The sequence below is a fragment of the Pholcus phalangioides genome, unplaced genomic scaffold, assembly GCF_987345545.1.
Source record: "Pholcus phalangioides strain wild (caught in Gottingen) unplaced genomic scaffold, Ppha-v1.0 ptg000010l_1, whole genome shotgun sequence".
Classification (NCBI taxonomy): Eukaryota; Metazoa; Arthropoda; class Arachnida; order Araneae; family Pholcidae; genus Pholcus; species Pholcus phalangioides.
The window spans coordinates 43,899,182-44,043,360 of record NW_028301603.1 but is presented as its reverse complement, the minus strand read 5'-3'; the positions used below and the strand labels follow the sequence as shown (position 1 = coordinate 44,043,360).

At 39.0% G+C, this 144,179-nt stretch overlaps 3 protein-coding genes across 3 annotated transcripts; all 3 read right to left on the bottom strand.

Annotated features, from left to right (window-relative positions):
• Positions 1-7,896: 7,896 nt before the first annotated feature.
• Positions 7,897-42,235, bottom strand: LOC149081560 (guanine nucleotide-binding protein G(s) subunit alpha-like). The gene is made up of 12 exons (XM_089238501.1): positions 42,005-42,235; positions 36,794-36,919; positions 31,941-32,013; positions 21,537-21,591; positions 21,167-21,286; positions 19,467-19,564; positions 16,613-16,667; positions 15,182-15,279; positions 12,830-13,009; positions 12,580-12,701; positions 11,994-12,052; positions 7,897-8,256 (listed from the first exon to the last, which is right to left on the bottom strand). Exons 2-12 carry the CDS (start codon positions 36,912-36,914, stop codon positions 8,047-8,049), a joined length of 1,191 nt encoding a protein of 396 aa, XP_089094627.1. The 5' UTR covers positions 36,915-36,919; positions 42,005-42,235; the 3' UTR covers positions 7,897-8,046.
• Positions 42,236-50,972: 8,737 nt separating this feature from the next.
• Positions 50,973-77,734, bottom strand: Sras (Ras converting CAAX endopeptidase Sras). The gene is made up of 9 exons (XM_089238500.1): positions 77,512-77,734; positions 68,320-68,422; positions 62,705-62,785; positions 60,282-60,342; positions 56,636-56,694; positions 56,075-56,180; positions 54,959-55,027; positions 53,104-53,166; positions 50,973-51,909 (listed from the first exon to the last, which is right to left on the bottom strand). The coding sequence occupies exons 1-9, from the start codon at positions 77,598-77,600 to the stop codon at positions 51,713-51,715; spliced, it is 828 nt and encodes a 275-aa protein (XP_089094626.1). The 5' UTR covers positions 77,601-77,734; the 3' UTR covers positions 50,973-51,712.
• A 1,869-nt stretch (positions 77,735-79,603) lies between these two features.
• LOC149081558 (uncharacterized) lies at positions 79,604-118,998 on the bottom strand. The gene is made up of 9 exons (XM_089238499.1): positions 118,656-118,998; positions 97,311-97,361; positions 97,140-97,214; positions 96,076-96,135; positions 95,788-95,859; positions 94,112-94,159; positions 93,869-93,943; positions 85,576-85,806; positions 79,604-79,888 (listed from the first exon to the last, which is right to left on the bottom strand). Exons 1-8 carry the CDS (start codon positions 118,839-118,841, stop codon positions 85,627-85,629), a joined length of 747 nt encoding a protein of 248 aa, XP_089094625.1. The 5' UTR covers positions 118,842-118,998; the 3' UTR covers positions 79,604-79,888; positions 85,576-85,626.
• Between the last annotated feature and the right edge of the window lie 25,181 nt (positions 118,999-144,179).

The following is a 144,179-nucleotide window of genomic DNA, read 5'->3' as shown; positions in this document are numbered from 1 at the left end:
AATCAAGCTACATGTAATGCAGGGGTTGTCAGACTGTAAGAAGCGCTTCTTTGGGAAGAACTGTGAACTTCGAAATGAATTTAAGAGAAAATTGGGCGACTCGTCTATATTAACTAATCCAGTGGTTCCCAATTTATGGTGCTGGACCCTCAGGGGTTTCACAGCATTTTTACTGGAGGTCCACGGACCACGGAAACTCAGAATTAATGAAAAATAATTCTAGAATTGATGAAAATCGGTAATTAATGAAAATAATTCCGCAATTGATGGAAATTCAAAATTAACGGCATAAAAAAATTCAGAATTAATGCAAGAAATAATTTAAGAACTGGTGGGAGCCTCCAATAATTTACCGTGAGTGGGGGGGGGGGGGTTCTCACAAAGCGCGGGGCCCGGTGCGACCACACCTCTCGCGCACCCCAAGGGCGGCTCTGTGATTATAGTTTATTTCCTTTGAAAATTTTCGCGGCACACCGGTTGTGATGGAGCGCTCTCTATTGAGATTTATCATGACTAAAATGAAGATTGAAATTCTCAAAAAAAAGATTAAAAATCACTTTAAGCTTCACACACACCATTTGAGGTCCATTTTAAGTAAAGTTTAAAATGTTAAAAAAATAAGTTTTTATATATAATGCTAATACTTTCAATATTTAAATTGCAGTCGATGAATCTATAACGCATGTTAATCTAAGAACATAAATTAATATGTTTGGTTTCGTTAGAGCAATACTGTAAGTAGGTTTTTACGAATCATCTCGGAAGCCCCGCGAATCAGTCTCAAGAGCCCCTGGCTGCTAGTGGATTTGTACGATACTTTTTGGAATATAATTCCCGCACAACAACTTTAGTGCGAGACTCAAAAATCCCTGGCTGTGACTGAATTTGTACGACCCATCTCTAATAGCCGGGTAGCGATCTATAGTTCAGGATCCTCTGGCTGTCAGTGGATTTTTACGACCCATCTCGGAAGCCCCTATCAATCAAGACTGCGACCCATAGCTCGAGTCCCTACCTTAGCGGATTCTTACGACCCAACTCAGAAGCCCCAACGGATGAAGGTTAGGTCGTGATCCATACCTCAAGAATCCCTGGCTGTAAGTGTATTTGCACGACCTTTCTCGGAAGCCTCCTGCGAACCATGTTTGAATCGGGATCCCACAGCTAAAAGTCCGTGGTTGTTAGTGGATTTAGATAACGACCCATTTCGGGAGCTCCAACGACCCATAGGTTAAAAACCCCTGCGTTAGAGCGTGATGCTGGCATTTATGGCGGGCCAACTCTAAAGTAAATTTGCACCGTAGAAAAACATATATTTTTACATATTATTCGTCCCGGACCCTTGGACTAAATCTCTGTCAGCCCCTCCCTCCCTCCCTCCCTCCCTCCCTCCCTTATCATGTGGGGGGGGGGGCATGAAATGATCATTAATGCTTCCCAAATTGTTTGTCTCGTCTTACTATCGCCCCTGTCGTTTTAGAGGCGGAGTTCTGGGACACTGTACAGTCAGGGCACTGAATATAGAGAAACCTTCCTTATAGCTCAGTGAGTCAGGGTTGGATTAACCACTAAGCAAAATAAGCACGTGCTTAGGGTATCAGGGAAAAGGGGGCAGCACAAGGAAGGTATCGAAATTTTTTTTGATGTACAATTTTTTCCCAGCATCAAGCCATCCGGAAAAATAAATCCTAGAATTTTCGATTGATCGTATGGTTGAAGGCCTTCATCATAAAAGGATGGCAGAAATGCAAAGAAAAACTAATAAAAAAATTGCAAACTGAAGATCACGTTAATGCGGAGTTTTTGGAATGAGATTTTTCGTGTGATTTTTTCATAATCCTTTTTTAACAGCATCGTGGGGCCCTTGGGCAAACTGATTTTTCTGAGGACTCCCCCCCCCCTCCCGTACCTAGCACCTACCTACCAATTTGCATACTAACTGTCGCAAATGGTAAACAGTATTGTCATGAGGGCTGTGTCGAGAGACCTTATCTCGGGCTGTGTCCGGGTAGAGTTCCGCGCATTAAGAATACGCCAAGTCCTACAGAATCAGAACGGGAACTTGAAAAAGGTGCAAATCTCTGAGTGAATAGCGGATCAACTGCATGATTTCAGGGCGATGCAATGAATGGGCGACGATGAATTCAGGAGCGTTATATTATCGTTAATCTTGTTACTCGTGCGAGACAGTTTTGGCACCCTTTTATAGCTTATAAGTCGCACCATTAAAATAACCCCGAAAACTCGCTGCTGTGTTTCCAGTCCGATGATTTGCGTCAAAAATCACCGTTTACTCTGCGAATCATTCGGTTAGAAACTATGATAGTTGTGGAGGACTTGGATCTTATAGCCATTACAGAATCTTGGGCAAACGATGGGGATGAATCTTTCTTACACATCTCCGGATACGATACTTTTTTGAGAAATAGATCTGATAGGAAAGGGGGTGGAGTGTTGATATACATGAAATCATGTTTGAAGGCTAGAGAGTGTAACGGGCAGAGAAGTTGTATTGAAACCATATGGGTTGAACTTGAGAACAAAAGACGTCATAAGCTTATTGTTGGGGTTTGTTACAATCTACCGAATAGGGATCAAAACTACATCGCCAAAATGCATGATGAAATTTCCTACATGTGTAAGCGAAAGAGGGTTCTCATACTAGGGGATTTCAATTACCCGGGTATTGATTGGGAGAACCTTTCATCTGGAAATCAGTATGAAAGAGACTTTCTTAAGTTGGTGCTCGAAAATTTTTTGTATCAGCATGTATCAGAAGCCACTAGGGGTACTGCTATTTTGGATTTAGTTCTTACTAGTTCTGAGGATCTAGTTGAACATGTTTCGGTGGGGGAAGAGTTTTCTTCCAGTGATCATCGTATCGTCAGATTTCACTGTAACTTTTCCTCGGGTAAGGTTGATAACAAAAGACTGGTTCCTTGTTTTCGGAGAACTAACTTTGATGTTTTGCGAAGAAGCTTAGCGGAAGTTTTCAAAGACCGGTTGGAATCAGTAGGGGTGGTAAGTCAATGGGAAGAATTTAGTACGAAGCTGTCCTCTGTTTTGCACGACGTCATACCCTTTGTTCGAAAAAAGCGTGTTTGTACATCACACCCTCTATGGTTCACGGATAGCGTGCGGAACCTTTATCTTGAAAAGAAAAGAGCATTCAGGGAGTATAAAAGTGGACGAGGTGACCTATCATTGTTTACTGATAAAAGAAGACTGTTGAAGAAAGCGATAAGGGATAGTAAAAAGCAAGTTGAATCTAGGTTGGCAGATAACATTGGCTCCGACCCAAAATCATTTTTTCGATACGTCAATAATGGATGTAAGGGGACAGTTGGCCCCCTCTCGATAGGAGGCTCAAAAGTAGAGAGCAATGTAGGCATGTGTAGTGCTTTCAATGACTTTTTCGTGTCGGTTTTTAATGGAGATAATGATATTCGATATACGGGTGTTGCATGGGGTAATAAAACGCTCAACGATATTCAAGTGGAAGACGTGGAGGTCCTAAATCTTCTAAGAAATGTATGTGCAAGCAAAGCACCAGGACCAGATGATATCTATCCCAGGGTTCTCAGGGAAGGTGCTAATGAATTGTTGGGGCCAGTCGCACAGATATACAGGAGTAGTGTTGCTGAGGGTATCGTCCCGAGAGATTGGAAACTGGCTAACGTTGTTCCGATATTTAAGAAGGGTAGTAGAGAAGTGGTGTCTAATTATCGTCCAGTGAGTTTGACGAGCTACCTCTCGAAAATTTTGGAAATTATCATCAAAAGGCAGTTTGTGAAGTGGATAGACGAGAATAATGTATTGTCGGATAATCAGCATGGGTTCAGGAAGGGGAAGTCATGTGTAACTAGCCTCTTTTGCTTCTATGATCACGTGACTAAGGCTTTGGGTAAGAGCAAAAATGTAGATGTTGTTTGCCTTGATTTCCAGAAGGCATTCGATCGGGTCCAACATGGCAAACTCTTGAAGCGTTTACACGAGATTGGAATAGGGGGCAACTTGCTGAATTGGATAGAATCGTGGTTAAGAGATAGGTCGCAACGAGTTATGGTGAACGGGGAATTCTCTGGTTGGACAGACGTCACAAGTGGAGTTCCTCAGGGAAGTGTCCTTGGCCCCATACTTTTTTCACTTTTTATCGACAAACTCGATCAGGGTATCGATGGAATTACTAGCAAATTCGCAGATGATGTGAAGCTAATGGGGGTAATCGGAAATGAAAGCGATAGGGAGTTGCTCCAGACCAACTTAAACAAGATTGCAGCATGGGCAAATGAATGGAGCATGACGTTTAGCGTAGATAAGTGCATGGTCGCTCATTTTGGTTCGAACAACCCACGGTTCTCTTACGAGTTGAATGGTGTCACTATCCCGGATGCAACTAGGGTCACCGATTTGGGAATTCTCATTGACGAGCGGCTTAGGTTTTCTGAACATTGTTCAGCGGTGGTCAAAAAAGCGAATAGAATGCTTGGTCTCATTTTCAAAAAGGTCTCTTCGCGTTCTCCTAAAGTCATTCTTCCGCTTTTTCGAGGCTTAGTTCGCCCTGGACTGGAGTATGCTGTAAGGTTTTGGAGACCATACCTACAGAGGGACATAGACTTGGTTGAAGGGGTGCAGAGAAGAGCTACGCGTGTCCTTATTGGCACACAGGGCTTGAGTTATGAAGAAAGACTTCATTTTTTGAATATGTTTACATTGGATGAACGCAGGTGTCGAGGAGATATGATCGAAGTGTTCAAAATTTTCAATGGGATGGATAGGATGGACCATGAACTTTTAGTACACCGCCAATCGACTGCTTTTACAAGGGGACACCAGTATCGATTGGTGAGGGACAATGCAAGGTTATGGTGTCGCAGGGAATTTTTCTCCAATAGGGTTGTTAATAAATGGAATAGCTTACCCCCGGAGGTAGTAAATTGTAACACAATTGACACGTTTAAAAAGAAATACGATAAACATGTTGGGGTAAATCGAGAAGCTATTCATTCTTAGAATAAGACAACCATAAGTATTCTTTATGGGCATTGTATAATATTTTATCAGGTGTATATATTGTTTGTAATTTGTGTTAATTGCATTTTTAATTGGGTTGCTGTATTTTTGAAACATATGACAACCATATTTTTATGGGCATCTTTTTATCAGCCACCTCGTTGGGCATTTTGCCTGTTGTGGCGTTGTATTTGTATTTGTATTTGTACTCGGCTATATAGTGAATTGTGCTGATCTCAGTTCACCCGGTGACGATTCCGGTAACGACTGGCGGCTTAGACGATGATGATCTGCGACTAATTCACAGTGATTCGGAATTTTATATACCAAGATTATCGGCAATCATTCGATCAATTGACGATTACTGGATTCTTATGGGATGGACGGCTATACACCAGCATCTTATAATCCCGTTTATAATTTTGATTGCCCATTGGCGTTGATTGTTTAGATTTTATTTATTTGTTATATGACTTCAGGAGTTGACGATCAATTTTTATGTAAATTATTTTACTTTGCTGCCTTCGTCTGAGGTGGTCATGTTACGTTGTTTTTAATAAAACTTTCCGGATACACCCATCCTTCGGGAACGCTTCGATATCTCTCTGAGATGGGAAGCGGGGTGTATCCGGTCTTTAAAGGTCAAAGGTTCTGTACGCTCGCCGCTGTGGTGGTCGAGTAGTCACAGTGACGGACTCGCGTCGCGAGGTCCCGGGTTCGAATCCCACCGTCGCCGCAATGGTGGTCAGCTGATGTTGGTTTTCTATGGTTCCCAACTTCAAGGCGCGAATGCGAGCCAATCTCCCCTTCAAAAAAAGTCTCTCCACAGAGAGCAGTAGACCTACAAACACTGCAAATGTAATTCAATCATAACACATCACTCACTTCACTTCGGAAACATAGATGGCAGCACTGAAAAATCAAAAACAAAACAATACATACGTACTCTGACTGTTAGGTACACAAACAGTTTCACACTTCCGGCGCAACTCACTAGGTAGTATCTCGCCCATATAGACGGTGATAGACCTGAGCTGTGATCGGTTTAAAAGAAAGTAAGTTCTGTACGCTCATAGTTTAAAATTTTGCATTAAAATTTTTTTCCTAAATTTTTTTTGCAAGTTTTGTAATTATTTTTCTCTTTCATTCCCTGAATAACGCTCCGGGCGTAGCATAGGCTACACATCCTAGAGCCACCCTTTTTGGTCTGATCTAGAGCCCTTATAGAGTACAGTTATAAAGAAACCTTAGACCAGGATTAAACTATAAAAGTTTGGTAAAATATCTTTTATAAAACTTGAACAATGTAACCATAATAAGCGCATTGGTTACATTCGAGCAAATGCAGCCTGTGATCTTATTGGTGGAGTTATTCAAATTTTACCAAAGATCTTTTACAAAACTTTTATAGTAGCTTTATAGGCTTAAGGCCGGCATTACACTATAAAAGTTCTGAAAAAAGTTCTTATATAAAACTTTAAAAATGCAACCAAAATCAGCGTATCTGTTACATTAGGCTTATTGGTTGTTTTCCAAGTTTTATAAAATATCTTTTATCAAACTATTATAGTGTGAAACCAGGATTACGCTATAAAAGTTTTAGATAAGTTCTTTTATAAAACTTGCTTGAAAAATGCAACAAAAACAAGCTCATCTGTTACATTCGAGCAAATGTAACCATTGGTTTGTGTAGCAAATGCAAGGTTGTAATCCTTACATTAGTAATCATTGGTTTTTTTTCTCAAGTTTTGTAAAAGATGTTTTATCGAACTTTTATAGTGTATAGTAGTATATATAAGTGTTATTTCTTGCTCAATAATATTTACTGTTGTAATCAGGGCCGCAACCAGATGCTTGGTCAGCCGGGCAAGCTCGAATTTTGGCACCTTTTCATAATGTTTAAGGAGAGGTTAAATCAAGGGTTCTTAACCTACGGGTCGCGACCTAAACTTGATTCACCAGGTGTTCCGAGAAGGGTCGTACAGCCAGAGCCTTTACAGCCAGGGATTCTTGAGCTGTGGGCCATGATCTTTTCTTGGGTCGTATGGGCTTCTGACATGAGTCGTACAAATCCTCTTACAGTCAGAAATTCATGATCCATGGGTTACTACACAAGTTTGATTCTCAAAGGTTTCCGAGTTAGGTCGTATAAATACACTTTTACAGTCAGGGGACCTTGTAAAAGGCGAAAGATTTACTCACAGTTTGAAGAGAAGCCGGAGTCGGAGATCTTGTGCTACGACATACATTTGGTTCGTGGGAAAAGGGTCATATGAATCTATTTACAACCAGGGGTTCTTGATCCGGAGAGAAGCCGGAGTCGGAGATCTTGTGCTACGACACACATTTGGTTCGTGGGAAAAGGGTCATATGAATCTATTTACAACCAGGGGTTCTTGATCCATGGGTCACCATTCAACGTCAATTCTTAGCGGCTTCAGAGATGGGTCGTACAAATCCACTTGTAGCCAGGGTTTTTGAACTGTGGATTATGACCCAAACTTGATTTGCAGGGTCTTTCGAGAATCCACTTCCAGCCAAGGATTCGTGAGCTATGGTCACGACACTAACTTGATTCGCATTGACTTTTAAGATGAGGTCGTACAAATCCACTGACAGTCCTGTTATAAATGCACTTATTGCGTCACTGATTTCACTAATTTCGACAAACAAACAGTCCCATGGGTCGCGAAGCTAATCTTTTTGTTGATTTTGGGTCACGGCTGAAAAGGTTAAGAATCCCTTTGCCAAAGGGTGAAATTTTCGCCCCTTCTGGTCCAGCACCCGGGGAACAAGGTGGGTCTAATTGCGGCCCTGGTTGTAATCCTTAAAATGCCCAATCTAATCGGCATTGATATTGCAAGCTCAATCATGAAAAAGTTTGTTCGAACCGATTCGTCATTTTCTTATCACGATATAACCGAGTACATTAATATGCCCGAAAGACACAAATAGCAAACAGTGGAAAACACGTGTACAAATAATGTCCGAAATGAGGGGAAGACAATTTTCTTCAGGGACAGTCCATTTTAATTAAGAAGGTCCGATGCTCTCGAGGTGCTGCATCAGGATCATGTTGTGGATGTCTTCGAAGACTCTCTTGACGTTTTTGGTGTCGGTGGCCGTCGTGAAATGCCAGTAACAGTCGCGGTGTTTCGAACTCCTGCGGTCGTATTCGTAGGCGTCGCTGCTTCTCATCCTGGAGGACGAGGTCGTAGGAACCACGGTCCTCTTGGTCTCTGTCTGCGGACGTAAAACATTTGATTTCAGTAAACATATTTGAAAACCTATTTAGTAGAACATATTGTACGTATAAGTCTTGTTGATTTAGTGACTCGCGACACGTTTTCAAATGAATGAAGTGGCTCGCACTTTCCTAAAGGCTGAGCACCCTTGGGTATAAAGTAATACTGAAGATTTGTATTTAGTGGACTTTTTTTTCAATTTTGTCAAAACTGATGCAAAAATTCGTTGCTAGCGGAGCCAAGCGATGTGTTTGAATTACAGGTTAGTAACAGGACTACCAGAGGCGTACACGGAAGGGGTTGGGGGGGGGGGGCTCGAGCCGAACTCAACACTACCAAATATTAAAAATATACTTACATTTTTTTTTAGAAAAATATTTAATTTCATTTATTCTGAAATCGTTATTTTTTAATCAATTTATATATGTATACATATATATATATAAACCATTTCTTCCATTTTCTTTAATCGTGAAATTCTATCATTAATTCAAGAACTATTTTCATTGTTATCACTCTTATTACTTTTTCAAAACTTACAAAACTATTTATTTTCATGAATTTTGATTTTCCATTAATTTTTGTGTTTTGTAAGGTTGTCATTTTAAAGACATTGCCCAACAACAACTACACGAGCTTTATCCCGATATTAAATAAGAGATAATAGGCGAGGAAATACAGCTTACAACAAGAGCTCGAGAAGAAACAGAAATAACAAGAGGAGAGATACAACGAACATTAAATCAAACAAATGACCGAAAGGCATCCGGACTGGACAACATCAGTTATAAACTCTTGAAAGCTATCAACAAGCAGTTCCCAAATCTTCTATTCCATCTATTCAATCAGTGCGTCAAATATCATTGCTTTCCGGAGCATTTCAAAACAGGAAAAATCCTTCTATTTCTAAAAAAAAGACCAAAATCCAGCGAATCTATCATCATATCGACCAATATCTCTATTATCAACAACAGGCAAAATATTTGAAAGAATTTTGGTTCAGAGAATGACATATCATATTGAAAGATTATCCTGGCTGCATGAAAATCAGTATGGATTCCGAAAAGGTAAATCGGCCGAGCATGCTCTGTACATTCTGAAAGAAGAAATAGGAAATAGAAGGAAAGAAAGCAAAAATGTGGCCGTTATTTCAATAGACATAAAAAGTGCCTTTGATAATCTACGATATGCCTCTATTATAGATAAGCTTCGCCAACTTCCGATATCTGAGCAACTTCTGAAAACAGTCGAAGATGTACTCCATAATAGAGAAGTAGTAATGATTACAGCTGGAGGTAAGGAAACATCAATACAAAGGCTGTCCCCAAGGCAAACCTTGTGGTTGACGAAATCCTGAAAGAGCCATGGCCATCAAATGTGAAAGTACAGTCATATGCAGACGATATTCTCCTGATAGTCTCATACCACACAGAAAAAGGCACTGCAAAAATAGTGATGGAAGCCTTAGAAAAATTTACGACAGATAAAATAAGGTTTCTATGGATATCTTCAAAAAAGCCTCCAACCATCAGAATGCTTAGAAAATCTATAAAAAGAACAGATGAATTAAAATACCTCGGCGTGTACATAGATTCTAGACTAACTTGGACTCCACACATAGAAAAACAAACCGAAAAAATTAATAAGCTTCTTCTCCAGCTCCAAAACATCGGCGGAGCGAAATGGCGAATCAAATATCGACACCGGCGAGTTCTCTATTGGACAATAGCAACACGAATAATGGCTTACGCAACACCTATTTGGTACGCAGGCGCAACCAACTCCATGCAACAGAAATTAGACTCAGCCCAACGTAATTTATTACATATCACAGGAGCGTACCATACAACACCAAATAGTGCACTATATGTCATTACAGGTTGTCAGCCTTGGAGCCTATGGATGAATTATGAAGCACAAATGAGTCTATTGTTACGTCTACACCGACCAGCAAAGATTGGGGCATTAAACTTTTCTCCAGAAGAGTATCAGCGACGGGAAAAACAAATAACTATCCACCCATCGGAAGACCTGCATCAACACCAAGTATCTATCGGGAATAACCAGAACAAAGAAATAGGAGGCCAAAGAACTCATATATACACAGATGGCTCGAAAACTATCTCCGGAACAGCATCAGCAAGCATATGTAGTAGCGAAAGATCATAAGACCATCGAGTGCTGGAGTAGTAAGCTAGAAAACGACAATAATATATTTCAAGCTGAATTACTAGCGCTATATATGGCAACCATAAAAGCTCAAGAATTCCAACAAGCAACTATAATCTATAGCGATAGCCTTTCAAGTATATATGCAATACAGAACCCAATGACCATCCATGCTATGGCCAGGGATATTCGGCAGATCCTCCATAAGAACCCACAAATTATCATATGTTGGATCAAAGCGCACGTGGGTGAGTGGGGGAACGAAGAAGCAGACACAATAGCCAAAGCAGCGGCAATCAATGGCACACAATTAATTAAAATATTATTACCATCATCTACAGCAAAACAAAATGCAAGAAAAGAAATAATCTATGGCACAAACACGATGGAATGATGCCATAACTGGAAGAAGTGTCTACAAAATAGTACCAAAAGTTTCATACAACGCAAAAAATTGGAGCAGAGAACTTTTTACAACCAATCACGGACCTTTTCCAAATTACCTTCACCGCTTCAAAAAACGAGGAACAGATCATTGCCTTTGTGGTGAAATCGGCACTCCCATCCATTACTTGACAACATGCAAATTAACTGCACATCTAAAGCACATGGCTGTGCCCGCTGCTAAAAATGCCACACTCTGGATCAGAGAGATTTTTAAAAACAAAAGTAGAATAAATAAAGTCAAGAAATAATTAGATGGATAGAAGACAATGAAGACAAAGTGATCCCACAGACGCCATATCAACCAATAGCACAAGTACAAACTGCGCCACCTCGCCGTTCACAAAGAAAAAAGAAACTGATCAACTATAAAGAAGACTGACTGATAGCACAAGAACAGTATAATGCTCGTGGAAATCGAACGATTTAAATTGAGGATGAAATCGATTATGAATTTTATCGGATTTATTACTGATTTCAATATGCGATTTAGGATTTTATATTCGAATTAAGATTTAATATGGAATATAGGATTATATGCTTGATTTCCGATTGTATACGTAGATTGTGATCTCGCAACTGATTTTATACTTAGATTATGATTTTATAGTTGTTATGATTGTAATGTATATTTTGTAATGTATGCTTTTTTATGAATAAATTGCCAGAGGTATTCAGTCCGTGAGGACAATGAGCCGATATTGATATATGGCGATGTGGCCTGGGTATCTTTTGGTTTGACGGTTTATCTCAGGGTTCTTCTTGGCTAAAAAAATTTCAGCTTTCCACCAGGGACGTCTTGCGCCTTTATGGGCGGCACATGAGGTTTTGCACCCGAGCGGCAGGTGAGATAGAACCGCCCCGGATAGTGTGATCCCGGGATCTAACGCATTTCCAGGTCAAGGTCGTGCTCGGTGTGGGAGAAGGAAACTTGGAAAGTAAAAGTGCTTTCGCTCTGAGATAGTGTAGATATGTACTGTTTGTATCTAATGTTTGTGTTATAAAAATGGCGTTCCGTATCATTATCTGCAGAAGTGCTGCCAACTATTAAAAGATCAACCCTGCTCCGGTTGTCATGCCAAAAAAAAAAAAAACCCGATATAGTTGGAATCTCTTACTCACCAGAAATAGATCCCGGATAAAACACCGCGCTCTATGGTACTCACTGGTGCTATCGGCGTCTGCAACAATAGAAATAGAAGCTGGTGTCAAAAAAAGAGACGTTCCGTCAGACATTTAGAGCTTCGGAAAATAAAGCCGGGACCCCATCCGCAGAATTTCGCAGAGCATGAACCGGTTCTGGGGTGTGGATACGCAAAATCGACCATTAGAATCCCCCGCCACATCACTAAACCGGTTTTCATGCTGCGAAACTCTGAGGATATGGACCCGGATTGAGGTAATTATCCGTGCCAGGTTGCCAACCCGAGACAATGGCTGACTACGCGATTATTAAGACGGGTCCACGCCCGCACAATTCCACCGCGCAAAAATCGGTTTCGAAGTGTGGCAAGCACAGAGTAGGTGATTTGAATGTCAAGTTTGCGTAGCCACACCCTAAAACAAGTTTTGCGAGTGTTGACCTGGTTTAAAAGTTTTCCCATAGATAGAAAAGGGTTGCTTTAATTCCCAATATCGCTGGTACCATTACTGGCGGTAAATTGGCACGGACAATACGCAAGTACCGAAAATGATTTAGATTCGTTACCCATCGGCTTGTACGTCTTGTACTCGTGAAAATATTCTTCAAGCCGGGCACCCCGGTTGATTTTCTCTTCGAGGATGTCCTGTTTGTTCAAGAACAGGATGAACCCAGCCTCTCTGAGGAACCTACCAAGAATTCATATGTCATCAGACTTTGCACACATACCACTACGTCGCAAAAGTAAATCTTTTGAAGATCCTTATCTTCAAGGGTGAATTTTCAATGGAGGAAGGAACGAATTGAGCATGAATACCTGCTTCTCCAGACGTCCTGGAATAAGAGCAGGGACTCCTGGAGCCGATTCGTCTGATGGTCCTCCCTCAGTTTGAGGTCGAAGCCGCTGGACGCTACCAGAAACAAGATGGCATTGATGCCGTCGAACACTTGAATCCATTTCCTACGTTCGCCGCGCTGGCCCCCGACGTCGAACATCCTTCAAAATACATAAAGGAAGTTATTTTTTAATAAAATTCGGTTAAAAAAAACGAAACTCGGCTATAACGACAACAATTGTCGGTCCCAGCTGATTTTCTAGGAGAATAATGTTGACGAACCTTGAGGTCTCATAACTTCGATGCGATGAAAATGCAACGACCCCTCGGATATAATAAATACAATTTTCTTCTGATCTGGCAGTCATTCTACATACATGGTCTTTGAACGTGTAGTGTTACGTTAGGCACCCCGCTCAGCACGAGTTACAATCACTGTTCGTTCTGGGAGGATGACGGAACCGACTGAGATAATGTATATTCATGCATATGAATTGACCCCCTCAGCCATTCAAGTCTATCCCCGCCTATGCTGCTTGTCCAAGAGGCCAGTGGGCCAAGCCGTCGTCCAAGAGATCCCAACCGTTCGCCCAATTTATTTATCTTGCTTAATAATTAGGTTTTTTTACATGTACAGGGCGATTCAAAACTCAACGTACAAACTTTTAGAAAACACAACAACAAAACAGAATCACAGGAATGTATAACCGGAAACCCCAACCTGATCAGCTGGAGGATAAATGAAGATGCAGAAATGACAAGCCAATAATAGGTGGAAAAAATCTTTGTTTAGCGCCGGCAGTAAATTGTAGGTCCCGGTCTAATTGGCCTCCGGATGCAGAAAATGACCGTGGTGCGACAACAAAACTGATCAAAATGATCAATTTATTTAGTGGTACTTTACACGAGAACAGTGCGTGTGCACGTTAAGTTTCACAACAAGTGCCCAGAGTTTTTACCATCCGCATCACAGCAGCAAAAGTCCGCGAAATGCCGAGTATTTTTAAAAGGGTTCGTGTGAAGCGTGGATAACTGTGGATAGTAAGAATTTTGAGCACTTGTTGAGAAACAACGTGTACACGAACTGTTCTCATGTAAAGTATCACTAAATAAAGATTTTTTTCTACTCATTATTGGCTTGTCACTTCTGAATCTTCGTTTATCCTCCAGCTGATCAGGTTGGAGTTTCCGGTCATACATTTCTATTCGATTCTGCTTTGCTTTTTTGTGTTTTCTACCTCCCTTAAAAATTTGTACGTAGAGTTTTGAATCACCCTATACATACATATGAAGCATTTTGCCCCAGCTACTGATGTTTCCAGAGTCGCGTCATCACCACCTAGAGACGGAAGGCCTCTGCAGTGTTTGCCATAAACGCCATTCAGACTACCTAGCAAGTTTGCCACATTTTGAAACACAGCATGTTATTTCGTTTCTTCTTATTTTGGCGTAGAATATACCTGATTGACTTACGAATACCGCATAGTGATTGGATGTGGGGCATAGAAATCGCCAATTCTGAGCCCGATCATTTCTTTTCCTCGCAACGATGATACTGGCACGAGCAGGGACCATAGGCCACCCCATTGGCCCGCTTGATAAGTGTGGTAGAACGGCGAACGTGCCGCGGAACCGCCGAAAAACGTTTTATTCAGATCAGGTCAGGCACGAGCAGGGAATTTTTTTCCCCTGAATATTCTGAGGGAAAATGTACTACTTACTATCTCTAGGTGGTGATGGTCGCGTACGATCTGCAATCAGTCATCACCCTGTAGCTCACGATTTGTTGCAAGTTATTCACAAAAGTAGGAACAATAAAAATTGTTGCAAGAACCTTTGTAAATGATTTTTATGGATTCTACATAATATCTGAAAGATGTAAAGAATTGTGATTTTCCCCTGGAGTTTTCATTTCGTCTTCCAGAGTTGAGTCGTCTTACTCATCATGTGTTAATGGGACGATGAATTCATGTTTTTCTTTTCGGGTCAAATTTTGCTCTACTAGGATATGCAAACTGCTGAAAATTCCGGTTTTTAAACGTGCAGTTTGTCTTAATATCCTGCAGCTTTCTTCCCGTGATGTGTAGGAGGACTCGAGAGCTCCAAAGGGGACGAATATTATATCCATAGGCAGAACGGGGGGGGGGGCGGAAAGGGGGTAATTGCCCTCTTCGCGTTTTCAAAGAATGTGTGCGCGTCCACCTGCTATCCGCCAAAAGACTGTTTTCAAAGAATGTTACTATTAACTCTTGAATTCAGTTGTGAGTTCAAGACGGGCTGAAGGGATCCCCATAATATTCTAAATCTAACTAGCAAAAAACTAATTTTCTTACCAGAAAACTTGGAAACCGCCGCCATACTTCTTCGGCACCTTGACTTGGAATTCGATCCTCTGGATTTCGGACGTGCGCTTGCGACAGTGCAATATGTCCTAATGGATCGGGAGAAAAAAGTGCATTCATATAATTTAAGGAAAAACAGGGTGAACGTGACATGTTCTGCCAAACGAAAGGCAGTGATAGACGAGCCCAAGTGGAACATTAACCACATTAACGTACAAGGTTTTGGCAAGAAATTCGGATTATCTCTATTTAACGAATCGGCGATAAATCTGGCAACTCTATCCTAAACTAATTGCACGTTAGGAAAAGGAAGAAGGGGGAAAAATAGAGTTTTTTTGCGTGGGTCCTCTTTTCACCCTCACCCTGTGTGTTCCTTTTCGCTTTCACATGCATATAGTAGAAAGATACATTATAAAGAAAAAGAGGGAAACAAAAAGCAAATTTTTCCCGTAGATAGTTGCTATAAAGCCTTCGCGATGGTTAAAAAAGAGAGGGAAAAAAACCACAGAGAACTTGTTTGAATTTTTTCCACTGTTGTTTGGACGCAATATTACGGTCGTGATTGTAAACAACTTGCCAACCCTGTAATATCTCTAACATTTTTCGAGTTATGGTGAACAAATGGATTATGGAAAGGAAACGCGTCGAGTCTGGGAAAAACCCAAATTTGTTAAGTTTCTGATAGACTTACACGCAAACAAAGCACATATTGGAAAGAGTAGAGAAACATTATAAGTTAACTCTATTTTTGTCAGATTATCTGGATTTAATGATGAGCTACAAGCGCTGAAAAATTGCCAAACTTCAAAATCAAATTATCGCAAAAATCTGTAATAAACAATTCCGCGAACACCCTTCTAGCTACAATCCGTCAAATTTTCCAAATACTTCCCCATTGCACCAGCTTTGGAAAGACCTTACAATAAACCATATCGGTTTCCTAGTTCAGGAGAAATTTAGCCTTTTGTTTGCAATAGGCCTCATATCACTGAAATCAGCGTTTCTCGAAGTATACATTTTAGTAGAATTTGGTGAAGTGAGGAATCGATTGTCGCCAATCTCTCAGCGCTTGTAACTCGCCATCAAATCCATGTAATCTGACGAAAATGATGCCACCTCTCACACACATACATAGAGTGTTTTCTGCTTTTTCCAAATACGTGCTTAGTTTGCGTCTTTCCAGAGAATTCATAAATTTGGGTTTTTCCAGACTCGACGAATTTCCCTGCCATAATCCATTTATTCACCATAATTTGAAAACGGTTAGAGATAGGATATGGTTGCTCTGGTGTTTTATTGCTCTACTTGGACTCATCTATCACCCCTTTTCGTTTGGCAGATAAGTAGTAGTTCACCCCGTATACCAGCCACCATCAGAGTAATCGACACGATTTTCGATCGCCAACTGGCGTCTTCACTCACCTGATCCGAGGCGATGTAATCGTCTTTCCTTATGAGGTGGACCTTGTTCAAGAAGCTTGAAACGGACGCAATGAAACACCAAAATGTTAAAACTGAACCTACTAGAATAAATGCAATTTTTATGCAGTATTATAGCATTATAATGTTATATTGTACCACGTGGACGGCGGAAGCCGTCTTTACGCACAGACTTGACCATAAGCCATAGGGTCCTCGAACGGGGGGGGGGCGAATGTTTATCTTCACGTTCCCCCGTCTGTGTTAATAATACAACCATTTGCACTGAACGGGCCGTCATTTCAACTTGGGCCGTCGAAGCAGGGCCGTCATTTCAACTTTTTCCAGGGGGGGAGGGGGGCAAAACACATATACTCAATGTACGTATATATATATATATACACACCATTTTTAGTGTATTTTCAAAAGCTGGGGGGGGAAACGCCCCCCCCCCCACTATATGACGGGCCTGGTCTGAAACGAAAAAGCATCGTGCCTATAAGATTTGGCACAAGTTTTAAAATTATGTTTTTGATAAACAGATACTTTTAGCTAGGTAGGGACCTTCACACGGAAGCTTATAGAGCTGTTAAGACGGTCCTGTGACCCACCAAGTTTCTTTGAACTGGCCCAAATTATGAAATTATGACACTAAGACCATATTACGACACTGTTAAAAGCCGGGGCCACACTACGCGATTCCGAGCTGAGCAAAACTGGGTTTGGAGGGATGGCTACGCTTACTTCATTCGACCAATAAAATTTCCCGCGCTGTGCTAACCACACCTCTAAACCGGTTTTTCCGTGTGTTGAAGCTGCGTAGCACTGAAGGGTGTGGATCCGGCTTTATTGAATTTTCCGAAATCGTCTCAAGAAATGAGTGACCGTGAACTGTGATGCAGAGCGCCAGACCCAAAATTTATTATTTAGGGGCCTACATCTCCTTCATCTTAGGGATCACTAATGGCGTGATCATTAAGAAGGTCAAGATAATTTTGACCCCTGGTCTTATCAGACTGAGGGGTTTAAAATTTATATATATATATATATATATATTCTGTCATAAACAGACTCCCCCAGGAAAGGGTGTGAAGAATTTTAGCTTCAATAATATCTATTAAATATCTTATAAAATTAGAAGCCCTTTTGCACACTCAGTCAATACACGTAGTTCGGTTGTATCCTAGATCTCTACTGGATTTTTCTTCCAGAAAATCTTTATAATTCTTTTCTCATTCTCTCTCTCTCTCTCTTTTTTCCCTATACTTCTCTTTTTCTGTATCATTATATTATGGTATTTTAGCACCATATACTAAAGTGAGCCCTTCTATGCCCATTTGCATATTTTCATCTGAAAAGTTTCATGAAAATCATATATTTACATAATCTACTTTTTATTTGCTAAGTTTGCATTAACTTTAGATAAATAGGTTCCACGTGAAAACAATTATTTTTCTTCATTCTTTTGAGACAAAACATTATTTCCGCACCCTATACTTTTCCACTATGTATGTGTGCAGAAACAATAAATTTGTTGTGCACAATTATGCTTTTTTGTGCCCAAAAACATTATCTTTGCAAAAGCAAAAACCCATATTTCCAAATCATTACTTGGAGAAAGACACAAGTTTTCATTTTATATATATATTCTGTGTCTAAGGTTTTTAAATGGATAAATGCGATTAAAATAGGTTCCAGGTAGCACAAAGCAAATACATATTCAAATTATTTACATTATAAATATGTTCCAAAATCAAGATATTTTTACATCATACCTTGTCTAATAAAGAAGTGATACCATATTTGTATCTAAAAATTATTTTGTTCTTTGTCAAATTATAAGCATATTTTTCCCTTTTTCTATTTTTAAGATAAAAAACGGCTAAATGTGATTATATGTTATAAATATCACTTTGTTGTTATGTTCCAACATTTACATCAAAACTTGCAAAAGAAAGAAAATAACACAGTATTTTCTTCTCGAGAAACATATATGCAATCTATCATGGAAAAATAACCCCTTTTCCATTTTTACCTCTGAAAATGTAATTTTCCAATTTCTCCCACAGAATACAGAAGTATATTTACCCTTCCAAAGGCATGATTAATGTCCAAAAGGAGTGACATTATATGCCCCTTTATGCATACAGACTACTTTTAGTGTTATATCATTATACTTTTGACACTTTGTGATGACATATCCTGTTCCAAAAATTTTCTGTTAATATATATATATATCCAGTAATTAATTTCTTCAGTTTCGTGTTTTATTCATAGTGAAAAAGAAGTTAACCACTGTTTGGATTGTACTAATTTCTAGTATAATCACTATATGTAATTTTTTTGTTTGTTGCATAAATTCCAATGAGTTTTTAGAACTTCTCAACTTTTCCATTATTCTCTCTCTTTTTTTGGATAAATATTATTATTTTCTCTACGTCTTCATCAGTTGTTAGTCTTAGACTTATCTTATCTGTCGATTTTTTTTTTTAGAATTCATTTCTGTATTGTATCATTAGTACATTTTTTGGTCTAAGATGTCGAAGTCGTTCCTCATGATTGTAGGCCACAATATTTTGAAAGTGATCAATTCCTGAAATTTGCAATTTCTCATAAAAATTTTTTGATGTTCTTTTAACATATTTATAGATAGATTCTATATCAAGTTCTCTATGTAGATCTGTGATTTTAAAATATCTTGGTGTACCAATAAAAGAAATGAGTAATGATTGAAACAAGTCGCGTGCATGTGTGAGAATTTTTAGAGATTTTTCTAGCTTTGATTCACAGACTTGTGAAGCACCCGGTACATAGTTCAATGCAAAATGTTCTGAGTAGTCTAATCGGATGCACTTACTATTTGGCAGAATCGATGAGCGGGTATTCACTGGATCTGTAGTAGCATTTCTGGACGCCAGCGTCTGCCCAAAGCCTTATGACATGATCGTAAAACTCCTGGTTGAAAAAATTATACAGCATGAATTGTTCCGCCAATTTACCAGGGAATAAATTCTAATGCCAAAGAGCAATCAAATGTTTGAGTACTCTGTCGACGTTTCTCCTACTGAGTAAGCCTGTTCCCTAAACAAGAGCTGAACTAGTCCCTCCTTCTCTAGTTCGATCCTTTGGCCAGTCACTGACGTGGTTCTTCTCACTCTCTAGGTCACTCTTTCAGCAAATTATTGGCTTTGGTCCCTTACTCTCTCTGGTCATTTCAATGCTTACACACTCTCTGTTCATTTTTTGGTTGCGCACTTGCTTTCGTACTACCGTAAACGCGGGCTACTTTGGCCCTGGTACCCAGGACTATCGTTTTTGGACAAAAACGATAAAATAATAAAACTTACGTGAGCACACCTAAGGAGCAATATGGAGCGTACCCAAAAGTTTTGGAAGTGGCCCCAGGATAAAGACATTTTGTTTTATAACTGGGATGATATAATAGAAATAATTAAGCCTTCAAAGCCTGTTAAAAGAAGTTTTTTCATCAACAATTTGTGAGACAAGATTGTTAAGTGAAATTTAGAAAAAACTAAAAACATGCAAATATTGCTATTTTTATGATCTTTTGAGAAATGAGAAATACAAGAATTTGAGAGAAATATAAGTTTCCTTTCTACAGTTTCCATCATGAGCCCAAGGTTCAAGGAATACCCTAGCTAGCTCTCCATTTTATGCTTAGAGATAGAAAAAATGTGAAGAGGGCCACAAAGGTTAGAGACATGCAAGGGTAACATCGGCCTGAAATGTGTTTTTTTTAATTGGCTCAAGTTTAAAGAATTCGTTTTTGTTTACATATACATAATTCAAGATAGCCTATCAATATAAAAAAAGGATAACCAGAAACTTAAAAGTAGTAATAATATTCGGTTTATTGGGAAGTGAATTTGAAAGTTTAAAAAAATGGGCCAAAGTAGTCCGCGTTTACGGTGCTCTACTTCCCCCTCCCCTTTTGGTCATTCACATGCTAGCAAACTGTTTTCCTCACTTACATGCTTGCACTCTGTTTTCGTTACTCACATCTTTATAATGTTTTCGCCACTCCTTTAGTCGCTAATTCAACTGGCCCCTCTCTTGGTCATTCACATGCTTGCACAATGTTTTCGTCCCGCTTTTGTTCACTCATCGAAATGTTCCCCCGCTCTAAGTCACTCTTTTGGTCAGAAACATGCTAACACACTCTCTAGGCTACTCTTTCGGTCGCTCACTGACATGGTCCCTCACTCTCCATGCAGTGGTGGATTTTGTGGTTTTGTCACTTGCGGGCTATATAAATTTTGCTACCCTTCTCTCATACAACTCTAATTTTCGCGACCACTCATTTCTCAAATTTTCAGCTCTGGGCTATAGCACGCTCCCCCCCCCCTCGTAAATACAAGCGCTCTAGGCTCGACTTGGATGTAACTTCGGAAAACATCGAGTGAGGACCCAAACAATTGATGGCCCTGAGGCCAGGAAAAGCATTCGAGGCCGCAAAAACGTGACCAGAGATATTTAATTTAGTTTACAAAGAAGCTAATGACAAAGGGAGAGCGAATAAAGTTGGTTAATAATGACCTGTGGGAAATCGTATTTCTCAGTGAGGCTGATGTTTTGTATGAAGTTGAAACTTTCTTCGTTGCTCGGGTCATCGAGAGGTTGAGGAGGTTTCAAATGCAACATGTTGCCCGTCAGTTCCTGCATGTGGGTTAGTATCAACATCAATTCTAACATGACATGAAAATCATGGGGAAAAAAATAGTATGTATTCGATACAGTGCGGTCGAACATAATGGCCATTCAACATTAATAGGAAATAATCTTTTACGCTTTCTTTGGTGAATGTAAAATGTCATTTACGAGAATTGAATACAATTATGTATGTGTCGTGGACTTTTGGCCCACCGTGCATAGGCTTAAAGAAGAAGATTGATCGATACTCGAATACCTTGATGGCTTCCAAGACATTATTCCTAATATTCTCAGTTTTTTCTCTCCGCTCCCTAAATAAAAGGAAGTGCAAATTAAAATAACAAAACATGCTCTCGACATGTCAGATAAATATGGCAGTACAAAAAGTGTTAAGACTTGACGTAACAGCTAGACCAAGACGAATAAGTTTTGTTTTCGGTGGGAAATTCTTTTTTTTTTTTCAATTTAAAATAATTATTTTACAGCTCTGTGAGAAAAATTTTCGGTCGGACAGAATTCCGAAATTAGTAAAAAAGTTTGACAACAGATGACACAGCAATCTTGTAAGAAGTAAAATTCAATATTTTCAAAATATCCAACATTTATAGCAGCCTCGGGTCTAGAACGATGTGTCGGGAGGGGCAGAGGTGGATTAAACGACGAGAATATCTGGGCCCCGAAAAATCCCAACAACCTAACAGTTTCTTCTAATTTAAGGGGCCCAATATTTTCTTCTGTTCCCCCGGGCCAAGTGATTTTTCTGAGGCCCTACCTGGTAAATTCTAGAAAATTTTTACCAGATCTCATTTTTGCGAGGCCTCTTTTCTCTCGAGGCCGCCGGTGGGCCCACGCGTTAAGACGGCATTGCCCACTACCCCCCTGAATCCACGCTTGATTTTTGGAACGAAATTCAAAAACAAGAACTCAGAACAAAATTCGCAGAAACGTGTCAGCTGGAATGACCTGAATTGCCATTGGCTGTAGTGAGATAATATTGACGTCACGCTGCACATTAATGCGGACGATGAGTCGTCCCGAGTTTCCAGTGGCTATATTGCAGGAATTTCTTCAAATTTTATCCTGAGACTACGTAATGTTACAGCAAATTATAGAAATTTTGGAAATAAATGCATTGTATTCTAGTTTTTCCAGACTGCAGCTTCATCTGTTTTCGAACTAATTTAGAAATTACCAAGTCTGACTAAGAATTTAGTGGCTTCCCAAGCATATTGCAGCAAACGGTGCATTGTTATCGCTACCCATTCTTTTTTCTATCCATTTTTAAAAGTACCAGTCAATTGTCTAACGATACCCTGTACATCTAAGCATATCATACTTGTACACGCACACACCATAGGACCCAATGTTAATTCACACTTTTGAGCAGTACTCAGAATTGTACTGACGATTTAGATACTGAAACACAACAAAATTTAATTATACCTCGTTGTTTTCCAGCCCAATGAGGCTGTCTGATGACTTTCTACTAACACGCATTCGGGAAATCTACGCATTATTTTAGAGACTCAACCATTCCCAAAAATGTAACCTATTTCACCATATACTCACTGTTCCACACAAATGTGCTTTCTTCCTATGTAAAACATCGCTTATATTAAAGTTTACGCACCCCCCTCCCCCTCCACATTCTGTGGTATAGATCTCAGCCAAACAATATTGAATTATTTTATTAAGAATACGCATGATGACAGAGCTCACTTCTGTACATGTCTAGGATGTGCTTACCCATAGATAATACGTTGGATGTTTGCGTGTCCCTGGAGATGGTGCTAGAGGCGTGCGTAGCTTTAAAATGCCTAAGAGGTATGCGTGGCTTTAGAAATGTGTAAGAGGCATGTGTAGCTTTAGAAATTGCCTAGGAAGCTGTACTGCCACCTCTTTGTCAATTCATAAAATATTCGAGTTTGTTGAAAGCGAGTTTGATGCCACTCCCCACTATTACTATGAAGATTTCGACAGCTGGCTGATACGAAGATAAATCCAAGAAAGAAAATTCAACTGGCATTGCGGGGAATCGGACCCACGTCCTCTCACTTTGCTGGGTGAGCACCCAAGACCATTAAACTACAAAGCCAACGAATCCTCTTTCCGTAAGCTCGTGTGCGTTAACCAACATCATCTATAGCAGAAGGCCCCCGCGGGGAGGTTTGACGTCACTGAAGAAGTCCCTTTCACCTGCAGCCATTGGATATAGCAGGCCGACGCATGCGATATCTTTACCGTTTTTTGCAGTATATCCAGTTACTATAGGTGAAATGGAATTCTTCAAGTGACGTCACGAGCTTCACGTGGAGGCTTTCTGCTATAGATAGTGTTAGCTGAATGGGGCCGTACATGGACAGCCAGACCTAACTCAGGTCAAAGCTCACATTGCTGACACTGCCACCAGATGGCGACTTATCCAATTAATCTGTCATGCATGAGAGTAATTAATTCGACTTAAAAAAATTTTTAAGACTTTAAATGGACTGTCATATGTTTTTATTTATCTCCGTAATATCTCGCGGCACCCTAGGGTTCCGGGGCACACCGGTTGGGAAACACTGGTCTATATCAGTGGTTCTCAACCTTTTTTTGTCCATGGCCCCCTTTCAACCATTTCTCATTCCTATGGCTCCCTCTTGCGAACATGAATAATTTTCTACTCCTCCCCCTTCCCTCCCATTTCCCCATTAGAAGATAGTTATTCAAAAATTGTCTGAAGTGTAAATATATTTGAATTTAATTTGGTTAATTTTTAATTTATGAAAATAACGAAAGAGCAAAATAAACGTAATAGAATACAGTAACAAAAAAAATAGAATAAATTATTTTCAATCAATGTAAATTCTGCGCTTGAAGATGGTACAATGTCATCAAGTTACTGTACTGGATGAAATTTGTATATTATTTCAAATTAGTTTATTTTTGTGTAAATTATTATGGTTTCGTTGAGATAATGTCAGTTGTAGCTTCCAAAATACGCATTCTTGTAGTGATAAAAATCGCAAAAAGTGGTAGCAAGCAGTTTCATTAATTTTATTCTCTTCATGTGGATAAAAGTGGTATATAATGAGGGAGTAGCCACACAGAAATGAATCACAATTGAAAAGTTCAACCTTTCATATCGTTTTAAATAATGCATCAAGGATATATGTAGGTTCATGTTGTAGCCATACTATGAACTCAAAAAAATGAACTAAAATACGTGTGAAAATTTTTTAAATATTTGTTTGAAATATTCATTCCAGAGAAATCATGTGCGCAGTCACAGGACCGGATTAACCATTAAGCAAAATAAGCACGTGCTTAGGGCATCAGTACAAAAGGGGCACCACAAAAAGATATCGTATGGTATTTTCTTTTTAATGCACGATTTTTTTTCAACATCCATCATCCGATAGAAGATCCTAAAATTGCAAGAACACTTGATTGTATAGTTGAAGATCATTATCACAAGAATGGCACGAAAGATGAGAAACTAATAATATTGCAAACCAGACTTCACATTATATTGCCGAGTTTTTCGATTAGCTTTTCACTATTTTCATAAAGTACGCCCAGGGCTGTTTTAACATCATCATACGCCCACATACAAAGCGACTTTTCTGAAAGAGGCACTAATACCTTGCTAAAAATTCCTACCTACCTATTTGCATATTTACTCTTGAAAATCGGAACCAGATCTAATTGTCACTTGGTTGCCAGAAGTGACCAGATGGGTCCCATGCAGTAAACCAAGTTCTACAGAATAGGGACATGATTTTTGTGGGTCATTAGTGAATCAACTGTGTAGTTTGATCCATAGAAGTAAAAGAAATGCTATCAGGTGTAAATTACAAACTTGACAATGTATCTAAAAAGAAAAAATACCCAGTATATATAACTAAAGGATAGGTTGAATGGTTAAATTTGCGCCATGACATTGGAATGACATTTAAATTAATTTTACAAAATTCATAGATTATTAATAATAATTAGCGCGTGGTCCACCTGCTGACACTTCATCGTGGCTCGAATCATATTGAACAGTCATGAAATTTTGTCATACTTTTAAGGCGCTTCATCATCTCTTTATCAAATATACGTTGCAATTCGATAACTTTGATAGTTTTTCGAATTTTTTATTGCTATTTTTGTGTAATTAATGTAAATTAATAGAAGTAAAGGAATCAAGTACTGGGATTCCGTGACCCCCACGAGGGTGGGTTCTGACAGGCAGGATCCTCGTAATAGCATCGTACCCCCCCCCCCCGAGCCAAGGGATTTTTTGGAGGCCCTACCCGGACAATTCTCGAAAAATTCAACTACGTCTCGTTTTTCGGAGGCACCTCTTCTCTCGAGGACCTTCGGGCACGGCCCGGGGCGGGGGAAGCATACGTTAAGACGGCACTGCCTAAGGTTCGCACCAGGCGTCCTCCTTTTTCAGTTTTGAATCTGGTAACTCTGTCTGAAGACCACATAATCCGTGTTTTCACTTATTTGTTCGATCATCCATATTGTCCGAATGTTTTTGTGGAAAGAAATAATTATTTTTTCTACATAAAATCGATTCTTGCAAATGTACGAATTTTGTTACCGAAATTTTCGTGTCATAAAAGAATTTCATGCCAAAAAATGGCAAAGAACTCTCCCTATCTCTCTTTCATCATCTCATGAGTTGCCTGAAATTTCGAGATTAAATGGCAGCACCAACAGTATATAAATCATGCCTCTGGAGAGAGTAGGACGTCAGCGGTCTCCGCCTTGGCAGTGCTGAGAACGGCGTCCCCAAATATATTTCGTCGGAACATCACGTGACTCGGTGGAAACAAACACACCCCCTCCCCCCAGTTATTTTCTTATGGCATAAATAGGAGTTTAAAACAATAAATGAAAAAATAATTTCAGCATGGACGAGATAATTCCAAAATTAATCAAATTTCAGCATTAAAGAAAGATAATTTAAGCATTAATGGAAGAAAATATTCTAGAAATAATGTAAGAGATAATTACAGCATTGATAAAAATAATAGTTCCAAAATTAGTGAAAGAATTAATGAAAGAGATAATAATAAAATTAATGAAAGATAATCCCAGAATGAAGGAAAGTGACAATTCCAAAATTAATGAAAGATAATCCCAGAATGAAGGAAAGTGACAATTCCAAAATTAATGAAAGTGACAATTCCAGAATTAATGAGATATAATTTCAGAATCGACGACAGAAATAATTCCAGCATAAATGAAAGAAATAATTTCAGCATTAATGAAAGAAATAATTTCAGCATTAATGAAAGAAATAATTTCAGCATTAATGAAAGAAATAATTTCAGCATTAATGAAAGAAATAATTTCAGCATTAATGAAAGAAATAATTTCAGCATTAATGAAAGAAATAATTTCAGCATTAATGAAAGAAATAATTTCAGCATTAATGAAAGAAACAAATCCAGAATAGATGAAAGCAATTTTTCTAGAAGTAATGAAAGAAATAATAATTAATAAGGGAAATAATTCCAGAATTAATGAAAGAATATTCAAGAAATAATGAAGGAAATGATTCCGGTATTAAATGAAAATAATTTAATTTTTTTTCACCTTTAGATGAGTTCTTCTCTCTCTCTATCCTTTTTTTAAATCTTTAAAACCCAATATTTAGAGACCGAACTGTACATTTCAATGGAAAAATTGCCAGGCCGGAAGTTTGTTTTGACAAGTCACGTAATTTCCTTGCATTTGATGTCGCTGCAGTCGCGCGGTGGATGGATGCTCCATCCAGTAATAAGTCCGACCAGTAATGTCGTCTGCTTCTCTCCAGGTTACTTGTTTTGAAAGTCTCCTTGTGTCCTGAAAAAATTACTGAACTGGCAGTTCGAACTTCCAGTTCTGTTTGTGAGCTTAGCTTGTAGGGAACCGAACACAAACCGACTTCTTCTCTGTCGTCTGCTCATTAAGAGGCTCTTTGTTTTCGACGCCTCCTTATGCTCAAATAAAATAACCGAACTTATAGTTTAAATTTCCAGTTCAGTTTCTGAACTTTGTTTATAAGGAACTGAGCGGAATAAAGAATATCGTTTTTTTCACTTTGAACTTCATCATCACCACATGAGTCACTTTGAAATTTAACATTAGATGGCAGCACATTACTGTAAAGTGCAGTGTGGAAAAATTTACTTTTTACGATCTTACCTGTCGTTTGCTTGTGTGGAGGACCTTTGTTTTGGATGTCTCCTTGGGCCTTGAAAAAATTACTGAACTGGAATTTTGATCTTTCAGGTCAGTTTATAAGCTTTGTTTATAAGGAGCGTAGCTGAATGAAGAATTTGGTTTTTCATACCTGAGCTTCGTCATCACCTAGGGTGACCATACGTCCCGTATTTCCCGGGACAGTCCCGGTATTTTCTGTTTTTTTTGCCGTCCCGACTTTTTGGCGAAAGTGTCCCGGTTTTTCCCGTATTTTACACGAAGCCTACTTGAATTTTTATTCTTTATTGAAGTCAAAGATTGACATTATTTTTCAACTCATAAATTATTTTACGATAATTACAACTATATATGAAAATATTAATCTCCCACATTTGTCTTGAACGTTTGTTTTTCGTAGAATACATTTTAATCCACTGCAATTTCCCGCCATTGTGATTTTTCCGTAATTTGAACAATATTTGGCAACTTTGTTTGGTTTTGGCGTTGTTTTTGGCGATAATTGGCGATGTCCCGTATTTTCCCGTATTTGGAATCCCAATGTCCCGTATTTATCTCGAGGAAATATGGTCAGCCTATCATCACCACATAAAGCACTTCTGATTTTGAAAGTAGGCAGTAGGTATTAATTTTAATTCCCTTAAAATTGTTAGTGCCATTGTGAATTCGCTGCAAATGCTACAAGGCAAAAAAAAAACTGCTTTGGCGGACGGCGTAACATTTCGAGTCACCCGGTATATGATTATTATTATGTCCCGGTATTATCATTATTACCAGGATTTCAAACCCATCGGAAAATATAAATAAGGTGCCATTCAAGTATTACGTAAGCGGATTTTCAGCCATTTTTGATCCCCTTCTCCCCCCCCCCCCCTGTCAGCAAAATTTCGTCAGCAGCTTAGAATATTTCCTATCTTCAAAAAGGGGTGGTTGATGACGTAAGCAACCTTCAAACCCCCCCCCCCCCTGTCATCAAAAGTCAGCAAATCCGAAACCCTCTCTTATCAGTTTGTTGACTTCAATTTCGATACGGTGAAAATCTGATATTTCATTGGATGACAATCTACCTTCAAGTGGCTCTTTAGTTCGTAATATGGCCCCTTTCTCGCAGGCGAACGAAGCAACGTGCGAGTTGGCTTAAACACAACACAATATTTCACATAATAGTCTGTACTATATTTAATATACAATGCGCATAGGTAACGTGGCATATGGCATTTTACTGGCGAACCATTGGTTTTAGAGACATACTTCCAGTTGGAAAAAGTACCCGAATAATGTCTAGTACTCAGATATTGGATTCATGTTGCCATTGGTTATATAGTTATTTGAAATAAAAATATTTACTTTTTATGTGGACACCCTGTGCCCCAAAATCCAATTGGAAAGTTGTTTCCCGGTCTCCAACAAAAAAATTCATCGTTTCTAAGTGCAATATTCACTGAGATATTCGAAGAAAGTTGGGGAAAAAATCATTAAATGCGAGGAAACCATTTTACCCGAATTTAATGCTGTTTTTTTCTCCCCAAATTTCCTCAATTTTTCGAACTCGCATATATCGGTGAATATTGCACTTCGAAACGTGAAATTATTTTAGTTGCCATCGGGAAAGATAGAGCAACAACTTCTTAATTGGGTTCTTTGGCACACGGGGATGGTATAAAAAGTGTTTTTTTTTTTATTTTATAACTATACAACCCCTTACAACATGAATGACATATCTGAGTTGGACACGTGATTTGGATACTTTTTCTAGTTGGGTATGTCTTCAAGACCAACGGCTCGCCAGTAAAGTGTCATACGCCCTGTTACCCATGCAGCCTGCACGTAAAAAAGTTTGAGACGAAATACAGTCGACTCCCGTTTTAACGAATACCGTTATAACGGAAAAAAAATATGTTTTAACGAAGACTTTTCTAATCCCCCGGATAAGTTTACATAGGAACAATATAAAAATCTGAAATTTAACGAAATTTCTTTATTACTCCGGTTTCTTGGAGTTCATTGTATGGGGTTTGATTGTATTCCCACCAAAAAAATCGGATATTTTTCCACTAAAGTAATCGAACTTTTACTATTTGATCTGAAAACAGTCTTTTTTATAATGATTATGTCATTTTACTTTTATAAATTTAGGAAGGAAACAAAAGGAAGAAAGGGTGGAGAGAAAAAAAGGAAAAATGGTCAAGAGGGGTTCGGTTGTGCGTAAATGCCTTGAAATTCCACTTGTGAGCAAGGGGATTCGCGCCTCACTCTCAGTTTTATGACAAAATTTCACATTTATGAGACGTTTGACTACGGTTACGATTAACCTCTATGTATAGCTTTCAATATTAAAATATTTCATTTATACGAAGCACAATTTAAATTATTTGGCATTTTCATTTTGACTCGAACTCCAAATCTTTGGCATTTAGATATCATTTCCAACTATCAAATCCACGAGGTTTTTGCAGATTGTGAAAAATGCGTCGCTGGATTGGTTTTGCATGCGTATTATCAACACTAAAAACCACAAATTTTAGGTTGACAGATGCAAAGAGACGCATTGAGAGGGGTATGGACATTTCAAAATGAAGACTTGCGTGAGAATTTATTGCACTTTTCTGAGAAATCAGCAGACGCAGTGAGTCTCAAATTAACGGATTTAAATTGCTTTAAATGTCGTCATACGCCATTTTAGAATTTTTTTTCTAATGTCCACAACATTGTTCTTGCAGGATAGGAAAATTGCATTGAAATTATTTGGGATGTTGCAGGCCAGTTGTAGGCCAGCAGCAGGCTTACGTAGTAGGGCAGTTAATAGGAAGCATTACAGTATAGATTAAAAAAACTTTAAATATGTGGTGTTAATCTTAGAGGAAGTCCCAATACATTATCTGCTTTTATTGCATATAGAAACCAATCAGCAAACCAAATTACGTTAAGACCGTCTTAAATATGTTTAAAATCACGTTTTCCTGTTCAATTGAAATGAATGGCATATGAACACTTGCGATTGAAACAGCAGTAAATTTATGCAATTACAGTTTCTTAAGTTCTACAGCAATGTAGTTTTAAAAAATTTAATTTCGCGGCTATTTTTCCTCATGTATGATTTGGTCTCTTGCAGTTCGTTATAACTGAATTCGATTTTATTTCTTTTCAGTGGAGGCAATGGGTGTTGGCACACCCCTCCCTGAAAATTCATAAAAAAATACCCCAGAGCTACCGTTCTTTATTCGATTTTTATAAATATATTCCCCATCAAACCACTCAGGTTTCGCGAGTTCGATACCCGGTTCGTCCTTGTCAGAAAACTTTCCTGACACAGGGGTACAACAAAAAATGGCGACTTGACCGCAGCAAAAAAATGCTACCGCACGAAGTCCCCCATCGAGGGGTTAGCGCACCAATCACTCGATGAGTATAAGAAACAAGCCTGCCGTTCGGAATCGGCAATAAATTGTAGGCTATCCCGGTCTAATTAGCCCTCGTGTGCAGAAAATGACCGTGGTACGACAAAAATGATCAATGATCAGGCCACTCAGTGCCGGTTGAAGATAGCTTTGTGCTGAACTAGATGGCTATCCGTCTGTAATTGCATGAAAACGATGGGGTTTTTTTTACACACAAGCTTTGATTTCTCACCCATCTACTTCTTGGATTGCATTTACTACCAGCACTCAAAAGAATGTCAATGAATAGTCAACAAATCTTTGTCTGCTTTCTTTATGGCAGTCCTCTTTGAATGAAAAGTCTGAACACACACAACTTTCTCTGTCTATAGTTACTCTATTTTGCTTATACCTCTTGTATAGTTTGTGTCAGGGCCTACTGTCACCCCCAAGTCGCAAACCCACCCAGATTACACGAACCACTTTTTTATATTTCCTTCCTCATGTTAATGTCAGTTGAATAGCGGAAAAATTGCGAAAAATATATTCTACGCATTTTTTGTTTGAAATTAAATTTTTTTTAGTCAGAGTGACTAAAAAAATTTAATTTCACAAACTTCTTCGTGGCCTCCGTATCAGTAGCCGTGGCTCCCCTTTCGCCAGATTTTCATCCATGCCCCCCCCCCCCTGGAATATCCTAGGGCCCCCCCTGAGGTCATATGGACCCCGGTTGAGAACCACTGGTCTATATCATAGTTTCCAAAACTTTTTCTCCGTCGCCTCCTTCTTCGGAAGTTTTTTTCTCTCCTCGCCCCCCCCCCCCGACTTAAGTGTACCCATAGGATCTTATGTTATACTCGTAGCTTCTATCACCCCCTGGACCATTCCATCTCCCACCAGGGGGATACTGCCCATTTTGGGAAACACTGGTCTGTATGTTTCATTAGAGGCTACCCGTGCACACATTTGTTTCCCTGAGCTATTTATTCACTGGCTTCAATTATATTATATTGACAACAACACCTTTATTATAACACTGCGATTTTGGTTTTGTAATTAATATTAGAGACGATTATATATATATATTATATACTCACTCATCCGAAAATCCCTTTATATGAAGAATCTTCATCTGTTTCAGAATCGTCGTTTTGCCTGATTCGCCAGCACCTTGCCAGAAAACCCAAAATAGAAAGGTTAATTGCTAAACGAACGAGTAACGGCCGTTTCACCGACACAGTTTAAACTACAATCGCGCGCAGGTTAAAGGATTAGAGATCGACACAGATTGGTTAAAATCCTGTTAAAAATTAAACCAATCCGTTTCGATCTCATCTCCTTTCACTTACGATTGTAGTTTAAGCTGTGTCGGAGAATTTGGCCGTAATTTTTTTGTATATGCGACCACCTTTTTTTAACTGAATCAAAGCAGGGCCCAGGAATTTTCGGACTTCTATGGGGGGAGGGGTCTATTCAGGGTCAACATGCGCAGAATTAACAGCGCAAAAAACCGGTTTTGAGGCGTGACTAGCAAAGTACGGGTGATTTCAATGGTCGATTTTGCGTAGCCACACCCCAAAACCGGTTTTTGCGCTGCGGAATTCTGCATAGTTCTGAGGTTGTGGATCCGGTGCTTCTGGTGCATCCTGTTTTGTTAATTTTTGGATTTGGTAAAATATGAACTAATTGTATGGAGCAGAGGTTTCCCATTCGTCAAAGCTCTAGCGAAACCCTTGATAGTTCTGAGGCTATTCAACGGAACCCTGCATGGTTATTAAGTAGTATGACCGCATAACAGGTATTTTAGAGGACATAATCCACGCACTTTCTTTCATGAAAAATATCCCATTTTTTTAATGATACTCACGCAATTTTTAAATTTTGCTGAAAGTGTGGATGAGGGTGATATTTTAATTTCGTAAATTTTAATGTGATAATTATATGATCAAAAATATGGACACCGTGGTCCCCTGCGTTAGCCGGAATGTGTGCCGCCAAACTCGAGGGACACCAGATTTTTGTATGGTGGGATTCCAGTCCATTCCAGGCACGCCGGAAATAGCGAGGTTTAATAAGGATCACAGTATTCCATTCCGATTTTTGTAATGAAGATATTTAAGAATTTTCCCAGAATCTCTGTGATTCGAATTACCCCGGCACATTCTGGGTTCCCCTCGTTGTTTCCCGGCATGCCAGCTAATGCGGGGAATACGGTATTCATCCTATTGTTTATATTCAACTCAACGCAATTCCCTATATATGAATCACCAAGATATCGATATCGCATTCCTTTTGATCGTTACGGTTGCCATAGCTGACCATAATACTTATGGTTAGCTATGGTTAATTATAAATGACCGGACTTATCACACAAAAAATACGCCAACTTGGCGATGACCTCGAATCATAGTGGTCGATATATAGAAATAGGGTCATAGCTAGCCATTCCTGTGTCTTGTGCAAGAATTTAGGACTCTTCTGGACCATTCTTGGGCTCCTTCCTAGTGGGCCCAGTGCGGGTGCACCTGCATAGTTACGGCTCTGTATCGGGATATATACAGGGATCAAATATATGTAAATGAAATATAACAAAAGGTTGTAGTTGCAAAATTAAGAGATATTTTCGATGATATATAGGGATCGATATATAGGGGCTGGCCAAAGCCCGAATTTTGGACATCAGCCGGATCAACTAGGCCGGCCAGTTCGTGAGCTTCCCCAACTTCGGGCTTTGGCAGTAACACATACATGCTCAACTCATGCCCCGCGGGCCATGCTATTCCACCACAGGCAAGAATTTGCATTTGTTTTGTACTCGACCCCCCCCCCCCCGGTTGCAAGATTGACATATACTTCCCAAGAGAATGTGCGTGTGATCGTCGTGGCATGACAGGCCAAATGTGACTCTCGGAGTCATCAGATGTAGCCCGTGACCTCAAACATAATTTCGTGAAAATGAACTATAAGCAGCACATTTACAGACCATTTAAGTGATCCTCCGCACAGTTCTAGGGCATTAAAGTGGCCCACGGTGCAGTTCCATATCACTTAGGCTATTTGCAGATCACTTAAGTGACCCGTAAAGACGGTGATTTTTTTAGATGATTTTAAGTCAGGGCCGTAACTAGGATTTTTGCCGCCTCAGAATTTTAAAATTTGATAATTTTATAACACGATGATCTTCGTTCCCACCTAAAACAGACACCCCCAAAATTTTGCGGCCAGGGGCAGTTACCCCCACCGCCCCCCTCTAGTTCCAGCCCCCCGCTTAAGTGACCCGCTTCATATTTACAAATCACTTGAGTAACCCGTGACACGATTCCAAATCATCAAGCGGCGGCCATCGGCACATTTATAGAACGCTGAAGCTGAAGTGACGCGTGGTACATTGGCGAAATTAAGGCAGCCATCTTCAACATGTTGCTCGCGAGCACCATGGTGCTGCCTTAAGCGCAAAGAGTGCCCAATGCTCATGCCAAATTTCGTGCTCACGAGCACTTGGTTAATTGCAATTATCAACTCTTCAATTAAATACTCCGTAAAACCCAAGAAAAACGATTACATGTAGATGTCAAGCATACGTATGTAAACGTTGCCGTAAAGCGTAAATGCTCAACTCATGGCCCATGGGCATAATGTGGCTCTCGGAGTAACACGATGTGCCCCTCTACTTCAATCCTAATTTTATAAGAACGAACTCCGTGACACACGTCCAGATCACTTAATTGACCCGTGCTACATTTCCAGATCACTTAAAGTGACCCGCGGCATTATTTACAGATGATTTAAATGACCAGTTTTAGATCACACAAGTGGATCGTGGCATGTCTACAGATCATTGAAGCAGCCGGCGGTAAATTTACAGATTACCTAAGTGAGAAGCAGCACATTCACGCATCACTCAGGCGACCCGCAACACATTTCCAGACCCCTTAAGTGACCCGCAGCATATTTATAGATCACTCAAGCGGCTCACAACACATTTCCAGATCACTTTAGCGGCTCACAACACATTTCCAGATCACTTTAGCGGCCCATAGCACATTTACAGATCACTTGAGTGGTCCCACCGCCTAGTTTCAGATCATTTAAGTGACCCGGGGCACATTCACAGACCACTCAAGTGGCTGTCGAGTACTTAAGTTTCCCGCGACACGTTTTCGAACCGATAAAGTGGCCCGCTACACATTTTTAAACCAATGAAGTGACCCGCGACACTTTTCAAACCAATGGAGTGGCACGCCATCTCCCAAACTTTGAGCACCCTTGCAGTAAGGGGTGTCCTTTGTTTGATGATAAGTATAGGCACACACACAGTGCTCGCGACTCGAAAAAGTTTGAAGATTCCTTGACTAAGTGGCCCGAGACACAAATTTAAATCAATGAAGTGGCCTGAACTCTCCTAAAGGTTGAGAGATCTTGAATACATATTCTCAAAAATATTTTCATATTTTTGCGCCATCTATGGTTCATAAGTACATCTAGTTTTATTTACTGTTCCGCGGGATGGGTGTAACTGTGTTAACATTGGTGAGTGATTGGCACTCACTCAGTATGACACTCGTGGGCATGGGCCCCACATGGGTGGGGTTGACAGGACTCGAAACAATTACCGTAATTTTTTTGGTTTTTCATGCTATATAAATTCACTACTGAAGGGCCCGTGAAAGATCTCATCCAGGAACCCTGCTCCAGGATGAAGGGGCCATGCTCATGGGGTTACTTACTCTGTCTTTCATACGGTCACTCAATCGCTCATTTATCCCCTCGCTTGGTCACTTATACGGTAACTCACTTAGTCACTCGTGTGGTTACTGACGCACTCACTCATACGGTCACTTAATCACTCACTTGGTTCACTCACATTCATACAGTTACTCTTTCACTCTGCTCTGACACTCACTTGGTCATTCATGTGGTTAGTGACTCACTCCATCAGTCATACAGTCACTGGCTCAACCACCCATTTACCGTTTCACTCATATGGTCACTTAATCGCTCACTTACCACTCATATATGTAAGCTCACTCACTCAGTCGATAATACACCAATTCACTTGATCAGCAATATGATTATTCACCCAATCACTTGTGAGGAGGAGTCAGGAGTGAGTGAGCAGGTGAGTAAATGAGTAAGTAAGAGAGCAAGTCAGTAAGTAATAAATGAAGGGGTGTTAGAGACTGAGGGTAAGAGAATGAGCAAGTGAGTGCCTCATACGGTTAGTCACTCAATCGATCACTCACTCGGTAACTCATTCACTCCTTTCTCTCGATCATTCATATTGCCACTCAGTCAGTCATTCACATGGTACTCACTCATGGTTACTCATGCCACTCATCCGGCCACTCAGTCGGTAATTCATACGGTTACTCACTCACCCACTCCCGCAATTACTCATGAATTTACGCATTCGGTCATACATACAATCACCCACTAGCTTTTACCCTAGTGCAATCACCATGCCATTCGGTCACTCCCTCACATATTCACTCACTTGCTCAATCACTCTATCACACACACAGTCACTCACATATTCAATTACTTGCTGAATCGCTGGTGACGTGATTTTCCCAGCGGCGATTTTTTCGTCGGTTAGTAGTTGTCGGTGAATTTTCCTATCAATTGAACAACTTTGATTCAAGTTGGGAGGGCCCTCAAATGTTTTGCCCTGGACCTCTTTAGTCAATATAGGGCCCTGGCAGAGGCACCGATATGAAGAAAACATTGGGGGGAAGGGGGCCTGAAAGTTGCCAGTCCCGTATCAACGGGACTCAAACGTATACTCAAGAGGAGGAAGGGTGTGAGGTATTGTATATTCATTAATTATACCAGGGGCTCAGCCCCCACCCCCCCATAAAATTTATTAGGGGGCTCAAATGGCCTGAGCCCTTAGGTTCCGGCACCTATATATGGGCCCTGGGTGGCAAAATTTTGAAAAATTATACTGTACCTAGCAAGAGAAATTTCATCGTCTTGCGATATTCGTCCATCCAGGAGTGGATTTCTTTGTCCAGAGCTTTACTCTGCCTCCTGTTCTGGTCTTCGGTTTGGCAACAGAACATGGTTGGCATGATGACTGAAAGATAAACATGAACATGATTCGCCGCACATCAGAAATCCAAGGAATAATAATAATGCTGTTGAAACTAAAAAAAAAAATTAACCAAATTGGGGCATTCCGTGTGGTGCCGTCGAATCCAGAGGATGCTAGAGCAGTGTTTCCTCAACCTCTTTTTTGCCCATGGCCTTGTTTGAATCTTGCATTCAACTCGAGCACATCTCAATTCTATCGCCATGCAGTGCCGTCTTAACGCATGGGCCCACCCGGGCCTCAAGAGAAGAGGGGCCTCACAAAAATGAGATCCGGTTGAAATTTTCTAGGACTTACCAGGTAGAGCCTCCGAAAAAACCACTTGGTACGGGGGCCCATGATACCGTTAAGACGGCCCTGTCGCCATGGGCTATTTACTATCTAGTGAGTTGTGCCAGAAGTGGAAGTGTGTGTACTTAACAGTCTGGGTGCGTATCTAGTGCTCTGTCCGATTTTTTTAGGGCTCTCCGAGACCGTCCATCCCTTTGGGAAAGAGCGCAAACCATCCCAAGATGATTTCTCTGGGCGGTCATGTCTGTCTGTAGCGTTGTAGGCCTGTTGCTCTCTGTAGAGAGATTTTTTAATGGGAAGATCGGCTCGCATACGCGCCTTGAAATTGGGAACCACAGAAAGCCAACTTTAGTCGACCACCACTGTGGCGCCAATGGGGTTCGAACCCGGGACCTCGCGATGCGAGTCCGTCACTATGACCACTCGACCACCACAGCGGTTCTTTTTTGAATCATATTTTCTTCTTGTGGACTCCTGTCTTATCCATTTCCCCATAACCAGGACTTCCAAGGAATCATGTGGAAAAAATTGGTCTGGTGCATAGAATATGCAAGACAAAATCATTCGCCCTCTCCCCGACATGAAATATCACCCTGGATCATTGCCTACCATGGACTGGAGTTGAGTGAGTTTCAATTTAGTGGGGAGGGCACGCAGGGACGTCTCAACATCATGGGTCCCAGAGCAAAAAGCTGGAAGTAAGCAGCTTATATTATATTTGCATGCTTCCTCATGATACCAGATCTAATCCCTTAGGTCTCCCATAAGCAAGAAGCCCTAAGTGTGATATTCAGATTGGCCCCATGCGTAAAGATGGTTCAAGCAGTGACGTCTTAACACAAGGGCCCACCCGGATGCCTCTAGTGTCGAGGGAGGCCTCTTGATAATGAAATCTGATTAACATTTTCGAGATAAAGGATTAAGTTTGTAAATTGGAAAGCACAGGCATATATATACTATATTTCTAATCCAGTAAAGTTCCTCAGAAAAATCGTTTTGCTCGGAGGCCTATGATGTTCTTAAGACGGCCCTGGGTCCAGGCTCTGCTGGATTCTGAAAGTATAGTCACAATCATACTTCACTTGGAAACTTCATTGCTTCTCACTGCCGTTTTTTTTTTCTTCACAGCTCTTCGTGGCCCCCCTTGAATGCTTATCATGGTTCCCTTTTCATTTGATCTTTCCTCGTGACCCCCTTAGAATGTACCAGGACCTCAAGGGGGCCATATGGCTCCATGTTGAGAAATACTGTGCCAGAGCACCCACAGTATTTTGTAGAGCTGGGTCCAGTAGCCACCAAAATTAATTTTGAAATCATAACAAAGCTCAAACAGAATACCTACGGGTTTGAAAACCTTCTGAGGCTTATGGTTTCGTGGAATACCACGGCTTCTCACAAGGGAAGCGGACAAGGCTTCAACCCGGAACCCATAAATTGGCCTATACAATTTTCGCAATATAAAAAATTCCACTTTTAAACCGATCTATTGAATATTAAGGCGTGGAGGCGGCTACACGTTTTGGTCTAAGGGTTGATGTAATATAGCTCAATTTTTATACGTCCATTTGACCAGGATATTTCTTATGATGATAATCATTAATTTGTGGTCCATGGGGATTGTGTGACCTGGATATTTCTACAACCGTGGATACTTGACCAGTATTCTTCAGCTGCTGGTCAGCGGTCCGGTCCGTGGGAATTTCCAACCGGTCCGCGGAATATTTCGCCCAATTCATGTAACTAGTACGTAATTTTAGATTTAATTTTAAATATTATACTGTATCTATATATAGGTTTTTATTTCTGCCGTCAGCAGGTTCTGTGAGCAATTTTCTCAATTCATTTATTTCTTGCCTGCAAATTACCTCATACATTTCCCAGGTCCGCAAATTTCTTATACTATTTATTTTTTCTCAAATTTATTCATTTTCTTACCGGTCTTGCAAATTGTTTCTTTCATTTTTTTTTCAATCTGCATAATTATTTCTTATATTTATTTACCCCGTGGTCGGCAAATTTTTGAAACTAGCTATTTTTTGCCGGTCCGCAAATCATTTCTACTATTTATTTTTTATTACATTTATTTATTCTTGTCCGCAAATACGCCCTTCGTCAGCAGGGGCAATCACCTATTTTGATGCCCTCGTACAGTACAACCTCTCAATAACGGACATGCGATGTATATAATTCCCCGTTATATGCGGAGCGGTACGATATACAGTGGAACCTCGTTTATACGATTTTAACAACTCTACGACGTTTGGTCTTCGCAATCTATTAGCGCCCACTTCTAGAACAGATTGACAACAAATAGCGCTGTGGTGGTCGAGTGGTTATAGTGACGGGATTCGAACCCGACGATGCGAGTCGGGTTCGAATCCCACCGTCGCCGCAGTGGCGGTCGGCTGAAGTTGGTTTTCTGTGGTTCCCAACTTCAAGGTGCAAATGCGAGCCGATCTCCCCGTTAAAAAGTCTCGCCAGAGAGAGCAACGGTCCTACAACGATAAATCATTCAATCATAACACTTCACTCATAGTTAGAAAAACTGGTGGCAGATGGCAGCACTACACATAACAAGCATTACAGAGAAACAAAAAACTTCACGTCAGGTTTCACTACACGTACACGCACATTCCCGCATGTACCGATTCGTTGGGGGTTCCGCGGTGTAGCAGTAGTAGGTAGGGCCTCCAAAAAATGGCTCGGGGATACATGATGTTCTAAAGTCAGCCACCTCGTTGGGCAATTTGCCTGTTGTCGCGTTGTATTTGTATCAAAAATCCAGTACTATTTTTAAATCGATAGACTGGGGACTAGATCTCAAACTTCTTAATTTCAAAGTTTGTTAATGTCGAAATTTATTTAATTTAAGCCCAAACATATTCAGGCCCATTCGGTCGCGTGTCCCAGCTGCTGCTGCATCAGGTGCATTGCGTTACGAGACCAAAGTGTCAGTAGGCTGTTCATGCAAGAATCATAGAATCTGATTTCCATGACTTTGCGTGTATGCACAGTATATACTAGCAAAATGCCCAAGTAAACTATTCCGTAATTAGTGAGCTTCTGACACAACCCCATCCTTACACTCATTTTCGAATTCAACATTTCTTATAGAATGAGTTGCAACAAGCTGCTTAACTTATTTGGAACTGGGCCACTTGCCAACAAAGTGCAGGGCCTGTTCTTAATAAAAATTCGGGCTCTAGGCAACAACGAATTTTTAGAGGCCCCTTGTATATAGTGTTAAGGCGAAGGAGGATGTGGGGTGTGCCTATAATACAAAAAGCGACTTATTTTTGGGTCTTGAAAATGTATGGGCCCACACATTGCACAAGCGATAAATAAGCCCTGCGTAAGTATGTGGAAATATGCCGTGGACCATTTAATTAAAGTGAGGAATGTGCCACGGGCACTCAAGTACAGCACCCGAGGTCACTTAAATTATCTGTGAATGTGCTTCAGACCACTTGAGTGATCTGAAAGTGTGTCGCGGGTCAGTCAAGTGACCCAGGAATGTGCCTGGGGCCACTTAGGTGGTCTTGAAATGCACCGTGGACCTCTTAATTGAAGTGATAATGTGCCAGAAAGTGGGCCACTTAAGTAATCGAAAACAGCACCTCAGGTCACAAGTAATCTGTAAAGGTGCCACGGGCCACAGGTGATCTGCATATGTGCAGCTGACTATTTAAAAGAAGTGAGAATATGCCGCGGGTCACTCAAGTAATCTGAATCAGCACTCGAGGTCACGTAAGCGATCTGTAAATGTGTCGCGTGTCACTTAAGTGATCCAGGAATCCACTTGATTCATTTCCACACAATAAGATTTGAGGCCACGGGCTACATCAGATGACTCCAAGGGTCGCATTTAGCACACGTGCCATATCAGTTGATTTCGAGGGCTGCGTTTGGCCCGCCGGCCACGACGTAGAGCAAGGGTGTTCAAACTTTAGGAAAGGGGGGGCCACTTGATTGGTTTGAAAATATGTCGCGAGCCATTTAAGTGATCGTGAACAGCACCGCGGGTCACTTAAGTAATCTGTAAATGTGCCGCCCAAGGTTACTAAACCTAATCCTAGGTCCGCATGAGTGATCTGCACCTGTGCCACATGTCACTTAAGGTCACTAAAATATGCCGCGGTCCGCTTGAGTGATCTAGGGCTGTGTTGCTGGTCACCTAAGTGATGCATAAATGTGCTACGGATCGCTTTAGTGCTATGTAACTGTGCGCGGTGATCTCTATATTTGCCATGGCCCATGTCTTACTTAACGGATCTGTAAATTGTGCAACGAGTCATTTATGTGATCTGTAAAGTGCCGCGGGTCACTCAAGTGATGTGGAGCTGCACAGCGGGTCAATTAATTGCTCTGAAAATGAGCCGTGGACCATTTAATTGCTCTGGAATTGTGCCGCACGTTACTCAAATGAGTTACAAATGTGCCGCGGGTCACCCACCCAAGTGATGTGGAACTTTACAGCGGGTCGCTTAAATGATCTTTTTATGTGCCGCTTAGTTCATTTCCACAAAATAAGGTTTGAGTGCACGGGCCACATCAGACTACTCGAAGGGCCACATTTCGTCCGTGGGCCATACTGTGAGCATGTATGACTTAGAGAGCGATCTCCCTCATACAAACTATTCACGAATCAACTCCAGCCTCACTCATTTTCGGATTCAACATTTCTTATAGATAGAGTTGTCGAAGGCCACAAAATATTTTTTGACAGCGGGCCGCAAAATATTTAATCATCGAAATAAGACGCATTATATCGATACTCACCCTAATTGGTTTGTCACGTCGAGACTGTCGATTTATTCTAACAAATGAATGTATCCGCCATCGCCCACGAAAACGCCTGTTTGCACACACTATTCAATATTATTACTGATATTACAAAGTGGATGCAATCGCTGGTAATAAATATAACTGTATTTATTATCAACTGGGGTCTGCGAACAAGAGCAAGCCGATTGTGTTGTGTGTGTGTGTGAACTACGCTTTATCGCTTGTGACCCTCATGTATTGTCACGAACCCCTTATCTATCGATAAAACTCAGACAAAGGATCGCCCTTTTTACGCGAAAACTAAATATTGATAATAATAAGCTCCAATAGCGACGAAAGGATGACATAATATTTTTTGACCATATATGATCAACCCGTGGCCCCCCAAACATGGGTGGAGATACGGGGGAGGGGCGTGGGAAGGCATTGCCGTGCCCCCCGGCAATAATGACCGTGCCCCACCCCCCATCTTCCAGACTTGCAAGTCTATCTCTGCCTATGCCCTCAAAGTCTTCCTATTAGGCCCCGCAACCGGGAAACTAATTTTGTGAAAATTAATGAAGTGCCAAATTTACAGATAATTTAAGCGACCAGCGGCACATTTACAGATAACTTAAAGGACCTAGAGTGCTCCTCCGGATCACTTAAGTGGTCCGCGTCAAATTTCCAAGTCACTTAAGTGATCTGCGAAACATTCACAGATCCCTCCAGTGAGCGGAACAGTTCAAGATCACTTAATCGAAGTTAGAATGTACCACGGGCCACTCAAGTGAAATGTATTCAGATCCCTTAAGTGGACTGCGACACAGTTCTAGATCTCTTAAGAAGTCCGCGAACAAATTTAGAGATCACTTAACGGCCCACCGCACATTTACTGATCATTTAAAAAGCCCGCAGCGCATTAACAGATCACTCAAGCAGCGTTCGAAATCATTGGTGGTCCGCGATCAGTGATTAAACACTTAGAATTTAATTTAATTAATTAAATTTTGAAATTTAAATTTTAAATTACAAATTTTTTTTTAAATTTAATTCTAAATAAGATTGAGTCCAATGAAATCTCAACCTTTTGCTTGATTTCATAAAAATTGAACAGTTTCCTGTATTTTTAATCAATTACATTGATGTCATGGTATTTTACGATGCGCACAAGCTGTTTTTAATGCATTTTTTTGAAAATTTACAAAAAAATTGAGTACCAAAGATATGTAAAACTTTTATGCCAGCATAGGATAGCACATACTATCAAAACATTTGGAATAAATGGATAGTTAAATAGTATTTTTAATGATATTTCTATTAAAGGCCATAGTTTTTCCCCCATGTTATAAAAAAAAGAGGTACGAGACCCCTTAATTATTTCGTAATTAAGGTTTCTAAGGTTTTTTTTTAACAACTGGCTGTTGCGAAGATATATCTCGGAAAGAGAGGAAATTCAACTGCCCCTGCTGGGAATGGAACCCACATCCTTTCATTTTCCGGGTGAACGCCCTAAACCAATAGACTACAGAGGCACCGAATCGTTCACTCTTTCCTTGCAGCTCGTGTACACTGAAAGGGACCGTACATGGACGGCCGGATGAGACTCAGGCCAAGCTCACAACTGTTGACGCTGCCACCAGATGGCGACTTATGCAAGGATGACGTCACTCTCCGCTACCATATACTAGAACTCCTTAATACTAGAACTCCTCCCTATATGAAGGCGTCTTACCATATACGAAGGCTTTAACAACTGGCTGTTGCGAAGATATAAAGTGTACACGAGCTCCAAGGAAAGATTAAGAGATTCGGTGCCTCTGTAGTCTTGGGCGTTCACCCGGAAAGTAAAAGGACGTGGGTTCGATTCCCCGCAGGGGCACACAGTTGAATTTTCTCTCTTTCCAAAATATATCTTCGCAACAGCCAGTTGTTATAAAACCTTCGTATGGTAGCGGAGAGTGACGTCATCCTTGTATTAAGGTTTCTGTTTTAATCTCAGCAAAAACACTGCTCGGTATATTATACTTTCTTAGTAGCAAAATGTTTTCTCATAATGCAATTTAAAAAAAGGATTGTCTCTTCAAACTTGTTTATCGATACAGCCACAGACTCAACAGTGGTGGCTTCTCATGGAGGTTTAAGTACAGTTCTAATTGTTTTTTATGGCTTTTTGCAACCCGTGGAGGTGTATCGTTCTTCTAAATGGCAATATACGGGGTGATTATAAAAAAAAACTATCCCGACATATGGGCCCCTAACTATCATACCATTCACAGAAACTGAATGAAATGTTGGCATAAGGTATTTGGATGTATGCGCTCAAGAATGATATGGAAAACAACAGTGTGACTCTAACAGTTACGGTTACAGTGAGAAAATTTCGAAAATATCAAAAGGCAACACCAAGTTTTTTGTATTGGAATGCGATCTCCATACTGAAAAACACTAAATAGCGTTGGAATGGCACCTGTAGCACGAAAATCCCCGGAGCTAGGCAAGGAAAAAGGACTTTGCCGTGCACCAGAGCATTAATGTTCGTTTCATTCGTCACACCGTTTGAGATCCCAGCCTGATTGATGCTCCACAAGGTCATGTGGAAAATTTGTGAAACACAATAAAATGCTTTATTTTATGCTGCTTCTCTGTCCTTATTGGTTGTCCTCACTTTTAGCCTATCTACTGCCGGTGATTTTCATGCTACAGTTGCCGTTCGAACGCTATTTAGGGTTTTTCACAATGGTGATCACATTCCAATACAAAAAACTTGGTGTTGCCATTTGATATTTTCGAAATTTTCTCACTGTAACCGTAACTGTTAGAGTGACACTGTTGTTTTCCATATCATTCTTGAGCGCATACCTCAAAATACCTTATGCCAAAATTTCATTCAGTTTCTGTGAATGGTATGATAGTTAGGGGCCCATATGTCGGGATAGTTTTTTATAATCACCCTGTATTTGAGAAAATGTGAATTATCATCATTCAGAAGAGATTTTTCGTTAAGCGGACCACTTATGTCTGCGGAGCGGGCCAGTAGGTTGTACTCACTGGCAGCGCCGTCTTAACGCATGGGGCCCACCCGGGCGCCTCAAGAAAAGAGGGGCCTCACAAAAATGAGATCCGGTTGAAATTTTCTGGGATTTACCAGATAGCGCCTCCGAAAAACCACTTGGCCGTGGGGGAGGGCATGATACGTTCACATGTGTAAGATTGGGGGTCGCTTTGGTGATAATTACCGGCATGGCAACTTTTTTCCCCTCATAGGAAAAAAAAGGTGGGAGAGAAGCTCATCAAAAAAAGCCATCTTTCTTGGGGTGGATTGGTGGTCGACACCGACATTCTCTCCCATAATCTTTTGCGCCGCGAAAACTACTGTAAGCTCCTTCGTCAGCCATTTTGAATCAACCACTTCCATTCAACCCACGTAACCAGCGACGACTTCCGGAAAGAAGAGAGGAATTACCGGCATAAACAAAACGTCATGTAAATGGTTTGTAGCGAAAATCCCCGTTACCGGGAACTTCTCGGAATGTTTTATTGTACATGTGAACGAGACTTAAGACTGCCCTGCTCACTGGTCCGTGAGACGCGAGTGACTTTTATTTTTCAATTCCAACGCTGACTCAAGTCCTGGGGAACATTTACAAATCACTTAAGTGACTCACGGCACATCTACAGATCACTTGAGTGGCCTTCACTCTCCAAGGTTGAGCAGTCTTGGTTTAGATTGTGACTAATAATATACCCTGGGGACCAGTGGCACCTGAAGGGAGGTGATGTCCTGATTTGTCCTTAGGTCAAATTAGTCCCGTTTAATCCGATCTCTTCTTTCACCTTCCCTGGATTACCGTCAATTAAGATAAAACATTTCCGTGGTTTCACACTGAAAAGAAAAGGCGAGCGATTGACTTACCAGCAAAAAGTCTGAAACAATTCCAAGGACCACTAATCTGCAGCACGAATGGAGTGACCACACGTACAGAACATTTAAATTCAAGACTGAAATACATATTGCACAGAAATGTCCCTTATTTTTAGTCGTATTCCTGTGTTTTTGGTCGCTCTCACTTTTTATACCCTGTTCGCCTTTAATTATTCATGAAAGTTACTGATTTATTTTCACTATTTAAAAATACTTATAATTATTTTTTTTGAAATTTCACTGGTTTTTTTTTTTTTCCTCGAGCGGCCGCGGAGCCCCTAGAGAGTTCACACGTATAGGGCTCCGCAGAGCACCAGTTGAGAACCGCTGAATTAGAGGATAATGAAGAATTCATTGGAAATCGCAATGTAGTTCACGGGGGTAAAAAACCAAATATGTTTATATGAATATTTATATGTAATTAATTATACGAGTGATGAAAATTACCTTCATTCATGATTTCAGTGAAGATTGCCAATTCAAATATGCTTCGTTGAAAAGTATAAGAAAGTGAAAATGCCCATAAACACATGAATATCTCTAAAAATACGGGAAATTCGTGTATAATATGTATTTCACTCCTGAATTTAAGCGTTCTGTACATACGGTCATTCCACTCATCATGAAGGAGATTAACGGTCTGTGGAATTGGTTCACAGTTTGCTGGTACGCCAATCACTCACCTTTCTTTTCAGTGTGAAACCACGGGGTGTTTTATGTTGGTTGACAGTAATCCAGGGAAGGGAAAAGAAGAGCTCGGATGAAACGGGACTATCTTGACCTAAGGATGAATCGGGAAAGGACGAGACGGTACCTAGCCACCTGAACGAGCCCTGGGTGCAAGGATCCGGGTCAAACACGGGGCCCAAATTATTGGAGCACCTTCAAGAAATTTTTAAAAGATTTTTCCATTCATTAATTCTGTATGTTTTTTTTCTTTCATTAATTTCGATTTTTTTGAGAAATTTTCATGGCAAATATCATGAGAGCGAGTCTAGAATTCATTAAAAATATTTTATTATTTGCACTCAAAATAAAAACGAAAAAATTTCACGAAAACAAACATTTTTTAAGGATGAGAATAAAAAGAAACTGTATATAATATTTTTCTACAGAGAACGCGCGACACTTTTTGGTAATAATCGTAGCAAAATGAAAAAAATATTCAGAGCGTTTTTCTGATTAACGCACCTGATGCCAGTTTTCCAGAACTTAATGACACGTAGACAATAAAAAAAAAAAAAAAACTGTTTGAAACAGAGTCACGCTCAGGGGTGTGCGGCACGTACGGTTGTACCGAGCGAGCCCCGCACTCACGGTAAATTATCGGAGTATTTTAGCAATTCTTAAATTATTTCTTACATTAATTGTGAATTTTCCTCAATTCTGAATTTCTATCTATTCTGGAATTTTTTTATACCGTTAATTCTTAATTTTAATCAATTTCGGAATCGTTCATTAAATCAACTCTGGAATAATTTCTTCCGTTATTTCTAAATTTCATCAACTCTAGGAAAACTTTTTTGATCAATTCCGGAATTATTTCTTTCATTAATACTGAAATTTCATTGGTTCTGTGGAATTATGTAATTTAATTATTTCTAATTCTTCAATTCTAAAATTTTCATTAGTTTCGGGAACTTTTTCCCCTCATTAGTTTAAAATTACCTTCAGTGCTGAATTTCAATAAATTCTTGTATTAATTCACATTTGATTGTGTGTTTAAAATTTTTTGTACGGACATTTCTGAGCACATTCCTGTATATTCTAAAGTAATTAATGCTATTTCCCACCTCCTACAAAATATATAAATTTGGGACAAAGGGCTCTTAGATGCACCGGGCAACGTATCTGATAAGGGCAGACAATTCCAAACAACTCTAAAAAAAATAACTAGCTCTTGTTAAAAAATAGTAATAAATGATGGATTAGGCACAGATACGAACGATCAATCACCGTCTGTAACACAGGATTAAACCAGTGACTCTCAAATTGCGCGTCACAGCTCCCAGGAGACTTTCACTGAGAGCGTCTCAGGTCTATGACTATTAGGGCAAGGAACATTACATTCAGGAAAGGAAACATTAAGAACAGTGTGGGGGGGGGGGGAGAAGTCTGTGATTGCCACACGTCCTGTATATATTGGACTCAAAGCCAAACACGGGTGAGGAACCTACGGTGAATCGTATTCTCATAAATTTGGCACGTATGACCCGCGGAAAAATGACTATCGTAGCAAAGAAGCCGTGGATTAATAACGGCTAAGGCCATTTCGGATAAATGATTGCAAAGGTAAGCGACCCGCGGGTAAATAAGAACCAGGATAAACTCGATCGACTCGGGTTAATGAAGGGTAAGGGACTCACAGGCAATTAAGACCAAAAAGGACAAGGTCGCTTGACTCAGGCAAATAATTGCAAATGTAAGGGACCCGCGGCATTCGAAAGCCAGGATAAGGATATCTCGGATAAATGATCGCACCCATAAAAGATCCGTCGGGGTTCAAGAGCCAGGATAAGGTCAATCGACTCGGGCAAATGATATAATTTGCCACAGCGTTTAAAATATTAGGATAAAGCCGGTCACCTAGGGTAAATGATCGCAAAAAGCAAGGGTTTTGAGTGCAAATAGCCAAGATAAGGTCGACCTCCTTGGATAAATGATCGCAAAGGTAAAGGACTCAAAGGTGAATGAGAGCCTTGATAAGCACACCTCGGGTATAAGGATCGCAAGGGGAAGCGTTCCGCGGGCCAATGAAAGCCAGGATAAGGTCGCTCACTTCTGATAAATGATCGCAAGGGAAAGGGACCCCAGTGGGATAAACGAGAGCTGGGATAAGAACATCTCGTGTAAATGATCACAAAGGTGAAGGACTTGAGGGTGAATGAGAACCAGAATCAGGTCGACCGACTAGGATAAATGATCGCAACGGTAACAACCCGGCAAATGAAAGCCAGGATAAGACCGAACAACTTGGATAGGTCAGTTGATGCATCACTGTCCCATCCCTTGGGACATGCAGGTAAACCCGGGTAAATAATAAGTAAAGGATTCAAGGTCGTTTGGAAGGTATAATAATCTCGGGTAAAAGATCGCAAAGGTAAGAGGCCAGAGGGTCAATGAGAGCTAGGATAACGTCGGCTTCCACAGGTAAGTGATCGTAAGGGTTAGGGAACTACGGCCAAATGAGATTAGGCGATACAGTATACAAGTTCATGTACAGCTAGGAGAAAAAGCTCATTTTGGCAATCTCACAATTATAAGTTTACGAATTTAAAAACATAGAACTTTCTTTACTTTAATACATTTTGGTTGTTGTCAAAAAGAATTACTATCATCACATCCCTGGTTATCAGTGAAACCAGAACTGAATATAAACACACAATGCATCCAGGCTGATTTTTTTTTCAAATTTTGCCTTTGAATTTCATTTCTTGGCTAATAGCGACATTATTATTGGTTTTTATTTTCGATAACACAAAAGTCCTAGCAGAACCTGGACACACCATGTGTATGTGGAGCACATAACAAGTTTACACACATCTTGCAACACCAACATGCAAATTTAGAAAATAAAAAGGATCTCGAGGAACTTGTAAAATTTGTTAGCTCGCTAACACATGGCACAATGAAAGCTCTGTCGTTCTTTCAACCAGTAACTTTCAATAATACAGATACACGCTACTCAACATGCTGCTATCGAGAGTTAAGATACAAAAAATTCTGAAATATGCATATTCAGAAAATGAAACGAGTATAAAAAACATACATTTTTGAATACATCATGCCAGGCAAGGAAAATTTCCGATACCTCTCTCAGAAAGTCTTATATACAGGTATAAACAGACCCTGAACCTGTAAATTTTCAAATTAGCCAAATAAAATAATGTCTTACGCAGCTAGTGAACGAAACTGCATCAAATCAGAGACAATTATTTCAACATGCTTATATTTTCATGTTCTGAAGATAAAATCTGAATAACTGGTACATTCACTGAACTTACACAATATCAATGGTATATGCAGTGAGGCTTGGAATATCGCAAGTACTAATATTGAGAAAAAAATAGTTCCAGGCCAAGAACTCATGGTATAATTCAATTCGAGCTTCTATAGTTATTTTACCCACATTCGCAGAGGTAATCTTTGGTGGTGATATAAGTGATTACTCTCTGAACAGATAAAGGAGATCGCAGAGACTTTGCAGGGATTAGTCTCCTGATAGCTAAGGAGATCGCAGAGAACTTTGCTCTTGTCACCGCTGAAAGTGTTCCCTATAAGCATTGATGAAACATCTGGGAATTCAAATTCACCCATGGCCCTGAAATCCAGATATATCTTTTCATCAAAACACTGGCCGCAAAAAACTTTATTCTTCTATATGAAGATTGTTCTCAATCTGATGCCAAGTATTATACAGGGTGTGCTGTAAGTGCTAATGCGGCTTTTATCTCATCAATTGTCCATTGTAGAAGTGTAGTTTCAATTTTAAAAATGCTCAAAAAGGCATTCAAAAATTACCCTGTACCAGTTTTGAGGGTGAAAATATAGTGTATCACAAAATAAGGAATCTAAATTTTTATACAGCCCCCTGTACTTGAACTTTCAATTGGAAAGTTGTTGCTTTGCCTGTGATGCAAACTGCAAAAAACTCCATTTTTCTAAGTGCAATATTTGCTAAGATATTTGAATTCAAAAATCGGAGAAAAGTTATGAGAGAACAGCAAAAAGTAATGGCAACACTTATTTTACAAGGATGACGTCACTCTCCGCAAACAAACGAAGGTTTTTTAACAACTGGCTGTTTTGAAGATATATTTTGGAAAGAGAAAATTCAACTGCCCCCGCAGGGAATCGAATCCACGACCTTTCACTTCCCGGGTGAACGCCCTAGACCACTGGACTACAGAGGCACCGAATCTCTCAATCTTAAGAGATTGAGAGATTCGGTGCCGTACGGCAGATGCTATATAATATATAGTCATATATACTATATATATAGGCATGCTATACATAATATATATATAGGCAGTTGAATTTTCTCTCTTTCCAAAATATATCTTTGCAACGGCCAGTTGTTAAAAAACCTTCGTAACACTTATTTTCCTTATTTATGCTGTCCTTTCCTAAGTTTTGAACAATTCTTGAATTTGACTCTCTTAGAAAATATTGCACTTAGAAACATGTAATTTTTTTGTTGGCGTCAAGAGAGATAGGGCAACAACTTTCTAAATGGAAGTTATAGGATAAGGGGACAGTGTAAAAATTTAGATGTTTTTTATTTTGTGTGTATGCTGTATACATTGTATTTCACTCTCAAAACTGAAACAGGGTAATTTTTAAACACCTTGTTTTTGAGTATTTTTTAAATTTGAATCATAACTCTATGACATACAGTTGATGAGACAAAGGGTACATTAGCACTTACAGGTCACCCTGCATATGTGATAGTACTATTAAATGAATATACCAGCCAAAAATATTGATAAAATCTACATGTACAGTTGTATTCTAATTTTCGGACCGCGGCTAAACAGTTCAGATGAATCTTCATACAGGTGCTACATAGTATTATTATTCTCATGACACAAAACATTTTCCTTTTAACAGGTTTGGCAATCTACCTTATTTGAAGACATCACAATATCAAACCAGGTACATTCATTACAGGCACGCGGTGTATCAGTTATAAATTATATATATATATATATATACTGTACATATGACATAATGTGTCTCTTTTGTATTATTATCACAAAACATGGCTACCTCAATGGTACGAAAGATAAAAAGAGGGGCTAGGAATAAATCTCATTGCTGTATAACATCGGGTGAGTCAACCTGTTGAGCAGAAAAGCCCAACATACAAAGCCACATGCGAACATTGTGATGAGTATTGCTTTCATCGGTTGTTTGTACACCAGAACCAAGCCGAAGTCTGGAAAGCCCATGTGGTTGCAGAACGCATGCACTATGAATGGGGACACAAAATGACCTGTAACAAGGAAAAATTATCAGATGGTTAATGAATTTAAAATATAATATGCAATTATAGAACTCCATATAAAGCTGAATCAGATGAGGTTTTTGTGACTGTTCTCTGATGAATGAAAGTTTTTGGGCTGAATGAATGCTAGAACTTTGCCACTGGACTTATCCCGTTGCCAAGATCTCTTACAGCCCAGCTTAAGTTTTTTTGGGCTGTAGGATGTCTTTGGTTTTAGCACTTAGTCACAACGTTATTCTAATTCCAGTGGTTAGCCTCATAAGGTGGTATTTGCCAATCTGAAAGTGTAAGACCTTTGAGACTGAGGTCTTTGCTGATGTTAACGCATCAGCTTGGATGGAACTACCTTGCTGTGGCAGATCACTGTTTGTTGATGGAGTTCCCTGTCGGTTGGAAGCGCTCCCATTGGTTCCCTGGGGTGAAAATTAAATTCAAGGAGATACAGTTGCTGGTGCGCAAAGACTGTTTAGTTCCCCCCACAGAGAAATGAGAAAATACAAAAACATCCCAACTGCTTCAACAGGAGAGTGGGGGGGGGGGGCTATGAAGATTAGAAAAGGTTTGAATCTATGTATTGAGGAACAAGAAACCAGCACTCTCATTGTTTGATGGATCAGAAGGACCGTAACTAGGATTTTCGGAAAGATTTCACCAACCTCCCCAGTGTAAAATTTGATAATTTTATGACAGTTGTTCTCACCCCCCCCCCCAAATTTGCTGCGAAGCTTCCCCCAAAGTTTACTCCCCAGTGTAGTTGCTACCGCCAGTTTCAGCCCTGTGGCACCTACAACCTAAATGATGCCATAGGTGGATACTTGTGGGGACAGGGGTTTAATGAGGTCATCATCCCTTGTTTATGAAAAAAATTGTATTGGCAGCATAAGCGGATACAAAGCAGGGGCAAAGGTGGATTATTGATCCCACCATACACTATATTATACATAGGCGCTAGAACCTGGGGGCTGAGCCTGATTGAGCTCCCACCCAAAAAATTATAATAAATGCACCCCCCCCCCCCTCTCACTCTGATGCACACTGGGCTCTGAGAAATGGGGCTACAACCTTGTCATCCCAAAAAACTTATATTCATCAACATAGCAACTTTTCACATACATAGAAAAAAAACACAGTTTTCACATAGTTTTATAATTTTACATAGCATTACATAGTTTTTCTACTCACCAGTTCTAAGGAATAAAAATGATGAATATGCCCCAAAAACAGTGGTGAAAAGGATCTGAAATACTGGAAAATACGGTGAATAATTATTTGGTTTAAAATAAAAAAATATATTTTGACCAATAGATCTATGGATTCTGATAGAAAATGTGAGAGTTACAAATGAAGCAGCAGCAACACAGGTAGTATGAGTTTTTATGAACATACAAGTAAAATTACATCAAATGCCCTTCAATTTAATCCCGAGCAAATTCCCGTATATTTTCTAAATTTTATAAGAGCTGATAACAGCAAATTAGATGATAACAACCAAGAAGAGTAGTTTCTGTCGATCACTGCAAAAGAGTGCCGTATTTTGTAGTGAATCCAGTCTATCCTGTATGAAATGCACTGACTCCACTATGTTATAGCTACTTTGCCAACAAAGTAATATTTTCTTTCCTATAATCATATATGCTATTTTGTGTCAGAAGTTTTGCATCTTCGTGAAGTGGCCAGTGTCTGATGTCTAGGCAATGTGGGGCCCAGCACTTTCCAAAGACTCTCGACTCGAACAGCAGTGCTTAGTTGCACTACATATATTGGGTAGTACATATTGTATAGATCAGAAGTGTCTTCTTTAGGCTGCAGGTCAAATATAAGAGATGACTACCACTTGTAGGCCGCAAGCAGATTAACTTATTCTGTTGTGTACATTGGTATTTTCTTAAGAACACCTTTTGCGGGTTGGAACCTTTCCACTAGCTACATTTAGCCAATGAGCTGAAGGTTGTGCACCGTCCAATATAGACCAATCAGATCTAAAAACCTTGGCAGAATGCATGTGCATATGCTCCGTATGCCTACAGCCATTGAGGGTAGAAAAATTTGCATACAATAAATAGTTTGGCCAACAAACATGTGGCAATAAATATTTAAGTAAAATGCTGATGAATGCCATTTTCTAAAAATGTTAGTCATCTTTCTTGCTTTTTGTCAAAATCTCTTTGTGGGGGGGGGGGGGGAGACCCTTACAGCAGAGTCTCAATTTATCTGATGTAAATGAGACCAGGGCCACTTCGGATTGCTGAAAACCTCTGATTATCCAAAAAAAAACTAATAGAAATCTACTTTCAGAGGGGGGAAAGACCCTTAGACATATGAATTTGTACTTATTGTTACCCATTCTGTTTCAATTCAATGGATTAGATCATTAAAATTAAGGCTGCCAAGACTAATGGCTTCTTTACAAGGGAAGCAGATAAGAGCTCTCATACCTCTGGAATTTGATATGAATGGTTTTTTTTCACACCAAAATTTTTAAAAGAGGATCATGTGGAAAATTCTGGCAAAGGCATCCACCGAAATCTCCAACCTAGGAATTAAGACCCCTTTGAAATTGAAATTACTTGCATTTGTTGGAAGAATCAAACTAGATGAAATAAAGTGTTGTTCATGAAAAAAACAGAAAAGAGAGAAGTTTGAGAAGGAATTTTGAAAAATTTCAACACCTTCTCAAATTATTGAGACTATTATATTTTCTGAATTGATAGTCCCACCAATTTATTTTTTTCCCATGCCATTCCTGTTTTGAATCTAGTTTTTTTTAACGCAGCACAGTTTCAGCATACTTGCTGTATTGGCCTCAAAAAGAAATCAAAGTTAAGATCAGAAATGAGAATCAGACTGTATGTGATAATATTCTAACTGTACAAATATCTTCAATGAAAATCATAGAAACTTCTGAGAGAGCTTAAGTCAAAAATCGAATAACTAATTGTCAACAGAAAACATGACATGGTAGTGCATGTTAAATACAATTTTCATACACAGTCTCATGAAAAAAAAGAAGACAGGTTCTGGCAGATTAAATACTCACATGACTGCATGATGGCAGTTTTCATTTGCATTTGGTGAGCTAACCTTTCCAGTAGATGATGAAGGTGAGCTGCAATTATTAAAAGAAATCTATTTACTGCACTCATATAATGGATGAAAATCATGATAGAACCCATTAACGGGTACGAAAATTATTTCAATCAGAGAAAAATTAGGATTAAGGTAGTGGATCTTTTAAACATTTAAAGGCTGACTTGACAGCCATTCTTGTGTGAATTGTGATGTATTTTTCCTATAGCCAATTACTGCTTTGTATTCTGCTTTGTTTTAACAATCAGACATCACTTTGAATAAAAAATTGGTTTTGCTGCTCTGAGATAAACAATGATGAGTCTGCCCAGTTATCTGGGCATAAAGCACCACACCACTCGGGCGCCACAGTTGCTCAAGCCTTGTGGCAGTCTTTCTTTCTCAGAAATACATTGCATGCACTGAGCAATGTGCATCAGAGTGGCAGTCAGCAAGGACACAAGGGTGGCTCCTGGATCACTTTCTAGGAGGGAATCAAATCCGAGATGAAAGGGCGAAAAAAATTTACATAAACCTTTATTTTTAATAGGAATCATTGCGAGGGGAAATAAATTTCAGAGGGCAAAAATATGTATGCACAGGTAGAAATTTTGTTTGAAGTCACCCCTGCAAGGACAATTATGACAAGCTTGTAGGTAGCCCACGATGTTCAGGATGGGCATGTGCACTAGTTAGGTCTTTCTTTTCAAGAAACTCTTGAGCTGTTCAGATTAACAGAGATTCTTGTGTAAGAACTCAAGGCTCAATAAGTTGAATGAACACAGTAGCGAACAAAAAACTTTTGAGCTGCCATTAGTTCAACTCACTGAATCATCTTATAAATATAGAATTCTCTGGGGTCATGTGAAAACTTCGACTTATACAGATATTCAACTCATCAAAAATTACCTGCATATAAGAGCGAATGAAACTGCTAGCAACAGGGTGCTTTAATTCACCTTAGAATATCATTGATAAATTATTATCGAGAAAATTTTCTCATATAATAATAATGCACTTCCATGTACAACATGAGCAATGTATATTGAAGTTATTATCACCAACTAAAGGAGATAAAATTACTCACCAATGCCAAAAAAGAGCGGACAAATGAAAACTGAATAAAATCCGAAACAGGGCACCAAAATCGCCATCATACAGGCACGAAAAGTGAATTCTTCAGAAAATGGCGCCTGAAAAAAGAGACATAATGGTTGAATATAAGTTAATGTATCCAATCCAGTTTATTGACAGACATTGAAACCATTGAAATCAGCAGATTTTCAGTAACAGGATTTGAGAAAGAAATACACATATAAATAACAGTTCTATAAACTAACACACAAGAGAAGATTAAGTTCATTTTGTTTCCTTGAAGGAAAAAATTTCGAAACAGCCTCACATTTTATACGAGGGTTGGGCTAAAGGGTTGCTCTTGGTATGCACGGTTTATTAACACTGGTGGTTGGCAAGTCTGAGGTATTCTCTCTGCGTCAGATAATTTCTGCGATAAATTCTGTGATTCAATCAATGAATATCAAAATGTCCATCCTACAGAACAGACTTTGTACTTTTGTAGACAGCAGCCAACAGGTAAAAAAAAAAAGAGCATCATTCCATGAGTACACGATACATAAAAGCCACTTACAACGAAGAAATCCCGCAGCCATATGAGATCGGTGATACACATTTTCCATGATTTGACACCTGAAAAACATACCATAAACATTAACAAGAACTTCCCGTACATTTCAAAAACAGTGTTTTAAATTCCAAATTTCAAAGCCATATCTACAAAAATAATACAAAATTGTTGTCCTCTGTAAAAAGACAAATTTCCATAAGTATCAAAATCAAGATGCTCAAAATCATAGATGTTCAACCTGCGGCCCTAGGAGTCAGTGATTGGCTGTTCAGAGGCAACCAAGGCATTCGCCTAGAGATGTCTAGATAAATGTAGATTTAACATTAAACTTCTGCACACAGATGTGCAGTGACACGTTTTTTTAAAAATTCTAATATAACAGAAAACCAGCCTAAAAATGCCAGATTATAGAAAGTCTACTGCAGGGCTTGACAAGCGTCTGGTCAACTATAAAATTGGTATTAGTGTCTAAAATTTTCTGAATGTGATTGCTAAATTGGAGTCGATGAATGACATGAAATTTTCTGATTTCATGGCAGTCTATCTTTTAACATAAGAAATTGATATTTACAGTCCCAGAAAAATAAAAAAACCCCATTATTTAGGACTGTTTTTCATGAGATTTAAAATCATTCCAAGAAATTTGAATTAACAGGATACATTTTTCTGACACGATTCATTCAAAAACATTTAATGACAATGATGTATCCCTACATGTTACACAATAATTACAAATGTAATACACCCCCCCCCCCCTAAAAAGGATTGAAAGTTGATAGATCCTTGTATCTATATATTTATATTCTTAGAAACAGGGGTACATGTAATGAACAGACCAACAAAAGTAAGCAGGATGATCTTAACACAAGAAACCAGTCGATCACGACCTATATATCCATAGTGTTTGATGCAAGTGGGGGCATAATACAAATACAAATACAACGCCACAACAGGCAAATTGCCCAACAAGGTGGCTGACTTAAGAACATCATGGATCCCCGAGCCATTTTTTGGAGGCGCTACCTACTACTGCTACACCACACATGCACCCTGCCCACACCCCCCCCCCCGCGGAACCCCCAACGAATTGGTACATGCGGGAATGTGTGTGTATGTGTAGCGACACCTGACGTGAAGTGTTTTTTGTTTCTCTGTAATGCTTGTTATGTGTAGTGCTGCCATCTGCCACCAGTTTTTCTAACTATGAGTGAAGTGTTATGATTGAATGATTTATCGTTGTAGGACTGTTGCTCTCTGTGGCGAGACTTTTTAACGGGGAGATCAGCTCGCATTTGCGACTTGAAGTTGGGAACCACAGAAAACCAACTTCAGCCGACCACCACTGTGGGGTTCGAACCCGGATCCTCGCATCGCGAGTCCGTCACTATAACCACTCGATCACCACAGCGGCCCACTCGACCACCACAGCAGCTAAATGATTGTTATATCATTTAATTGCAATAAATTTACATTAAGTTTTGCTATTTCTTAAAAGGCTCAAGATGGCTTTGCGTGTAGGGCGAGTCCTTTCTCATGGTTTATATTCTTTGAAAGTGAAAAAATTCAAGGGCTATTCAAGCACTTTTTCAGGCAAAAATTAAAAATTCGAGGACATTCATATCGTGGTTGATAAAAATCATGATTTTTTACAAAAAATTAAATTGGATTTTTTAAAATTTATATTCCCCATTTACTCATTTTAATTTCGAGTTTGAAATGCTAGTTTATTAAAGATAAATACTTTTTAAAACAACTATAGTTTTAATTTCAGCTTGTAGACAATATTAAGTTCTAAAGAGAGAGGTTTTGCTTAAAAAAAACACACAGTTTTATCAAAGGACATTCAGCAGAAATCATTTTATGTTTGAAACGCTATTGAAATGTGCTTTCAATAAAAATATCAGAAAGCACATAGAGTCATATATGTAGGATGACCATGACCCATATATATTTTCCAGGACATTTCCATATTTTCTGTAATTTTGGCCTCTCCCGACTTTTTCAAATAAAATGTACTGTTATCTCATGAATTTTCAACAAAGCCATTTGAATTTTTATTCTTTACTGAAATTAAAATTATTTTTCCAGCTCTATAAATTATATTATGATGATTATGACTTTAAATTTGTATTTTTGTTTCACATATTTTCCATGTTAGCGTTTTTTCCCCCATAGAATTCATTTAAATCTAAACTGCTTCATTTTTGGTGACAATTGGCGATTTTGCAGTATTTTTATTGAGGAAATATGGTCAGCCTATATTTATGCAACAAACATTCATTAATATATTAATTCAATAGTTTTAAGTAATATCTTAAATGCAGTGTTTTGCAACCAGATTTTATACGCAACATCTTTTCAAGCACAGAAATACCTCTGGTATGGGTGACCATGTCCTGTTTTAAACATTGTCACTCTACTCATTTTCGCCCCAGTGGAACATGGTTTAGGATGGGGGGGGGGGGATTTAGTTGAAGGAGGAAACAAGAATTGAGGGAAGAAATTCACATATAAAAAAAGTTTTCAAGCACTTATAACCACTTGAAAATGGTTATTATTTTTTTCAAGGACTGCAGTGATTTTTTAAGGACTTTCAGACTTGAAAATGAACCTTCTTTTCCCAAAGACTTTCAAGGATTTTCACGAACTGTACGAACCCTGTTTCCGCCATTCTTTTTCATGCACCTTTTTTTAGCTGTTCAGACTAGCATTCTAATGTATCAAAAAAAAATTTCAGCATAAAATATGTTATAATTTAAGATTTTACTGAAGTAACTTAGGTTTCTACTTAAGTTAGTTTCCACTGTAATTTAAGTTTCAAAATAAAAGAATCCATTCGTTCATCTTTAGATTTAGGGAAACATTCTGATACCTTGCAAAAGATGAGGTGGGGCAAATCTGGTCATGTTATGTGTATGTTACGTTAAATGTGATAAATCTGTTATTATGCATACTTATCAATAGCCTTGGTAAGTTTGATAAATTTATCACTTTTACTGGTGAATATGCATAATACCCAAGCACCATTGGTGAATTTGATAAATACTGAAAACATTATCAGTTTTACTAGCAATTATGCATAATAACCAAGTACTGTTGGTAAATTTGATAAATACCATAAGCCTACTTGAAATTTATCACCTTTATTTGTGATTATGCATAATATTCTTGCCCTGCCAGATCTGTACTGGGTAGGATGGTAGCATCAATTCTACAAACAAACCTGTATGTCCCTAAGAATGGATCAAGGGTACATTCGATTGAATTATCTTTAATTATGCACACTACACTGATGTAATTAGTGAATTCAATAAATATGAAAAGATTCCAAATGAGTCTAGTATGTGTGATGTGAATATAGTTGGATCCTGATATGATAACAAATTTTATGATCGTACCTTCATATTATGATATAATGCATATATAAATTATCATGTATTGTATATCATATAGTACGATTTATCATATTTACCAATTATGTGATGCTTCATTACTATGCATGATAGCTAAAAAAAAATTGGCAAAATTGACTAATTTTGGGAAATTCATCAGATTTACCAAAATGCTAAGTGATAATGTATAATAACCGAATTTACAACATTTACTATAACATATGTATTATAATTTCATAAAATCCGGATAAACTTACTAAACATCTGACTATACATCCCCTCCATCAAATGAAGACAAAATGGTCCCATGAACAGAACCTAATAAAAAAGAAAGAAAAACAAAATCTAAGGTATCATAATAGTAAATGAAGATGCTTATTCAATGACTGATATACAACCAACCACATATAAATACGAGACATAATTAAGTCTAAGATAATTCCACCACATTCTGTATATGGTGGCATATATTTATGCTCCAAGGAAGGAAAATCTCTATCTCCTCTGCAGCTGAGTGGTGAGAGCACTCGTCCAGCAAACGAGGGGCCCGGGTTTGACTCCCTGTAGGGGCAGAGATGAGTTTTTCCTTCCTTAAAAATCAACATCTCAAAAAATAAGCATCTTCACACAACATCACGTTTTCTGTATGGGGCCATTGTAACAATGAAATACCCTCATTTCCTGATGCAGACCTATGTCAAGTCCCCCTCAACATAGGACCACAAAAGGTTAATCCAACATCCCATTGTATTATACAATACAATACAATACAAATACAACGCCACAACAGGCAAATTGCCCAACGAGGTGGCTGACTTAAGAACATCATGGATCCCCGAGCCATTTTTTGGAGGCCCTACCTACTACTACTACACCACACCCCCCCCCCCCGCGGAACCCCCCAACGAATCGGTACATGCGGGAATGTGCGTGTACGTGTAGTGAAACCTGATGTGAAGTTTTTTGTTTCTCTGTAATGCTTGTTGCTTGTTATGTGTAGTGCTGCCATCTGCCACCAGTTTTTCAATGCCAGAATTAGTGAGATAGTTTTTCTAACTATGAGTGAAGTGTTATGATTGAATGATTTATCGTTGTAGGACTGTTGCTCTCTGTGGCGAGACTTTTTAACGGGGAGATCGGCTCGCATTTGCGACTTGAAGTTGGGAACCACAGAAAACCAACTTCAGCCGACCACCACTGTGGGGTTCGAACCCGGATCCTCGCATCGCGAGTCCGTCATTATAACCACTCGATCACCACAGCGGCAAATTCATAGCGGCATGTAATAGCAGGAATACTGCACAAATAGCAGTATTCCTGCTATTACATGCAGATTATATCAGATTCTACAATATCAAAGGTCAAACACACTTAAGGATGAATTTTATTAATTTCCTTTGCAAAAGAAAAGGGGGGGGGGGGCAGAGTCAAGTTCAGACATTGTATTGGTTAAATGATCTTTGAAGATAGCCATGTTGGGTGAAAAATTAATGATATGGACAGAAAACATTTGGAACTTATCCTGCTGGCCATTATAATGGAATGATCACAATAATGCATGGTTGTTATAACAAGCTCCTCAATGTTATAAGTTAGCCTAGCTACTTTAGGCTATTACAATTGGCTGCTTTGGCCCAGAGCAAATAAATGTCTATGTCCTAGAAATTGACTCTTTCAAATACTATACTTAGGCACATAAACTCTGGACCCTGGTTGTTGTGCAGCCCATTTTAGAATTTCTTACTTAGAAGAAATTAGTGTTCACAAACAAGCAGTAGGCAAAGGAGGAGATGTTGAGTTATATATAGTCAGTAATGCCAGGTTTTTTTTAAACGCCCCTCAAAGTGGACCCGTGAAAGTTTTGGGTATTCTTATTTCCTCTTTTTATTTTTTTTCCTCACACTCCTCTGTGACATATACCTGTGTCTTTCCTGTTTCTGCGTCTGATGAGAGCTCTCATCTTCTTCCTCACCATCAACAAAAGCCTCCAAAACATATCTATACTCCATATCTGGGGTGTTGTGCATTGGAGAGTTAAACGTATGTTGTAAAGCCCCAAATTAATCAACTACTCCTCAAGGTAGGCCATGCATTGTAGACTCCCTGCCTTAGAGTTTTGAGATGCGATTGTGTTTCTATATTTCTATTAAAATTTCACACACATTACATAAGTGGCAACAGAAATAATACACATATGAGATTCTGTGACAAAATATATATATTTTATCACCAAAATTGAACGAAAACCTTGTCTGAATGATATTTGACATTTATTTTTTGATGACTTACGATGAAAAACTTGAACATCAATTTTTTCCACTGGAATGACTTTTTGCCAGTTTTACATTGAGATTTGTATCTCAAATTGCAGTTTAAAAAAAAAATCAGCACTGATCTGCTCTCTATGGAGGAAAAAAAGGAACTACATATGTGTGTGTGAGTACTTCAATGGCTGTAACAAGGTTTTATTTTGTTCTTACTGCAAAGTTGTGAGTTTTTGATGTACAAGGTTTTTATTTTAAGCCAATATATAACATATTATGAAACCTTTAAATAATGGATACCATGGAGCCAAGGATTTTGCAAGGCACACCCATTAATAGGAGTTGTCTTCTAATACAAAGTGTCTATTACGGAAGGTTCACAGTATACAATATATGAATTGCAGACGTTTACTGACCATAGTCAACAAGAGAGGATACAGAACTGCTTGAGACAGACCCTCGCTTCTGATTCCAATCAGCGTCCAAAAGCTGCAATCCTATAGGATTGTGAAAACAAAACCATAATGATTAATATAAAATTATAAAAAAAAACATTATTTTATTCATTGATATCTAACTTTTCTGAAGTTTATTCCCAATATTTCATTTTACAAGTTAATAGGAAAGATACAATTTGGCATTAAAAAAAGGCGTCCATTTACCAGCTTAGCTAAATTGATGCATTATTTGGCCATGTTGGTGAATAGATGAATTTACCTAAAATTCTCTGCTTTTTTTTCTATTTCAATTATTTTCTGTCCTTTGATAATTTTGAGATTAAGTCCTGTAACATATCATGTGAATGAGTGAAAACATGTATCTGATGGACATGTATATAGGAGAAGTGCTCTAGACTTCTCTTATTGATATCAGACACAATTGTGTGATATCATACGCATTTGAAGAAAATAACCTAAATATAAATTTGTGGAAAATCACTTATCATCCAGGTACTCTCAGCCAGTAATTTAAATAACAGCTCATTGCATCACCTATATCTTTGTTTTTCCATGATATTTAACTGCAATTCTCACAAACGTTGCTCTATATAGTTGGCAATCAAATTATGAAAAGTAAAATCAATATCTGTCATGCATGAAATACTTAAAAGTACTTGTACATATAGTATAAGTAAGTAAACATACATGCATACTTACTTTCTTCAGATGCTCATATCTCCTGAAATATCAAATGGTTTCATTTCAAATCTCAGTATAATGTGTGATTTTTGTTTGAATTTGGTTGAAAAATGTTATGAGCAAAAAAACGTGAGATGAAAATTATAATATTTATAAGGAAAATTTATATCTCCATGAATGTATGTGCAGTTTTCACAAAAATGCATACAAACATTGAAAATAATAAATTAAATATATTGAGAAAGTTACAAATTATTTGTAGCTTTTTCTCTGTGAGGATTGATCAGAAATATTTTTTTCTTATTTAATTTTTCTTCGATCCCTAATTTCTTCATTGGAAATTGCAACTACAAGTAAAGGTTTCACGTGACTAAAATTTCAATACAACAATCCATCAAGTATTTTTCAAGAAATCAGAAAAAATCCCAAACTCCAAAGTGTCCTATGAATTATGGCTATACAGTGCAAGGGTGTAGAGAGGGGGGGGGGGGACTTGGGGGTCTGGTCCCCCCCCCCCCGAAATGTGAGAAAATGACCGAAAAAAGGGAAAAAGATGGCCAAATCCATTGTTCTGTCCCTTTGGTCCCCCCCCCCCGAACGAAATTTCTGGCTACGCCCCTGATACAGTGTATGTCAAGGGTGGCCAACTTCTCACTGTTCAAGGGCCACAATAATGGTCAGCTACAGCATCACAGGCCACATCAGAAACAATCCAGTGTATGAGCTGTACCAGAAAAATGACCCAGAATAGTCATAATTTGTGTACATCATAAGTAATTGGTAAAAAATGATCAAAATAAAATGCCATTAAAATTTTACCCTGGTCTTCATAAACTGATACATAAACTGATGCAAAACATTTTTGCTATATTTTTCTGCAATTATTTTCATCCTTTACTCCTGATTTGGCAACCATTGGGGCCACACAGGGGTTGAATAGATGCTCAAAGAATAGATTCATACACTGGTAGACTTTGAGAGGAGTTTTATTACTGAGATGGAAAGCATGCCAAAAGCTAGCCGTGTGGATAGTATTGACTATCCAGAATAGGTAAACCCATGATGGTACCAAGATAAAATGGACTTTTATTATTGGTATGAGCAGTGGCTGAGTTATAGGGGAGCTTAGTGGGCTATAAGTCCAGGGCAGCAAGTTCAGAGAAGCAGTAAGTTTGAGGAAGGATAAGCCAAGAAAATTGGTAGAATGGAAGAAGTGTGTCAAAATTTACATAACCCTCAATTAATGCGACCAAACAGTGACCTAGAGCATTTGCAAACACTTGAGTGCGCAAAAGAGTTACCTAGAGTGTGTGCAAGCATGTGAATGACCAAAAGAGTGACCTAGAGAGTGTTAAAGCATGTGAATGACCAAAATTACGATCTAGGGCATCTGCAAACTTATGAATGACTGAAATAGTGGCCTAGAGTTTGTGCAAGCCTGTGAATGGCCAAAAGAATGACCTAAAGAGTGAGGGACCAAGTCAGTGAGTAACCTCGAGAGTGTGAAAGCATGTCAATGACCAAAAGAGCAGTGTGCTAATCTAGAGCAGTGTAAGCTTGTGAATTACCTACAGCATGTATAAATGATCAGAAGAGTGACTCAACAATGAATCATGTCAGTGAGCAATTAAAAGAGTGACCTAAAGTATGTGAGTGATCAAAATAGTGTGCAAGCATGTGAATGACTAAATGAGTGCCTTAAAGAGTGTATGAGTATGAGAGTGACCAAAAGAGTGACTTAGAAACACAGGTGTACTTACAGGAGCAGAGGGAGACGAAGTGGGTTATTGCACAGGATGGTGAATTCAAGGAAAAAGTAATCAAGAAAATTAGACTAGAATGGGGAAGGGCAGCAAATTTCGTGCAGCCCAAAGGCTTCAAAACCATAAATGTACCTCTGGGTATGAGAATATATGACTTTTATTATCTCAGAATAGCGGTATTTTAGTTTGAGAAAGTGTTCGTCTGCTTCAATGTGGAATGCCACCAACCTGCTTTGTCAAAATTTAGAGATAACTGCATCTCCGCTTTCGACACAAGAAATCATAGTGTCAGGGTGTGGAGCTCTCTTGTTCAATGGCAAGATATGAACCCAACCCATCCAATGAGACATTTTTGGAATTATTAGGATATGAGTAGCCTATAGCCAGTTGTAATTTCAAGGTGTCATTGTAAGTTGGTATCCACTTCCAAAAAGTTTTGTCACTGTGAGCAGAACACCAAATATCAATTCAGCTACAAATGCAGAGGCCACAAAAATTTAATCTGCTCAATGAATTAACGGAAATAAATCGGGTAATAGTGCCCATAACCAACTTAAAGAGCAATACGTGTGTTGGAATATGGAAAGGCAGCGTGATATCATTTAATGGAGGGTGCAAGGAGTGTGGTGCACCCAGGTGGCAGCAGCATGGGCTTTCGTTGTGAATAAAATTTTAAAAAAATTTCCATTAGTAAATATTCCCGTGGCGTCATGCTTTTGAGCCATGCTTTGACAACAGATGTGTTGAGCAAACTTGAGAAAAAAGACAGGGCCTCGGACCATAATACCAGAAACAAGAATGTACTCTATCATAAGGGGCAAGTGTGCATTTTGGTGCTCACAAACAGTAGTAGATCCAGAACAGTCAAACAAACACGAAGAAAATAATGCAGCTTCTCATTTGCCCAGGAGCACCAGAAACGTCTTTGAAATAAATTTCTTAATAAAAATCTCATTATTCAAATTCAAATTTCCTTTATTTAAGATTTTTAAACACAGTTACAAAACATTTAGGGGCTAAGCAAGCTTGTGAGCCCACAAAACAATATCTGATACATATCTGTCGGCATAAATAATGAGAGAAAAAAAAGAAAGAAAAAAACACACATACATATAACACCAAGAAGTAAGTGGCAACAGGAATGGAATTGATAAACAAAAAAATTTGACATTTAGCAGCGTATGCAAGATAAAAGAAGATTACACATTACAATATCAAACAGATAATTTAAATCTTCTTGAGTTAACAACCAAGATTTTAAATTGATAAAAAAAGATGTACATGAAGATTGTTCTTTTATTAACTGAGGAAGTAAATTAAATATTTTGGGAGCTAAATAAAGGAAAAATTTTTGCAAACGAGTTTTATTTGGCCTTGGTACCTGTATAGTATGACGTCTAAACTGCATTCCAGACTTATGTAATTTCAGATTGAGATGGCCACTTCTTTTATAAAACATTTTTAAACTTTTATAAACGTACAGATGTTGCAGAGGGAGTAGCTTTAATTGATTGAAAAGTGGAAATGTATGCGTGAGTCTATTTTTACTCAGAATGATACGGATGAAGGACTTCTGTGTGACAAAAAGTGAAGAAAGATTGCTGAAGTATGTCCCACCCTAACATGTAATGCCGTAACTCAATCTAGATTCTACTAACGCAAAATAAAGAAGTTTTAAAATGGATTGGGAACATTTATTCCTGATAAAATAAAATTTCCTAATATTCCGATTTAATTCTACACTCCAATAATTAATATGTGTTTTCCAGGATAGTTTTGAATCTAAAAAAATCCCTAAATACTTAAAGGTGTCTACTATATTTACAACTGTGCACATACAATCCGAGATACAGCCATCTGTCATACTATGATATTTTAGGACACCAAAATCATCGAAAGCACCAGAACCAAATAACATATATTTAGTTTTATCTGTATTTAATTTTAAATTATTATTTCTAAACGAGATATTTATTGAGTTAAGATCATTTTGCATGTTATTCCTCAAGTTGATTGAAGAGCTTTCTGAGTAACAAAGAGCTAAATCATCAGCAAAAGCAGTGATTTTTCCTTTCAAATTAAAGTTACACAGGTCATTTATATATATTAGGAATAAAATAGGTCCAAGTACTGATCCTTGAGGTACACCAGATGTAATTTGTCTTTTAGAACTCAAAACGGAATTTACTTTCACACTTTGAACTCTGTTAGTAAGATATGTTTTGAAAAATTTAAGTGGCAAACCCCGAATTCCTGCATATTCTAGTTTGGTTAGAAGAATACTATGATTCACGGTATCAAAAGCTTTGCTGATATCTAAAAATAATGACGCAACTTTACAATTATTGTTATCTGCTATATACACATTTGAAAGAAAATTAACAAGAGCGTCCTCTGTACTTTTTGCCTTTCTGAATCCAAATTGGTTCTCACTAAAAAAATTAATGCTGTCAAGAAATTTAATTATTCTGGATTTAATTATTTTTTCTATGACCTTTGAGAAGGCAGATAGTAAAAAAATCGGTCTGTAATTATTAACAAATATTTATACATTATATGCAATATTTATGGCGGGGGGGGGGATAAGTGCAAGTAATGATAGCTCATTAATAAGCACTGTGCTCTTTTGTGACATAATCAAGAATGGCAAAATGATTCCTGACAAAAAAAAAGTTAGACAACTGCTTTGAAAACGGAACATTTTTAAAAAAAAAGCGGGATGCATATATGGTCATTCTTATTTTTTTCTTGGTAAAAAATAGTGTGCAACTTTCTTATAAAAACAAAATCGGTTTATCTAAAGGTCCCGTACGCTATAGTCTGGCCACCTCCTCCCCACCACGGGCACGTTTAGGGACAGCACACAAGGCTTTGCACCTGGGCAGTGGGTAAGCTCGAGCTGCCCCTGGTGTGATGAGAATGCAGCTAATTAGTATCGTCACTAGATATAATGTATGTAAATAGTCTGTTAATCAGGTTTGCTGTTGGGAATGATGGCTTAAATAATGATAAGAAAATCAATTTAATACAAAGTAATTTGACCTAGTCACGGGCAGCACAAAATCAACTCACAGGTTGCATACAACTTACAGGCCAGCTGTTGGCTACCAGTGGTGTATGTGTACTTACACTGAAATATGCAGTATCTGCAAAGGCATACACGACTATGGATGAAACAAGCGCTGACAATAAAATGCTGACGAATCTCTTCTTTATAGTCGACGGATGATCTCTGAAAAAAAAAATCAAGGAATCTCATTGATATTTTTGTACAAAATTAAAATCTGAGAGTAACACAGAATTATTTTTAACCTGTACAACATCGGAAAGGGAGAGGCCAAAAAATCCTGGAGAATGAAGGGGGTTTTTTTTTTGGGATAAAAATGCTTAGATTAGAAATCCGGCTGGTGCCTAAATTTTGCTCTGATTCGTCAAGCCTTGGTGTAGACCAGTGTTTCTGAAAGTATAGCGGTATCCTATCACTTGGTTTAGCATGTGGAAGGAAGAGCAATGGGGTAAAGAATCCTTTCTGAAAAATAAGGGAATATAGATACACTACCATGTTCAAATCACTTTTTATCGCGGGAGAATAAGTACAGATAGAACCTGTTATTTTGGTGTTTCCTTCGAAGTAATTACCCTGAGCAATTAATTATACATTCTAGACATCATTCATACACAGCTGTAAATGCAGATCGCAAGTCTCTTTGCCAAACCTCCCAGTGCTTTGTTGCTGCTCTTTTTCGGAACCCGAGAACCCCATTACCACTTAAGCAAATTCTTCATCCGAGGAAAAATTCATATGGGTACATAGGTTCGAAAGAAGTGCAACGAGCAGCGATGAAGGCACCACTACTACTAAACCACATGCACCTTGCCTACATTTCTCTGCATAACTTCTAATGAATTGGTACAGTGGTTCCCAATCTTTTTCAGTCCGCGTACCTCCAGCTGGCTCAGTTCCTTTCCACGTACCCTGAACCCCGAATCCTCCAGACTCCCTCCCTCCTTCCAATCTGTTTCGACCAGTACAGTTTGAAGTACAAAACTTCAAAACAAGGTACATGTTGAATTAAATTAAATAAATTCATTACTTAGCTCTTTTTTTTCTTTTTGAAGTAAGCAAACAAATTAACATAAAGATTGGGAAAAAATTAATGTGATGTTTTAGACTGTGTTGAATTACAAAGTTTTGAAAAATTAAGCTCAAAAGAGGATAACTGCAAACTCAAATCTGGAGCTGCGTTCAATTTGCTTCTATATTTATTTTTTAAGCTCCGTGCTAACAAACGGCAACAAATGCATTATGGCTTTTCTAGAAAGTTCAACATATTCTCACCACGGAAAGCCCAAAAACTGACTAGATTCACCATCCCACCATTGAAAACGATCTTCAGAGGGGTATCTGATGCGAGCTCTAGCGATTTCTCCTTTTCTGGAATCGACAATGAAGCCGATTCAAAATAGTCTTCTTTAAAAAGATTAGATGTCCACCGATCACCCATTTCCCTGGCTCTGAAAAATATTTTTCAAACGAGGACTTTAATTCTTCCAAGTGGCAGACTGTTAAATTTAGCCCAGCCTGCGACAAGAAATCGTGAAGTGTTTCAAACTCTTCCTAAAAAAATGGCTACCTCATGCTGAAGTTCGAACAGCAATGTCAGGACTTAACCGCGGGATAACCACCTAACTTCAGTGTGCAAAAGCAAAGCGTTGTGAAGACTGTCCATGTCTTCATACGACAATTTAAACAACCTGTAGTTGGTAGGATTCACCTTGACAACGTTGACAACCTTGACCGTTTCATCAAGAAAGGTTCACGAATTTGGAGAGGCAATGGTTTCGATGCAGGGCTCTGTCTGTGAATATAGCAGTGAGTCTATTTCATTTTAGGAGCAATTTCTGCCACGTGTGCATGACGGCCTGAGTAGCAACTTTCCGTGGATTTTCCTCCATCTGTTGTGAGCCCAATGCATTTTGACCATTGAATTCTTTTTTTAAGGAAATAATGATTAATTGCTTCAAATAAATAAGTCTTTAACAGTCGTACGACCCCTTTAACCAGTCAAGTGGCAATGACGAATATATGGGTCATAATGTTTCCAATCCTTGAGTGGTGATGACGACTATATGGGTCAAACTTTTTCCAATCCTTGAGCGGTGGTGACGAATATATGGGTCATGGAAGACCTGTTCCTTCCCCCTTGATCTATTGTACATTGACTGACACCTTCAACGCCTCCTAATCCTTCAAATGAATGAAGCGCTCGGTTGAACAGTACAATGAATTGGTTATAGACCGTCACAATAAATACCGTCTGTACAGAATAAGGTGTGGCTTTTTTACTGGTATCTTGAAAGAATGCTAGATTGTTAAAATGGAATTAGGGAGGGGTGGTACAGAGAAAGAGAGAGAGAAACTGTTTATCTTTCCAAGGAGGGGAGAACTGTTTTTTCCACACTTATATTCACAACATGTGAAGCTGTACGTCAAAATTTTTCTCAAAAATATTTTTTTATTTTATTTTAATTTTTCAGTGAAATCTCGATATAACGATATTCTCGAGACCATGAAAAATATCGTTGTAGAAGGGTTATTGCTATATCGAGAGGCGGCACTTTAATATTAGGCTATAAGCATTGCTAAATAAGACGAAAAAATATCGTTGTAGTAGGATTTATCCATAGCCCCTACAAGGGGTGGGCTGGCAAGGCTGCAGCCCTGGGGCCCGGGACGATTTTCATTATTTTTGTTTTTTAACGCTATAAATCCATCATAAAAGGGCCCGTGAAAGTCTGGTCGGGGGGCCCGCAAAAGATTCCAGCCTAGGAGCCCTAGTCCAGGATGTGGGGGCCATGGATTTATCGTTGTATCAGTGACATTGTAACGAGATTTCACTGTATATAAACACATAAATAAACGTATGCAATCCACTAAAATCCAACAAAAAGTTTATTGACTGGAAGATGAAATTAAAATTAAATTTTTTTCCAGAATTTATTATTTTTTTTTTAGAATTTATTCTAAGTTATATGTATATAGATTTAACTTGAGACTTGCATAATATTTCGTGCTATTTGTTAATACACAATTGCTATTTTAATTATAAATGTTTTAATTATATTTTACAAATTTTTTAAATACAGTGGAACCCCGCTACAACGATAAGCGATAAATCCTTCAACAATGATATTTTTTTCGAGTTTTGTGCGGAAATGTCACTACTCTAATGTTAAATTGATGCCTCTCGATATAATGATAACCAATATACAACGATATTTCTTTCTTGGTCTGCATAAATAAATATATATAAATGGGCAGGGCCGCAACTAGGGAGCAGGGGTGTAAGTCGATTGCGCAGAAGATAAACTGTTTATAGGTCGATTGCGCTCACCCCAATATCCAAACAATCCGATTTCCAGACTCGGTACAATCGACCTGTTGGGGGAATACAAGCACTCCCATTTTCGGCACAATCGACCGAGCCCTGGGAGCAGGCGGGCCTCGTGCCCTGGGCGCTGGACCAGAGGAGGAGCAAATTTCATTCTCAAACCTTACCTTCAACATTACAAGGGGGGGGGGGGCAAAATGCGCACTTGCCCCGGGTGACCAAGCATCTAGTTGCGACCCTGCATAACAGTGGCGAAGCCCGAAATTGGGCAGTTTGCCCAGCCAATGTCCAAATTTTGTGCTTTGACCGCCCCATGTATCGATTCCTATGATTTAGGGTCATCACCACGTTGGCATAGTGTTTGGTGATAATTGTGACCATTTATAATTACGGCTAGCGACAGCAACTCTAACGATCAAAGAAATCGGTATATCGATATCTTAGAGATGGATATACCAATCAGAAAGGCTCAGAAAGACCGTATCAGAAAGACATTTTTTCTCTTTTGAAAGCAATAATAGTCTATGTGACTTGCATCCCACCAAGGGAACTAAATTTTATAAAGAAATAGCTCGTACGCGGTATACGTCAAAACCAAGACTTTCTTTATTTGAAAACGTATGTGATGTGGCCTTTTTGAAACATCGTCCTGCATGTTTAATGTCTTCGAAAGCAAAATCTACTGTTGTATCCGACATCTTAATTTCCTCAATTTTTTCTTTTTTATGTGAAATTTGAAAGAAAAAAATCATAGAGAGATGTCGGTTTGTCAAAAATAACATTGAAATTGACATGTTTTCTGAGCAGCGTCAAGGCATGAAACGATCCCCCCAAATATAGAATGTTTCGTTGGCGTATGAAAAGGGGGTTTGGGGTTCAAGCTTTGGCCGAGATTATAGCGTTATTTTTCAGTAAAAAGTTCACCCCCCCCCCCTCAGAAGAAAAAAAATTTGACCCTTCCTCCCCCCCCCCCACATTCTTGAGAAAATCCTGAGAACGCCTATGTTGTATTTAGTATAATTTTGATACACAAAGCTACTCGATATATATATAGTAGTTTTCGTAATACATACCATGCATGCAAAAAAGAATGGGATGATTGTGGTCCGGATTTGATAATATAATTCCTTTTGTATAATTCTTTCATTCTCTTTGAATGATTCAAAAAAGAGACCAAAAATTGTTTGGTGTTTATGCACTTACTAAAATAAAAGACATGTTTTGTGCATGCATCATTTGGCAAAAATGATTTAAACGCAATACGGTTGACATTTACAATCATATCAAGAAAAATAATAATCGGTACATATTATTTTCTATATAATCACATATTGATGATATAATAACATTCATATGGAATGTTATTATATCATCAATTAAGTTTTTAATCTTTATTTTAATCTATTCATTTTAAGAATGTTCAGATTACTGAAAAATGCGTATCGCTCGTGCAAAATGTGTTATTCGCTTAATCGTATCATTTTCCAAGCTGATACGGATGTAATGAAATTCTCTTATATTGAATACATTCGCTGTTTTTTCTAGCTTCGTTATAAGCGGGTACAACTCTGTGTATGTATGCGGGGTTTTTTTTTTGAATGTGTTTATAGAATCCTATGATAACGCATACAATTTATGCGAAGCGAAAAATTCAATTATATGTGACATTACATTGAGATAAACCCTGAAAAGCAGTTGTTATCGTTGATTCAATTAAAATTTTGACAAATATTCCATTTCTTTTGTTAACTGTTATTTTTGTTTGGTCAGTATATCATCAACGAAAGTAAATTTCATCAAAAGAAAAAAAAATTCTGTAAGATACGTCGCGTTGCTGAACATGCCACCTATCGAAACGAGGCTCAAATAGGCTTTTAAAACGTTTGCGTTTATAATGTATCTTACATTATTAATGGCATGTATTAAATACATCATAATAATTGCTTCCTTCCATACACATAAAATCGATATATTTTACAATATAATCAGTTAGTTTTTTTACGTGAAGTATAAATCATTTCGTGTTGTATAAATAGATTAAATAAAAACGAAGGTATTTTCCAATTCATTGCATATTTCAAATTTACTCATAAGGTATAATATCGATATGTGTAATTAAAATCATCGACTACTGTTATTTTCAACTTTCTAGGAAATTCAAGGTACACCATATATGTATATTTTTGTGCCTTATCACACATAATGTGTGTTGCTTTCATAAATTTCCTATACTGTTCAAAACTGTGCAGCCTTTTCTCTTGCGAAAAAGCTATTCGATTAAACTGAAAAGTATACATTGGAAAAGTGCATCACACTTCTCGGATAAAATGTGCTAAGACTTTAGTGATACCACAAAATGATAAGTCGCATGCAACGTCAGCGAAAGAGGAACGAAAAAATTGCAAGGAAGTGTGATTATAAAGTATTGTAACGTCGTGAAACTCTACGTAGACTCAGAACGGGCTTAAATATTTTTTTAAATAAAAATGAAAAGAAAAACTTTGTTGCGTAATCCCTGATACCCCGTTATAGTGTTGCTGTGCATTTAGAGAATATAAACGCTTCTTTTCGCCAATAAATTAGTGAGAAAAGTACAATATATATACAGTGAAACATCGATATAACGATAGTCTGCGGACTAAGAAAAAATATCGCTGTAGTGGGATTATCGCTATATCGAGAGGCAGCCGATTAACATTAGAGTATAGACATTTCCAAATAATACTTGAAAAATATCGTTGTATCAAGTGTTATTTTAGCGATGTTCCACAGCAATAGGAAAAATGAACTTCTAAATATGTCTATGACCACGACAGGGAGAAAAAAAAAGGCCAGTACTGTAACGAAAGAACAGGTACTGAAGTTGAGTGTGTATTAGTAAAGAATAGGATCACTTTAGGAATAGGTGTAGCCAACCTGTCACTTGGATGGACCCCACCAACCACGCCTTCTCTGTTGTCCTGCATGTTTGTTGGGGGGGATAGCACTACTTGAGATAAAGAAGCTTCGCCACTTTACAAGTATTTTTCCGTATAACCTCACACCGTTTTTCAAATAGAAATCGAAAAACCTTTCACCGCTCAACCGGTTAATGGATGACAAATAAAAAGATTTACTTTGAATTCTCTTTCAAGTACTTAGCAATTACAAGTATCAGAGGTATATAAAACTCATTATAAGAGCACTTTCCTCTGCAAACATGCATCTGACAGCATATTTTCACCAATAGTGTGATTTTTTCCTCGTCTCGCAATACGATAACTAATGTAATAGGAGGTCTCGGTAGCTTTGACAGAATCACTTTTGGAAGATTTGAAATATGTTTTCACGTTCACAGGTGCACGGTATTTCATTTTGCCATTTCAGTCCACTTCCGCAAAGATCTAGTTTTTAGCCACTGATCCATAGCGCAAATCACGTGAGTAGTAGGTGCTTGGTAAAAAAGTTGACGTAGAAAATTGTGGGATTAACATACACACGCCTCAATACAAACGCCCACAACAAAAGTTAAACACAACACGAATTAATTCTTCACTTTTATGCACAGCCCGGCATTGTCAACAATCAAATCTAAAACGCCGAAGAAAAGTGAGCCGAGAGGAAGGATTTCACGAATCCCGATCATAGGTTGGGCGTGGGTGGGAGGAAAAAAGGCCCAACCCCTTCCAGCATACGTAACCCCTCTGGTATAGAAGATTTCATTCATAGGGAAAGGTCAATACATTACAACTGACAATAATTTCTTTTCAATATTTTTTATTTATTTTATTCTTTTTTTAGATGGATGGCCGCCATTACCATTTTCTTTCCGCGTACCCCCTAACGGCCTCCCCCGGTTGGGAACCGCTGAGTTGGTACATGTTAAAATGTGTAGTGAACCTGATGTGAAGTTTGTTCCTGTGTGATGCTTATTATGTCTAGTGCCTGCCATTAATTTTTCTAACTATGAGTAAGTGTAATAATTGTGTCGCTGTAGGTCTGTTACTTCCTAAAGCAATAAGTCTTCAAAACTTTTTAAGGGGGTATCGGCTCACATTTGCACCTTGAAGGTGGGAGCCACAGAAAAATAACATCAGCTGACCACCACCGTCATGACAGTTGGGTTCAAACCTGGTTCCTTCTGATGCGAGTCTGTCACTATGACCACTTAATCACCACAGTGGCAGCGACGAAGGCACTGGAGGAGATGACAAAACGGGACTAGCAATTCGAGAGGGTTACAACAGGACCTGCTGGGAGTACATTTCAGAACAAGCTAGTCCTTCTGATTTTTTCTCAAAGGAAAGCCTCTTATTCCAACCAGTGGAGTTGAGTGAGAAATGAAGGCTCCATCTATCGGTGGTCAATAGATTTAGGCCCAGGTTCGTTAGGTACAGGGCTTACTTAAGAGTATCATGGGTCCCAGGCAAATTGATTTTTCCTGAGGCCCTACCAAACAAATTCTCAAAAATTTTAACCAGATCTTGTTTTTATGAGGCCTCTCTTCGCTTGAGGTGCCCGGGTGGGCCCATGCCTTAAGATGGTACTGGTTAGGTAAAGAACTTGTTTTTGATCTTCTTGGCCCGGATCCAAACCCGTGGAACTTGATGGTAACCTTCATAACTTTTTTGCTGTGCTTGCTTGCTTCAACTGGATTATACTGCCTTCTCTGTTTGCTAGGCTTTAATCCTGCTTAGTGAAATAATATTGCCGTTTCCAGTTGTGGTGAAAACAGAGTTGATATTTTCAGTCTGGTGGGCAGGGGCCCACTTTAACGGCCGAAGGAGCAAAATCCAAGCCTGCACCTCACAAACTTCTTCCTACAGGCATAGTCACTGATAAAGTATTTGGAAACTGTTTTTTTTTGCATATATACTCAAAAATATATACTTGCAATGTACATTGTATTGTGGTATTCAGTTTTTAAAATTAATATTCAGAGTTGAGGCATCATGACAAAGGCAAAATCACATCTATGGTTATAGCTGTAGGAATTTCACATTCCCTCTTACGTATTATTTGCATATTTGCATGCACCTATGTTAGAGATTGGACAAAATGTTTTCTGTGCTAATGCATTATTGAACTATGTGTCATTTTTTCAAACGCTTCGGAATTTATTTTTCTACTGATTTTAATTTTGTATTTTCATTACTTTTTTTTAAATTTGGTAGTATGGGTTTACATGCCATTCAAATTCTGCGTGGATTATTTCAATTTATTACGTGCATTTTGGATTATTTCACGTGTGTGTGCCCTAAGGATTATTTCTATGGGATTATTGCTGTGAGGTGGAGGAAAAAAAACAAGTGAGCGGTGAAAAAAAAATTGTATTTCCCTTTCGCTGGGTTAAATTAGACTCGGCACTTCTTGGTGCCAGAAGGGTGCTTAAAGGCCTATCTCACGATAACTTGCTTGGCGATGCTGGGTAAGATAATTAAAGTTAAAGATAATAAAAGTCTTCGTCAGGATCTGCAGTCGTCTCGAGCCTTGGGGAAGCAATAATTTTTATGGCTTTCAATACAAAGGTGACCGGAACGAGTGCCTTCCTTTGAAATGTCCAAACAGTACGGGACTTCCTTCACGCCAGATGTGGTTTTTGCGGTTTGTCCAAAACAAAGACACTTTTATTATCTTTAACTGTCATTTAGAAGGAGAGAAAGAATGGAAAGGGAAAAGACTCATTTGAAAATTTCAAAAGACGCGCTAGGAACACAGAAAAACAACCAGCACCACCTTTTTCAACAGCAACCCAGCAGAACAACGGCAACGCAGAACACAGTACGTCGGCGATGGCGACTTATCGTCGGAAAAAAGTCGCCAAGTTGGCGTGTCCCTCATACCGAAGCTGTTCCCGCCATTCAATCAAAAATAAGAAACTCTAAAGAAAAATTTAAAAGCCTCATTAAAATTAGATAAAATTAGTATATAATATAGTATAGAGACATGCCTCCCGAAAGGGTTGCTCCATATATACAAGCTTCCAACGTAAGTTAGGACTAAAAACACACAAATTAGGATACTGTAAAAACAATGCATCTCTTAAATTTATCTCTTAATCTATCTCTGAATTTATCTCCGAAATCATTCACCATAAACTGGGACCTAAATATCTCTTCCACGCACATACACACACTACAAAAGAAAAACAAAAACAGACATTTTTTGTAAACAAATAATGTGTTGCCAAACCAGAAAAATACGGGGATCTGCCCTTTTAGAAACACATGACCATATGTCCAATATTTTATATATATACTGGCACTCCATGTTATCTACGAATAAAACTGACCATATTTTCTCGAGGAAAACAGTAATTGATATTCAAATAAAAGCCAATTCTTGCCAAAAAAAAAAAGATGCCAAAAGTCAACAGAGTTGCTAATATTTCTGATCATTGCTTACTGGTCCGGATATGCAGTAATAGTCCGTTATAACGAGTACAGCGTATAACGAGAACCATAATATAACGAGTGATTTGCAGAAATTTTCGGAGAGCTAATGCTACAAAAAACCAAGGCCCCACATCCTGGAGCAGGGCCCCTAGGCTAGGACCTTCAACGGGCCCGACCCCAGCTCACACTTTTCACTAGCTCCTCTATGGTAAATTTGTAGCTTAGGAAGACAAGGGATGACGAGAATCGTTCCGGGCCCCAGGGCTAGAGCTCTGTCAGCCCCACCCTTATGGGGTCCATGCAAAAAACATTCGCAAACAGCAATGATTCCCAACGTGGGCGTTAATGCCCCGTGGGGGTGATTCTATAGGTTAGATTGCGATGGGGGACAAAAAGGTTGGGAAACTATATGGCATATAGCCAGAAGTCCGTTACAATTTTTTCCGTGATTGTGAGCTGTCGTTATAACAGACATCTACTGTATACTTTCCTTTTACTACTTTAGTCCCGGTCCTTTTAAATTTTTTCTTACATCCATTTATTTTTTACTCGTCCGCAAATTATTTCTTCAATTTAGTATTTATTTTCACTGGTCTGCAAAAAGATTATCCCAATTTATTTTGCGTCCTGTGTTTATTGGTTCACAAACATTTCCTTCCTCCTCTTTATTCAAATTATTTCTGATTATTTTTTGCTAATATTTTTCCCATTTATTCATTTTTTGCCAGTTAAATTTTTTTCTCCCATCCATTTATTTTTTTGCTCCATCACAAATTATTTCTCCCATTTATTTATGTTTTCGTGTCTCCCGGTCCATGAAATCATTTTTCCAATTTATTTTGCCTCCTTTTTTTTACCTTACGGGGTTGGGGGTCCGCGAACACCTATTTTTTTGCCGGTCCGCATATACGATTTCTCTCATTTATTTCTTGCTGCTCCACAAATTTTTTTCTCTTATTTTTTTGCCGATTCACTAATTATTTCTCTCATTTCAGCCGATCCAGAGATGAATTTTTTGGTTCATCAGCTCAGTGGGCTACATGAATTTTATCGCCCTTCACCTATTCTAGTCTAGTTTTCTCAACTACTCATACCACAAATTTTCCTCCCTGGATTATAGCCAGAGCTCTTAGACCACCTCCTTGTCAATATGCCTCTGTCACTCTTTTGGTCCCTCCCATGCTCACACTTTCTCTGAGTCGCTCACATGCTTGTACACTTTCTTGGTTACCTTTTAGCCGCTCAATGAACTGGTCGTTTGCTCTCTAGGCAGAGGAAAAATTCATCGTTTCACCGCTTGTGGTTATGCAACTTTGGCCCCTTTTCTACTAATTTTTTTTTACCATCTCATTCCTTGAATTTGCCACTACTCGGAACATGCCGCCCTGGGATATAGTCCGCTAAAAGGCGCCCCCCTCCTGTAAAATCCGTCTCTGCCGGGTTCAATTACAATCAGATTTCAAGATTGTCAACTAATTTAACCGGTCGCAGATGTAAAAAAATTGAAGAGCAGTGTTCCAAGGTGCTCCAGTGATCACCGTGGTGTTCGTGAACGAATAAGTGGATGATGCCTAGTTCTATGTACGTCTCAAAAACAAAAATTTATTATGACAATGCTTCAATCAAAAAGAAACACCAAGAATTGCGTTGGTTTTGGAAATGAAATATTTATTACAAATGCTTCAGGTAAAAAAAAACAAAAAACAAAAAATTGATTCAGAGGCGGCGGAAAAAAATGCATAAAATTGATGTGAAAAAAAAGAGGAATTTACAAAACAAAATGTGTTCGAGAAGTTATTAATTCTTTTTCGTGTAATGACGAGACTATAATCACACTGATGACTATGATGGAATGCCTCGGCGCCATTTTCTTTCTGTTCTCCTCCATATCGCTGACACGGGGACGACGATGACTTTTTTACTTCGTTTCACCTACGTAATAGGAAAATTGTATTTAGTAATAAGTAACAAAATACAAGTATATACAATGATCACTTTTGTGTCCGGTAAATGTGCGTTAGTTTCTTTTCTGAAGTGGAACTTCTTTGGCCAGGGAAGTGAATTTTTTTGAGCGAAAGGAAATTCATCAAAAAAGCAAAAATATATCTTTTTCCTAAAAATTCATTCCTTATTGAATTATGTGATGAAGTTCCGAGAAGCAGATGGGTTGTGGTAGTGATAGTGGAGGGAGATGTCAATAGAGATTCGGCCAGTTTCAGTTCCATCACCCGAAATTCTCACGCAGATTTTTTTTCTTTTTCACTTTTTATCGATTAGCTCGATCAGGGTATCGATGAGATCAGAGGCTCCAGATGAACTTGAATATGACTGCAGCATGGGCAAACGATTGGAGCGTGACTTTTAGGGTTGACAAGTGCGAAGTGCATGGTCACTCATTTTGGTTCGAACAACACACGTTTCACTTGCGAAGTGAATAGCGGTGTTATTACGGATGCAACTATAATCACCGATTTGGGAATCCTCATTGACAAGCGCTTAATTTTTCTGAACATTGTTCAACAGTGGTTAAAAAAGTGTTCAGAATGCTTGGTTTCATTCTTCAAAAGCTTTCTTCACGTTCTCCTGAAGTGATCCTTCCACTTTTCAGGGAATCAGTTCGCCCTGGACTGGAGTATGCCGTTATGTTTTGGAGATCATGCCTACAGAGGGACATAGACTTGGTTGAAGGGGTGCAGAGAAGAGCCACGAGTGCTCTCGATGGCACACAAGGCTTGAGCTATGAAGAAAGACTTTATTTGTTGAATATGTTTATATTGGAAGAACGCAGATGTCCGGGAATATTCTATCGAAGTGCGATATTCAATGGGATTTATAATATGAGCCACATGAGTTATTAATACAGTCGCCCCCCCCCCCGTATTCGCGGGGGTTACGTTCCTGGGGTGACCGCGAATACGGAAATCCGCGAATAACCGAAACCATAGGGTTTTCTTGTTTATCTCGTTTATTGAACATCATGAGAAGAGCAGGGTGACGCAGAGGTAGAAGGGAAATGTAAAAGAGGGTGCAGCGGTTGTTGGCGATGCTTTCTGAAAGGATATTGTGATTTCTGTTTGATGTTTCTTCTTCATATCATCAAGTATGTTGGAATATGTTGACAAGGCTTCCTCTACTAATTTTTCTGCATGTGAAGGACGTACCATAAAGGCATCGGTGAACTTGTCTTCTACTTAATAGCTGCCACGGCTCTAGTTATGACAGTAATGGCATTAGTGATGGCGTAATTCTTCCATACCTTTAAAACATTTTATGGATTTGCATCTTCTATTGCGTGTACAATCATCTCCATTGAGTGGCGTGTATAGTGAGCCTTGAATGTTCGCTTTGCCCCCTAATCAAGGGGCTGAATGATAGATGTTGATTAGGAGGCATATAAAGGAGTTCCACACCATCAGCTTTGAACACATTGACATCTTGGTGTCCAGGAGCATTATCCAGTATCAAAAGAACTTTGAATGACATGTCTCCACTCTCAAGGTACCTCCTGACTTCCGGAACTAGTCAAACACCGTTTAAACCAATCCAGGAAAAGTGCTTTCATAGTCCAAGTCCTTTTATTGTTCCTCTAAAATACTGGAAGCTTTGACATCCTTTCTCTTCAATGCTCGCGGATTCGCAGATTTGAAAATTACGGTGGGCTTTACTATGTACCCATACGCATTTGCACAAAACAACATAGTAAGTCTATCTTTAAACCAGGCGCTCGCTTTTCTTCTTGATTGATAAATGTTCTTGCGGCATTTTTTTCCAAAATAGTACATTTTCGTCAACGTTAAACACCTACTGAGGTGCATAACTCTTCTCTTCAATAATTTTCTGCAAAGTCTTTGGAAATTTTCTAGCTGCTTCCTGGTCCTCAGAGACTTGTTCGCCAGCGATTTTTACATTGCATAATCTGAATCGTTTCTTAAACCTATGAAAAACCAACCTTTACTTGCATAAAATTCTGATGAAATAGACGTTTTACCAGCCCTTCCCTTTATAGAAGCGTAAAATGTTATCGCCTTTTCCGTTATAATATTATAATCAATTGGAATACCTTTTTTTGCAGCGGTCTTGTACTCACAAAAAACAACATTTTCTGCACGAGAAACACATGGATCCAATAGGGGATGCAAAGTTTCCGCTGCCTCAGGTGCAGCTACAGCCACGGCTGAACTAATTTCAGATTCCTTTTTCTCGATATATCTCACCGTAGATTCGTTGATTCCGTAATGGTGGGCCACAGCAGCAGCAATTGGCTTACTTTCGCCAAGCATAGTCAATATATCCAATTTTTCTTGTAAACCTTCACTTTTTTTTGTCTTTCCGAGGCATTATCAGTAGCATTTGAAAAATGAGCCATCCTAAACACACACAACTCAAATTTTGTAAACAAAACACGTGAATGACAATTGCTGAGTGTTTCCAAAAAAAAATTGCAATGAAGGAAAAGAACCGCGAATACGGGGGGCCGACTGTACACCGTCAATCAACTGCTTCGACAAGAGGACACTAGTATCGATTGGTAAGGGTCAGGTCAAAACGAGCACCTACAGGTTCAATCGATTGTATCGATAAAATGAATGTCACGGAAACCTCCTCACCCTTTAGCAAGAAAATGAGATCTCAGAGGCTTTATCATGGGTGGAGATACGGGGCAGGGGGGCATTGCCTCCCAGCATCAAAGGTGAAGTCGACAGATCTAATGGATATATGTACAGATGAATCGACATCATCATCATCTCCCCCCCTCCCAGACTTCCAAGTCTATCTCCGCGTATGCAAACACCAAACATGGCCCCCGCTCTGTCCCTTGTGGGATATAAGCAGGCTACCTTGCGGCTGGGCCATGCTGGAAAAAAGAAAATGCCCCGCTAGCCACCAAGACCACTGTCCGACCTCCAACCCACGGAAAGGAATACAGACACCAACACCAAACATGGCCCAGCTCTGAGGCAGGTTACCCAGCGGCTGGGACATGCTGGAAAAACTATCTTGATGTTCGGGCCCGGCAGGCATCCCCGGCCCGTAAGCCACAGGACCCAATCCCGCCGAGGCCCCCCATCGCCCCCGACTCCTGGCAATTACACCCCCAAAGTCCCCGGAAACCCCCGCCAAGGAGCCCGGGCGAATCGCCCGCAAGAGGCCAACAAAAACATCTCGAGCCATCCGCCATCATCACTGTACTCTGTCCCCAACCATCAGCCAATCTGCAACACCAACTTCACTCATCTTGTCTTTTGTTGGAAGGGTTTTTTCATAGGTCCGAATCTGCAAATAGAACATGAAAAACAGGATACATGTACAAATTCAGGTCCAATGAACTATAAATATGTAAGTGGGAATTATCGATATTGATCAATTGCTGGTGTTAATAATATCACAAGACTGAAGGAGCCGGGGGGGGGGGGACTTTTCATTGCCAGTTAGAGACATGTTTAGATTTGGTTATTATAGTCCTAATGATGAGATCAAGTCCGAAGAAATTACAAAGTTCACTTGAACATACAAAGTTCAGCTGCGCACTAGTGGATTCACCGGTGGTATACATTGGAACACATGAATATATTGATGAATAACAAAAATTATGGCGTTTCATAGCAGTTGAGAAAGTATATAAAATGTGCTTATAAGCAGGTGTCCGGGTACAACGTCAGAGTTTTTATAACAGATGGGCTGTGGGAATGATCTAGACAAACAGCGATGCCACGAAACGTAAGATATATAGCGTACATGATGATATTATGTAAGCATTAAATAGTATATAACATGCATAGTAAATATACATGAAATGAGATAAAATTTAATTATGCTTACAGGACAACATCTGCAAACTACGCATGATTCAATAATAAAAATTTAGTGAACAATTCAATCAAAAAAAAAAATTAAAATTCAATCGACAATGCAAGTAATAATAAAATTCAATCAAAATTCAATCACAATCAATAATTCAATCAAAAATAAAATTCAATCAATAATTCAATCAAAAAAAAAAATTCAATCAATAATTCAATCAAAAAAAATTCAATCAATAATTCAATCAACAATTGCGCTCAGCCCATCAAAGCAGAGCAGAAAAATTCAAACAGGATATTATTAAACATTGAATCTGAAGTAGATACTTTGGATACAAAAAATATATATGAACATGGAAAGAATACATATTGGCATCACTGACAATGATAAATTTCATTAAAATATCACTATACATATTTTATAGCACATGGGGTTAGGAAAGACGTCGCAATTATGGTACATAGTCTGAGTCCGAATCAGAGTCCAAGGGATCTTCTCTGTCTTGATATGCCATAGGTCTCGGGAAGATGTATAACTCTTGATTATTTTCCATAAAGTTGATAAGATTTTTAATCTTATTATAACTGCCAGGATTTTGGAAGACCTTCAACTTCCAAGACTGTGTATCAGCAACAGGGATTTGTAAGTGGAAGTCTTTGGTGAACGGGCAGGCTGTAGAGTAGTGGATGACCGTGCCCTCCCCGCCACATTTGCATTTCTCAGTCTGTCGATGAAATCTCGCCAGATATGCTGGGAAAGGACCATGTTCGGAAAAGAATATAACCATTTCCCTGGTCCATTTCCTATATCTGTATCTTGCTGTGGGGAGGAGAGCATATATTTTCCTGCCAACTTTGCGTTCTGTCTGCCATCGATTTTGCCACTTCTGCATCATTTCCTCAGATAAGATGTTCTTTGCCCATGACTTAGGGAAGAGCAGCGAAAAGTCAGACGTCACTCTTGCAGTCGCAGCTTTTGCAAGTTGGTCTGCCTGTTCATTCCCATATGTTCCTGCATGAGCTTATCTCCGCGTATGGGCTTTATATCGATAAAATAAAGGCTGCAGGCCCTTTGTACCGATAAAATAAAATTCAAAAATGCTGTATATCCTAAAACTCCTTCGCTGCTAACTTTGAAGCTAGGCTTCAAATTGAGATACGTATGTGGCACGCCCTTCCCTAGAGGCCACGGTGCTAAACGATGCTCTGTGTCGTGGCCCCCCACAAGGGCGGAGCTGACATGGCTCCGACCTGGGGGGACCTGGACGATTTTCTTTTTTTTTATTTTTCACACTATAAATTCACTATACGGGGGCCTGTATTATCAGACTATAACTGTCTGATTTAAGGGGCCCGCCAAAGATCCCAGTCTAGAGGCCCTGCTGCCAGATGTGTTGGGCCATGCTCTCAGTATAATTTAACACTCATAAGACAGTAACAGACTCAGTAAAAAAACTCATTTGTAGATCAGTGTAATGATAATTTAATTTTTTAGCAGGGTGTCGAACTTATTTCAGACGTGCGGACGCTCGACCTAGGCTTTGTGTAGGACATTTCGCAAAGATACTGTGAGTGCAAGAGGCAACTCGCAGCACTCCGGCGAAGAAATATCCTTGCACCCCCAGGCTGGCATTGGGTTCTTTTTGGTGGCCCACAGGATATGATTTCTTACGCCCCACCTTCATAGTTATTAACTAATAGTGTTAAAACCGAAAAACAACTGATTTTCCTCGGGTCCCGGGTCGGAGCTCCGTCACCCCATCCCCATGTGGGGGGGGGGGGCATGGAGGTATCTTATATTCTCTGGTAGATACTTACCAACGAATTGCGGTGACTCAATGAAAATCGACGCGAAGAACGGAACCCATCTCAAGCTGTCTGCTTCTTCTCAGCTGGTTTCTTCTCCTCCTCCACAGGTTTGGCCTCCTCGGCTGCACCACCAGCTTGAGGTTCATCTTGGATTTGGGCATTTTCTGGGAGGATGTCGTCGTAGTCGATGTATTCCTCGATGGGGAATCCCGGCGGTGGGATCAGCTCGATCTCACAAATCTGGAACATCGAAGAGAAACCATTAAGATTCGATTCAAGAACCAATGCAGTTTACATAAATATTTGCAAGACGATACAAATACTGTGCATATGTGTGTGTGTATATATATATATATATGTTTTATATGCATATATATATACAGGGTGATTATAAAAAAACTATCCCGACATATGGGCCCCTAACTATCATACCATTCACAGAAACTGAATGAAATTTTGGCATAAGGTATTTCGATGTATGCGCTCAAGAATGATATGGAAAACAACAGTGTCACTCTAACAGTTACGGTTACAGTGAGAAAATTTCGAAAATATCAAATGGCAACACCAAGTTTTTTGTATTGGAATGTGATTTCCATTGTGAAAAACCCTAAATAGCGTTCGAACGGCAACTGTAGCATGAAAATCACCGGCGGTAGATAGGCTAAAAGTGAGGACAACCAATAAGGACAGAGAAGCAGCATAAAATAAAGCATTTTATTGTGTTTCACAAATTTTCCACATGACCTTGTGGAGGACTAATCAGGCTGGGATCTCAGCCGAAGAAGAAAGGTCAAATTACTTTGATATGTACAGACTTGTCAGTTGCGCAGGTGATACGTTCGGCAGTCGCTAACAATTTCAAGATGAAGTTACACATGAAAAATTGTTAAAAATACAATATATCGTCTTCCTACTCTTATAAGTCAGGTTGCTTATTATAGCTTACGATTTTAATAGTACATTTATTACATACAATGCCTCAAGACAACTTTAAGGACACAATAGCCAACTCAAGACTTACAGGCCAAAATAATGGATGGGAAAAACACCCAAGATTGGGTCGATAAGAGCAACTTCAATGCTCTTCAACAGCACCTCAAATGGGCAAACTCAAAATACTACAAATAAATATAGATCGGACTAGAGCGGCCATAAACTTGCTCATAGATACAGCAATCAAGGACAAGATTGACATTATTGCTTTACTGGAGCCAGGAGTACCAGGGAAGACATTGAGTGGATATCCGAAAAGATGGAAGAGATGGACATCCAAAAATGGGAAAGCGGCCATCCTGCTACTCAATCCAGACATTCATCTTGTGACATATCATACGCGCAACAACATCACATCGATTAGAATCGCACAGCCTCAACATGATCTAGTATTAGCTAGTGCGTATTCTTCACCAAAAGACTGTTGAGAATATTCTCAAAGAAATGGACCATCTGTTGAAACTGTCCATCACCCGATTTGGGGAGACCATAGAACAGATACCAGTGGAGTAGCTTATTGATTATTCTAATAGGAACCACTTATATTCCCCAAACATAGTAATTCTCCTCCCACCTTCGAGACGGGTGATGGGAAGGATGGCCGGATGTGACAATTACGAACTCGCATGGAACACTACTGAATACATCTTGGAAAGTGGACGAGAAAGTGACTCTCAGTGGACATAAATACATTTATACAAATAAATGCGACTATTTGACAAAAACAGCAACAGATCTGGAACATCTGATCAACAAATGATATAAAATAACAACGCGGAAGCCAAAGATTTTCAGCTTGAAAACAAAAAACGTAATTAAAACGTAATTAATTTTCCAAGCTAATGACACATGTTACTAACATGTGTGAACAGACATTTCCAAAAAAAGTGAAACCTTCACCAATTCAAAACTTCGCATGGTGGAATGATGAATTAACATTAGAAAGGAAACGTCTGAGAGCACTAAAGAGGAGGTGTCAGAGACAAAAGGATTCGGACAATCAAACAAGGTTAAAACAATTATATCGAAAAGAAACCGCATATTATACAAAAAGAAAATCAACAGAGCAAAAAAAGAAGGCTGGATCAAGTTTTGTGAAAAGCGACAGAGCCTTTTGGGAAAGCATAAAAGAGACAGTCACAAATACAATTTCATTTCCTCCACAAACATTCCTCGCAAATCCTGATCATTCAACATCATCTTTACAAGCAGTGTGCCCAAAACATTTTAAAAGAAATTTTCTCAAAAAAATAATGAAGGAGAAAACGAAAATACCGTAAGGCAGTCAAGAAATACACAGGATACAGATACCAGAAATGATCCACCATTCTCAATTCAAGAAATTAATACAGTGAAGAGCCAAAAAAACTGGTACACCTGCCTAATATCGTGTAGGGTCCCCGCGAGCCCGCAGAAGTGCCGCAGCACGGCGTGGCATGGACTCTACTAATGTCTGAAGTAGTGCTGGAGGTAATTGACACCATGAATCCTGCAGGGCTGTCCATAAATCCGTAGGAGTAAGAGGGGGTGGAGATCTCTTCTGAACAGCACGTTGCAAGGCATCCCAGATATGTTCAATAATGTTCATGTCTGGGGATTTAGGTGGCCAGCGGAAGTGTCTAAAGTCAGAAGAGTGTTCCTGGAGCCACTTTGTAGCAATTCTGGACGTGTGGGGTGTCGCATTGTCCTGCTGAAATTGTCCAAGTCCGTCGGAATGCACAATGGACATGAATGGGTGCAGGTGATCAAACAGGATACTTACGTACCTGTCACCTGCCAGAGTCGTATCGAGACGTATCAGGGGTCCCCATATCACGCCAACTGCACACGCCCCATACCATCACAGAGCCTCCACCAGCTTGAACAGTCCTCTGTTGACATGTAGGGTCCATGGATTCATGAGGTTGTCTCCATACCCGTACACGTCCATCAGCTCGAAGCAATTGGAACCGAGACTCGTCAGACCAGGCAACGTGTTTCCAGTCCTCAACAGTCCAATGTCGGTTTTGTCGGGCCCAGGCGAGGCGTAAAGCTTTGTGTCGTGCAGTCATCAAGGGTACACGAGTGGGCCTTCGGCTCCGAAAGCCCATATCGATGATGTTTCGTTGAATGGCTCGCACGCTGACCCTTGTTGATGGCCCAGCATTGAAAGCTGCAGCAATTTGCGGAAGGGTTGCACGTCTGTCACGTTTAATGATTCTCGTCAGTCGTCGTTGGTCCCGTTCTTGCATGATCTTTTTCCGGCCGCAGCGATGTCGTAGATTTTATTTTTTACCGGATTCCCGATATACTCGTGAAATGGTCGTACGTGAAAATCCAAATTTCATCGCTACTTCGGAGATGCTATGTCCCATCTCTCGTGCGCTGACTATAACACCACGTTCAAACTCACTTAAATCTCGATAACCTGCCATTGTAGCAGCAGTAACCGATCTAACAATTATGCCAGACACTTGTTGTGTTATATAGGCGTTGCCGACTGTACTCTGATTTGTTCCATATCTCTTTATTTGCATACGCATGCCTGTACCAGTTTTTTTGGCTCTTCAGTTTAGATTAATAGATAAACTAGATGTGAAAAAAAGCTCCCGGTCTAGAACAGACCGCATTCATTAAAAGTATCCATGCCTTCCACAGATTCTTTTCCCTGACTCTTTTCAATAAATGCCTCAGTTTTAATACAATCCCTACAGCATTCAAGAAAGGGCAGCTGGTACTGTTTCTAAAACCGGAAAAGGATCCGAACAAAATCAATTCATACCGTCCAATAACTCTTCTAAAAAAAGTGGGCTCGAAAAGTTGCTGACACAAAGAATCAACTACTCAGGGCCGTCTTAAGAGCATCATGGACCTCCGGACCAAGTGATTTTTCTGAGGCCCTACCCGGTAAACTCTAGAAAATTTCAACCGGTTCTAATTTTTCCGAGGCCCCTCTTCCCTTGAGACCCTCCGGGCCGCGCCCGGATGAGACCCATGCGTTAAGACGGCACTGCCAATAACTCTTCTAAACACAATAGGCAAAATCATCGAAAAGTTGCTGACACAAAGAATCAACTATTACGAGAAAACGAAGTGAATTAGCGATAAATAACACGGATTTAGAAGAGGGTTCTCGACGGAGACAGCGCTCTCAAATATTCATGACAGTATACAAAGAGTCAAAAACAGGATGTTGCCCTAATATCAATAGACATTAAGACTTTCAATAATATTTCACATGAAGCACTAGTAAAACAACTTCTTAGCATTTCAATGCCGGACAATGTAAGAAGAACGATGATTGATGCAATCAGAAGAAGACAGATATCCCTTTTTACGGATGAAGGTGAGGCCACTATAGTTCAAATGAAAGGATGCCCTCAAGGCTCCTGTAGTGGGCCGATACTTTGGAACTTTATCATAAATGATTTACTCACGAAAAACTGGCCTGAAAATATAAAAATTCAAGTGCATGCTGGTGATATTGCTATGTTAATAGGTGATTCAACAATCCGCAATGTCACTGAGCACGTAAAAGAAGCAATGATATTATTGGATTCATGGCTAACGAAAAATACATTACAGATCGAATTCTCCAAATCCAGTTACTTATGGATTTCTCACAAAAAGGGAAAACAAACCATTAGACTGCGAAACAAACCTATAAGACACAATATGAATATCAAACATTTAGGAATAATGTTTGATAGAAACCTGACATGGTTCAAACATGTGAATTATCTGATCACGAAAACACAGAAATGTTTACAAAATTTTAAAAGAATGGTTGGCCCCGAATGGACATTAATACAAGTATTAGAAATATACTTTCATAAAGTTGTCACCATCCACATTATACCATATGGTGCTATCGCATGGTTCAATGATCCTATACAACAACTAAGATAAAAAGTAGACTCTCTTTAAAGAAAATTCCTGCTATTCATCACTGGAGCCTATTCCACAACACCAAACAGTGCGTTACAAGCATTAAGTAACAATCCACCACTACATATACTTTTGGGCAAGGAAGTACAGAAAGAAAATTTAAGGTTAAAGCGCGAGATTAAAATAAACAATGTAACGCGCATCTTCCTACAGATGTAAATAGGGAATGAAAGCGATAGGGAGTTGCTCCAGATCAACTTAAACAGGATTGCAGCATGGGCAAATGAATGGAGCATGACGTTTAGCGTAGATAAGTGCATGGTCGCTCATTTTGGTTCGAACAACACACGGTCCTCTTACGAGTTGAATGGTGTCACTATCGCGGATGCAACTAGGGTCACCGATTTGGGAATTCTCATTGACGAGCGGCTTAGGTTTTCTGAACATTGTTCAGCGGTGGTCAAAAAAGCGAATAGAATGCTTGGTCTCATTTTCAAAAAGGTCTCTTCGCGTTCTCCTAAAGTCATTCTTCCGCTTTTTCGAGGCTTAGTTCGCCCTGGACTGGAGTATGCTGTAAGGTTTTGGAGACCATACCTACAGAGGAATATAGACTTGGTTGAAGGGGTGCAGAGAAGAGCTACGCGTGTCCGTATTGGTACACAGGGCTTGAGTTATGAAGAGAGACTTCATTTTTTGAATATGTTTACATTGGATGAACGCAGGTGTCGAGGAGATATGATCGAAGTGTTCAAAATTTTCAATGGGATGGGTAGGATGGACCATGAACTTTTAGTACACCGCCAATCGACTGCTTTTACAAGGGGACACCAGTATCGATTGGTGAGGGACAATGCAAGGCTATGATGTCGCAGGGAATTTTTCTCTAATAGGGTTGTTAATAAATGGAATAGCTTACCCCCGGAGGTAGTAAATTGTAACACAATTGACACGTTTAAAAAGGAATACGATAAACATGTTGGGGTAAATCGAGAAGCTATCCATTCTTAGAATAAGACACCCATAAGTATTCTTTATGGGCGTTGTATAATATTTTATCATGTGTATATATATTGTTCACAATTTGTGTTAATTGCATTATTAATTGGGTTGCTGTATTTTTGAAATATATGACATCCATATTTTTATGGGCATCTTTTTATCAGCCACCTCGTTGGGCATTTTGCCTGTTGTGGCATTGCATTTGTATTTGTAGAGCATAAACATCCACCACGGACGTATCACCCAGTGAAAGATATTCTGCCAACGCAGCCTGTAGAATGACCTGTATCCAGAAGAATCAACAAATCGAATTATTTTTACTGATGGTTCCAAGACCGTGGATGGCGTAGGAGCAGCCTACATCAGTGTCTACTTGGGTGAAGTAACGGACAAATTGAACTGTGGATTGCTCAATAACAACACTGTATTCCAAGCAGAGTTATAGGCAATCTGGATGGCGGTCACTTATGCAATACATTTTGCAGGATATAAAGCCGTTAATAATTTATATAAAGCAACTATAAGGACCGACAGCATGTCTAGTATACATGCAATACGGGACGTCGAATGTTCCCATAGCCTAGTGCATGACATTAGAAAAATACTGATGGACAACAGATTACAATACGTTGGGTGAAAGCTCATTCAGGCATTGAGGGGGAGTGAAATGGAGGATAAATTCGCAAAAAAGGCCACAAAATATCAACATGAAAACCACCTAATGAAATTACCGGCATCTTACATTAAAAATCTGCTCTCACAAGAAGGGTCAGAGAAATGGCAACATCATTGGCAAATATACACAACTGGAAGAAAGGTCTTCGACTTGATACCAAAAACGGTTAAAATGAAAGAAGTCATGCCGAGAGAAATAGTAATGTTCCTCACAGAACATTCTTTGAATACATGCAAAGGTTCAAAATCAGCCAGACCAGCACGTGTAGATGCGGCCATTCGGGAAGCGTGATACACTATGTGACACAGTGTGAGTACACAAAGGGATACCATTTAGAAGCACCACCAAACGGACGAGAGATCTTATGGAAACGGAAAATTATTTTACAAAGAGATCTGCAACGAGAAAAGTACAGCAAGTCTTGAACTATCCGGTGAATAATAAAGACACTGTTTTGATAATAACTAGAAGCAGTAAACAAACTACTAGTGATTCGGAAGTAGAATCTGAAATAGAAACAGACTCAAGTTAAATGGGCCAACTCGGGTTCCTATACCATAATATATCAATCATCTAGAATCAAGGACATCTGTGTAAGAGCAATTTTTGAAAGTAAGAATCGGTGTCCTCACACACCCCATTTTGAAAACAACACACTCAGCGACCCTGTCGTAAACAACCGGAAGAATAATACAAATTTTTTAGTATATACACTGACATAGCATGATTATAATTTTGCAACTATGAATTTTTGTATGCGCACATAATAATATTTACTCCCAGTATGTATTGTATTTATAGTAATGTTTATGTGCATTCCCAATTATGTAAAAGAAGGGAAACTTATGCTATGAAAATGATATATGTGAGTAATTCAAATGTGAATGCCCAGCAATGTGACGAAGGCTCTGTTTGATTATTCCCGTCGGAGTGGTGAGTGAGTGAGTGAGTGTGTGTTTATTGCATATTCTGTGGAAGGGAAGCAAAACGGCTCAGCGCTGTAGACGAAGGCTTTGTATCATCGTTTCCCGTCACAGTGGAGGCGTGGTATATATTTTGTATATATAATTGTGTATTTAGATCACTCTTGAATCTTGCCAATTTCATCTTCTTACTTGCCCCGCAAGTCTTCTCCCTTCTTTTGAAATCCCAAGCTGCTGTCTCCAGCCCTCATGAGCAGCTGGGCGCACGTGCAATTTTTCTCTCCTTGGTCATGGGGTTCAGCTTTTGGTAAATAGTTTGTACGTTACGTCGACTTGATAGCTGTCTTCATGGGGAGAACGTCGCGAGTGATTTGATACTTGCGAACACGGGGCAAGGGGGGGGGGCACTACTATTAATCTTTGCTAAGTTTTCCGACACAACAGTGTGTTTGCATCAGTCAGGGGTTGTGAGCGGTTCTATCTATCTACACGCACACACACGTATATACAGGGTAGTAAGGAAAGTCCCCAGTCCCCATTTTACTGGTGAACCGCCGATCTCAGCGTCATACTTCCAGTTAGAAAAAGTATCCAAATAATGTGTAAAACTCAGATACGTAATTCATATTAGAAGGAGTTGGTTGTATAGTTATTTAAAATAAAAACAAAAAACAACTTTTTATACGATCACACTGTCCTCAAAAACCCAATTATAAAGTTGTTGCCTTGTCTGGTGGGTCCCACATTTGGTGGGCTCCTTCCGAGATCCTATTAAGAGACTATCAAGCTCAAGAGGTGCTCAAGAGTGCAAAAGCCGCGCGTGAATTCGACAATCACCTACCTCAGCAATGTGGTAGTCCATGCAGGCTTGGTACAATTGCACTTGTTCGATGAAACCTCCGGGGAATCTCTTCACCTAAATGATGGATAATTATAAAAAATTAATTAATTTAATTTAAAGCAAAATTAAAGGAATGGGGAAATTAGATAACAGTTAAATATTTTGAAATAATGCATCATAATCCATTTTTGTGAGTATTAATGTACTTGATAATATACAGTATTACAATACAAAAGCACTCACAGAATCTTCTTGGCATTCTTCGTGTCTCTTGGAAATGTTCTTCTCGACCTTAACAAAAAGGGGAATCCGTTTAATGTCAAATTAACATCAGAAAATGATAGATTACAATCGACAAATACAAAAGGGATTAATGTGAAGAAACTAGAGATTTTTATAAGTATATATATATATATATTTTTTTTTTTTTTCATAAATGAAAAAAAAATTATAGGGATTTTTTCATAAATGAAATGAAAATTCTAGGAATTTTTATGAATAAAAGAGAAGTCGTGTAGGGATTTCTTTCATAAATAACAGTAAAGTTGTGGGCATTTTGTCAGGATAAAACAAAAATTTTATGGATTTTTCATAAATGGAAGTTGAATTATGGGGATTTTTTCATAAAATAGAGTGAAATTGTAAGAATTTTTTCATGAATGAAAGTAAAACAAAAAGGTATTTTACGTAAAGGAAAATAAATTAAAAGGCATTTTTCATAATAATGAAAACAAACTATAGAAATTTTTCATATATAAATGATAGTAAAATTGTAGGAATTTTTTGATAAATTGAGTGAAATTGTATGATTGTAATTTTTTTCATAAGTGAAGATAAAACAGAAGGGATTTTATCACAATAAACAGAAAGAACATTGGAAATGTTTCATAAATGAAAGCGAAATTGTGGCGGTTTTCGATAAACGTCAGTAAAATTATAAGGATTTTTCATAAATAAAAAAAGGAAATTGTTTGGATTTTTCCGCTGATATTAAGAATTATAATTCGACCCAGTGTTTTCTAAAGTTGGGAACATCGCCGCTGGGTGGCGATGAAACCTTCCACGGGGTGATAGTAGTTACGGATACAACATAGGATCCTATGGGATGACTCTACAAGAGTGGCGATGAGGAAAAAAGATTTGTGAAAGAGGGCGGGGGTGATGAACAAAGAAGTTTGGGAAATTATGCATTAACCGATCATAAGAGAACGGGACATCGTGACAGCCATCGGTAATTGCCCGAGTGGCGCAGTGGTAAAGATGCTCGTCTTCCACTATGAAGGTTACCATTAAGGTCCATGGGGGTCGAATCCAGGCATAGAACATCAGAAGCAAGTTCTTTACCTACCTTGCCTAGGGCGACCACCGATGGATGGAGCCTTCATTTCCCACCCAACTCCACTGGTTGAAAATTACCGTATGGCGATATATGACCGGAGTTGGTGTGCGGTAAAGTAGCCATCGGTAATTATCGCTCAACATTAGGTAAAATTACTATTATCATCTCGACAAGTAAATCAATATCGGCATCAAAAAATCGTCATCGTGCTTAAAAATGGGAAATGCTTAGCAAAAGCAGACGCATTGTCATCAAAGATACAACTTATTTCGTCGTTGATTGTCGACTTGCCGAATCGCAGCCGACTATTTGGCGAATTTAATTTTCTTCCTTGCCAAATTGACGTGATTTGGCGTCGTGGCGAAAACTAAGATAACGCCAACCAGGAGCCACTATGCGTCATGCTAACGACCGAAGATGACCTCCGCAGCAGTGTACGAAACGTCTACTTCAAAAGCAATTCGAAGATGTTCACAACAATTCGGAAGGAGCCAATTCTCGGGCAGAGCTGGGTATTATTGCTAGTTATCATACAAAACAGTAAAATTCTTTGAGAAGTAATATCATAAATCGAACTCACTTCGGCGTCGAGCTTCTTGGATTCGATTTCTTTCTTTGCCCTGTCGAATTTGTAGGTTCCGTCATCATTGAACTGAAAGCAAAAAGGCAAGAACGTACCTTGAATTAGTCACATCAAAAAAAAAAAAAAAAATCACTCATTCTCTTTGTCTAAAACCCGTCAAATTGTATGGAACAAACGGTGCTCGCACGACTCGAAAAATAATCCCCTTCCCCCCGATACAAATCTTTGTAATTGAAATGGCATGTAATCTTTTCGGGCTCGGGTAAAATTCATTTGCATACTCACCCATCCTTCGGTCTTGAGAGCGCACGTTGTCACGAGTTCCCTGTGATCGTCAATCTGTTTCTGTAACAAAAATGAAAAAAAATTATAATCTCTCAGCAGTAGGTTATTTTCTCCTAGCAAAATTCAACCCTTGTAAACGCTTAAGAAGCTTGCTACACTCACTAGAAATCTGTAGAGAGGGATTGTATAATCCCTAAACATTGCATAGAAAGATTACGTTACGTATCCCTAGAAATCCGTAGGTCGCTTGTTTATAGCTAGACTTGGCTGTCCTCCAGAAATGCTTTCCAGGACGTTCACACACCCAGAGAAATGCGTAGGATGCTTATACTCATTAATAGTAATGCGTAGAATGTAAATACGTAAAGTTGTAGGTATTTTCATGAATGAAAGTAAAAAATAGTAAGGATTTTTTATAAAAGCAAAGTGAAATTTTGGTAAAGATTTTTCATAAATGAGAGTAAAATTGTAGGGATTTTTTTCATAAATGAAATTAAAATCGCAGGGATTTTTTCACAAAAATAGAATTTAATGAATTATTACTTTCATTTGTGAAGTAATAATTCATTAAACCAGTAAACTATAAAGGCGTTTCCCATCATTCACATTGAAATTGCAGAACCCCCAAAAAGCAAAAAACATTAGTTGCCCCCCCCCTTCCGAAAGAAATGTCTGGCTACGGCCCTGTGCTTACCCCGTATAAATGCGTAAAAGACGTGCGTACCCTTAAAATATGTATGAGGCTACCTCATTCAACCCTCGAAATGGCGTAGAAAACATGTTAATCTCTCTAAACATGCGTTCGAGGCTTGTGTACACTCCAAAGATGCGTAGAAGTACTAAACCCTAGGAATGTGTGTATCCCAAGGCGTGTTTATCCCCTTGAAATGCTTTTTTAGTACGCTTGCTTAACACCTCCTTTTTCCGTGAAAATGCATGGGACGCTTGTGTAGCCTCTGGTATATTTTCCTTCAACTACCTTACGGGAGGGCTGAGATACCAGGGTCACGGGCCCTGGTGTCAGCACATTGCATAGATTGTTTTTAAAAGAAACATGTTCTTACTGGATCGGTGATGCTCTCCATTGCTGGCGGAGGATTCTGTTCGAGGCATTTCTGGATGACGAGTCGTTTCTGCTCCTGAAATCAATTTTATCGGGAAATTAATTAATTTCATTTTGTCTCGGATAATTGAATTACCGATAATATCAAGAAAATCAATCCAATCAATTTTACCTTGTCAGCTTCCGTGGGTTTCAGTTGAGGACATTTGCCCCAATCGATTTGCTAAGGGACGAGAGAGAAAAACAACTTATATTTTTGTGACAGATGTGTATAGGGTGTCCCATCAATTCGAAATTGTTTAGAAATTCGTGTAAATTTAAGGAATCGGTGTATTTGAAGCAGTCTGCGTAAAAGTTATTCTCACAAAAGGTTTTTTTTTTTTTGGTACAACGAAAAATTAATTCGGATATTTGTCGATAGAGGGCCGAGCCGTATTTACTATTTTCCGCCTGTGGGCTATACAAATTTTGCCGCCCTTCTCCCATTCTACTCTAATTTTTCCTCGAATTCACTGCCCTGAGCAATACCCGGCCTTGCGCTTCTGTGAACACGCCTGTCTCTATAAGTCCCTCTTTGGGTCACTCACGTGCTGACGTACTGCTTTGTTCACTCACATGCTCACACACTCTCTACGTCACTCTTTTGGTCATTAAAATGCTTGCACACTGTTCTTGTCACTCACATGGTTGCATTTTGATCTCTCACTGACCTGGCCCCTCACTCTCCAAGTTACTCTTTTGTACGTTCACGTGTTCGCAGACGCTCTAGTCTAGGTCACGCTTTTGATCGCTCACTGACGATTCATGTGCTTGCACACTCTCTAGATCAAAGTGTGACAAATTCTAGGCGCCAGGTAACCATGGCGACTGAAAAATTGGCATTGGTGCCTAAAATTTTAAATGTTTGATTACTAAATTGGAGTGTTAGGGCAATACAAATTTCTTGGAAATTATGTCAGTGTGTCTCCCGACACGGGAAAAAGGTTTCTGTGACAAGTTGATAAAAAGAAACCATTATTTTTCTGGGGAACGAAAAAAAAAGCTTGGCTCCTAAGAAATTCCGTTGGCACCTAACTTTTTTTCGAATCGTCAATCCCTGCTCTAGGTCACTGACTGTCTAGGCAGAGGCTGATTTTGCAGCTCTTCTCCCATAATTGTATGAATTTTCTCCGCCATTCATTCCTCAAATTTGTTATCCTTTCGAAGTTGCCGCCCTGGGCTATAGCTCGCAAAGCCCCCTCTCCATGTAAATACGCCACTGCAGAGGACGCTGCACGGAAGCAAATCACAGAATTCTGGTTCTGAACCTTTATTCAATTTCTTCTGTGTCCTAAACGTTCGCACAGCTTCAGCCGGCAATTCGTGACTGAGGTAAAACCACTCTACCAATAATACTTTATCCACCGATGTCAACATCACAATGAAAACCTTATGCAAGCGCCAGTAACAGGAAAATTCAGAAATCGACTAATCGTACACCCTGCATATTACAGGATTCTTATTTACATAATTACAGCGATTCACTTCTGTGCAGAACCCTCTTTTGACAAAAATTCGAAGTCATTTTTTTGTGCAAAAAAAAAAAAAAACCACTCTTTCGTAAAAACAACTTTCTCTCAAACACTGCATTCAAATACACCGATTCCTTCAATTTTTTAACAAATTTTTAAACTAGTTACGAATTTATGGGACATCCTGTATTTAACAAATTCAAAGAAAATAAATACACAGAGCATGAATTAAAGGAAATGCATTTTTATATAATTTTCCAAAATACTCGACAAAAATGTCCACTTAGCTATGTAGTTTTGGTGCTACGATATAGCTATATCCCGAAGGCTATATTCGTATTTATTTACTGTATTCTGGAGAATAATGACTGTTTACAGTGCTTTTACTGACCTCAAAATGACCCCCCCCCCCTCCCAGAATATTTCGACCTTACTTACCGTCCGCAAGCTTGGTCTATCGCATAGGGCTGTCTTAAGAGTATCATGGGCCCCCCCGGGCCAATTGATTTTTCTGAGGCCCTACCAAACTCATTCTCGAAAATTTCAACCAGATCTCATTATTGTGAGGCCCCTCTTCGCTTGAGGCCACCGGGTCGTGCCCAGGTGGGCCCATGCCTTAATACGGCACTGCTATCACGTACATGCTCAACCCATGACTCGCGGTCCACGATATCTGATGTAGATCGCGACCTCGAACCTAAGTTTACGAAAATGAACTAAGCGACACATTTCTAGATCACGTAAGTGCCCCGCGGCGTATTTACAGGGCACTTTAGCGACCCGCGACACATTCACAGACCACTCAAGTGGCTCGTGACACATTTACAGAGCACTTAATTGAGGGGCCCACAACGTGTTTTCAAATCAATAAAATGATCTACACTCTTCTAAAGGTTGAACACCCTTGCTGTGACTCAAGGATGCACCAACTCTGGCCTAATCATGTTTAATCGAGATACTTACAAGGCCATCAAGGCATTTAAAAATTGATTTGTTCCAGTGTTACCGTATTCCCTCCCCCCTCTCCGCACTAGCCGGCATGCTGTAAAACTCAAGGAGCACCAGCTTTTTTGAATGATGAAGTCTGGTCCACTCCCGGTATGCCGGGAAAAGCGAGGTTAAACAAAGATCACAATATGCATTCAGCCAATTCATTGGATTTTTAGAATAAAGATATTTAAGAATTTTTATCTTACTATAACTTGTGACTCGATTTTCCCGGCATGCTGGTCACATTCGCTGTTTCCCGGCATGCCAGAAAATACGGTATTTTGTTCCATAATAGGGGGGTACACAACCTCCTGCCCGTATGCCAGATGCGGCCCTGTAAGTTGTTCCGGTGGAGAACTATTAACATACACTACACGAAATTTCCTTCATAAAAATACGAGTATGGCCAAAAACATTGTTAAAGGCAAATGAAGTTGCCATTCCCAGCCAAAAAAAATTGTCAAAGGTGAGTAATCATTTCAATTAGAGCAAAAAAAAGATGTCAAAAACAAGTGTAGTTTCCAACTGTTGCTTAAACCGCTGACAAATCGCGAATCCCAGAAAAAATTATGTGTACTATAATTCTCACTAGGGGCCTAAGAATTGTATGCCAACAACTTTTCCAGGGAGTTGTCAGTATAAACTCCCTATTTCAACATCAAAAAGCAGATCAATGCATTTAGGCAGACGCACCGATCCTGAATATTATCAACTAAGTAATGAAACGTTACAGCAAACAGATACATACGTGGATCTAGGTATTGCAATGAGCCGCATCCTGGATTTTACTGATCATTATCACAGCATAGTCTCGGCAAAGCTAACAGAATTTCATACATGTTTATGTGTACAGCATACCGCAAGTGTGATGTGCATACGTTGTCACATGCTTTCCCTCTGTGTGTGTGTACGTTCGTCCGACTCTGGACTTACGTTCGCAAGTATGGAGTCCTTATAAAATCGTAGACATAAAGATCCCCGAAAAGCCCCAGAGGTCGCCCCCCTCCAACGCAAGTGAACCCATGGGATCCTATGTTAAATCCGTAGCTTCTATCGCCCCCTGGAACCATTGCATCGCCCAACAGGGGGTGATATTGCCCACTATGGGAAACACTGCTCTAAATTAACTAAATTAACTCCAGTAAACAAATCATTAAAATTCAATTATTTGTCTACTAGAGTATAGTTTTTCACCATGTTAAAACGTATCAAACCCCTTCATCTGAGGGCAGTAGCAGATCCCTCTGGATCCTCACTCTCTTTAGATTTAATATACTATTTTGGCATCGATTTATTTAAAATTTTTAGTTGGGCATATTGCTTGTCGTGGCGTTGTATTTGTATTCACTTAGACAAAACAAAGTTACCGGGCCGCGGGCTTCCAAAGGTTGAGAACCAATGCCTTATACCACATTCCAAATGCCCAAGGCCGTGATTACACTATAAAATTTGATAAAAGTATTTTTATAAAACTTTTATATTGTAATGCCGGCCTAAGATTAGCTCTAGTATTCTCATTTTCGTGGAAACAAGGCTCCATTCCTCGATCAAGGACTCATACAGATCATTCAAAAAGAGCGGCAGCCAGGAAAAAAGTTAAAAAAAGGGCCAAAATGGCCTGGTTTGGATGTTCCTATTAGCTACGTACCAGGCTCATTGAGCATCAGATGCCATAAAAAAAAATCTTTTAGACAGTTTTAATCTCAAGTAAATCGGTTGGATGTGCCTCAGAAATCACACCCACGCCCACGAAGGTTTAACGCTTGTTTGCGCGTTTTCTTTGTGGTCGAGACGCGAAACTCTTGTCCCACTGTCCCGATTCCAAACTGCTTTTAGTGTTTAAGCTCGTCTCGAGAAAAATGGGTGGAAACTCGTAACACTTTGCTGGCATTTGAATGTGAACGAACCCGGAAAATATTTGTTAAAAAAAAGTGCAAGTTAAATCAAGGTCAACAAGAAGAAAAGCTGGCTTTTGGGCTTTGAAAAATGAGGTTCCCGTCGCCCCGATCTCCATAAAACTCTTAAAGAGAAAGAATATCTGCTTCTCTCTCTCCGTTCTTCAGATTGATTATTATTCGAATAACTCGTCTGGGTAATACATTACGTTATGTTCTAATATTGACAGGATAGTTATCGTTATTAATAATCCACGATAGAATGGTTATTTCTTTATACGTTCGGCTGATGATGCTCGAAAATACTATAATTTTCTTCTGGTGACTATTCCAAAACGCAGTCAGACTCGGTTGTTGCGACCTCGGATGTAACGGCAACTTGGCTACAACGTCAATGATTGGCTGTCCGAACTTATTGCCGTAGATCAGCGTTTATGAACCTTTCTTTATCCAAGGACGAGTAAAAGGTCCGAAACAATTCGACGGAATACTTGTGTCTCTTATTACGGGACATTCCCTTTAATTACTTAATTATACAGAACAATAATACAAGTAATTGCAGAATAATTTGAAGTTATTTGAGATTAAAATTAATCTGAAAATTAGTTAATTTAATCAGTAAATTTCTTCAATTATTTTTGTCCTTGTTTAACTCGGTTCCCCATTGGTACCTCCTATTAAGACGGGAGGGGGGGGGGGTCTTTGAGCCTTTTTCAGCCGCGACACAAAATTAACAAGATTAGCTTCGCGATCCATGGGTCTGTTTATTTTTCGATTCACGCATGACACAAGCAAAAGAAAAAAACAACCAGCCAATTTGTCTACCTTCGAATTTGGAATCCAGGTGGCAGCACTTGACAAGCAACACACAACAAGCGTTACACAGAAACAAAGTTCACGTTAGGTTCACAAAACATTTACGCACATTCCGACATGTACTCACTCGTTAGAGGTTCCGTAACGTAGAGGAATATGGACGAGTTACATGTACGGTTTAATAGTAGTAGCTCAAGAATCCTTGGCTGTGAGTGGATTTTTACGACCCATTAAATCAAGTTCAGGTCGTGACTCCATACCCCAAGAATCTTTGGCTGTAAGTGGATTTCGACGACTAATCTAGGAACCCATTGTGAATCAAGTTCAGCTCGTGACTCATTGCTGTACGTAGCGGCGAATGAGTGGCGCAGTTGTAAGATGCTCGTCTTCCACTATGAAGGTTACCGTCAAGGTTAACGGGCTCGAATCCGGGCAAGAACGTCAGAAAAAAGTTCTTTACCTACCGATTCTGTGGTGGCCATCGATAGAGGGCACCTTCATTTCCCACCCAACTCCACAGGTTGGAGATTGCCGTATGGCGATTTATGACCGGAGTTGGTGTGCGGTAAAGTAGGTTTTTTGACCCTTCTCGGAAGCCCCTGCGTATCAAGTTTGGGTCGTAACCCATAGCTGAAGCATCATTGGCTGTTAGTTGATAAGAACGACATATCCCGGAGAATCCCGCGACCCATAGGTTAAAAACTTCTGTATTAGGAACTTACATGACTTGGGGGGAAGTTCCAATTATGGCCCCCGTTTTGTCAGTAAGGTGATCGATGATCCCTAGTTTAGGGCATCGAGTGGCAATGCTTTTTAAGACGTGACGCTTATTGCACTCCCTTATAGATTATTTAGGTTTTGATGAAATTTTTTATCTTTAAGCAACATGAATAGTTTTAATTTCAGTAGCTTTCCATGAAATAATACATGAAACTGATGATTAATATCATTATTTGCCCATAATAACCATTCGCAAAAATCAAATCAAGAATTTTATTTAAAAAATCATATAATAAAACACTCTCATTCTACTCACTAGAAGGCAGTGCAAATATGAGTGGATGAGTTTGCCCTGGTAATGAAATCCAGAATCCCGGATTTCTGGAAACCCTACTCACCAAAGGAGTTACACAAACAATTTCGAAAGGATTACAATTCGGAATAAGTCGTGGTACCTTGCCCGACATCGAGGCCATTCAGTGGCACCTTGAAGCAGTGCCGTCTTAACGCATCGGCCCACACGGCCTCAAGTGCATAAGGGGCCTCGTGATAATGAGTTTTGGTGCTACATACAGTCGAATCCAGTTTAACAAACTCCAAGAGACGAAGGAAATCCTTTCGTTATAACGAAATTTCGTTATAAAGGAATTTCAGGTTTTTGCATTGTTCCTATATAAACTCATCTGGGGATTACAAAAGTTTTCGTGAAAACGAGATTTTCGCTACAGCGTTATTCGTTAAAATGGAATTCGACTGTATATGATTTTTGAGAGAAAGCATAGAAATTTATAAGCAGGTGCTTTCAGCGAATTAGGGGGGCCCCAGAGTATCACTCTGAAACAGTTTTTCAACATGTGGTAAGAAAACCCCCCGAGAATCCGCAGGCCACTGCAATAAGCTACGAGGACCACATGTGACATGGATGCGATGAGGACCGTGCGACCCACGGGCCATGCTCTGAAGTTCCCTTTCCTAAGAATTTCTTCGGAAAACTACATAAAAGCGGAAGCAAAAACTACTAAAAATGTTATATCCGAAATCGTTGGCATTCATCGACGTTATAAAGCCGAAGTTCATTTCCATTATTCCCGACGAAAATTATCCCGGACCACCATATTAGCTTTATAGCCGAGGCATCGTTACAGCGGCCCGTGAAGGGTGCTCCGGTAGAAAATTAACAATCTATGATCCTTACCTAGGCTGACTTCCTGGACAAAAATACAGGAAATCGGGATCCATACAAGACATTGCAAAATATTGCCAAAAACACTGTCAAAGGCAAGTAAAATCGCCAATTATAGGCAAAGAAATTGTTAAAGACAAGTGTAAAAAGTTGCCGATTACAGCCAAAAACAATTGTCACAGGAAAGCAAATTCGCTAATTACAGTCAATCAAATTGTCAAAAGTTTGTAAAATTGCCAACTGTCTCTAAAATTGTTGGAAAAAAGCATCTAATGACTGGAAATAGAGGGCAACTGCAATACGCAATAGATTGTAATGTAATTCACCAAAAACAAAAGTATTTGTTTGACAAAAATATGTGGCACACGAATCATACCTCTACGAAAGACGGCTGATGAAATAATTGCCGCATTAACACTTACAGGACACCCTGTATATGGGGGGTGACAATAAGACCCGTATTTTACGGGACATTTCCGTAATTTTGGCCGTTCAAGGCTTTTGCATAAAATGTCCCGTTCTTCGAACGAAGCTTACTCTTGAATTCTTATTCTTTAATGAAATCAAATCAAGATTATTTCAATGTCTTAAATATTGCATGTGATGATAATTACAAATATCTATCATAATTATAATTATAGTCATATATATACTCGTGTGTCACATTTTTGTCAAACAAATATTTTTTTTTGGTGAATTATACATCCATTGCGTATTGCAGTTGGCCTGTATTTGAAGTCACTAGACGCTTTTTTCCAACAATTTTAGAGACAGTTGGCAACTTTACAAACTTTTGACAATTTGATTGGCTGTAATTAGCGTCTTTACGTGCCTTTGGCAATTGTTTTTGGCTGTATACAAGTTTCATGCCCGTGAGGGGCAAAAACACTGCGCAACTGAAAAGGTTGCGCATCTGTTACTGCGCATCCTTTTCTGCCATTTACGTTAGTCGTTTTTTGTCATCGCGAGGCCATTTCGAATTGAACGCGAACAATAATCCGCACGAAACGACCTCGGCAAAATACAATAATAATTGTGGGATTAATACAATAAATTTCGGGCTTTCCCCGGAAAATGTCCGTGTAACTTTCTCGTATGGGTTTCTCTGACTCAGCCTTGAAGCGTCATGTCCTGTTTCGGTCATTATTACGATAGTGTAACGAAGCGGCGAGAGAAAATCGGTCAGTGGCGTATCGTTGGTGTAAAAAAAACTCGTCCAAAGAAAAATTTGTATATTATTTTAACGGTAATAGTTTTCCGTTTTTCAGGAAAAACGAAATTTATGACTTCTAAAAATCAGGAACTCAAATCTATCCAGAATTTTTAGGGGAGGGGAAACTAAATTTGGGAATTTACTTCAAGTCTATTTTTTATCCCTACAATTTTACGACTAATTTTCAGTGTTGTGACGAAATTATCATCTGATTGGCCTCTCAACCTTTAGGAGAGTGCAGGTTCGAAAACGCGTAGCAGTCCAAATAAGTAAATCAGGGCCGTCTTAAGACCATCATGGGTCTCCGGGCCAAATGATTTTTCTGAGGCCCTACCAGGCAAATTTTCGAAAATTTCAACCAGATCCCATTTTTGTGAGGCCCCCCGGACCGCGGCCGGGTGGGCCCCCGCCTTAAGACGGCACTGAAGTAAATATGTCGCGTGTCTCTCGCTTAAGTCATGTTGAAATGTGACGTAGGCCGCTTGACTGATCGGTAGCTGCGCCAAAGCCTCCTAGAGAGAGAGAGAGTAGTATGTAGCAGGCTTTGGCTGTGCCCCGGGTAATTCCGGTGATGTGGAACTGCACCGCACGCCACTTAAGTCCTCTGGAACTGTATCACACATTACGTAAGTCCTCTGGAGCTGTGCCACGGTCACTCCACGGGTTACTCAAGTGATCTGGCATTGCCTCCTGGCAGTCGAGTGGTTGCGGAGCTAGCCTCTGACTGCGCAAGTCTGGGTTTGGACATGGATATCTACTAACACTAACGAATTCCCTGGACAGATCATACGGACCTCTTGGGAATACGTGAGGTTGACACGTTATTTATAAATAATAATCTTCAGAGGACCGCAATTGGAAACATGCTACGGGCAGCTTGAGCGATATGGAACTGTGCCGTGGGTATTTTAAGCGATCTATAAATATGCCGAGGCCCTCCTAGAGTGATATGCAAAAATGCCAAGGCTCCCTTAAGTGATCTGGAAATGCGCCGCGGGTCACTTGATTTATCTGTAAATGTCTCATTTGGTTCATTTTTGCACAGTTAGGTTTAAGGTCGCGGACCACATAAGATGTCCATGAGGGCTGTATTTGACCCGCGGGCCATGGGTGGAGCATATATTATGGACTAACAAATCGTATCTGAGAACACGTTCCAATAAAAAAGTATTTTTGAAGAATAGCGAAACATAAATGAAACATCGCGGCTCGAATGACCATATGACCCGCATAATTTCTCCTTCCGTCCCGACTTCATTTCTCTTAATAAAAGACTTTCAAAGAAATTTGCTTGAATTTGTATTTATTTACTGATATAAAAAATTAAGATCATTAGCGCAACTCATAAGTTATATAATAATGGAAAATTGGGAGCCGTTCAAGTATTACGTAAGCAAATTTTTAGAAATTTTTAACCCCCCACCCCCGTCAGTAAAGTTTCGTCATCAGCTCTGCCCCTCTGAATCCTAACGCATATTGGTGGGATCAGAGACGTACACGGGGGAGGGGGCATAGGGGGGCTCGTGCTGCCCCCCCCCCTCCACGATCAAAAATGTATTTTCAATGCAAAAAAAAATATATTTTAATTTGAAATTTCGGAAGAAAATACCTTTATATGTTATTATAATCAACTTCTGTTAATTTCAATGTTCAAATAACAGACTACGTGAACTCAAAATTTATCTTTAATAAATTCATTGCGACCCACTCTCTAAGTCATATAATGATAAATCGCATAAAGGTCCTTGGCCCGCGGGCCAAATATGGCCCTGGGGGGGGGGTTATCTGATGCGGCTTGCCCTCCTAATTTTGAAAAAATGAACTAAGCGGCACGTTTACAGATCTCTTGTGTTCCGTTGTACAATTCCAGAACATTTAAGCGGCCCGTGGCATATTTTCAGATCACTTAAATGACCCGGGGCACAGTTCCAAAATACTTAAACGATCCGTGACACATTTAGAGATCCCTTGAGTGACATGTGACGTAGTTTTAAAGCACGTAAGTGACCCCCAGTGCGGTTCTACATCACTCAAGTTACCCGCGGCACATTCTCGGATCATTTAAGTAATCCGCGGCATATAATTACGGATCACTTGAGTGATGCGTGGCACAGTCCCAGAGCACTAAAGCGAACCCACACGGGTGCAAGGCTTACATCCCGGAAGGGACAGAGCCTGGGTCGTGTCTGGTCTTATACAGAGCACTTAAGCGGGTTAGACACATTTCGAGATCACTTGGATCCACGAGACATTTAGAGATCACTAAACTGTATCTAGAGGGCACTAATCAATAGGTGGAGATGTTATTTGAAGTGCCCACAAACTATCGAAAGGTTTTTCTCGTTTTTGGCGCACCGAGTAATATTCCATTAAAAATATTTAATATTTTCGCAAAGGGTGGATGATGCTTACGTCATCAACCACCCCCTCCCCCTTGTCATCAAAAGTCCGCAAATCGGAAACCCCCCCCCCAGATAAAACAGTGTATATTTTTCACACACACACACACACCCTCTCTTATCCATATTTTGTATTGAAATGGCACTAAGTATTTATACTTTCTAAAACACCAAAACAGGTGTTTGAAGAAAAGAAATTTGTATATACTCCGCAGAATGGATTTTTTGACCATGTATTTATCGTGTAATTCAAATACAGTAAAACCTCTCTCTTGCGGACACCGACGGGACCAAAAAAAATTCGTCCGTAAAAGAGGGGTGATTATTAATCAGGAGTTCTTTTATTTTACAAGGGGGAAGATTATTGTTTGACCTAAAAGAGGTTTGGCCGCATCTGAGGGGGTGTCCGTTAAGAGGGGTTTTACTGTATATGTTACGGGTAAAGCCCGAAATTGGACCTGAAGTGGCCGGCTAGTTGACCCCACAAATGTCCGAATTTCGGGTCCCATATATAGATCCCTACGATTTGGGGTCATTGCCAAGTTAGCGCATTTTCTTGTGATAATTATGGCCATTCGTAATTCTGTGGTGTTTGACCAGAACATGATATCTCCAAAAAATGGCTTTTTGATTTAAAAGTAAGTCGTGCTAATTGTAACTGTTATTCACTTATATTAGAAGTGGGATAAATCCACAAATACGTGCGTACGGCTAAACAACGTGCTGGTGTATGATATTTTCATTTGTATTTGTGTGTTTGCTTCATTTTTGATTTTTACACGACAATGAAAATGCTTATATCTCAAAAATGTGATTTTGGAGTTATGTTCTGACCAAACACCACAGAACTATGGTCAGCTATGGCAACCCTAACGAACAAAGGAATCGGAATGTCATTATCTTAGATATCGATATATATATATAGCGACCGGCCAAAGCCCGAAATTTGGGCATTGGCCGGGTCAAATGGATTTCGGGGTTTGGCCGTAACACATACACTGGACCATAGGAGGTTAATTGGCAACTTTCCTCACCTTTGACAACTTTTCTGGCGACGATTGGTGATATCCCGTGTTTGTGATCCCAATTTCCCGTATTTTTCTCGAGAAAATATAGTCAGCTTAATCACAGCGTATCTCATGAAGTCCGTTTTGGGTTGCAGAAGAAAAACGGGACTTTTATAAACTGGTCATTGTCGTTCATTACAAAACTTGTCTCCCAGTTGTTCGATTTACGCACTTTTTCCTGTATCAGTTTACTAGTATCTAAATTTTAGATTCTAAAGGAATAAACGCCGCATGTGGAAATCCAAGGAACTATTTGTTGACTGCCGACGATGGAGTCACTTAACATCAAGGCAAAGATCAGAAAAGCAGTGATTCGGATGGTTCATAACTAAAAACTTTATATTCGAGATTCACTGTTAACTTCGTGGTGAAGGATCCTTGCATTTGATTGGTCAATACGTTGATTAATTTTAAGAAATTTAACAAGTTAAGGTGTCCAGGAGATTCAGCAGATAATTTGTTAATTCGTCTAGGAGTCATGAGGATTTCCTAGAAATGTTCTGAAAAAGCTCCCTATGCGCAAAAGGTATACCGGCAACGGGATCCCGAAATTCGCCCCCAGGAAGCTTCGCTCCAGGCACTTTTGCCCCCCCCCCCTTACACCCGAGTGAGTGACAGTATGAATGACCGAGTGGTTGAGTTACCGACTGAGTGATCGGCCGTATGAATGTCGGGGAGGAAAGCCCGGGTTGGAAAAACGGGGCGAAACATCAGGGTCGCAACGTTTGGGGGCAAAATGTATCTCGGACGAAACGTCGGAGGGGGAGGGGGCAAGTTTCGGTAAACCCCGAGCAACAGTCTTTCTTGTGTTTTCTCTCTGCTGGCAATTTTGGACGCCTGGTGCATGTGAACTGTACCAATAGGCGTGTTTAGAGTCTCTGCTAAGTTTCAGGGGGGGGGGGGGTCCATTTTGAGTTTTCCTTTCTCTTTAACAGGTCATCTACTGGGATCCTCATCTTTTAGACCAGTAATGTCCGAGCTGTAATACGTTGACGTGATGAGCTATTCGGGGGTGTACGTAAAAATTTATCACTGCTCCAGCTAGACTTAATTCCATTAACTGTACCATTATGTATTCTTGCTCCCCGCGCATTAGTCGACATTCCGGGAAACAGCAGTGATCAGCGTGCCGAGAAATACCCGTATTTATGGGCATGCCGGGAAATTCGAGCCACAGAGAGATTCTGGAAAAACTCTTAAGCATCTTCATTCTAAAAATTCGTTGAATTGGCTGAATTCATGTTATGAGCTTATTAAACCTTGCTTTCCTCGGCATGCTGGGAACGGACCAGCCCACAACATTCAAAAAGCTGGTGTCCCTCGAGTTTAGTGGCATGCTGGCTGATGCGAGGGAATACGGTGTTTTGAAATAATAATATCAAGTTCCTGAGGCGCATTTATGATTTTTCCGCCTACGGTTTGCAGGAATTTTGCCACCCTTTTCCCATTCTAGTCCTAAATTCCTAATTTTCTTGACTACTCTTCCCCCGAATTCGCCACCTCGTGCTACCTTCACCCCATCATCCTCTTGCCCGTTCCACTCCTGCAAGTGCACCTGCATCTCTAAGTCACTCTTTTGGTCACTCAAATGCTTGCACACTGTTTTGATCACTCACATACTTGCTCTAGGTCTTTTTGCCGCTCACTGACATGGTTTCTTCTTGTATAGGTCACTGTTTTGGTCATTCACACGTTTACATATGTTCTAGGTTATTCCATTGGTCATTTACATGCTTACATGTACTCTAGGTTATTTTTTATTTTTGTTTTTATTTTTGGTTATTCACAAGCTTGCACACGCTCTAGGTCACTTTTTTTGGTCATTCACATGCTTTTTCACGTTCTAAGTCGTTCTTTTGCTCACTCACGTGCTTGCAAACTCTGTATGTCACTCACTGACTTAGTCCCTTGTTGACTTGACAGAAGCGGATTTATTGAGGTCTATAAAAAATTTTCCACCGTTCTCCCATTCTACTAACTTTCTTCACTCACTCATTCCTCAAATTTGCCGTCCCTCTTGACTCGCCACCCTGGGCTCGCTAAGCACCCCCCCCCAAAAAATCCGTAAATACCCCACTACTACTAAACCACACATGCACCTCGTCCATATTCCTTTGCAGAACTTCTAACGAATTGGTACATAGTGGAATGTGTGCGTGTAGTGAACCTTCCGTGAGGTTTGTTTCTGTGTACTGTTTGTTATATGTATAGTGCTGCCATCTGCCATCAATTTTCATAACTATGCATGAATTGGTACCGTTCTGCTCTCTACTGTGAGACTTTTAAACGAGGAGATATCGGCTCACATTTGTGCCTCGAAGTTGGGAACCACAGAAAACCAACTTCAGCCGACCACCAACACAGTTCCGACGGTGCGGTGCGAAGTAAATACGCCACTGGAAATATAACGTCCTGATTACCTATTTATGAGATTCTGTAAAAATACTTGAAGTGCACCGATTAGGATAAAAGCCATCCCGGTGGGGACTTTCCAACTCTTCCCCACGTTGCCACAAAACGTGGACATTTTTATAATTAAAAGAGCACCAAAAGCGTTGAGAGGATGACCCAATATTCATAATTCAGTTTTTTTCCTGTTTTTTGTAAACTTTTTTTTTAAAAAAATGTGTTTCGACTCAAATATAGATTATTTCTCATTAAAAAAAATGGATTCCAGTGAGAGGGGAAGTTGAGATTAATGTACGAGCATCTATTTTTTCACACACTGCAAATTGAATTTCATTAACGTCGCTGACAAGGAAATTTCCATTGAAAAAAGATACCAATTAGCACACGAGGAGTTCATTTACCCTGTGCACAGGTGCTCGCAAATGAAATCGCTCGTCCGATCTCGCGAGATCCGACGAGCGATAAAAACGTGTTCGAAATAGCCAACTTCAACATGGCCGAGACATCAAAAATGATGCTAAAATTGGCTACATTGAACGCATACGAATTCCCATGGTTATACAGGGTGTCCTGTAAGCGCTAACCATCGTGTCATTAACCGCCCGTCGTCATTGAGTTATGATGATAAAATTGCTAATAAAAATTGCTCAAAAGGCGTTCAAAAATTACCCTGCACCAGTTTTGAGAGTGAAAATACAGTGTCTCGCAAAATCAAAAAAAAATCTAAATTTTCATACTGTCCTCAAACTTCCAATTAGAAAGTTGTTACTGTGTGTCTCCTCGGCACGAAGAGACTCCAACACACAAAAAAAAAACACTGTTTGGGGGGGGGGGGGTCCCTGCTTTAACAGGGCTTAAAACAGGTGATAAAACAGAAGAATTAACAATACCAAACAAAATGATATATGGGGGTCATTCAAGTATTACACGCACTATCGATGGGGGTGGGGGGAAAGAGTCGGGTTTGCTGACTTTTGATGACAAGGGGGAAAGAGGGGTTTGAATGATGCTTACGTTATCAGCCACCCTTTATAAAAATATGAAATATTCTTAATGGCGCCTTACTAAGTGTACGAAAAACGATAAAACCTTTCCCTAATTTGTGGTACATGAACTAGCATTATCTCTATTGATAATTCTACAGAGCCACTTTAGTGATCTCTAAATATATGTTCCGCGGATCCTTCAAGTTATTTGGAAATGTGTCCGAGCCACTCAAGTGCTCTAGAAATGTGTCGCGGGCCGCTTAAGCGATTTGGAACTGTGCCGCGCGTTACTCAAGTGATTCGTATCTATGCCGTGGATCACTTGAGTATGTCTGGGAATGTCACGCGGGTAACTTTAGTGATGTAGAACTGCACCGGGGACCGCTTAACTGCTCACAAACTGTGCCACACGTCACTTGAGGGATAAATGTGCAACGGACCACATAAGTGTTCTGGAACTGTGTCGCGGGACATTTAAGTGATCTGTGTATGGCCTACTCGAGTGATCTGAAAGTGTGCCATGGGCCGCTCAAATTCTCTGGAATTGTGTCACGGGTCGTTTAAGTGATCTGCAAATGTGCCGCTTAGTTCACTTTTACAAAATTAGGTTCGAGGTGGCGGGCAGCATTTGGTCCGCGGGCCATAGGTTTATCATATGTGGCTTAGAGGGTGGGTCGCGGGTGAATTTATTGAAAACAAATTTTGAGTTCTTAGCCTTCAGATAGCATTGAAATTAACAGAAATTAATGATAATAGTATATAAAGGTATTTTCTTCCGAAATTTTAATGTTTTTGCATAAAAAAGTGAATTTTTGACCGTCTGGAACCCCCCCCCCCCCTCTCGCTTATGTCTCTGAGCTGAATATACGTAGTTGGCAGAGCTGACGAAATTTTGCTGACAAGGCAAGGATGCATTTTCAAAAATGGCTATAAAAATTCGCTGACGTAATACTTGAACGGCCCCTATAGAAAAAAATAAAAATCAAGACCAGGGCCGCAACTAGACACGACCACCTACATAACCTCCTATAGGTTATATAGGAGGTCGTGAACTAGATGCTCGGTCAGCAGGGCAAGCATGCATTGTAATGGTGAAGGAGAGGTTAAAGGATGGAACTCACGCTCCCTCCCAGGGCACCAGACCTGCCTGCTCTCCCTCAATTGCGGCCCCGATTCAGAATTGAGGTGGAGGTTCCTAATCCTTCTTTAATTCAGGGGAGGGCCCCGCGCTAAGACCCTGTTGCCGATACAGACTAAAATCAAATGGGGAAACGAACCCAATGTAGAAATCACTTGTTATACTCAAACAATGTAACTGTGTATATGATGTGCACTTTATTACTTCCTCAAATTACGAAACGTGGGCCCCGTTTTTTTATGTATTAATTGTGAAAGGGGCCCCCCGTCAAATGCCGGACGAATTCAGGTCGAAATCAAGTTTCCAACAAAAGGTAGAAAAAAACTAAAAATAATATATTTTTTGTCAGTATATTTCACAGGCGAGTTATGAAACTCGGCATGTAATCAGGTCGAGGCGTATTGCGTATTGCGTATGCAATAACGCAGCGTATTATTATTACACGCTTTGTTTTTTTTAATACTCGCGCACGTTTGTGGTTTTTTTGGAAGTTGCCTTGAGGTTTGTCTGAAAATAAATGTTTTTTCCTCAAGATAGAAAAAAAACTTAGGGAATTTTTCTATCAGGAAATATAGAAATGCTTTAAAACGCTTGTTTCTTCAGTTCGCGGTGTTATGACACAATAATGAAATTACAGACAAACTCGGTTACAACGACCTCGGTTGTAAAAGCCTTTTAGCAATAACGTCGGCAATTTGCATGCAGTCTTGGGCCGATTTACCATAGAGCAGCGTTTCTCAACCTATGGTCAGCGACAGGGCCGCCCTTACGAGGCGCGGTGCAAAAATAATAGCGGGGCGGTAGAGGCATCTTAATAATTTCGGGTCGCCTTGTCCCCAATTTCATGCATTCTGTGGGGCGGGGATTCGGCGTCCAAAAGTTAATACGTTATCACAGAATACACACAGGAATGTTGCAAAATATACAAAAATTGATGGAAGAAATAATTTCAAAACCGATTAAAATTAGGAGCGAATGAAAGAAATTTTTTGAGAACGAATGAGAGAAAATTCAGAATCGATGGATCTAAAATAAAAATAATCGAGATTCTTCTCTAGCACTCATGAAATTTCGGAATGAGTGGTAGAAATAATTCCAGAATATTGATGAAAATGTGTCGAATCCCAGAATTATTTTTTTACAGATGGGCAACAACTCCAGAATGGATGAAAATTCGGAATTTATAAAAGAAGTATTTCCAGAATTATGTAGTGAAAATTCAAAATTAATGAAATAATTTCAGAATTAATGAAATAATTTCAGAATTTCAGACATAATTTTAGTATTTATGACAGAATGGATCCCACTTTGATTACAATGTGGATCGCATTTATTACGTTCCCACTTCGAACATTTTCCCACTTCGTGTGACTTATTTTCGTAGTCCCAACTCCCACTAACACTCATTGAAATTTCCCGCTTATAACGGTTTTTCACGACAGTTTTTTTGAAAAACGTTATGAGCGAGATCCACTGTATTATTAACGTCAGTGCGGGGTCCCCGGCGCGACCGCACCTATCGCGCACCCCTAAGGGCGGCTCTGGTCCACGAAGACGGCACAGGTGGCGAAGCACAAGCAAGCTTTATAGACTAATTACAATAAAATGAAATAGTATTCAATTGTTGAAATTGATATTAGAGTAATAGGGGTGTTCCTAAGTAAAATTAGACCTCCATACTTATGATAACCATATCTCATCTAGAAAAATACGAGAAACTCTGATCCTGAATACTAGTTGTAGCATAAAAAATTCAATTTTTGAAAAGTGCTAATTATTGCTAAATTGGTTAAAGCTGCTGAAATTAATTGGAAATGAAAGGTTGCTATAGATGACTGTAAACAAAAGTGTATTTCACTGAAAAAACGTTCATCATGCGGTGAGCATATTTCATGGAAAGAAATACTAGTATTACTTATATGTACATGCACTTCATACTCGTTCCTCTACGGAATTTCTAACGAATCGGTACATGCCGGAATGTGCATATACGTGCGTGTTGTGAGCCTAACGTGAAGTTTGTTTCTGTGTAATGCTTGTTATAGGTAGTGCTGCCATCTGCCATGGATTTTTCTAACTATGAGGGAAGCGTAATGATTGAATAGTTGTACCTTTACTGGTCTGTTGTTCTCTGCGGCGAGACGTTTTAATGGAAAGAGAAATATTGAAAATTGCGATCTCATATACGGCAAAAAAAACCTAAAAAAAAACGGGGCATCGCCAATTGTCACCAAAAATGTTGCAATAACCACGATCGACTTAACATAAGAGAATTGAATTGAGTCGGAAGTGCCATAACCCGGCAAAAATCGCCAGTTGCTGCTGAAAAATTGCCGATGGATGGGAAATGAAGCAGCAAATTGCAACGAAGTTCAGGGGAAAAATGTTGAACAATTATTATGTTATCATAATATAATTTATTAGTTATGAAAATTATCTTCATGCCGATTTTAATAAAGATTATAAATTCAAATAAGTTCCGTTGAAAAAAACGGGGCAATTGTATAGAGCAGCGTTTCTCAATCCATATGGTTTGCGGACCACCTTTGGTCCAACGGACGTTTTGTGACACCCATTTGCCGTTCAAAACCACTCTATAATTTACATTTTACCGTGTATTCCAAACATATTCTAGTAATGTGAAGAAGTATTAAAAACAATGAGTTATGACGTCACAGAGAACCAGAAACTTGGTTATTTTTTTGACACTGGGTGGTTTTTTAATACACTTTGAGCTACAGGTTCTCAACCTGGAGCCATGTGCCCTCCCCCCGTGATCCTGGGTATTCTGGAGGAGGCACGGCTGCTGAAAATCAGATGAGAGAGAAGCCCAGAAAAGTAGTGAAGGGGGCCACAGAGAGCTGTGAAGTTTTCAAGTGCAATAAGGTAGGAAAAAATGTGGCTACATTCAGTACAAACTCACACACACACAGCAGAGCTGTCCATTGTCCATAGAGCAAGAGTCATCTTTACCCATGTGGGCCTGATCCAGGGGCTCATATCCATGGGAAGCCCTACACGATGAGATCTGGAACTGATTTTTTTCAAATATAAGTATGATAACACGTAAGTTGTAAGGGGGGCATTCAAGTATTACGTAAGCAGATTTTTAGCCATTTTGACCCCCCCCCCTTGTCAGCAGCTTAGAATATTTCATATCTTCAAAAAGGGTGGTTGATGACGTAAGCAACCTTCAAACCCCCCCCCCCTTGTCATCAAAAGTCAGCAAATCCGAAACCCCTTCCCCCTCGATGTTGACGTAACTTGAATGACTCCTTACTTCCAGCTACGTATGGAGCCCCAGAACATTAATTTCCCTGGTACCCAAAATGTCGAGATGGCCCATTACCTCTTAGAACCTAGAGTATCTCTAGGAGGTAATGGATGGCTTTGCATCAACCTCCCTCCCCCCCACCCTGGGCTCGGTAAGAAAGAAGCTTACCGAGCCCAGGGTGATGTGTCGGGAGGTTTGATTATTGTGTAACACCGTAGCATAGTCCTGTATTTTGCGTAAACATATTTTTCCTATATAATCGCAATAATATATAATTCCTATATTATAATTCCTATATATAATTCCTTATTATATAATTCCTATATAATTTGTCTTTTGGGGGATGGTCACCTCTTTTCTAGATCCGTGCATGGCTCAACGGTTCCAGGGAAATTCAATTCAATAAATGGTAAGTAGAAAGGTTCTCGCTTCGTGGGTGTTAGATAAGAAAGGGTGCTACGAGAAGAAAATATGGTCCAAAGGGGGCTACGGAGGAAAAAAAGAATTGAGAAACGATGCTTTTTGAGCCGCTATAAGTTGCCACAAAACACCTCGATGTCGGGCAAAAATGTCGCGAGATATTTCAAAGAGGAAACCCATTCCCAACAATGCAAAAAGTTTTCAAAAAGTCACTGATTTATAAATACTTTCAAATTTAATATATTTATTTAGACATATATATATACTGTATATAATAGTTAATCACCAAAACAATTTTTTTCTCACTGCTATTTTGTATTACTGCCATCTATTGTTGAAACATGTTCTAGTCGCACAGTTGTGTGTCTATATGCACGCAATGGCGTTTGAAGGTATGAAGTTTCTGTTTTTCCGATTCCTGTGCGAAAAATGCTAAAATTTGATTTTCATCACTTTAACGTGATAATTTACAATTTTTGAGCGAAATTGGGTGAAAAAAATTTCTTTGCAGAGTACTTGAATAATTCTAGTGCTCAGCAAAGTTCTCTAGACAACTATATATAGGCTATGTACATTTAGCCTCGTAATTTAAACTGTAAAAAAAATTGTGCCATTAGTTCAGTTCGTTTCAAACGAATGCAAAATTTATCACTTGAAAAATACTTTTGTGAATGTTAATTCTGACGATCTGAAAAATGTTTTTGTGAAAGAATAAAATTTTTTTTATTCTATAACTATTTTTGTGGATGAATCAAAAAAAATTTTCACTTGAAATTTTTTTGTGAATGAACGCAAAATTTTTGGTTTAAAAAAAAAAAATCTTTTGCTCTCTCCCATTAATTCCTAAATTATTTCTTTGATTAATTCAGTAATTATTTCTCTCATTAGTTCTGAAATTTTTCCTAAAATTAAATCCGAAATTATTTCTTCCACCGTCAAACCGAAAGCTACCCAGGCCACATCGCCATATGCCAATATCGGTTCATTGTCCACACGGACTGGATACCCCTGGCAATTTATTCATAAAAAAGCATACATTACAAAATATACATTACAATCATAACAACTATAAAATCATAATCTAAGTGTAAAATCATAATCTAAGTATAAAATCAATTGCGAGATCACAAACCTACGTATGCAATCGGAAATCGAGCATATAATCCTATATATTCCATATTAAATCTTAATTCGAATATAAAGTCCTAAATCGCATATTTATTTCTTCCACCAAATTAGGAAAGCATTTTTTTTATTGAGGTCTTTTAAGCACTTACATAAACTCCGTAGCCTAACTATATAAAGCCTTTACGTCGGCGGGCCACTGCCTAAAGACTCGAGGGCTATGCGTTTAAGAACCCCTGATCCATTCCATCGCCCCCCTCCCCTACGGAACTTAACAAAGTCACTGTGACTACACATTGGAGAAATTACATAATTAATATTGCCAAAAAATATCTAAAAAAGAATAGTAATAATTCATGAAAAATACTCACTGGAGCCGGATAACTATCGGGCGACACATCGTCTTCTTCAGCGGCTGAAGATTCAGCTGCTGCTGCTGCTGCGGGCTCAGCCGCAGATTCAGCCGCCTGTTTCTCTTCGGGTTTTTTAGGAGTTGGTGGTGCCGCAAAAGCCACCGATAATAACACGGCGACGGAGACTAGCAACAAGAAACGCATATTTGAAACGTCGAAAATAATATTGTGTCCTCACAAAAGAGATGGACGTGTCCTCAACGGAGACAGACTCTTGTTGATTCGGTATTCCCCCTTGGAATGAATAAATGAATGAGATGAGATCACTCCTCGCACCACAACTTTTACAAAAAATGAGGTTGACGAGAGATCAAACGAGTCGTTATATAGGAAAACTTTAACCAATGAATTCTCTCTCATTTCTAGTTTTTGTCGGAAACTAGTTAAAAACGAAAGAAAGAGAAAAATATACAGGCCACTGCATTTCGCGCCGCTGTCTGAGGGGGACCCGAGTATTCATTGCGGCACGTTTAGCCATAGGTCATTGTTTTTTCTGTTCTGGGGAATTTTCAACGGGCAGTGCCGCTTTAACGCGTCGTCACCGAAACTTATTATCATGAGATCCCTGGGCTCACCCAATTCATTCTGCGAGACAGCAGAACGTATTTGATAGGCCCACCTGGGCACGGCTAAGGGGCCTCATGAAAATGAGTTCTGGTTAAAAGTTTCGAAAGTGATCATCGTGGGGCCCCACAGCCTGCAGCAGAGTCCCTAGGCTAGGATCTTGAGCGGACACCCCCCCCCCCAGACCAGACTTTTATGGGGTCCATCTACAGTGACCACTCTTTTAAATACAGTGAAACGTAGCTAATAAACTTTATAGCGCTGTTGCCAAAAAATATTCAATAAACTAATTCCTTTAGGCCTTCTGGAAGGATTTGTCAGTCCCTTGAAGCCACAAAGTGTTTCGAATATGATGTCATACTACGCTATTAATACGAAGGTTCCGAGAGCTAGCTGATGCGAAGATCACAAAGTGTTTGTTTGTATTATTATGTGTTTGTAAGGTGAAATCTGTGTATATTGTAGGAACCTAGAAAAATATTGCTATAGACAGGTTATCGTTGTAGACAGAACATTTGCGCTATTTACTACTACATAGGAATTCCGCCGGGATCAAAGAAAATAATCGTTATAGGCAGGTTTATCGTTATAGACAGTACCGTTACACACAGGTTTTACTGTATTTGTGTATTATAGGTTGCATTTGTGTATTATAAATATTAAAAATATATTTTAAAAAACTATAGTAAGGAAAGTACCTTGGTTGCATTTTTGTGGCAAAAGTTTTCAAGTGCAATAAGGTGGGAAAAGTTAATTGCATTTTTAATTGGGTTGCTGTATTTTTGAAATACATGACAACCATATTTTTATGGGCATCTTTTTATCAGCCACCTCGTTGGGCATTTTGTCTGTTGTGGCGTTGTATTTGTATTTGTATAAAAGGTGGGTGCTCCTAGAGGCATACTTCCAACCCAGGGCTATATAGTAAAGGCTGTTTCATCTCTTTGATGTTGCACTTGCCGCTTCGCCTCACTGAGCGTGATCTCGGAGCTGCTGTGTGACTTCACAGCAACGTTACTTTTTTTCTCACAGACGACATCATCCTACAAAACGTACTATATTGAAGAGGATTATTTTAAACATGAGTTACTTATTTTACTGTTTGGTGAGCGATCTCTCGTTCATGGTGTTGTTTTAGTCTGTCGCTGGTATGCGCGGGTGGTGTTGTCATAATATTTTTAGTGATTCTTATGTAAATCAGTGATAAAAGAAAATATAAGTTCTTGTGCGATTGCAACGTGCAAGAACAATTCTCGAAAGAAAAAGAAACTCTTTAAGTCCCTTATCATACTTTTCCTAAAGACCCAGAGACATGCAAAATATGGGTGTCCAAATGTAAGAGGCTCGATCGACTAAATTGCAAGTACGCTTATATTTGCTTCCGGTGTTTTTATGTCATGCATAGGGATACGTAAATTTCGTATTTACGAAATAACCGCGATAAATGCAAAATTCACGAAATAAATGCGATAAATGCGAAATTCACGAAATAAATGCGATAAATGCGAAATTCACGAAATAAATGCGATAAATGCGAAATTTTTACCATTTTTGACGAATAAATGCAAAAATTTGAATTTTTACTACTTTTCTGCGTAATTTCGATAATTTGAATTTTACCGTTAATTCTTCCGCGTGTTTCCAAACTATAATTGACAGCTTAACAGAATTAGAAACTAAATACGAAAATAAAGGATCTATTATCAGACTCCGCGCGTTACATGACTGCGTGCGTGCTTCAAATTATTAAAAACATTTCTTGGTGACAACATTTTGCACTAACCAATGCTGGGCGCATAAAGTGAATCTTGTGGGTGACGCATTCAGTAAAGAATTCAAAGAATTTAATTCTGTTGTGGCCAAGACGAAAATAACTTTTTTGCACTCAAGAAAAATGAGCAGTGCGTATTTAAACTACCAAAAAGAAAAAAGTATCACTGTATAAATAGGCTATTACTGGCAGCAAAATCCTTCCCGACGCCTGTAGTAACCAGGCAGAATTCGTGGTTCAAAGGTGTCATTCATCTGAGCGAATATCATATATATTGCTGCTTTTCTCAATAAATATGAAGACGATTACTCCAGCATAAGTTTTTAAAAAATAAGTTTTGACAATGAAATTCTAGCTCCTAAAATACGGGGTAAAATACTCCTAAATAACAAGGTAGCAAAGCGGATGCACTCGTTTCTACTCTAGGAGGTGCTGCTTGACACCAGCCAGCACCTCATGAGACAGCCCTTGTTATATGTGTTATATGGCCCTGATTTCAATCAGTTTGTTGTCCAAAAAAGTAATTTCACTCCTCTACAAAATTTTGAGGGTTATTTTTGCAAAAAGAGAGTTTTTCTCTTTATCGTATCGTCAAAAAGTAACTCGAAAATATCACATAAATGTTTATGGTTCCAACATCTGTATTTTGAACATTTTCTCTTTTCATTGAAGCTGACTTAAATTCGTAGTTTTTACTAAAATCGCGAAAGGAGATAATTTATAAGAGATGATAATTCTTACTGTAAACATAAATTATTCGTGGCACGTATCTGTCATGTTGAGAATTTTTTTCTTTGTTTTTAGTGAAATAAATTCTAATTCCCTGCAGTTTTGCTGAAGGCTTTTTACCTGAACGCAGTTTTTAAAGGAATTGATATTTTTTTTTTTGATAATTGGTGACATTTGGCAAGATGTCCGTATTTGAAATCTAAATTTTTCGCATTTTACTTGATAAAATATGGTCACCCTAATCATACAGTGACTGTTTATTAAGGGATGCTCTTATAACAGCTGATACCGTATCATTGGAAACGGTGGTAAAATTAAAAGATGGATAAGGGATCCTTCGTACAGGATCAAGCCAAGTAGCTGAAGGCACTGTATAATCGATTTGAAGACTTCAGAAGGCTAACCCAAACTCCAACGATGTTTTTTATTTCCACACGCGTTTAATTTTTTTTATGCAGAAATATTTTCAAAAATAATTTTTTTAACCTTAAAGTTGAAGGAATGACTTCACTCCTTAAAGAAATTTGGAGGAGTAACAATGAATTTTGATGCGTGAAATACGGATCTAGGCGCGTGTTGGCGAGCACCGCTTCCAGTTAAGAAAAAGTATCCAAATGACGTGTAGACCTCAGATACGTCATTCATATTAGAAGGAGTTGTACAGTTATTAAAATATAAAAATCAACCTAACTTAAAAACAGCACACACAAACTTAACTAAAAACTTTTTCCCCTCATTCATGCTGTTCTTTTCCTTATTTTAGGTGATTTTGAAATCAAATATCTCAGCGAATACTGCACTTAGAAAAGTGAATTATTTTTTTTTGGCTCAGAAGAGACAGTGCTATAACTTTCTAACTGAGATTTTTAAGGACAGGGTGTCCGTATAAAAACATAGTTTTTGTATTTTAATAACTAAACAACCCCTTGCAATATGAATAACGTATCTGATTCCTTCACGTTATTTGGATAATTTTTCTCATTCGAAGTATGTCTCTCTTTGATCAACGGCTCACCAGTAAAATGTGGCCGAAAGTGACTTTCCTTACTACCGTGTATAGTGAATTCATAGTGGGGGAAAAAGCAAAAAATTGTAAGAATCGTGCCGGGCACTTGTTGTGGAGCTCTGTCAGCCCCACCTTTGTGGGGGGGGGGCTATAGGAAGCATGCAAATTGGCTGGCAGACATTTCTAGCCGGGGGGGGGAGGGAATTGCTCAGAAAAATCTGGAGTTGCGTGGTCTTATAGGTCTTTGCACCAGAAAAATCACTTTGCTCGTGGGCCCCAAGATGCCCTATAGACGGCCCTGTCATAAGGTCTGGATCATAATCATGTAATATACTACCTCCTACCGGAGCCGCAACTAGGTGCTTGGTCATCCGGGGCAAGCGCGCATTTTGACGCCCCTTCTAATGTTGAAGGAGAGGTTTCAGAATGAAATTTGCACCCTCTCGGGTCCAGCGCGTCTCGTGCCCCCACGGGGCACGAGACCCGCCTGCTCCCCCCCCCCCCAGTTGCGGCCCTGCCCCCTACTCATAGTTATTCCCCAGGGCTGGACTTCGGCAGATGAAACCGCATCGGCCCACAAAATTAGATTGCCGTGAAACCGGATTTTTAACACATTTTGATTAAGTATTGCATTTTGACTATAAGTGCGAATGCAGTTGAAATTCTATCAGTTTTTACATGCGTTATATCGTTGCACTTCGTGTAAAATGTCATACGTCTTTTTTTGTGTGCCATTAAAAGTTTCTTCACACGTGTTTCCGTTTCTTCACACGTGTTTCCGTCTTCTGTAAAAGTGTCATGTTTCTGACCAATACAAAGACCAATATGACAGTTGTAAAAATATATTACGACATTTTTACAGAATTTGGAAACACATGTGAAGAAGCTTTTAGTGGCACCGAAAAAAAAGTTGAGAATTTTGATGAATGACATTCTGCACGAACGGCAACGATATGAGAAATGTGAGTCTTAGGCTTTAGGTCAGAGATGCACAACGTCCGAGAAACAAATGGTGAAATGCGGCAGGTCAAGATGTTCCTGAATAATTGTATCAATACGCACAACACGATAGGTAAACCAATTTCTGGCCCACGTGATGAAATATATTATGCACTCCCGACTCAGGTCATATATATATACGAACCTATGACATCAGAGCTATGACTTTTAACGGGACTCCAGGCTGTTTTACAGCGGCCTCCTCCAGATTTTCAAGAAGATTTTGGGGATTAAAACCTAAGTGCGGGCTCCGCATCCGCACATAGAAGTTTTGACAATAGGTTTATTCGGAGCTATTCACACGATGCGGATGCGGAGCGAATTCGTCCGCATCTTTGGCTACTTTTTGAAGGTGATTTTTCACGGAATTTTTTTAATTATTTGCCATAAATACCCTTAAAAACACCATATGATGGTCCCTGCTCATTAATATAATGTACTTACATACGTCTATCCCTCCGTTCCCTTCTGAGATGGAGATATAGCAACTTTGACTGCCTTTTGTCCATATTTCACAATTTTATACAATAAAACCTGACAACAACGGCCACTGACGGGACCAAAATTATAAGCCGTTCTGTTCATTACGAATATTTAATTGACTACATACTTTAATAACTTTTACATTCAATTTAAAAATTTAAATTTTTTTCTTTTTAAATTTTTAAAATTATTTAAAAATATAAATATCTGAAATATTATTTTAAATATTTGTTATTTTTTTTCAATTTTTAATCTTTTAATTTTTTTAAACTTTAAAAAAAAATACTTTTATTAAACAACGTTATCCCCGTACGGTGTTCACTCAGGGCCGGATTAAGACGTTTGAAGACCCTAGCGCTTGAATATTTTTGGTGGTTCCCTCGATACCTACAAGTATATTTTACTCGATATTCAGTCTATAAACTTAAAAAAATGAAATTTTATGTTTCAGAAGTGAGACTAATCTAAGGATGGGATTTCACTCTAAAAGGTTTATGAAAGTTATTTTATAAAACTTGAAAAATGTAACCAATAAACACATCTGTTACATTCGGGAGAACTTAACTGATCCGCCTATTGGTTGCATTTTTCAAGTTTTATAGACGAACTTTTATAGTGTAATCCCGGCCTTAGACAGTATTGTGATGTGAATATTTGTAAGCACAGGCATTTTGAAAGTCTCTACCCCTCCCCTTTTTTACTACTTGCAAATTCTTTGATATCTCCTGAATTTTTATTTTCTTTTTTTTGGAACATCTAATGTTTTGGATTTGATTTTTCGAACATTGGATTTTTTTGGAAAAAATTTTTCTTCCATATTTTTCCGAAAAGACGGATTTTTTTTTCAAAATATTTTGAAAATATTTGAAGACATTTTCTCCCATCGACTACTTGTGAGGATCGGAATGAAGACATCTTTATTCCCCTATTCTATGTGGCTCTAGATTAAACCACCAGAGAATGCCTCTAGGCTGCCTATGGGCACTGAATCAGGGGTGAAGGAGAAAAATAATTACAAAAATTGCGAAAAAACAGTCTTTATGCACGAATTTCGAACTAGTGCTCGTTTGAAAGGGTATGCGGATCCGCGTCCGCATCCTCTCCGTGTGAAAGGGGCCTAAATTGGTAGGCATACACTTAGAGTTGTCTAGATTCCTCATGTGATAGAGCCTGAGTGTCACTCGGTCCTCTTGGTAGACAGACACTTTTAGCTGGGCAGGTGGCCCAGAACATTACTTTGTCTGAGAAACCATGATGATCTTAAAGTGGCCTGCTTCTCCCCCCCCCCCCCGGCTAGACTCCAATCAGCCTCCATCTTAGTCTAGGAACTTGTATGATATGTTGAACATCATACATAGGCGTAAACGTGTATCCGGCTCATTGGCTCGAAACGCCAATGAGCCGGCGTTTCGAATTGAACCTCCAATATTTTTCCCTCCGTTATCATGAGGGCAGGGCCGGCATGAGGCAATGAGGATGACGCCTAGGGCGGCATTTTTTTATGACAGATGTATTATGACGTTGTTTTCACTCTTGGAAATTTTTACACATCGAAATAATTTCGAAGGAAAAGCGTGAGTGGCTAAATGTAAGAGCGTGTAAATGAAACCCTTTCCAGTGTTGAAATACTATTCAACTCTTCTGCTATTCAATGTTGAAATTGATTCATCTGAAAACACCTGCTTTCTTGCACCTCCAAAAAGTGGCGCCTATCTCTAGAAAATTTGGTTTGTAAAAAAAAATCAGGTTCTTTTTCACTTTGTTTTAAAGATCTTCACACTCTTTATCAACATTTCTCCGAATGGCTTTCCTTTCTTTAGCCAATTTCCCCAGCACAAATTTGGATTCCTTGTTCATCTTCCGACAAATGCCTCTTTCAGCCAACACCATAATAGAAGAATCTATAGTGTGGTGCTATTTGGCTCCGGAAAATGTTCTGACTGCCCATTTCTGTATATCTCTATATCTGTTCTCTATACCAGGGTAAAGTTTTTCGCGGAACCCTTGATAGTTATAAGGCTGGTCCGCGGAACCCTTGATGATATTGAAGCTGTTCTACAGAATTCAACAAATTTTTGTATATTTAATCCAAAAAAAAAAAACGTGATCCCTACCGCTTTCCCAGCAAAATCATAGCCCCAGGGCAAAATGAAAGAGGACCTAGACAGCACCTCTTAATTTACATATTTATGGTCATTATTATCATTGTGCCAAATCTTATCGAAGCTTCTATTCTATGCACAATTGAGGTCCTTGCATGACCCCCCAAAAGGGGTGGGTCGGGCCGGGCTCCTGCACGGGGCCCGATATAATTTTCACATCGGATGTGATTATATTTTTATTTTTCACACTACAAATTCATATTCGAGGGGAGGGCCGTGAAGAGTCTGAACTGGGAACCCACCAAAGGCCTCAGCCTAGGGCGCTACTGTGGGAGTTGGGCCATGGGTCGCCGTAACCGGTTAAACTCACGATATGCTCTGGTCTCTTTTCAAACTGCGAGTAAATCTTTCGCCTTTTACTAAAGATTGAACTCATGGTTGGGATTCACGAAGTTGGAGCCCTGTCAACCAATTGGGAGGCATATTCACGGATCGAGAGCTTTGATTATAACCATCACCAGAAGAAAAGCACTCGCACAAGAATTCTGACATATGGCTTTAACTGGAAATAATCATGATTCTAATCATTGAATCATAGGGTGTTCATCTGAGTTGTCGGTGAATATCTTCTGAGTATGAAATCAAGCATCTATCCTCAATGGTTTAAGAGAGCACTATGACCCACCCCTACAAGGGTAGGGCTGGCAGTGCTCTAGCACGGGGGCCCGGGACAAACCTTATTGTTTTTCTTTTTTTTTACTCTATAAATTCACTGTAGAGGAGGCCCCTCGAACGATCTCAGTCTTGGGGGAGGGCGCGCTCAGCTCTAGGATGGGGGGAATGATGAGCACCGAGATGTTCGCAATAAACGGGAAAAATGTTATTACATGAAATGTGCCCTTCAATTTTTTTTTTCAGATAGGGACCTTGCCTATAGGGGATTATTGCCTTTTATTATACTTGCACAGACCTGTTTCTTTGCTCACAGAATTTCGATATGTATGCGGAATGATAAAATAACATGCTGCCTTTATAAATACAGGGAATTTTTTTCTGCGCAGCCAAAAAAACTCTGTGTACATGGAAGCAATCTTAGACTCTAAACGGCCATATTTTGTAAACCTATTCACCATGAAAAAATTGCGCCTTTCTTATAAGCACTATTGTCCATAACCAATAACCGGGTAAAAATAAAATTTCATCAGCAAAAATAATGCCTTCCAAAAAAATATTGAAAACAATTATACAGTGCAGTATTATACTTACATGTGAGAAACGCATCAATGAACCTTTCCGCCACCTATCAAATAAAACAGTTACAGTTTGTCGATTGCAATTAGTAACTGGATTTTCATTAATGTACCGCGTGAAAAAAGCAATATGGCACGACACATTAGTTAATATTTTATAAGTGATAATATTAGTTAAATTATCGAGTTTGTCTCGAAATTTTAACAGTTGTTAGTTGTCAGCGGTAAAACAACATTAATAAAACTCGCAAATTGTAGCCGTCCTTGGCTTTCATATTGTTTTTTATTGCAATCACAAAAAGTTACGGTAGTTGCCGTTGTTAGTTGGTGCGAAGCACTGAGTTCACGTCTTGGTTTCTTCTACTCAAGTAGAGATATTGATTAGTCAATGGCAAACTGGTTGCTTAAAAACAACCATCGGTGATTTTTTTAAATATATTATATAAAACCATTTATACATAAAATATTCTCACTACCACAAAACAATATTAGTATGCTGATTCACATTGTTTGCGGGACTTGAAATATCTTTCACTACATCAGATTATACATATTTTCGAAAATAAATCTCGAAGATTGCAAATATTCTCACAATATCTACAATATTATACAATTGAATTTCACTAAAGTGACCCACTTTGCCACAAATTGCCAAATCTTTCCCAATATAAGTTTACAGTATATTTTAATTTAGAGAAAAATGATATGTGTATGTACATGAAAACTCTAACAATGTCACCAGAACATGTGGTGTGACTTTTAAACATTTGACAAACATATCAGAAAGAGTGAAAGGTTGCAAATGGTGTTATTAGAATTTACAGGACATTGATACACTCCTTACAATACTATCAGAATCATTTGATGTAACTTTTGAACATCTCACAATTATATTAAATTAAAAAATCTATGCTGATAGGTCACATAACAAATGGCTGTATAAGTCTTAAAGCGTTCATAGCATATACCTTTCAATTATTACAATAATCAATTTAGTGAATTACTGTGTTTACATAAAATATTCTCACTCTACCGTGTCAAAAAAAATCGATCTGTAGTGATTAACATTGCCATCATTTGCAGCATTTTACAAAAATTGATGTAACTTATTTATAGTAATATTTATCTAGACTATGCTGTGGTACATTATTAATAAAAATACGAGGTCTTTTCAAAATCATAACTTCAGTATGATTAACCATTATTAATTATTCTATGACAATTTTGAAATTAAAAATTAAACTACGATAGTTTGGCTCTAGTTCATTGACGCGCCTTTCTCACGTGTGAAATATATGGTGATTTTAAATTCATGGGACAAACTTTAAGGTGATATAAGACACCCAAACAAGCATTTTCGATCATAGAATGTTCTGTCGAACCGCAATAGCAAAGGCGGTAAAGGGTGTTTTTGAAGAACGATTTGCTAATTTTTTCAGACGGATTCGCTGCGATATGTGATACCATTCATTCGAGGATGCATATGCGCCATCGGACTGGATTGGAGTTTGTTTTTTATAGGTACAAGGACCATCAAGGTTATGCTGCGCAGAGGAATGATCAAGCGATACATTGACTTATGGTAGAATTTGCGTTACCATATTGCACTATGAGAAGACCCACCACATTAAAATACCCTGCACCCTGGTCACGAGCATTGGCGTACGCAATATCGACCTTTGGGGGGGGGGGCACATTGAGTTCAGGGAGCACTCCCAGAGAAATTTTGAGCTACTAACCCAGTGTTTCCCAAAGAGAGCAATATCGCCCCCCTGGTGGGCGATAAAAGCTACTAGTTTAACATAGGATCCTATGGGTTCGCTTGAGTAAGGGGGCGATGAGAGAAAAAAATTTCTGAAGAAAGGGGCGATGTGTGTGTGGGACAAAAAGTTTGGAAAACTATGTACTAACCAAAAAGCATTTTAAATTAACAGATATTGATAAAGATAACATACGGTACAAAGAGAGAGAGGTATTTCCTTTCGATATTTTAATTTTTGATCGTCTTGGGGTGGGCATGGGCTCTCTCGCTCATACTACTCCTCTGGGCCCAAGCATATGAACTCAGGGTTGTTACTTCACTAGAATATTTCGCTGCAACGAATAAATAAAAAAATTTAGGAAAAACTTATATTTATGCTAGATTCTAACAACATAAGCAACATACACGGCGAATCACGACTTTAAAAACTAAGGAATGAGGACAGCGTTCCTTGTATTTTCAATAAATGCATTTTGTCTTTGGATTCAGAATAAATATATCAATTTATCAATTTTCATGTTTGCTCCTAAAAATGCGCAAATACACATTTATGACACTTGATTGAATGAAATTTTTCTTCAAATTATTTTTAGTACGTTTTACGTAGAATTTTAATCCGTTATATGTTATATATGATATATGTGCTAAATAGCTGAACTAACCCTTTGAAGGGCAGACATTTCTCCAAAACCCATAAGAAGAAATGTAAACAGGTGCGCTCACTATGGGACCACCCTCCCCCCTTCAAAGAGGAATATTGATGTGATATATTTACTCCATCAGAACGTTTTTATTTAGGAAATTCTCTACATCTTAAATCATCAACGTTACACACGCCCCCCCCCCCAAGAGAGTCGTGACCAAAACTTTGGGAACCACTGTATCAAGGTAATAGAGGTGTAGAAAGAAAACTCTTTTCAGACAGTTGTATCTTAATGGCGGCAAAATATTATTCGTCTCATGCGGTAGAATTTCTAGGACCGGCCCTGCACGAGAGCCTCTCAGACTAGCTCAACTGGAAAGACCCTCGAAGGGAGTATATGGTTCGCCTAGTCTCCTAGTCCCATGCATTATGATGACTCGCCTTGCAGTAAGCCCACTGAGACAGCGCCAAACCAAAAATTTTAAGAGCTCTTATCTTAACAAGAGTCATAAAGTGAACTTCGGCAGATGTTTGGAGCAAAAATTAGGAAAAAAAAGTTAATTTCATTTCAGGACCTACGGGCCGTAGGCCTCCAAGCTAGTGTGCTAACCACTGAACCAATAGACTACGGGCCGCCTATCGCATTTCTTTGTGGAGGCACGTATATAGATGTTGTTGAGGGCTGCAAACTGGCCAAGTCCGATGCTTCACATATAAAATGACACCATTGATCGATTCAGCTTAAATTCTTACTATAGTCGACACTCGTTATAACGAACATGAGTTATTACGAAACTTCCATAACAATGACGGTACAGCAAATTCCAAATGTTTTCCCATTCATCTCCACATTATTTTTCATCTAATGCATCTACCCACGCGAAGGAATTCGAATCCAATACAAGGACCCACACAAAGACATTTTGATCCAGTACAACGACCCTCAAAGACCATTCAATACGATATAGCGTCGGAATCTCTTCCGCCCAACCGCCATTTTGCAAAAAATTAACCAAATCCGTGTTTTTCGTTTGCCAAAATTGAGTTTGACTTTGAAACTTTTATTGGAGAATTTTTTTTGTCAAAATGAATAATTTAATATTTTATTCCGTCCGAATAGAAATTCTGTTAAGAAGCTTCGTTTTTTTTTTTCCAACCTTCCGATTTTACGGCTTCCCAATATTCCTTGGAACGATAGGGGGCGTTAAAACGATCGTCGATTGTATAATTAGCAAGGGTGCATGCACAACCTCCGGCCTGCGAAAGGTTTTCGGATAGAAAAAAGTATCAACATATGCAACACGATAAATACATAAACTGAACATATTTCCTTCATAAAAATACGAGACTGGATGAGATTCATAGGGGCCGTTCAAGTATTACGTAAGCAAATTTTTTGCCATTTTTGACTCCCCCCCTCCCCTTTTATCAGCAAAATTTCGTCATCAGCTCTGCCCCTCTGGATCCTAACGCATATTGGTGGGATCAGAGACGTACACAGGGGGAGGGGGCATGGGGGGCTCGTACCCCCCCCCCCCTTTCGATGATCAAAAATGTATTTTTTAATGAAAACAAATTTTTTTTTTTTTTAATTGAAATTTGAGAAGAAAATTCCTTTATATGTTATTATAATCAATCTTTGTTAATTCCTATGTTATTTGAAGGCTATGAACTCAAAATTTATCTTTAATAAATTCATTGCCACCCACCCTCTAAGCCATATAATGATAAATCACATAAAGGCCCTTGGCCCGCGGACCAAATATGGCCCTGGGGGTTATCTGATACAGCCTGGCCTCCTCATACCTAATTTTGTAAAAATGAACTGAGCGGAACATTTACAGATTGCTTAAGTGTCCCTTGGTACAATTCCAGAGCATTTAAGCGGCCCGTGAGACATTTTTAGACCACTTAAATGACCCGGAACACTTTACCGATCCGTGAGACATTTAGAGATCCCTTGAGTGACATGTGACGTAGTTTTAGAGCACTTAAGTGGTCCCCGGTGTGGTTCTACATCACTCTAGTTACCCGCGGCACATTCTCAGATTATTTAAGTGTGTGTGAACCGCAGCATATAATTACGGATCACTTGAGTGATGCGGGCCACAGTTCCAGAGCACTTAAGCGTCCAGGATACATTTCCAAAGCACTTGAAGGACTTTAAGTGCCCACAAACTATCGAAAGGTTTTCTCGTTTTTGGCGCACCGAATAAGATGCCAGTAAAAAAAAATCACATTTTCATTAAGGGTGGTTGATGACGTAAGCATTATCCAAACCCTTCCCCCCCCCTTGTCATCAAAAGTCCGGAAAATCGGAACCCCCCCCCCCCCATCGATGATGACGTAATACTTGAATGGCTCCATGCGGACGTTCCCAATTGCCGTCAAAAAAAATTGTCAAATGCAAGTAAAGTTAACAATTATAGAAAAAAAACCCTGTGTGTTTCTAACTAGAAGACGCATCTCTCGATTAAGTTTCTTTTGTCAAAATATTCCTCCGCGGCCTCTTTCATATCCACACTTCTCATATTAAGCATCTGGCCCCGCGGTTGTGCGCATCCCCGAACTAAATTGAAAAAGATTTGATTTTGACTGAATCAAACGCATTAGATATACCGTATATACTCATGTATAAGCCGACCCCCCAACTTCAGGACCACCAAAACCGCAATAAATTGAAAACCCGTGTATAAGCAACACCTCCTATAACTACAGCTATAGATGGCGTTGGTATAAGCCGACCCCAAAAAATCCGCATTTCAGCGAAAACAAATTCTTACATTTTCATGCAAAATTAATAGCGAGAGATAGATGGCTTTTTCTCAGCTCGAGATATCAAGAAAACAGTTATTTTCCGGATATTAGGCTGAGGTGAACTCGGAAAGAAAAGTCATCACGTCTCCGCTGGGTCTCAAACCCAAGCCCTCTTGCATACCCTCCTGCATACCTCTTGCTCGGTATGCAAGAGGGCCTGGGTTCGAGTCCCGGCGGAGACATTATGATTATTATTACTTTTCTTTCCGAGTTCACCTCAGCATAATATCCGGAAAATAACCGTTTCCTTGAAAAGGAATAGCTTACGAAAATTTACAAATAGAAAATGATTAAAACTTTTTAATTCGTTCCTTCTGAGTCTCCAAGGTCATCGCAATCCATCAGATCATCATAGGATGCGGCATCTTCGTTTTTATCTTCATCTGGGCTGTCTCATCGCCATTGTCACTTTCAAAGAGGATACCGTCTTCAGTTCCGTCCATCGCATTGTTGATGCAACACTTTTTGAAGGGTCGGAAGGATAATTTCGGTGGAAACAGCGGTGGAGATTCCACGCCTCATGTACCCATTGACACTAGACCAATGTCAGGTTTCTTCAAGGAACGATTTCTTGTGGTTTCTTTATCATCGGAACTCACCCATTCGATCCACAAATCCCTCAAATAGTCTTTGAAAGCCTTGTTGATGCTCACTTCTAAAGGCTGTACAATCGACGTTAGCCCACCTGATATCAAAGTCAATGATGTTTTCGATTTCTTTGTCTCGGTTTTGACATTATCGGTTCTGTGGGGTTTGAATATATCCCATACCAATAATGCCGGTTTCTCGAACACTGCTATGAAAATGATTACTGATTGCGGGGGTCGATATTTTCTCATCAAAAACGGATCCGAGTATAAACCGACCCCCCCCCCTCCTACTTGAGGAACGAATTTTTCCACAAAAAAAACTCGGCTTATACACGAGTATATACGGTGAAGTACTTTAGTACTTTAGCGAGCATGTTTCAAACGGTTAGGGGCCATTCAATTATTACGTCAACAGATTTTTAGCCATTTTTGACCCCCTCGTCAGCAGCTTTGAATATTTCATATCTTCAAAAAGGATGGTTGATGACGTAAGCAACCTTCAAACCCCCTTGTCGTCAAAAGTCAGCAAATCCGAAACGCCCCTCTTTTTCCCTCGATGCTGACGAAATACTTGAAACCCCTCACTCAATATTTCAATGAATTTAATTCAATTTTATAACAACCGCCAAAATAAGACAATTTATCTTGTCTACGTCGAATTTAGAACAAAAATTATTTTTTTAAGAAACAAATATGTATAGTTATACTGTGTAGCATTAACAGTTATATGTAAGTTATATATAACTGTATAATAGTTATACCATGTAGTACAGGGTGGAAAAAGTCCGTAGAAACTTTAAAAATTCATAAAAACCGGATAAAGGAATAACCGGAATAGAAAACGGTTTGCAGGGTTAGCATCGCTAGGTCACGGGAATTTTTTTCACAGGGAAAAAATATATAACTCCAAAAACAGCCGATAGGCAGCGCTGACGTACACAAGTCAAACAAAAGATACGCAAATAACGAACAGAATGCCCACAAATCGTTTATTACAGCAGTATGTGTTCTACATGACCACCACCACAGGGGATAACACATTGCAGGCGAGCCACAAATCCAGCAACGGCAGAGCGCAGCAGATCCACATACACGGTTTATAACGGTGAATTGATTGTGGATTAGGAGCGCAAGTTCTTATAACCGTCTTTTTTGCATATTTCCACCGAAGTCGCTCGTACCAGCGCCACCTATCGGCTGTTTTTTTAGTCTTTTCCTGTCAAAAAAATTTCCGTGACCTAGCGATGCTTTTAACCCCGCAAACCTTTTTTTTTATTTCGGTTATTTTTCCGATTTTTATTCATTTTTAAAGTTTCTACGGACTTTTTGCCCACCCTGTATAACTTATATGGTTTCATTTGAAGATGACGTTTTAGTTTTTTTTGTATATAATTTTTTTTTGTCCAACAAATAACGTTGTACAAATATTTGTCCTAATATCGAATATCCTCATGGCAACAAAAAAATAGTGTCATATTTATTTTAATGTTTCAGTTTCTTAATTAGCTATTTTCTTATCGGAAATTACGTTGTCGATAAAATTAATCGATACGGGTTGACACCAGGGCTGGACAAATCTATTGCCCGACATGCCCCGGGGCTTGTAAAAATTCTTACCGGGTTTTCAACCACATCCCGACGTGGGCACGTAAAAAAACCCCAAAAAAAACAAGCATTTTCATGCTTTTATCATGATTATTGACCCTGCAAATGTTTCTCCAACATTCTCTTCCTTGTGACATTTGAAATAAAAGGCCTTATAAAAGACTAGCCTATACACAGGCCGTATGGTGTTTTACTGGCGAACCGTTGATCCTAGAGGAATGCTTCCAATTAGAAAAAATTTTCCAAACGTGTAGTACTCAGTACTGTGTCATTAGGGGTTCTATAGTTATTAAAATAAAAATTAACTTCTATCAAGTCCTCGTGTGCCAAAAAATCTAGTTAAAAAGTTGTTGCTTTTGATGTTGTGCACTTTTGATGCCAACAGAAAAAAGTTCCACGTTTCTAAGTGTGATATTCGAGTTCGAAAAACGGAGAAAATTTGAGGAAGAACAGCGTTAAACGCGGGCAAAACGGTTTTTCCGTATTTAACGCTTTTTTTGTTGGCATCAGAGAAACAGGGCAACCACTTTCTTATTGGGTTTTGGGGCACACGGAGACTGAATAGAAAGTTAATTTTTTTTATTTTAATAAAAAACATTTCAAAACAAACATTTTCAACCCCTTGAAACATGAATGACATATCTGAGTACTTACACGTTATTTGAAAATTTTTTCTAATTAGAAGTATACCTCTAGGATCAACGGTTCACCAGTAAAACGCCATACCCTCGTTACCTATGCGCACCCTGTATATACAGTAGAATAACATGTCTTGACTGACTGATTCATCATCGCCAAGCCCAAACCGCTGAAGCTATAATTATGAAATTTGGTCAGTATTTTATTTCGTAATATAGAGGCTCACTGAGACTATATTTCTGGAATTTCAACTGCTAAGGGGGTCATGAGGGGTTCAAATTTTATATGGGGGGGGGGATGATTGCCGCACAATTTTCAGATTACCAAATCCACGCGAACGAATCTGCAAAAACAGATAATTTGTATATTTTACTGAAATTACCACAAGATCGCGAATCGGTCATATTTTGCGGCTCACCGCAATAATTGTAAGGTCACGTAATAAGGCAAATATGAGTTTTTATGGCATTACAGCGTGTCCAGAAAGTTTACTAGGGAACCCGTGGTAACATGAATGGCGTATGTTAAGTGGACAAGTTATTAGAATTCTTTTTCTAATTGAAATGCTTCCATAACCAGTTGAGAAGAAAAAAGCTTGCTGTACAACAAGGTTTGTCGATGGTAGCTCCTAAATAATTCTTATTTATATATATATGTTACTTCCAAAGTCCGAAGTGCGGCCAATTCGTGACGGGGCCGGCCACTTCGAGAATCGGCCAAGAGTTTTGGCCAAAGTCCGAATTGCAGAAATGATTCTGACTTTAGCTGGCCATTTCGCGAATTTCTGGAGATCGCTGGCCGAAGCTCGATGTGCTGATGTAAGCCAGCCCGGTAGGAAAAAAAAATTATTTTTTTTAATTGTCAACGTGCGATACATGTCTATATATATAGCAGCTATATTAGATTGGCTCCATGTGACGAGAGGAAAAAAATGGAATTTGGAGGAAAAACTATATATAAAAAAAAGCAATTATATACACATTGTTTTTTCTGCCAAATTTTGGAAAAAAAATAAATATTACCGCATCGTGGCTGCGGTTTGATGGTTGCCATAACTAACGTGCACATAATTATCGCGAAAAAATGCGCCAACTTGACGATGATACCTGAAATTTGTTATCAGACTTCAGCCACTTCGCGCACTGGTCAGCAGTGTCCGAATTTTGGACATTGGTCAGGTCAATATTTAACGAAATTGACAAATTCGCGAAGTGGCCGGCCTCGTCACGAATTATTCAGTTTCGGGCTTCGGCAGTAACATATATACTAGTTATTATTATTTAATTTCCAGCAACGACTTTGTTGTGCGGTTGCGATGGATTATGTAGTCTCAATGCATTTCAATCTATTTTATTTTTGCAGCCCTCGATATTTTACGGCCGCTTGGTGCTGCTGCCTCCCTCGTGGTCTTTTTGCTACAGTTGACTCGACATCACACTCTGCAGGACAATAAGCTCCTCCAACATAATACAAGTCCTCATGACAATGACGAATTGAATTCGGCATCAGAATCATCTACCACCTAGGTTCTACAGTAACTTTTCGAGGTCAACTATGGAGCAAAGTCATCACATTAAGAAATCCGAGAAGTGGAACTGTTTCTTCGTTCCTGAATTCTGATCCACCTTGTCTTTAACCTGGACCAAGATTATCGCAAGAAGAAGACGAATCTGTATATATGTTATAACTATTTTAGTTGTAATTTAATATTAGTGCTATAGGCGCCACATTATATATACGTGGTTTTCTGTATATGCGTCTAGTTAACTACTTAGTATTCTATTAACTAGGCGCCAATATGGATCACGTGACTATATCCGAGATTATGTTAAATAAATGAAGACGATGCTGGGGGTGGGCCAGACCGGGTTCAGTGGTCTAGTGGCGGCTTGCGCGGCCATGTGGGGGTTAGGTTACTCTCCGGCATGCGCCCTTTACGCCTGAAGTTCGGACCGGAGTGTAGGCGCGGGTGCATGTTTCGGTTTTCCTGCCTCCCTCGCATCTGCCTGAGTGCGGTTCTGGAACGTAAATGGGCTATGACTCAATGAGCGAAGTGAACAGTAACACCGCATATCTTTTCAGATACCAACTCACGTAAAATTATGAACGACTGATCTTAGGTTTTCAATTATATAGTGACAGAATTAATTTTATGGGGATCAGCATCGATATTACGAAAATTTATAAGTTTGACGCTGAATCTAATGTGATGTCTTAACGGGGAGGGGGCAATCATTTCTGACAAAAGGCGGCAAGTGACAAATAAGATATGGGGACTGTTGCTGGTTATGATCATATCAATAGTCATAGTTTTGATAAAGCAGATTGAGATGATTTACATTAAGAAATTTCAATGTTCATTATTCTGATTTTTTTTTTTGAATTAAAGAAATTAGGTAACTTCAGAATTTTCGGAAAATAGTAAATACCAAATACAAAATAAAAAAAAATTATTTTTTGAAGAAAAAAAATTATTTTCAGAATTAAATTGAGAAGAATAATTAATAATTAATAATTAATTAATAATTAATAATAAAAGTTTCAAAATTATGGTTTTTCCCTTATTATTTAATATAACAAAATAATAAATGAAAAATTTCTGATTAGAAAAAATTTTTGCAAGTGAATGCAAAATTTTTTATTTTAAAAAGTATTCATTTTTTTGGAAGACTACAAAATTCTTCATTTAATTTACTTATTCATTTATTTTATTTTATTTATTTTTTATTTTTTGCGGATGAACGCAAAAAAAAAAAATCGGATCAAAAGTTTTTCTATCAAAGAGTTTTTTGCAAATAAATGCGAAATTTTCGATTAGAAATTTTTTTATTGAAGAAATAATGCTAAATTTTTGGTTTGAAAACTTTTTTTCGAGTGAATGTGAAATTTTTTATTTGATTTTGTGGATGAACCCGAAAATTTTGACGAAAAAGTTTTTTTTGCACACATTAATGTGAAATTTCTGATTTGGAAATTTTTTTTTTGCAAAATTTGCGTATTTCTAATCATCAGGAAAAACTCGCAAATACTCGCTTTAACCGCAACGGACTTGATCGTAATCTTATTTTTGAACAAAAAATTAGCACGAAACAAACCACTTAATATTGTTGAAAAATGGAAAGAAAATCAATATTTAAGCCGAAAATATCAATTAACATTTTTTGACATTTTAACTTCCTACACCCATAAGAAAAATGGCGTGTTTTGGGAGAAAAAAAACCCCAGAATGTCCATTTCCTTGACATGCCACAATCTAATTCGTAAATCATTGGACACTAAATTGTGACCAGGAAGAGGGGTGGGGGGCGTTGGGCAATTTTACAGTCCATGGATCTGATCCATGGATCTTTCCTGAAACAGTCTTTTATAATCCGTAACAAATCCCCAGATATCTTTTTGGACACTTGGCTAGCTGGCTATGCTTCGACTAACAAGTTGGACACCTGTGTCATCCTACTTCGTGGACACTTCTCTGCATTACTTATTTATTTACTTATTTTTGAGATTTAGTGTTTTTCTGATAAAGGGAGGAAAAAAATCGCGTGTAATGATTAGGAAAAGAAAAAAGCAGTTTAATGGGCGGCAAAACGAAACCTAAAAAAATTGATGGTCTGTGACTCATGAATGAGCGAAAGAAAAAAGGGTCACTTAATCCTTTTAAATTAATCACATCCGGGTGCTTTTTTTATATCTGTTTTTTTTGTAATTAGTTTAGTTTACTTCCTTACTAATTAAGTTAAGTTGCAATGCAAACAGTTTAGCAGAAAAATACTTGGAGATTCGACACCATAATGACTCGACTTCTAGTTTTGGTATCGTCATTATGTGAAGTAAAATGCTTTTGAAGTTTGGGGAAGGTGAAAAATCTGTGGGAATTGGGAAGCGATTCGGTTACAACGCCGTTCAAGAGATTACGTAGTTTTGTCGTTGTAACCGACGTTGACGTTTAGAGACGTTATAAATTTGAGATACATTATCATATGCTGAAATATATGTACAGTGGAACCTCTCGGTAACGGGGGAGTATCCGTTATTGGGGAAGTACGATATATAGTAGAACCTCGTTTATACGACTTTAGCATTCATGCGACATTCGGCTTCGGTCGCGATTGGTTCCTTCATCTTACTGTGTGTGAAAGTGATACACCGATGATTATGCATAGGGATACGTAAATTTGGTATTTACGAAATAACCGCGATAAATGCGAAATTTGCAAATTTTCACGAATAAATGCTAAATCTTGATTTTCTTACTACTTTTCCGGAAATCTAGGTAATTTATACTTTTTGAAGAGGGAAAGCCGTAATTTTGCTCAGTACATGTGAGCGTGCTTGAAACGGAAACCACAAGCATCACTTCTTTTCCCTCTGGCATTGTGTTAGATGTAAATACAGTCGAGTTTGGTCATACCCCCTAGATGATTCGGGAAGTGTATGTAATAACTGGCATGTATGTTATAAGGGAGTGTATGTAATAACTGACATGTATGTTATAAGGGAGTGTATGTAATAACTGACATGTATGTTATAAGGGAGTGTATGTAATAACTGACATGTATGTTATAAGGGAGGTGTTGAAATTAGCTTACGTAGCAAGAACATATATGTACTATTGATTGAGATTGTCGTGGACAGAATAAGCTTATGCAGCACATAATTCAAATATAATATACAGGGTGGGCAAAAAGTCCGTAGAAACTTCAAAAATTCATAAGAACCGGAAAAATCACCGAAATAAAAAACGGTTTGCAGGGTTAGCATCGCTGGGGCACGGGAATTTTTTTGACAGGGAAAAAAAACAGAAAAAACCACCGATAGGTGGCACTGACGTGCACAATTCAAAGAAAAGATGCGCAAATAACGAACAGAATCCCACCAAATCATTTATTACTGCAGTATGTGTTCCACATGACTACCACTACAGGGAATAACACCTTGGAGGCGAGTCACAAATCCAGCAACGGCAGCAGGTCCACATACACGGTTTACAACGGTGAACTGCTTGTTCTTATAACCGTCTCATTTGCGTATTTCCACCAAAGTCACTCGTTCTTTTAGTTATCGTTTTTTCCTGTCTTAAAAAAATTCCCGTGACCTAGCGATGCTAACCCTGCAAACCGTTTTTTATTTCCTTTTTTCCGGTTTTTATTCATTTTTAAAGTTTCTCCGTACTTTTTGCCCACCCTGTACTATGAATATAGTTCTTGATTGATATGTGGAAAGTTTTGGAAATTCATCAGAAAATGCAAGATGTACAACAACAATGAAGATATTTTTGAAAATGTTAACAGTTTTTCCCTTTGAAGTTGACAGCAGTGTACAATTTAAAAATTCAGGAAAAATAGCCAACCATAACAATTCAATACACTTGAATTATAGCATAGCTTTTCAACAGAGACTTTGATTGGCAACACAGTTGTTCTTTTATCACCGCCATTCATAAAACATCACAAAGTAATACAAACAAGTAAAAATTCAATAATTCGAAAAGCATAGACGATACAGTTTCGAGCAGAAAGACAGGATTTTATTATATGTCAAAAATTTAATTGCCGAAGTAGTTACATTTATCACCTACAAGTGGAGCTAAAGTTTGTCAATTGTAATATCGGTGTCATCTGTTGATGAAGAAATGTGACTACTCCAGCCATATGTAATTTCTCGTTTATTGAAACAACTTAGGTGCTTTTGTGAGAAAACACATCAAGATATCACCCGCATACAATGAATGTTGTACACTAAAGGCTGTTTTCGACTATATTTTTCTAGAGTTTCTTTGCAGTATGTTATATCCGGATTATTTTCTTGGTTAAGTCCTTTTTTTTTTGTGGTCTGTTATATCCACAGTGTAGGTTGTAAGCAAGGTATGTTATAACAGAGGTAACTGGGCCAAATTTTAAGGATTACACAACCGTATGTTATATCCACGGTTTATGTTATACGAGTGTACTCGACTGTATAATGCAACTTTTTGGAATTTCCGAAAACGATGCTATGAAAAGTATTTGAAAAATAAGGTTGAATTAGTAGAAAGTATAGAATTACTGTAACGTTTCTTTCAACTAAGTACTTTAACGCTTTCCAGCAATACGGCCGGGTGGGGGAGTTGCGGTTTCCTTTAGGGACGGCGGCGTTGGGATGCCCGGGCCTCACGGCCTGGAGCCCCAACCAGAGAGATCGAAGACGGGGCGCCGGGCCGGGAGATTTCCAGCCTCCGGCAAAAAAAATTTGAAAATCAGAAAAAAATTAATAAAATAAATTAATAAAAAATTATAAACTGAAAATTGAAAAAAGTAAATTCAAAATTAAAAAAAAACTTAATTAAAAATCCAAAATTCAAAAGCAAATTGAAAATTAAAAAAATTGATATAATAAATTAATTAAAAATTATACACTCAAAATTGAAAAAAGTGAGTTCAAAATTAAAAAAAAAATTCAAAATTGAAAAAAAATAAATTAATTAAAAATCAAAAATTAAAAAATTTGAAAAAATTCAAAATTTTAAAAATTAAAAAAATTGTAAATTGAAAAATTCAAAATTTAAGAAAAACAAATTCAAAATTAATACAATTAATTAATTTAAAATTATAAACTCAAAATTGAAAAAAAAGTGAATCCAAAATGTGAAAAACTTTAAATAAATGGAAAATTCCAAATCTCTCTCTCTCGGAAAAAAATTTTAAATGAAAAAAAATATATATATTAAAAATTTACATAAATGAATAAGAATTTTAAAATTTCAGGAAAAAATTCTCTTAGAAATTGTGACAGACAAAATTTCAGAATTATTGAGAGAATTTTCAGAACTTTTGAAAAGAAATAATTTCAGAATTTTCCGAAGGAAAGAAATTGTAGTTTCACCATTATTAGAGGAAATAATTTCATAATCCATCAAATCATTTCAGAGTAAATAAAAGTCAGTTAGTGGCCCGCGGGTTTTGCAAAAAAACTTCAATTGCACCCAAACCGATCCTAATTCCAGACACAACGTTATATAACGACAAGGAGATGGCCTATCCTTAAAATCTACCCAAAGCCTACCCGGTTCTTCTAAAGCTTCCGTTTAAAAAATGAGAAACTAGTTTGCATTTACATTGTAAAAAACAAAACCAAAAACGCACAGAACAGGTTCCATAGTGCATAGTAAGCCACGGAAACTCCTCAAAAAAAAAATAAATAAAAATCAATAAAAATTAGCCTATTTCTGTGCTGTTGTCCTACTGCCCTGATGATACCCGTGTCTAGTACGAACGGCCCGGCTAGGCCTAACGCACACCCCCTCCTTCAATATTCTAATATGTCTAGCTCGTTCATACAATAAGAATATCACACACACATTTCGCGAATTACTTTTCCAGTGAAAGCAAATGACGTGAGCGTTGTTTTCTTGTTCGAGTGGGAAAAATTTGATGGCCCGTTTTTATCATCGGCCATTTAGAAGAAGAGCCATTTTTCTTTGTTCTGATTCCAGCCCAGTTTCTGGTGGCCTCGGGGCGTAAAAATTGAGAGGGAAAAGCTTTGGAAGTGAGTAAAGTAAGTAAGTAAGTAACCTGATTGTGACGTGCTTTCGATTTTTATATTTTCTTGCTCGTGACCTCGAAAAACACGGGCTTTTTTCTTTTTTGGAGACGTTTTTTCTATTTTATTTTCTGATATTATATTGAATAATTTATTTGTATATTTTTTTTCTAAAAGTGGCGAATTGGGAACACGGAGAAGAACGTGTCGTTCAACTTACATTGAAACGAGGAATAATGTTTGAGGGAATGATTCCCGTGCTTTGTCTGATTGCGTTTTAAGGTTGTTTTTTGTATGCAAATTATTATTGTTTTAAAAAAACAAATTCAATCGTCGTAGACAAGCATTAATTATTATTATTATTATTATCATCATTATTATTATCATTATTTATTATTTTATCATTAGGGGACCGTTCAAGTATTACGTAAGCAAATTTTTAGCCATTTTGACCCCCTCTCCTCCTCCCCCTTCTCAGAAAAATTTCGTCATCAGCTCTTCCCCTCTGAATCCTAACGCATATTGGTGGGATCAAAGACGTATACTGAGGGCGGGGGGGCATAGGGAGGCTCGTGCCCCCCCCCCCTCCCACGATCAAAATTTTTTTTTTAATTGCAATTTCGGAAGAAAATACCTTTATATGTTATTATAATCAATTTCTGTTAATTTCAATGTTCAAATAACAGGCTATGTGAACGCAAAATTTATCTTTGATACAGGGTGATCAGTGAATAAGCCCTTATTTCAAAATTAAATATCTCTACAACAAAGATCAATAGAATTATGCGGTAAACGGTACGTTTATTAGCAAAACTGTAAGAATGTTGTACAGACATTTCGAAAATTTAGTTTTTTTTTAATTTTTTAAAATTAAAAAAAAAAAAAACTGGAGATTTTTTGGTTCCGAAAATCCTCATTTGTGTGAAGAGAAACCACTGCATTCGCCTAAAGTTACTGCATGGGCTGCGGTATGCGCCAGAGGCATTATCGGCCCCTTCTTCGTG

Bases quoted from the DNA above. Each gene is read 5' to 3' on its own strand.
- Sras (XM_089238500.1), bottom strand. From the start codon at position 77,600: ATGCATTGTTTTTACAGTATCCTAATTTGTGTGTTTTTAGTCCTAACT. The intron at 60,343-62,704 runs GTCAGTAAACGT...CTTTTTTATTAG, and splicing joins ATCCTCTCTTGTTGACTATG to GTTCTGTTCATGGGACCATT. The intron at 56,695-60,281 runs GTAAGTTTATCC...TATGTTTTTCAG, and splicing joins GATGTATAGTCAGATGTTTA to GTGTCAAATCATGGAAAATG.
- LOC149081560 (XM_089238501.1), bottom strand. From the start codon at position 36,914: ATGCCAACCATGTTCTGTTGCCAAACCGAAGACCAGAACAGGAGGCAG. The intron at 32,014-36,793 runs GTACAGTATAAT...TTTTCTGGCAAG, and splicing joins GATGAAATTTCTCTTGCTAG to GTGCTGGCGAATCAGGCAAA. The intron at 21,287-21,536 runs GTATTCGAGTAT...ACCCACATGCAG, and splicing joins ATGTCTTGGAAGCCATCAAG to GAACTGACGGGCAACATGTT.
- LOC149081558 (XM_089238499.1), bottom strand. From the start codon at position 118,841: ATGCGTTTCTTGTTGCTAGTCTCCGTCGCCGTGTTATTATCGGTGGCT. The intron at 97,215-97,310 runs GTAAAATTGATT...AATTGATTTCAG, and splicing joins AACCCACGGAAGCTGACAAG to GAGCAGAAACGACTCGTCAT. The intron at 85,807-93,868 runs GTAGGTGATTGT...TCGATGTTCCAG, and splicing joins TGGACTACCACATTGCTGAG to ATTTGTGAGATCGAGCTGAT.